The sequence below is a fragment of the Erinaceus europaeus genome, chromosome 3, assembly GCF_950295315.1.
Source record: "Erinaceus europaeus chromosome 3, mEriEur2.1, whole genome shotgun sequence".
Taxonomy (NCBI): domain Eukaryota; kingdom Metazoa; phylum Chordata; class Mammalia; order Eulipotyphla; family Erinaceidae; genus Erinaceus; species Erinaceus europaeus.
The window spans coordinates 97,277,604-97,421,782 of NC_080164.1; the positions used below are offsets into that span (position 1 = coordinate 97,277,604).

The 144,179-nt window shown below is 40.5% G+C and overlaps 2 protein-coding genes across 2 annotated transcripts; both read right to left on the bottom strand.

The window, feature by feature from the left end:
• Nucleotides 1–30,719: 30,719 nt before the first annotated feature.
• On the bottom strand, nt 30,720–108,229 carry MSH2 (mutS homolog 2). The gene is made up of 16 exons (XM_007534266.3): nt 107,951–108,229; nt 98,262–98,416; nt 96,115–96,393; nt 93,713–93,859; nt 91,804–91,953; nt 88,750–88,883; nt 80,955–81,154; nt 70,895–71,004; nt 51,911–52,034; nt 48,687–48,837; nt 45,804–45,901; nt 42,269–42,514; nt 39,702–39,906; nt 37,644–37,891; nt 34,962–35,134; nt 30,720–31,143 (listed from the first exon to the last, which is right to left on the bottom strand). Exons 1-16 carry the CDS (start codon nt 108,159–108,161, stop codon nt 30,973–30,975), a joined length of 2,802 nt encoding a protein of 933 aa, XP_007534328.1. The 5' UTR covers nt 108,162–108,229; the 3' UTR covers nt 30,720–30,972.
• Nucleotides 108,230–115,582: 7,353 nt separating this feature from the next.
• EPCAM (epithelial cell adhesion molecule) lies at nt 115,583–131,548 on the bottom strand. Its single transcript, XM_007534267.3, has 9 exons — nt 131,297–131,548; nt 128,895–129,002; nt 128,397–128,637; nt 126,606–126,671; nt 123,621–123,684; nt 120,679–120,780; nt 119,554–119,754; nt 118,000–118,044; nt 115,583–116,015 (listed from the first exon to the last, which is right to left on the bottom strand). The coding sequence occupies exons 1-9, from the start codon at nt 131,370–131,372 to the stop codon at nt 115,974–115,976; spliced, it is 945 nt and encodes a 314-aa protein (XP_007534329.1). The 5' UTR covers nt 131,373–131,548; the 3' UTR covers nt 115,583–115,973.
• Between the last annotated feature and the right edge of the window lie 12,631 nt (nt 131,549–144,179).

Sequence of the window (144,179 nt, forward strand, 5' to 3'; positions counted from 1 at the left end):
CTAAGTATGACATGTCTTGGTGTCTTTAGGCCTGGGTTAATTCTGTTTGGGACCCTCTGGGCTTCTTGAATCTTTATGTCTTTGGTGTTGTCTAGACTAGAGAAATTTTCAGCTATTATGGCCTGGAGAACGCTTTCTTCCTCCCCTTCTCTTTCTTCCTCTGGTAAGCCAATAATGCGTATATTGTTTCTTTTGAAGTCATCCCATAGGACTCTGTTGTTGTTTTCAGCATCTCTTAATCTCTTTTTGAGATCTCTTATTTCTTTTTTAGTTGTCTCTAATTCATCCTCAATCTTGCTAATTCTGTCTTCAGCCTCATTGATTCTATTCTCTCTGCCCTCTACTGCTTTCTGGAGTTCATCTATTTTGTTGCCCTGCTCTGATACTGTTTTAGCTTGTTCAGCTAGTTGCCTTCTTAGCTCAGCAATTTCAGCTTTCAGCTCTCTAATAACCATGAGATTATTAGAATTTTCTTCCATATTCTCATTTGTTGTTCCTGCACTTCTGATTACAATTTTTTCAAATTCTTTACTCACTCCTGTTATTATTTCCTTAGCTAATGTTTGGATGTTGAACTCGTTTTTTTGTGCTTCGCCCTCTGGAGGACTTTTAGCTGGACTCTTGTCCTGGTTCGAGTCTCCATTATTTTTTCTTGTTGTTTTAACCATTTTATATAAGTTAACAGTTTTTTCAATCCCTGAGTTGGAGTTCAGTGGTGTAAAAGCCTTTTTTTTTTTCCCCTGTAGGCTATGGTAGCCTGAGGGCTTTTAAACTATCAATAGGCTTCTTGGCTTAATCACTGACTCCTGACCAAGAGATAAAGCAGGGTGTGGCAGAGATAATCCAGTGGTTATGCAAAGAGACTTTCACAGCCCTTCAGCTATGCCACCGAGGTATAGGTCTTCTCCTGAGTTTCCCGGTTAGATCTCTGTGCCCTGGTGTCCCTCCCTGTTGCTGCTCCAGATTCTGAGGGTAGTAGCAATGGAGACTCAGAGTTGTACTTGGTGAGTCTCTGGGGAGTCCTTTCCTCCCTTCAGCTGTCCCCTTGTTGGTGGAGCAGACTGGAGGTGGTGTCTCCACTGACAAACTGTCGAACTGTTAGCAGTCACTTAATCTCTCCTTAGGCCACTCTCTCCTCTCTGTCACCAGCCACGCGTGTTTGTACTCACGGGTGATTTATTGGGTTTCTGTGGTCATTCTAGTCCTGTCTTGTTTCGGTCCGGGTGGTCTCCTTTGGTATTCCTAGTTGATCCAGGAGAGGAGAGGAGAGGAGAGAAAGCGATCTGCTGCTCGTAGCTCCGCCTCCGGAAGTCGAATCGCCTCCTTGTATTTTAAATACTTACAAGGTCAAAAGGTCAAGGCCTATCTGGCCTAAAGCTATTGATTTCAATGTTTGCAAAGCTTTATTTTCAGATACATTTTTAGAGATCCATAAACCTTATCCATACCCTTATCAGAGTATGATCAGTTTGAAAATCTAAGATAAATATTAGCAAGAGCTAGTATTTGTGCTTAGGGCTATAGTCTAGGCAGTTGGGGAACTTGAGATATTAAATCTATACACCCCTCCCACAAGTCATATTGCTATTGATAGGACTAAATAGTGATAAGACTAGAGTTTCACATCTTCCCTGCCATCAAAAGTCTGTGCCCTCCCCCCTCCCCCTTAGGTAACCACAATAGCTATCCCATTTTAAATACAGGTTGTGTTGTGTCTAGTTGTTTATTTTCTGTATGTGTGTTCAGTTCTCTAAATTCCACATATGAGTGAGACCATCCTATAGTTTTCCTTTATCTCCTTGCTTATTTCACTAAGCATAATGTTCCCAAGTTTCATCCATTTTATCCCAAAGGATGTAAAATCATCTTTTTTATTGCTGAGTAATATTCCATTGTGTATATGTCCCATAACTTTTTTAATCAATCATCTGTGGAGGGACATTTTGGTTGCTTCCAAATTTTTTGCTATTGTAGATAATGCAGCTATGAACATGGGGGTGCATATATCCCTTCGAATTAGTGATATGATCTCTTTTGGATAAATGCTTAGGAGTGGGATTGCTGGGTCATAAGGTATTTCCATCTGTATTTGCTTAAGGATTCTCTATACTGTTCTCCATAATGATTGTACCATTTTGCATTCCCACCAACAGTGTATTATAGTTCCTTTCTCTCCACATCCTTTCCAACATTTATCTTCTGTTTTGCTGATGAAGGCCATTCTTACAGGTGTGAGGTGGTATCTCAGTGTGGTTTCAATTTGTATTTCTCTGGTGATGAGTGAATTAGAGCATTTCTACATATGTCTGTGGGCAATGTGTATCTCTTCTTTGGAAAACTGTCTATGCACGTCCTCTGACCACTTTTTTATTGGGTTGTTCTTTTTCTTTTTGTTGAGCTGAATGAATTCTTTATAGATGTCTGATATCAAGTGCTTGTCTGAAGTATGATGTGCAAATATGTTCTCCCATTTGCTGGATTTCCTGTTTATCTTTATGGAGTTTTCTTCAGATGTATGGAAGCTTTTTAATTTGATATAGTCCCACTTGTTCAATCTTGGTTTTGTTTCCTTTGCCCATGGGGTGAAGTCTCCAAATATGTCTCACACTGCTCATTCTCTGGTTTATGGATCCTGAGTCTGAGCTCAACAGCCTCACATTCAGGTCTTTTTGTACAACTTTGTGTGAGTTGGCTCTCAAAGTCTTCCAATTATTAAATGAGAGGGAAATTAGATAAATTATATTACTGTTCCCATTTTACAGGTGTGGAAAACTATTTTTTCTTTATTTTTTTTCCTCCAGGGTTATTGCTGGGATGCCTGCACTGTGAATCCACGGCTCCTGGAAGCTATTTTCCCCTTTTTTGCCTCCTTTGTTGTTTTATGTTGTGGTGGTTATTAATATTGCTGTTATTGATATCGTTGTTGGATAGGACAGAGAGAAATGGAGAGAGGAGGGGAAGACAGAGAGGGGGAGAGAAAGATAGATACCTACATACCTGCTTCACCACCTGTGAAGCGACTCCCATGCAGGTGGGGAGACTCCCAAGACAGGAAGGGGGAGAGAAAGTTAGACACCTGCAGACCTGCTTCACCACCTGTGAGGTGACCCCCTTGCAGGTGGGGAGCCGGGGGTTCAAACCGCGATCCTTACGCCGGCCCTTGTGCTTTGCACCGTGTGCACTTAACCCATTGCGCTACCACCCAACCCACAGAAAATGAAGTCTTAAGTGTCCAGAGGGAGAGCAGAAATTATTACATGAATAGATTTCACTTTACAGGAGTACCCAGTATGATCACAGGCTGGGAACTGTACAAACAGAGAAGAGTATAAGTGCTTCCTCTGGGCAGGAAAGAGAACAATGGTTATGCAAAAAATATTTTCATGTCTGAGGTCCCAAAGTCCCAGGTTCAATCCTCCACACTACTATAAACCAAGCTGAGAAGTGTTCTGGTAAAGAAAGGAAGGAAGGAAAGAAGGAAGGAAGGAAAGAAGGAAAGAAGGAAAGAAGGAAGGAAGGAAGGAAGGAAGGAAGGAAGGAAAAATGTTTGTTCCTGGGAAGTAGCAAATCAGGAAAGAAGTGCAGACAAATTGCTGACAAAATTTGACCTTAATCAAATCCATGTATACAAAGCCATAGCTCTGATTTGCATGATGCTGTTAAACAACTCAAAGTTGCCTTAAATAATGAATGTCCTTGGAGAATTTGAAATTTGAATAATTCACAAAAGCATGAGTGTCTCTTTGAGGCCCACCAGGAGACTGTGGTCATGGGTCCTTAATCTAACTTAGTCAGTGCATGAGTCATCTAGGGACCCTTTGGTCACAGTACTCCAAGCTGCTTACACCAAAAAGGAATTAGTTGGTTTGGTGACTCAGCTACCCAGAGGAGCTGGCATCAGAAATGTCAAGGGCTCCCACGCCAACAGGATCAGCTAACGTTTACACATGTCTTGCATCGACATTTGATAGCTCTCCTCTCTCCGTATGACTCGATTACCATACTCCTCCATGTAGCTGTGATGGTAATGGATCTTTGTGATGACTGAGTGAGATAGAAGTAGGTGAAGGCGGGCATGGGGGATATTCAAAGACAGTTCAGGCAAGCAGTCCCCCTGATTTCAAAGGAAGGAGAGCTGTTAGTTCCTAAAACCTGCATATCAACTCTGGTGACACAACTTGGCTCTGATAGGCTGACTCGTGAGTGGATAGTAGGCCCTTCAGAAGTGCCTAAAGTGTCTTCAACAAGAGAGAATGGAAGGAGAGGTGAAAACGAAACATCAGCTATCACCTTACTGTCAACACGGATGAGGTCTGCAGCGGCTTAGTGGAGTCCTCCAATCGTGCCACACATACCCTGACACCCAGGAGATGGGAACCCATAGGTCCTTATCATCTCTATTCCCAGCAACCCACTTCATACCACTTGCTGGCCTGTGGATCTTACTTTCTTCACATCTAAATCAAGGGATCGACTTTGACAAAGTTGTCTGGGGGCCCTTTCAACTCTGATCATTCAAAAACTCACATCCAAGGGCAGGCTATGTGAAAAGAAGCCTTCTCAGGGCTTCTTTTTTTCCCAATTATGCAAGAGCTGGTGCTAAAGTGACTAGTGTCGAAGGCTAATGGCAGAGGAGGGGAAGGGTGGCAGCCAGGACAGGAGGCTGGCCAGGCAGAGCTAACAAACAGGAAGGAGCTAGGCCTAGGCTTAATTAGAAGGTCAGATTGCTTGTGGGTGAGGATTAGCTGGCATCAAACTGTTTGAAATATAGAATATGCTCCAGAAACTCATTCTATGGGCTTCCTTGACTACAGGGCAGACTATGAGACCAGGACAGCAGAGATCCATGAGCCCCAGGAAAAAGAAACAGAGAAGGCAAAAAGCTAGTTGTAAAGTGAAAAAAAAAAAAAAAACAGACCTTTTTCACTTGGCTGCTGGGTTCCCTGAGTTACTGAGATGTACAAGAGAAGTGTCCTAAAGTCAATGAGTGGTCGGCTACCTGGGGCTCACAGGGAAGGCTGCCCTCTCTGTTGTCACCCAGGCCTCTGATGACCACAGAATCTCGGTGGGACAAGCTCCAGAAGAGACTGTGATGCAACCATAAACTTACTAAGTAGATGGGATTGCTCACTAGCTCCCAAGAGGAGGGCAGCCTCCTTAAGTGTCGCCAAGGTCAGTGGAGGACAAATAAGAATCTAGGTCAGTCTAACAGATCCCTCTCTCTCCATTGTCATTGGCCATCTCCATCAGGAACAACAAAGTGGACCCCTACAGGATCTTGACCTCAATGTGAGGATTGACCTCAATGTAGGGATTGCCCCATTCTCAGAAGGGAGGTTGGGCCAATATACTCTGCCATTTGAGGAAGATAGGTCCAGAAATAGGTGCAGCCTAGAATGTTCCTAGCTATGACCACAGAATGCAAGCTTGGACCTACAGGGATACAGAGACTACACAGGTGCCTGTGCTGAATATGGGCCCCAGATCAAATCGATGGGGTTTACAGTTAACAATATTTATATACTTTTCCCATATTTTGGGAGCTGCTATTTCCCCTGATGCAGCTCTCTAATCCTATTTCCAACTCTGACACCATCTCCCCAGACAACACCTTGGGTCTACCTGCATGTTAGCTGTCAGGCTCAGGCATAAATTAAAAGAGCCATGGGCCTCTTGGAATATACCTAAAATAGACCTACTAGCTTTTTCCAAAATGGAAACCCCAAGTCTCATCTGCTATATTCTTGCCTTTATGTTCCTGATGATTAAAAAATTTGTTCTTTTTATCTTAATGCTTTTTCAGCCACCAAGATCCAGATGCTACCATGCATGACACCAACCTGACTTCCCTGGACAGATGACTTGTGTCCTGGAACCCCACCTCTCCAGGGCCCTATGCCACAAGGGAAACAGAGACAGGCTGGGAGTATGGATCAACCTGCCAATGCCCATGGCCAGCAGAGAAGCAATTACAGAAGCCAGATCTCCCATGTTCTGCACCCCATAATGATCCTGGGTACATATTCCCAGAAGGATAAAGAATAGGAAAGTTTTCAAGGGAGGGAATGGGATACATTCCCTGGTGGTAGGAACTGTGTGTAATTGTACCCCTCTTATCCTATGGTCTTGTATATATTTTTATTTTATAAATAAATTTTAAAAAGTATTATAAATTTTAAAGGCATCTTCAGTGAAACAAATCCAATTACAAAGAAGATTAAAACAAAAATAAACCAATGGGACTACATCAAATTTAAAAGCTTCTGCACAGCAAAAGAAACCACCACACAAACAAAGAGACCTTCCACAGAATTCGAGAAGATCTTTACATGCCATACATCAGACAAGAGGCTAATATAAATGCCGGGATAGCCTGAGGGTACTTCTTCCTGAGCCGGTGCTCTCTGGGTTGGAGAGAACTCAACTGGAGCTGATCTAGGCTGCTGTGTGGGAGAGGGATCAGGAATGCGTGCTGCACCAACTTCCGCAGGAGATACACTCTGGAACTCTCGGAGCCGGAAAGCAATTTCCAAGTGTCTTTAATCAGAAGAGCAGCTGTTTTTATACTCTCCAAGTAGGGTGGAAACAGGATGTGATATAGAGAGGGTGGAGAGAAAAGTGACTGGTGAGAATCAGAGTGTGACAAGGAGGGGGCGGAACAGGCGAGAATCCTATAACTGAACCACCAGTGCCCTGGAGTGCTTTATGTAAAAGTGATTTATGTAAATAGACCAAACCTTTGGATCAGTAAATCCCTATATAGGCATATGGATAAGAAGAAGCCAGGGGGAGATGGCAACTACCCAACATCTCCCCCTTTCTTTTTAACTTTTTGCCATAGTATCAGGAGTGTGGGGCACTTTGTGAGGCAGGGAGACTGATAAGAGGCACACCTTTTTTGGGGTTCTACTGTCCCTCCTTGCTCAACCTCTCCGTGGAGAGAGAGACTAACAGGATTGACACACCCCTCAGGCTCAAGCCCTTCCAAGCTCAACCATATCCTCACAATTCCCCAACATCTTCCTCTTACTTAATGGCCATATATAACTGGGTCAATGTCTGTAAAAGGCTTCATTTCTGTCAGGGGAATAGCAGTGTAGGGGTGAACGGAAACCTGTTGGGAAGAAAGCAGAATGATAGTGTGTAAGTGTCTTTAAAAAGAACTAGCACAAGACGGAGGGATAAGTAAGAGTAGCAAGAGACAGAGTGAGCCTGATGGGTGGAGGAGTGGGGGCCTGATAAGCCGAGGGGCTAGAGGGGTGATCTGGCATTGCAAAATCCCGAGTCAGCCTGCTACAGTCATTCTTCAAGAAGTCCAGGAGTATAAAAGGAGTGTCCAGCAAGTTCTATAGAAGCATCAGTCCAATGTCAACGGCCAGGAAATAAATGCCACACGTCTATCTTGATGGAGGAGGACGGCCACCGGAACTTTTCTTCTCTGTAGAGAGTGACCTGGAACCGCCAAAACATGATGGGCAAAACAGAAGCAGGAAGAGCAGACACCGATGGTTGAGAGAAAGGCAGTAGGAAAGTCTTGTCCTTCGGAGTCTGTGAATCAGGTTCTCCAGATCGTGTCAGGTCACATCATGGGTTTCTGGGGATGGCTGTAATTGTGGGTGATGTCAGAGGTCAGGGGTCCAAGATGGATTTCTGGGGATTCTATATGAGCAGATGCTTCTTTATGCGAAGGCTTGTCATAGCTGTAGTCAATTACTTATGAAAAAACTTTGTAACAAATTAGAAGTTTACTACAATTGATAACTCAATGATTATAACTGGTTTAGGTATCTTTATAATTTTGTGTAAACGTCATCTTACGTGACCTCATGTAGCAGTCTTTATATAGCAAAGTTTTCATACCGAGTTTAAGTTACATATATTGATTCTTGACTATTTTTACATTGGGTTTTTAAGCAAACTCAGGTTACTAGAGTTAACACATTTTAGTGACAATTTTTTTTTTTTTGGTACATTTACAGTATCAGATTGATGCCAAATTTGTTGTGGATTAATTTCCACAAGATAGCTTACAGGACATTTTTGGGGGCCCTCCAAAAATGTCCTGTATAGAGAATTTGTATTTTAACTTAGGAGATGATGAATTGTCACATTGAATATTTAGAGTTTTACCTTAAACACTCAGTTACTTAAATGAATTGATTTTACCTCTTCTCGTAAAAATGTAACTTCGAAGTTACGATTTAACTGTCAAGTTAATGTTTACCAAACTTGAAACACGCATATTAAATATATAGTTTATAACACACAGGAGGAGAAAAACTTGTAAATAAGATATATCATTTCAAATGTGAATTTAGAACTACTGTCATAGTTGAACCATCTTTACTCACACAGTTTAAGACTAAACATTTCATATTGATATCAAGACTTAAAAAAGAAATCAAAAGGGGGAATGAACAATTTTTGGACTGTTTCTGGACGTCTCCAGAAACCATGGCTGCGTCCAGCCGTTTGATATAAAGTCAGTTAACTTTCAGAGTACTCTGAGCACAATGGGTCATACAAAAATTTTGGTCACTCAACTCACTCAATTTTTTTTTTTTCACTCACTCACTCACTCACAAAACACAACTGGCCAGTCATAGCATAAGACATTCATTCGGGGGGGGGGGGGAGAGTTCTGTGAATCAGATTTTTTTTTTTTTGATTCTGCCATGCTGTTATGGATCCTGGGGTGCATCCTGTAGCCAGTCCTCTTGCAGCCAGTCTTCTTGCAGTGTTTCTTGTTCTTCAGGGATATCAGCACCATCATGTGGGTATTGCCGGACATGGCGGGCAGGAACCCAAACAGGCTTGGAGTAATTTTGTGGAAAAATACATGCGAAACCCCTCCCCATAGTCAACAGGGGGTCAGGTCCTTTCCAAATTTTATCAAGTGGGTCTTTCCATTTGACTTTAATAGCTGGGAGGGTGGGTGGTGTTTGCCAATGAAGAATTATAGGAGGTTGGTCGGAGTTTTTGTAAATATTAAAGAGATTTAATGTAGTTAAGGCTTTTGCCAGCTGGATATTAGGGGGGTACATTTCCCCTTTTTCTTTATTTAATTGAGCCTTAAGAGTTTGATGGGCCCTCTCAACAATGCCTTGTCCCTGTGGATTATACGGAATGCCTGTAGTATGAGTAATGTTCCAGAGGGAACAAAAATCTTTAAATTGTTTGCTGGTAAAAGCAGGTCCATTATCCGTTTTAAGTTGAAGAGGTAAGCCCATTACAGCAAAACAGGAGAGCATATGGCTTATAAGCTTTTTTGAGTTTTCTCCAGTCTGAGCTGTAGCCCACATAAACTTAGAGAAGGTATCAATTGAGACGAACACATATTTTTGTTTGCCAAAGTTAGGTATGTGGGTAACATCAATTTGCCAAAGAGCGTTGGCTTTTAAACCTCGAGGATTAACCCCCAGAGTCTGAATAGCAGGTGTTTTGATTAGACCTGCACAGGAGGAACATGTAGCAAGAATACGTTTTAACTGTGGCAGAGGAATATCAGGAAATCGAGCTCGAAGACCTTTAAGATTAACATGGGTTAGGGAATGAAAGTCAGCAGGATTAGAGACAGAGGCTAGGAGAATTCCTGTGGAGGCAAGGCGGTCAGCTGCAGCATTCCCTTCGGACAGGGGACCAGGAAGAGGGCTGTGGGAACGTAGGTGCTGAACATACAGTGGATGGGTTTGAGAACAGAGCATAGAGGCAATTTGAATTAAAAGAGGAGAAAGTGGGTTGTCATCAATTCTTACATAAGATCGAGCAAGCCATGGAAGTAAGTTAACAGTATACACACTGTCAGAAAAAAGGTTGAAGGATTCTGGTACAGCTTTTAATGCAAGGAAAACAGCATAAAGTTCTTTGTACTGAGGGGAATTATCAGGAAGTTCAGTAAAGAGAGGTTTGGGGTATTGCTGGTCTGGATAATATATAAGGGCAGCAGCTCCCTTTTTTCCACCATCAGTGAACACTGTAGGAGCAGAGGGGATGGGATCTCGAGAGAAAAGTTTAGGTACTAGTAGAGGCAACAGAGGTAAAGAAGCTATCAAATTATTAGAGGGAAAATGATTATCTAATTGTCCTGGAAAACCCATTAAACTTATGGCAAAACGAGAATGGTGGCGTATGAGCCATTCTGTATCAGTGAGAGAAAAGGGAAGAATGATTGAATCTGGTTCCCTTCCTAAGACCTGAACCGATCTGTTTCTTCCTTGGCGAACCATAAATGCTAAGGCATCAATCTCGGTAAGGAGTCTTGGAGCTCCGCCTACTGGCGTATGAAGCCATTCGAGAACGCCATGTTTCTGCCACAATGCCCCCACTACCGTGGGGGTGGAGTTAAAGATTAGAAGATTTACTGGAGAGGAGGGGGAGAATCGAACGAGGTGCATGTCCTGGAGAGCCTGGTTAACTTTTTCCAGAGCCAAGGATGCTTCGGGGGTTAACATACGCTTTGAGGAGGGCTGTTTGTTTCCTTTTAACAGATCGAACAGTGGTTGCAGGCAGCTCGTAGGCAGATAAAGATTCTGCCTAAGCCAATTCAAATTTCCAAGAAAACTTTGTAAAGAAGCAAGAGTGAGATTAGAAGGAAAAGTAACACAAGGTTTTAAAGGACGAATCTGCGTTAGGGAAATCTCTGAGCCTAAGAAAGATATTGGAGGGATTAGCTGTATCTTCTCAGGAGCTACATTAAGTCCACTTCTCTTTAAGGCAGGGATTAGAAAATCACGTAGGGCGGAGAGATCTGTATCTAATTCTCCCCATATTAACACGTCATCCATATAATGAAAAACCTTAAGGCCCTTATGAATATATGGAAAAAGGGCAGATTTAACAACCTCTTGACAAATAGTAGGACTATTAGCCATGCCCTGGGGCAGTACCACCCATTCAAATCTATCGGCAGGGCTGGCATTATTAATAGAAGGAACAGAGAAAGCAAAACGTTTACAATCTTGTGGGTGTAAGGGAATAGAGAAAAAACAATCCTGTATATCAATAGCTATGATTGGAATTCCTGTGGGAATTGCGGACGCAAGAGGCAAACCCCTTTGGGGGGAGCCCCAAACCTGCATGGTTTTATTAACTGCACGAAGATCTTGGAGGAGGCGCCATTTTCCTGAGCGCTTTTTAATTACAAAGACTGGAGTATTCCATGGGCTCCGAGAATGACGAATGTGTCCCAACGATAACTGCTCTTGGACGAGTTTTTTTAAAATTTCTAGCTTCTCCCTAGGCAAAGGCCACTGTTCCACCCAGACAGGCTCATTAGAAAGCCAATCTAAGCGGGGAGTTCTGTTACGAACAGTGGCAGTTAGTATTGGGGGTGCTGGTTGGGTCTAGCAGTCTCACAGGAGTGAGTGTGGTGTCCTGCAGAGGTGTCTGAGGATATCACTACATCTAAAGATTCCAGCAAGTCTCTTCCCAAAAAATTGGTGCTTATATCAGCTATTAAAGGCTGAAAGCGTCCGGTAGTCCCTTCTGGATCTTCCCACACAAGGGAATCTCGTGTGCGGAATGCCTGAGTCAATCCTCCAACACCATGTAAGCGTGGTCCTGGGAGGAGTTCCCAACTCTGGGGAACCTCTGCTTGTCTTAATATTGTCTTATCTGCTCCCGTGTCAATCAAACACTTAAAAGGAATATTACCAATCTTTACTGTCATAGTTGGGTGACCCCTTTCTAAAACAGGGGTGGTCCATAAAATCTCAGGCTCTGAATTCGAGCTGTTCTCTTGCTCCAGCCGGTTATTTCTATGCTGGAAGTTCCCACATACCACGGGTTCCTCCTTCTGCTCACCCTCTGTTATTGTTACTTGGCGTGGTGGGTATAGCGACGGATTGGGTCCCAAGCTGGGCTTCTGTTTGTGGAAGAAGGGCACAGCACCAAGCAGGCGACCTGCTTCCTTCCCTCTTGGGGGCGGGGCTAAGGGAAGCCCCATACCTAGTTTAAATCCCTGTTTACATTTGGCAGAGGCGTGCCGTTCCTATGGAACCTTGACCAACAATCTCTCCTCCAGTGAAATCCTTTCTGGCATCTGGGACAAGGCATTCGTGGTCTCTGATTCCCTGTCTGGAGGCGGGGTTGCCCTGATTGGAGGCGGGGTTGCCCTGACTGGAGGTGGGGTCGCCCTGACTGGAGGCGGGGTCGCGGTCTATTTTCTGGACATTGGTTACGCCAATGCCCTTGGCGACCGCACTGAAAGCAAGCTCCTTTTTGCTTATGTAAGGTAGCTGCATAGGCCTGTAACATAGGTCCTTGAAAAGAGCTTGATCTGAGATCCTGTGTAGCTAGAATCCAAGTATCTGGGTGTTCATTTTTAAGAGTGATACAGGCCTGTCGAAAATGCGGAAGCATTCCATCCCAGACTATGGACCGCAGTAGGAGAAAACGAGCGTCAGGATTATAAATCTTCCTTTCCAAACTCGACTGGACCCTGGCAATGAATTTAGCGAGGGATTCATCAGGTTCTTGTTGCAGGGAGAGAATGGGGGCTGAGGCTGCTCCCATGGGTGGTGTTAATCGCTCCCATGCTTTTAATGCACACAGGCGTACTTGATCAAAATACCCCGCTGGAAACTTGGCTTCCGCCTGTTGAATCCCTGTTTCTAATTGGCCTGTTCCAAACAATGCATCAAAATTACCCTCTGGCTGATTTTGAATATTTTTCCGCGATTGTTGTAAACATTCATCGCGAAAGAATGCCTCCCATTGCAGGAAGAGGGGGCCTGGGAGCGTAGCACGAGTCACATCTCTCCAATCTTGAGGGGTATTAAGGTTCTGAAGCAGGCCTTGTAAAATGGACCTGGTCCATGGGGCATGAACACCATCATCTTTGATAGCCTGGCGTAGTTCCTTCAGGTCTGTGGCGGAATATGGATACCAGGCCTGAGGTTTTTGTCTATTGGGGGCAACATTGACCGGAAATGTGTGGACTTCCTCTGATAAGTGTGTAGCGGTAGGAGGAGTCACTGAAGTGGAAGCTTCTGGACAAGTGGCCGAAGAAGTGGTTTTGGAGGCTACAGGAGAATTCGGACATGTGTCTATCAAAACAGGGTGGGGTGAAGAAGCAGCCGTGGAGGCAGCAGGAGGTTCCGGACACGTTTCTGCCAAAATGGGGGTGGCCGAAGAAGTGGCTGTGGAGTCCAAAGGAGAATTCGGACACGTGTCTGCCAAAATAGGGGCCTCAGGGCAAGATGCCAAAATAGGGGCCTCAGGGCAAGATGCAGAGGAATTAGGGTGGGTCAAGATCACGACAGGCCTTTGCTTCTTCTTGTTTTTAAGGTGCTGGTTAAGTTCTATGATTACTTCCTTTATCTCTTGGACCTCAGCCTCTAGTTTCTTAAGCCTTTTGAGAGGTTGCCCTATATATCCCTTAAAAGCTGCTATGATGATCAACAGGATATAAGGTGAAGCCCCGAGAAAAATGTCCCAGATATATAAAAATTGTATACTGGAAAAAGAATGCAGGATTTGGAAAAGATTTTCCATGGTGGAAAGATCTCCGGAAAACAATAAAAAAGAAAAAAAAATCACAGTGCCTTAACACAATATTGCAGATACCCAAAAGGTGTGTACTTATCTAAGATGTCTTCTTGTAAATCTGCTGCTTACGGGTCCCTGTTCCGGGCGCCAGATGCCGGGATAGCCTGAGGGTACTTCTTCCCGAGCCGGTGCTCTCTGGGTTGGAGAGAACTCAACTGGAGCTGATCTAGGCTGCTGTGTGGGAGAGGGATCAGGAACGCGTGCTGCACCAACTTCCGCAGGAGATACACTCTGGAACTCTCGGAGCCGGAAAGCAATTTCCAAGTGTCTTTAATCAGAAGAGCAGCTGTTTTTATACTCTCCAAGTAGGGTGGAAACAGGATGTGATATAGAGAGGGTGGAGAGAAAAGTGACTGGTGAGAATCAGAGTGTGACAAGGAGGGGGCGGAACAGGCGAGAATCCTATAACTGAACCACCAGTGCCCTGGAGTGCTTTATGTAAAAGTGATTTATGTAAATAGACCAAACCTTTGGATCAGTAAATCCCTATATAGGCATATGGATAAGAAGAAGCCAGGGGGAGATGGCAACTACCCAACATATAAAGACCACACCAAACTCAGCAACAAGAAAACAAATGACCCCATCCAAAAATGGGGAAAGGATATGAATAGAATATTCACCCAAGAAGAGATCCAAAAGGCTGACAAACATATGAAAAAATGTTCACAAGTCACTGAAAAAAGCAAATTAAGATAACAATGAGATACTTCACTCCTGTGAAAATGGCATACATCAAAAAGATAGCAGCAACAAATGCTGGAGAGGTTATGGGGACAAAGGAACCCTTCTGCACTGCTGGTGGGAATATCAATTGATTCAATCCCTATGGATAGCAGTCTGGAAAACTTGAGGCTAGAAGTGGACCTACCCTATGATCCTGTAATTCCTCTCCTGGGGATATATCTTAAGGAACCAAACTTAGCCATCCAAAAAGAGCTGTGTACACTTATGTTCATAGCAGCACAATTTGTAATAGCTAAAATCTGGAAGCAACCCAGGTGTCCAACAATATGAGTGGTTGAGTAAGTTGTGGTCTATATACTCCATGGAATACTACTCAGCAATTAAAAATGGTGATTTCACCCTTTTCACTCCATCTTGGATGGAACTTGAAGAAATCATTTTAAGTGAGATAAGTCAGAAATAAAAAGAAGAATATGGGATGATCTCACTCATAAGAAGCTGAAAAACAAGATCAGAAGGGAAAACACAAAGCAGAACTATGAAAAAACAAGATCAGAAGGGAAAATACAGAGCAGAACTTGGACTGGAGTTGGTATATTGTACCAAAGGAAAAGACTCTGGGGTGGGTTGGGGGAAGGTTTCAGGTCCTGGAACATGATGGCAGAGGAACTAGTGGGGGTTGAATTGTTATGTGGAAAACTGGGAAATATTATGCATGTACAAACTATTGTGTTTACTGTCAACTGTAAAACAGTCATCACCCAAAAAATTTAAAAGAATTTTTAAAAAGAAATTAAAAAAAATCAAATAATCAAAGTGAACATCATTAGTAATGGAGAAAATAGGAATCATATACCACTTGGCAATAAGATGTAAAAAAAATAATAATAAAAGAATCTAGGTCAGATAAAGAACCAATGGACACACAAGCATTTATTACAACTGATCTAAGTCTTGTCATTAGAGAGTCACAAATATCCACTGAAAAAAGTCAAAAGAAAACAGATGTGGCCTCAAAAATCTCCATGAGATGACCCTGAGATCTCTGTCAGCAAGACTTTGGATAGGGATTAATTTGACTCCTAGCTGAAACTGAGCTGGTCATTCTTCTTAGAGGATGCTCTCCAGTTAGACACCATTCCCCCCACAGGGGGTAGACCCACATATCTCTTGTCTGTAAATTCAGGATTGGAAATGGATGATTTCTGGGTTTTCTCCTAGCTCCACGGAGGTATCCTTGAAGCACAGTTTCTCCTCTAAAGGGAGAACAGCACTCACAGCATTGCCCTTTAGAAATATAACACAGCACTTAGAAAAAAGAAACTGTTCTTTCCTCCAGATCATTTATTTTCTGGCTTGTCAGTTCTCACACCAAGGGACAAAGTGGCAGGAGCGGGGGAGAGACAGGATCATCTTAGCAAATCCCGCAGTCTTTCCAAAGTCAGTAAGCAAGGTACAAGCACAGTAATTACCACTTAGATCTGATGCTGAAAGAAAAAAAAATCAGTTTGGGTTCATTATTTCCAGCTGAACTAATGAATCCTAAGACAAGGGGAGAAGAGAAACTATTTCTGAATACATAAAATTTATTATCCATTTCTATTTTATTTAGTGGCCCCTTGTGATGAGGCTGTATCTGTAAATCAGTGTTTGAGTGAGAAGCTCTGGGGTCAGGAGCTGGCGCCTGGAATTCAGGGAATTCCCTTCGGACCAGACCTGCCATCAGCCAGCTCTGAGCTCACGCTGCCCTTGACACAGGCCCAGTCAGTATGGGCGTCATTTTTCTGGAGGTCAACCATGCCCATGTTCCCAGAGGTCCACTGCCCAGATGGTCAAGTATATACACAGGGCACATCCATGTGCCCTCAAAGATGCCTAGTCCAGGATCCCTAGGAGCTCACACTTTTCCCCCCTGAAAACACATTTGCTGCTCTTCTGAAAAAACAGACTAAGTGGAGCTTAGAAACGTCATCAGCCCAAAGCACTCAGTAATTAAACACCAAATTAATGATGCCTTTCCATTATCAAAACACGTTTTTCAATGTGGACAGTTCTGGCCCAAAGAATGCAGATGGGAGCCACATGTGCAACCTCCACATTTCCGGGCAGCCAGCAAGAGCATCCTGGCACCCTGCTGCTTCTCCCTGCTGCCTGAGACTGATGCACTGGTGAGAATTCCAGTCATCTGTGTCAGGAGGAGACCTTGGGAAGAGAGGCTTTTCAGTAGAGAAATAAAGGAACTCAGGGATCCTGAGTCCCTGCTGCTCTTAGAACCACTTTACTTACACTTCTAACCTCCAGATTTTTAAAAATTTCTTTTTATTGCTTTGAGTTTTATTATAGCACCCCAAAATGAAGCAATTTACATTTCCCAGAAATAATGAAGTAGTTAATACAGCATGGATATCCATTTAATGGAATACTAGGAAACCTCTAAAAAAATAATAAATTTGGGGGTCGGGTGGTAGCGCAGCTCAGTGGGTTAAGTGCACATAGCGCAAAGCGCAAGGACTGGTGTCCGGATCCGAGTTGGAGCCCCCAGCTGCAGGGAAGTCACTTCACAGACAGTGAGGCAGGTCTGCAGGTGTCTGTCTTTCTCTCCCCCTCTCTGTCTTCCCCATCTCTCTCCATTTCTCTCTGTCCAACAAAGACGACATCAATAACAACAACAATAACTACAACAACAGTAAAACAACAAGGGCAACAAAAGGGGGGAAAGAAAATTAAAAAAATAATAAAATTTTTTTTTAATTTTAAAACAAAATTGACCTCTAGATACTAACAGAGAAAAAAAAATCTCCAAAGCAGACTAGTTTGTGAGAAAATACATTTTTGAAATGTGTTTAGGTTGAGCCCATAGTGTAGCAACAGAAAAGTAGATCTGTGAATATATGTCCATTTTTATTATTTTATTTTTTTAATTAATTTAACCACTCCCATCACCAAAAGTCCACCCCACCCCTATAGATAACCACTATAGTTCTCTCAGTCTTAAAAATAGGTCGATATTTTAGTGGTTTTTTTCACATGTGTATACTCAATTGCCTATATTCCACATATGAGTGAAACCATTCTGTAGCTATCCTTCACCTCCTTGCTTGCTTCACTGAGCATCTTCTCCAATTCCAGGGAGTGCCTTCAAATCAGTGTTGTTGTATCTTTTGGGTAAATGCCTTGTAGTGGAATTGCTGAGTTATATGGCATTTCCATTTGTATTTGTTTAAGGATGCTCCATACTGCTTTCCAGAGTGCTTGCACCAGTTTACATCCCCACCAGCAGTGTAGTAGAGTTCCTCTCTCCATGTCCTCTCCAACACTTATCTTCTCGTTTTATTGATGGGGCCCATTCCCATAAGTGTAAATTGGAATCTCAATGTGGTTTTAATCCACCTTTCTCTGATAATGAGTTAGAACATTTCTGCATATGCTTGTGGGCCATGTGAGTCTCTTCTTTGGAGAACCATTTATTCGTTATCTTCTGCCCACTTTTTAACTGGATTGTCCTTTTTTTTTTTCTTTGAGCTGTAGGAGTCCTTTATAGATGTTTGGTATCAACAACCAGTTGCCTGAAGTGTAGTGTGCAAATATCTTTTCCCATTTGCTGGGTTTTCTGTTTATCCTTGTGGGATTTTCTTTTGCTGTGTAGAAGCTTTTTTATTTGATGCAGTCCCATTTATTCATTCTTGTTGTTGTTTCCCTTCTCTTTACTCTCAAACACCACACACTCTTCCATTCTAATAAATAAAACTGACAAAGACCTGCACCAAAGAATTAATTAAAACCACAGTCTTGACAGTGATGAGTGAGTTAAACAGAATGCAATGGGACTGGTTTCATGAAGAGGTCACACCTGAAATTTGCTGACTTCCTGTGAATGAGCTGAGACACAATATTCATCAATTATAAGGGCACGCAGAACAATCATCCCTTGACAGCCAAACATTATTAATAAATATTCCTAAGTCTCAATATATTTGGATGCCAAGATCACAACAGGTAATAAAAAATAAATAAAGCAATAATGTGTTCCGCTGCTCAATAGAGTAATGAGCTAGATTATTATAGTGCTTATTCGGGGGGGAGGGGCACAGGGTCATTTTTTTCTTTTTTTTTTTTTTTAAGACTTTCATGCCTGAGGTTTTGAGGTCCCAGGTTCAATCCCTAGTACCACCATGAGTCAGAGTTGCTGGATGCCCCTTCCTTCCTTACTTCCTCTCTCCTCCCCCTCCCCCCTCCTCCTCCTTTTTTATCCAAAGCACTTGCCCAGCTCTGGCTAAATGTTCCTTCCTTCCTTCCTTCCTTCCTTCCTTCCTTCCTTCCTTCCTTCCTTCCTTCCTCCCTCCCTCCCTCCCTTCCTTCCTTCTCTTCCTCCTTTCCTCCTCCTCCTCCTCCTTTTTTTCAGATCACTGCTCAGCTCTGGCTTCCAATAGGATGGGGAACTGAATCTGGGACTTTGAAGCTTCAGGGATGAAAGTCTCTTTGCATTAATCATCAGGCTATCTTCCCCACCCACACAGGGTCATTTTTGGGGGCTTCATGGCTTTAGGCTAAATTTTTCATATACAAAGAGTAAGACAGAGGCAGCAAGAGAAGGAAAGAAACCATATCATAGAAGCTTCTTTCAATAATGTAAGAGGGTCAGTCTGAAACTGGGGCACAAGAACACATGGCAAAGCAGCACGCTAGCCAAGTGAGCTATTTTGCCAGCCCTATTAAAGTACTTCTTACAGGGAACTGAGGGAAAGACCACTCTAGGGTAGCTATTTGGATGCTGGCACAGACTAAATATTTCTTTCTTTTAGTACATGTGGAAAAATTATGGGCAAGGGTAGATAGCATAATGGTTATGCAAACAGACTCTCATGCCTGAGGCTCCAGAGTCCCAGGTTCAGTCCGCTGCACCACCATAAATCAGAGCTGAGCAGTGCTCTGGTAAAAAAAAATAAAATAATATAATAAAGTGCAGGTCCTGGAAAAGGATGACAGAGGACCTAGTGGGGATTTTATTGTTATGTGGAAAACTGAGAAATGTTATCCATGTACAAACTACTGTATTTACTGGCAACAGCAAAATATTAATCCCCTAATAAGGGAAAAAATGTTTAAAAATAATTTTAAAAATTAAACACTATTTCATATAACTATAAAATATTATAAACCATTCCAGAGGGATGATGATGCTTAGGTAAAGTCAGATGTGTAGACATATTTCCTTGACCTGTGTAATGTTTTTTAAATGTCTGAATGCTTCTAGGTTGGGGCACTCAACACCCCACTACTTTATTTTACTTTTTTATTAGAGACAGAAATTAAGAGGGAAAGGAAAGATAGGGAGAAAGGTACCTGCAACCCTGCTTCACTTCAGAAGCTTTCTCCCTGAAGGCGGGGAGCTTGAACCTGCGTCCATGTACTTGTAACATGTGCACTCAAATAGGTATGCTAACACTCACACCTCCCCACTCCAACCCACTACTTTCTGTGCCTGGTGTCACATTTGAAAACTCAAAAATCCAACTCATTTATTTTTTTTAAATTTCTTTATTGGTGAATTAATGATTTACATTGCACAGTAAATACAATAGTTTGTACATGCATAACATTTCCCAGCTTTCCATATAGCAATACAACACCCACTAGGTCCTCTGTCTTCCTTTTTGGATGTGTATTCTCCCTCACCCCCCCAAACCCACCCCAGAGTCTTTTACTTTGGTGCAATACACCAATTCCAGCTCAGGTTCAACTTGTGTTTGCTCTTCTGATCTTGTTTTTCAACTTCTGTCTGAGAGTGAGATCATCCCATACTCATCCTTCTGTTTCTCACCTATTTCACTTAACATAATTTCTTCAAGCTCCAACCAAGATCAGCTGAAAACGGTGAAGTCGCCCTTTTTTACAGCTGAGTAGTATTCCATTATATATACATACCACAACTTGCTCAGCCACTCATCTGTTGTTGGACACCTGGGTTGCTTCCAGGTCTTGGCTATTACAAATTGTGCTAAGAACATATGTGTACACAGATCTTTTTGGATAGGTGTGTTGGGTTCCTTAGGATATATCCCCAGGAGAGGAATTGCAGGATCATAGGGTAGGTCCATTTCTAGCTTTCTGAGAGTTCTCCAGACTGCTCTGCATAGAGGTTGGACAAATTGACATTCCCACCAGCAGTGCAGGAGGGTTCCTTTGACCCAACCTCTCCAGCATTTTTTGCTGCTACCTTTTCTGATGTATGACATTCTCACAGGAGTGAAGTGGTATCTCATTGTTGTCTTTATTTGATTTTCTCTGACAATCAAAGACTTGGAGCATTTTTCATGTGTTTCTAAACCTTTTGGATCTCTTCTGTGGTGAATATTCTGTCCATGTCCTCTCCCCATTTTTGGGTGGGGTTGTTTTCTTGTGGTTGAGTTTGGCAAGCTCTTTATATATTTTAGTTATTAGCCTCTTGTCTGATATATGAAATGCAAAGATCTCCCATTTTGGGAGGGGTCTCTTGGTTTGGGTAGTGGTTTCTTTTGCTATGTAGAAGGTTTTTAATTTGATGTAGCCCCATAGGTTTATGCTTCCCTTAGTCTTCTTTGTAATTGGATTCGTTTCTTTGAAGATGTCTTTAAAATTTATGTGGAAAAGAGTTCTGCCCATAGTTTCCTCTAAGTATCTGATAGTTTGTGGCCTAACATCCAAGTCCTTGATCCACTTGGAATTTACTTTTGTATTTGGTGAAATATAGTGATTCAGATTCATTCTTCTGCATGTTTCAACCCAATTTTCCAACACCATTTGTTGAAGACACTCTGCTTTCCCCACTGAATAGTCTGGGCCCCTTTGTCAAAGATTAGATGTCCATAGGTGTGGGGGCTCACTTCTGGGCTCTCAATTCTATTCCACTGGTCAGTGCGTCTATTCATGTTCCAGTACCAAGCAGTTTGATGACAATGGCCCAAAAATACAAACCAGGGAGGCATCAGGGCCTCAAGTGCATGCCTCTTGCTGTGTCCATAGCAGCCAGGAGAGGTCTTCCCCAGGAAAGCCAACTTCCACAGAATTAGAAATATTTAGTACCAGTAGTACATCTCCCTCTGTATTTTCCTTAACCCCTGTTACATTTGCTTATTTTGACACTATTTAGAAAGATTCAAGGAAGCCGGGCAGTAGCACAGCAGGTTAAGTGCAGATGGCACAAAGCACAAGGACCAGCACAAGGATCCTGGTTCAAGCCCCCGGATCCCCACCTGCAGGAGAGTCGCTTCACAGGCAGTGAAGCAGGTCTGCAGGTGTCTCTCTTTCTCTTCCCCTGTCTTCCCCTCCTCTCTCCATTTCTCTCTGTCCTATCCAACAATGACATCATAACAACAACAATAATAACTACAACAATAAGACAACAAGGGCAACAAAAGGGAATAAATATTTTTTAAAAAAGAGAGATTCAATTTATCATGTGGGTACACCAGAGATTCTTAACTATTCTAGGTCTATAAATGTAAAGGGGGAAAAAAAGCACAGATTTTACATACTAGTTTCTGGAGTTCAAATACCAGCTGTTACTTGCTGTGTGACCTAGGCAAGTTAGTGAACATCCGAGCTATGAAATGCAAATAAGTCACTACATCTCACTACTCTTTTTTATTTTTTCCTGTCTCCAGGTTTATTGCTGAGGCTCGGTGCCTACACTACGAATCCACTGCTCCTGGAGGCCATTTTCTCGATTTTGTTGCCCGTTATTGTTATTGTTGCCATTTGCTGTTGTTGTTGTTGTGTAGGACAGAGAGAAATCAAGAGTAGAAGACAGAGATGGAGAAAGATAGACACCTGCAGACCTGCTTCCCCGCTTGTGAAGCGATTCCCCTGAAGGTGGGGAGCCTGCAGCTTGAACTGGGATACTTAAATCGGTCCTTGGGCTTCACACCATGTGCACTTAACCCACTGTGCCCAGCCTCCATCTAACTACTCTTTAAGATCCTTGGCAATGCATGTGCCAGAATAATGCTCTGGTTCTCTCTCTCACACACACAAGTAAGTAAATAAATGAAAAGAAGCCTTTTGAGGAGCGCAACAGAGCCCGTACCTTTTCACAAAACACTTAATGGAAAAAAAATAAAATAAATTAAAAAAAAAAACACTTAATGGTAAAAATTGCCCATCCACATTGTATGGAGTCAGACAATCTTAAGCAATAAAGCATCATTACTGAAATAATAAGTCTTGGTCACTGTGTTTTAAAAAAAGATGGATAAGTTATCTTGCTGAATAAACCACACATATTAAAATTACATGTGATTTGTTGAACTGAAAATAGCTGCAGTTAGACTTAACTAACTCAATTTGATTTTCCAAGATTATTCACAAAGTTTTACTGTTAATTATAATCCATAAGTACCAACAAAATACAAGGATATAAAAACAACAGTAGTAGCGTGGCTGATTATAAAGGTTACTTGTGGGTGGGGTAGATAGCATAATGGTTATGCAAACAAAATGTCATGTCCGAGGCTCTGAAGTCCCAGGTTCAATTCCCCACACCACCAAAAGCCAGAGCTGACCAGTGCTCTGGTTAAAAATATAATAAGGGAGTCCGGCGGTAGTGCAGCGGGTTAAGCACATGTGGCGCAAAGCGCAAGCACCAGTGTAAGGATCCCGGTTGGAGCCCCCGGCTCCCCACCTGCAGGGGAGTCGCTTCACAGGCGGCGAAGCAGATCTGCGGGTGTCTTATCTTTCTCTCCCCCTGTCTTCCCTTCCTCTCTCCATTTCTCTCTGTCCTATCCAACAACAACATCAATAATAACTACAACAATAAAACAACAAGGACAACAAAAGGGAATAAATAAAGGGTAATCACTATGGTTATATTGATGTTTACTGGTCAATTGATTGGCATGGCTCCCCCTTACCACTTACTTTGTCTCTATTCTAAATAAAATATACTTAAAAAAAATAAATAAAATTCCAAATAACAAAGAACTCACAGAAAATAAAATGAATAAAATTTTGAAAAAATAGGGGCTGGGTGGCAGCACACCCTGCAGAGCACACACATTACCATGTGCAAGAACCCCAGTTCAAGACCCTGCTCCCCACCTACAGGAGGGAAGCTTCAAGAATAGTAAAGCAGGGCTACAGATGTCTCTCCCTATATCTCCCACACTTCCTTCTCGATTTATGTCTCACAAAGAAGAAAATGGGGAACAAATGGTCATAGGAAATGGGGGGGTTGTGGTGCACCTGGTTGGACACACATTACAATGCACAAGGACCCAGGTTTGAGCACTCAGTCCCCACCTTTAGAGGGAAAGCTTCATGAATGGTGAAGCAGTGCTACAGGTGTCTGTTTCCTTCTCTATCTCCCCCTTTCCTCTCCCTTTCTGGTTGTCACTATGCAATAAATAAAGATAATTTTAAAAACTTTTAAAAATAATAATAATAAAGAAATGGTGGGTTCATTGTGCAGGCACCAAGTCCCAGCAATAACCCCAATAGCAACAAAACAATAAAGATTTTGAAAAATTAAAGATATTTTTAAAGCTGAATCTCTAGGGGTGCCAGGCACTTACCACCCCCAGCACAGCCAGGTAAAACAGGGACTAGATGTGGGGGGAGGGCAGGCTGAGCTGCCAGGAAAGGGGATTTGAGGGAGAGGATGTGCAAGCAGAGGTGCTAACAGATGGAAACCAACAAAACTGTAAGTGGTTTGTTTTTTTTGTTTGTTTTTTTTTTTTAGAAAAACTGTCCACTGACAGAATTTTTCTTCCTTCTGAATTTAATCATCCAAGGGAGTTTGTAATTCTTCTCTCTTTAACTGCAAGCAGAATGGCCTTAGATTCTACAAATAAGATCAGGGCAAGGAACACCTCCAACATCCCATCCCATCATTCATGCCATTGCTGAATTTCTTATAGAGCTGCATAAAAGTCATGTGTGGGCACTTCTGTTTGAGCGAACCACATGCCAGAAAAAATATATACTAACATAGATTGAATTTGGATCTTGTTCTGAATGCTGTCTGAAAGCATGAAACTGTGCTTCCAAGTAGGTGGGAAAACCACAAGGCAAAAGCTTTACATTTCCATTCTCAAACAGAAGAGAACTACCACCAATGAGATGCATCTGCTGAGGGTACCCGAGCACTGCCCTGGAATACTCAGTGACATCTGTTAGCTATCCAGATAGATGAATCCTGAAGAACAGTGACAGAAAGCAGCAGATTCAATCTATTTTTTTAAAGGTGGTATGCAGAGAACAATGGCAGAGAACAAAAGCTGAGTCCCATTTTCAGTTTTAGTCTAAAATGTACGTGTTCTGGACATTCTCATCATATCTCTACCCCACCCTGTCTCTCTAACCCAGAGTTTAAGATGGCAGTAACAGGAGATTTTCTCTGTATATGAAAATTCTCTTTACTTGTTTGTTCTTTCTCATAAGCTAATTAACATTGTTTAATTTGTTTCCGACCAGACTGGTTTTTCTTCTCCCATTTTGAAGATGATTTTAATCAACAGAATGTAACTCACAAGCTTAAAGAGCCTCTCAATACTGAATCAGCAGCTCATACCATATGTTATGGGTAAAAACATACTTCCCAAAAAAAGCTAAATGGAGAGAGACCAAGGATAGAAGACGCATTCAGTACCCATGAAGTCTAACAGGATGTGCTTAGTAAGTGGAACACAGATTTTAAAAGAGAAAAATGTACACTTTAAATATATCTACCCTAAAACATCTTCTGTTTTGTCACAATTTTTACCCTTGAACAGTAATGGTAAGAAGAAAAATCAAATCACAAAACAATGGCATCTTGGATGGATCTTTAAACTTTAAAAATGCAAAAAAAAAAATCATATTTTTCTCAGAAAAGTGATTATGTGGCCAACAGAGTTTCTGTTAATAGTGCAGTCAAGTTCTAAATCTTAGATATTATTTGTACATTCACCTCTACTCTGACATCAAGCTCATGTTTGGGAGGAGAAAAACTAAACCACATTTAAAATTTTCAAATACGACTGTCTTTAGCAAGTGGAAAATTAGTTTATTTTTCACTTTACATCTACCATCCCAAAAGGAAGGAGACTCTAACTGAAGGCCTGCTTTCTTTATTAGCATATTCATGTAATAAGCACAACTTAAATCTGAAAAATCTGAAACTGGTCTATTATGTCTTTCTCACGTTCAAAAAAGAAACATCTCAGAACTAACCTTTACTCTTGGAGAAATGAAAACAGCTTGATGTTTTCTTCCAGACAACCCTTCACACTCCCCCCACGTCTTACAGCCCTCACAACAAAAAACCAGGGACTGATTTCTACTTAATACATACATGCCTTTGTGTAGCAGTTTAACAAATACTCTCTTACAGTTAGCCAGGGAATAAATTACTTCACTAGAATTTTAAAGTTTGCTTTTTGAATTGCCTTCTACTTATAAGCGGACTAAATAATTCTGTAGACCAATAAAAATTTCTACATTGCAATATTTCCTCTGTAAGTCTGCCTTCTCCCAAAGCTTTTGGTATGCATTAAAGAAAAACTGATGTAATTCCCTCTAAACTATCAACCAAGAAAAAAACATGATAGATTAAAATGAGCATTTTAAAGGACTCATTTGTGTTACATTTTCATTTCATACTGTTCTCATACTGATTCTTTATGTTCATAAATTACACGCACCAGAATAAGTACCATTCAGGTCAGAAAATAGCACTGTGACATTCCAGAAGCACCTCCCTGGTGACAGCCCCACATTCTCAGACAGAGATAACCACAGTCCTGACTTAAATATTTGCTGTTTTCTTTATAGTTTTTTGTTTGTTTGTTTGTTTGTAATCTGACCACTGCTCAATTCTAGCTTATGGTGGTGCTAGAGAGTGAACCTAGGACTTCAGAGCCTCAGCCACAAAATATTTTATGTAACCATTATCCTATCTCCCCAACATTTCTTTAGTCTTACTTTTTAAAAATAATTTTTAAAATATTTTTATTTATTATTGGAGAAATAATACAGAGAGAAATTGAGAGGGGCGGGGGAGACAGGAGAGAGGGAAAGAGACAGAGAGACACCTGCAGCCTTGCTTCAGCACTTGTGAAGCTTTCCCCTTGCAGGTGGAAACCAGGGGCTTGAACTTGGGTCCTTGTGCACTATAATGTGTACTTAACCATGTGTGCCACTGCCTAGCTTCTAGTCTTACTTCTCATGAATGAAACCCTAAACAGTATCACTTTACCAATTTAACTTCACAATAATGGGGAAAAAATTGCACATCTTTTCTCTTTGCTTACCATTTTAATGCGTCTATCTGTTTTGTACACTTATAATTCATGTAGGGGGAAGAGGTTCAGTTTCTCCCTACTCCTCTGGATTCTTCTTCGGATGACAGAGCAATCAAATTAACATCAGTTTAGTAGAAGAAAAGAGCAAATGTAATTACATGAAATCTATATGAATGTCAACTTTAAATAAGGCAAATGAGAATTTTGTCCTAAGCTAAGGAACAGGATAGGGGTTTAAGGCTTCAAGGAGTAGAGGCTCACATGATGAAAAGATAAGATGTTCTCAAATTACTTGAAGAAAGTTATTTCTGGAGAACCCTAAATCTGGGTTCCCTTTCTATTCTTCTAAGTAATTAAGAGGTATTAAGGTTTTCCTGAGTGAGAGCCAGGAAAATGACATGCCACAGTAACACTCCTTCAAGTCTTTCTGGTGGGGGGAAATAGCATAATGGTTATGCAAAGTCTATCATGTCTGAGGCTCCAAAGTCCCACGTTCAATCCCCTGAACCACTATAAGGCAGAGCTGAGCAGTCTCTGGTTAAAAAAAGAAGTCTTTCTGGAATTCATGTTAAGTGAAATAAGTCAGAAACAGAAGGATGAATATGGGATGATCTCACTCTCAGGCAGAAGTTGAAAAACAAGATCAGAAGAGAAAACACAAGTAGAACCTGAACTGGAATTGGTGTATTGCACCAAAGTAAAGACTCTGGGGTGGGTGGGTGTGGAGAATACAGATCCAAGGATGACAGAGGACCTAGTGGGGTTGTATTGTTATATGGAAAACTAGGAAATGTTATGCATGTACAAACTATTGTATTTACTGTAAAATGTAAAACATTAATTCCCCAATAAAGAAATTTTTTAAAAAAGATTCTTTCCTTATTACTGGATTGTCTTTTTGTACTCTTATTCAGGCTCCAAAGGTCTTCCACTTTTAGTGATTAATAGTTCCTTATAAATCCTTTGATGATGTTATGTGGCACTAGTATGCTTTCCTACAGTCTTTTTACTTTGCATTATTTTTTTATTGAAAAGAAGTTATTAATTTCAATATTGTTAAGCATGAAAATTTAGTGGATGGTTTCTGTGACTTAAGAAATCTTTCACGGGGGATCGGGCTGTAGTGCAGCAGGTTAAGCACACATGGTGTAAGGATCCTGGTTCAAGCCCACAGATCCCCACAAGCAGAGGGGTCGCTTCACAAGTGGTGAAGCAGGTCTGCAGGTGTTTATCTTTCCTCCTCTCTGTCTTCCCCATCTCTCCTCATTTCTCCCTGTCCTATCTGGCAACAACATCAATAATAATAACCACAACAATGATAAAAACAAAGGCAACAAAAAAGGAAACTAAATAAATAAAATATTGAAAAAAAATCACAAAACTGAAGTTATAAATTTTTTTCTATTCCTTTTTTTTAAAGATCTTTTTCCTTTTTATTTATTTATTATTAGATAGAGAGAACTCGAGATGAGAGGGGAGATAGGGAGAGAGACAGACATCTGCAGCCCTGTTTCACCACTCGTGAAGCTTTTCCCCCTGCAGGTGGGGACCAGGGGCTTGAACCTGGGTCCTTGCACTCTGTAATGTGTGAATTTAACCAGGTATACCACCGCCTGGACCCCTTTTTTTCTATTCTTACCTAATGAAGAACTGTAACACTATTATCTTCTAAAGAACTGTTAAAAGTGTTGTGGTCTTGCATAATTAGGTTAAAAGTTCACCAGTTATTTATATATATATTTTTAATTTTTTATATTTTTTTCCCTTTTTTTGCCCTTGTTTTTTTTTTTTTAATTGTTGTTATTGATGTCGTTGTTAGGACAGAGAGAAATGGAGAGAGGAGGGGAAGACACAGAGGGGGACAAAAAGATAGACACTTGCAGACCTGCTTCACCGCCTGTGAAGCAGCTTCCCTGGGGTGGGGAGCTGGGGGCTCAAACCGGGATCCTTGAGCCGTTACTTGCGCTTCCTGTCACGTGCACTTAACCCGCTGCACTACCACCCAACTTCCCCAGAGTTATATTTTTATATAAGATATGGAGTAGAGGTTCCATCTCATTTCATTCTTACAATGCTCCCATTATCAGTTATTGGAAGACTACAATGCCTCTGGCTCCTTCACACTGAGCAGGGCCAGCCATCAACTCTTAACCTTTCCAAATCTTTCTTGCAAATACAGAGAAATAGACTACAGCAGTATTCCCAACCTGAAAGGTTTTGTTAAAAATCTAAATTTCTAGGGCCATTGTCATAAAAACTGCTTGGTACTGGAACATGAATAGATACACTGACCAGTGGAATAGAATTGAGAGCCCAGAAATGAGGTCCCACACCTATGGTCATCTAATCTTTGACAAAGGTGCCCAGACTATTAAATGGGGAAAGCAGAGTCTCTTCAACAAATGGTGTTGGAAACAATGGGTTGAAACATGCAGAAGAATGAAACTGAACCACTATATTTCACCAAATACAAAAGTAAATTCCAAGTGGATCAAGGACTTGGATGTTAGACCACAAACTATCAGATACTTAGAGGAAAATATTGGCAGAACTCTTTTTCGCATAAATTTTAAAGACATCTTCAATGAAACGAATCCAATTACAAAGACTAAGGCAAGTATAAACCTATGGGACTACATCAAATTAAAAAGCTTCTTCACAGCAAAAGAAACCACTACCCAAACCAAGAGACCCCTCACAGAATGGGAGAAGATCTTTACATGCCATACATCAGATAAGAGTTTAACAACCAACATATATAAAGAGCTTGCCAGACTCAACAAGACAACAAATAACCCCATCCAAAAATGGGGGGAGGACTTGGACAGAATATTCACCACAGAAAATATCCAAAAGGCTGAGAAACACATGAAAAAATGCTCCAAGTCTCTGATTGTCAGAGAAATGCAAATCAAGACAACAATGAGATACCACTTCACTCCTGTGAGAATGTCATACATCAGAAAAGGTAACAGCAGCAAATGCTGGAGAGGGTGTGGGGTCAAAGGAACCCTCCTACACTGCTGGTGGGAATGTCAATTGGTCCAACCTCTGTGGAGAACAGTCTGGAGAACTCTCAGAAGGCTAGAAATGGACCTACCCTATGACCCTGCAATTCCTCTCCTGGGGATATATCCTAAGGAACCCAACACATCCATCCAAAAAGATTTGTGTACACATATGTTCTTAGCAGCACAATTTGTAATAGCCAAAACCTGGAAGCAACCCAGGTGTCCAACAACAGATGAGTGGCTGAGTAAGTTGTGGTATATATACACAATGGAATACTACTCAGCTGTAAAAAATGGTGACTTCACCGTTTTCAGCCGATCTTAGATGGACCAAAATCATGTTGAGTGAAGTCAGAAACAGAAGGATGAATATGGGATGATCTCACTCTCAGGCAGAAATTGAAAAACAAGATCAGAAATGAAAATGCAAGTAGAACCTGAAATGTAATTGGCATATCGCACCAAAGTAAAAGACTCTGGGGTGGGAGTGCGTGGGTGGGGAGAATACAGGTCCATGAAGGATGATAAATGACATAGTGGGGGTTGTATTGTTAAATGGGAAACTGGGAAATGTTATCCATGTACAAACTATTGTATTTACTGTTGAATGTAAAACATTAATTCCCCAATAAAGAAATACATTTAAAAAAAAATCTGGGAGTCGGGCTGTAGTACAGCGGGCTAAGCGCAGGTGGCGCAAAGCACAAAGACCGGCATAAGGATCCCGGTTCGAACCCCGGCTCCCCACCTGCAGGGGAGTTGCTTCACAGGCGGTGAAGCAGGTCTGCAGGTGTCTATCTTTCTCTCCTCCTCTCTGTCTTCCCCTCCCTCTCTCCATTTCTCTCTGTCCTATCCAACAACAACAACAATAATAACTACAACAATAAAACAACAAGGGCAACAAAAGGGAAAAAATAAAAAAAAAATAAAAAAAAAAAAATCTAAATTTCTAAATCTCACCAGATATGAAACAAGAGAACGGCAGATGAGGTAGAAGATCACATTAGGGCTTTCTAAGTTCCTTGGCTAATACAAATTCAGGCAAGCTGGCTCCTATCAGCAGATGGACAATGATGGGGAAATGATTTCCACAGCTGCTTCTAGCTTTAAGATCATTTACTTTACAAAGGCTCCGAGGCTACTTGCTTCTTCCTTACCATTTGGGAATAAATAAAAACAGTGGCCCTATTACAAAGAAATACAGCAGCACATCAAATTTCACAAACTACATGATTTTATTTATAGAATTTCAACATTTTGCATACTATTGCCTGTGCCCCCACTTAAGTATTTCTGAGTTACAGCGAACCTGTTTCTAGATAAAGACCTTTGAAAATATATTCAGGTAAAGCAAAGCATTACTAAATACTTTATTAAAGTGACATCCCATGGGCCAACAGTATGAAAAGAGTTGATATAAAATAATACAAAAGCATTACAGACAATAGCTTGATATATCTTCATTCTTCTCATGTAGTAACCTTTATTCGTGAAATGATTTCATTTACAAAACTATTGTTTTTTGCTATCACCTCAGCTTTCAGTTGTTTCAACTTTACTGTGATGTTTTCTTCCGACATTTCAGAGAAAGGCACTTGCTTCACCTTGGAGAGAAACTCCTGGATAATTTTCTCACCTTGCTGAAAAAAAGCAAATAATTCATTTGTCTTTAAAATGTCTTTTCTACGGAGTCAGGCGGTAGTGCAGCGGGTTAAGCGCACGTGGCGCAAAGCGCAAGAACCGGCATAAGGATCCTGGTTCAAGCCCCCAGCTCCCCACCTGCAGAGGAGTCGTTTCACAGGTGGTGAAGCAGGTCTGTAGGTATCTAACTTTCTCTCCCCCTCTCTGTCTTCCCCTCTTCTCTCCATTTCTCACTGTCCTATCTAACAACAACGATATCAATAACAACAACTATAACACCAATGAAAAACAAGGACAACAAAAGGGAAAATAAATAAATATTTAAAAAGTCTTTTCTAAAAGTCACATTAGACAATAAAAATGGTCTCATTAAACTTCAATCTAAGCATGCCACCCACTTCCTAAAGAACATTATAGATGAGCAGTGTCTATCCAGCATACATAGCAAAGTTCCTAGGCAGTATTTCTTTTCATTTTAAATCATTATATGAATATTTATAAATGGAAGTTTTTGCTATTAATGTCACGAGGACAGAATGTCTTAGTAGCTCCCAAATTCCTCAGATTACGCAACTGATAAACTGAATCTTCTGGGGAGGAAAGAACAAAAGTCTAAGAGAAAAGAACAAATATGCTAAGGAATAAACTCAGTGAAAAATTAATGTTCACACACACATTTTTCATTCTCTCTCTCCCATTCTCTCTCTAACATGGTTATTACTTGCCATGTGATGCTTGAGAAATTACTTAACCCATATTTCTCATCCAAAAGAAGTATTTTCAGGCTATCAGGAATATTGTATGTTTTAGAGCTGTGTGTGATGGGCTTAGAAATAATGCCTAGCTGAGAGAAGCAAGCATTACTATACAGAAATGTTTACTACTGTACAGGAAGTAGAACAAAAGTCTGCTTTTCACACAAGAGGATTATTTGATAAGCACCTGAAAAGTGAAAAGTGTATGTATATATATATATATATATATATATATATACACATACATATATACATATATGTATATATACATATACATACATATATACATATATACATACATATATACATATATATACATATATACATATATACATATATATACATACATACACACATATATACATACATATATATATGTATATATATGTATATATATGTATATATATGTGTATATATATATATATAGTGACTTGCTATTAAAAAGCAGATGTACTTTTATTCAAGTTAAAACCTACAGTAACACTGTAGGTTATTTCTCTTCCTTAGCTTTAAAATCTTTCACAAATACACTGTAATTAAAATGCTCAGAAGAACATGACTTTCGTTCTAATTAGAAACCAGTGATTATGTAGAATAACCTAATCAGTATTAGGTGGTGTCATACCTGGAAAAGCCCCAGTCCCCACCTGTAGGAGGTAAGTAGTGCAGGTGTCTTTCTCTCTCCCTTTCCCTTTTTCCACTCAGTGGGTCTCCATCCATAAAATTAAAAAAAAAAAAAATTTAATGGTGGGGGGGCGCCAACAAGCTGTGAATTCATTTTTTAAAAACTACAAATACACTGCTCCAGGAGGCTACTTTTGTTGCCCTTGTTGTTTATCGTTGTTATTGTTGTTGTTATTGCTGTCATTGTTGTTGGATAGGGCAGAAATGAAGAAAGGAGGGGAAGACTGAGGGAGAAAGACAGACACCTGCAGACCTGCTTCACCGCTTGTGAGGCAGCCCCCCTGCAGGTGGGGAGTGGGGGTTTGAATGAGGATCCTTGAACAGGTCCTTGGGCTTCACGCCATGTGCGCTTAATCCGCTGTGCTATCGCCCAGCCCCTAAAAATCTAAAAAAGAGCCGGATCACTGAGGGGTGTAGGCCTGATACCAAGATGATGTCATACTTGAAACAAAAACTTTTTATATTTACATCTTTGAAAAAGTCCTAATACCTTTCTCCTGCTTATATAGGTACAATTAATAAAATCATACCTTTTAAGTTCAAAAACTATACATAGCATATATTATTTTAATAACATATTCCTCAAGTAAGAACAAAAAAAAAAAAATCACTAACCAAAAGATAGCCTAGTAGCTATGCAAATGACTTTCATGACTGAAACTCTGAGGTCTCAGGTTCAATCTCCAGTACCACCAGAAGCCAGAGTTGAGTAGTGCTCTGATTAATATAATAATAATAATATATAAAAGATTTTGAAGTTTAAATGTAACAAGAAGTTGTTACAATATATACTAGGTTCAGCTGTACAGTGAATTAAGGCTTTTTTTTTTTTCAAGTAGTTTTTTTTTTTTCTCTCTCCAGCAGGGTTAATAGCTGGGGCTTGCTTGGTGCCTGCACTACAAATCCACTGCTCCTGGAGGCCATTTCTCCTATTTTGTTGCCCATGTTGTTGGGCTTGCTATAGTTGTTATTGTTGGATAGGACAGAGAGAAATTGAGAAAGGAGGAGAAGACAGAGAGGAAGAGAGAAAGATAGACACCTGCAGATCTGCTTCACCGCTTGCAAAGCCACCCCTCTGCAGGTGGGGAGCGGGGGCTTGAACAGGGACCCTTACGCTGGCCCTTGCATTTCATGCCATGTGTGCTTAACCCACCGCGCTACCATGCAGCTCCTGAATTAAGGCTTTTTAACCAACACTCCTTTACACACACACACACACACACACACACACACACACACACACACACACACACACACACACCAAATTAACTCTCTTGCACAGTGCATGGCAATATCCTATGTAAGATCCAGGGTTAACCCAGGTCCCCACTGCAGTGATGCATGCTTCAGTACTGTCATTTCTCTCTCCCTCTCTCTCGCTCCCTCCTTCTATATGAAAAAGTCAGCTTGGTGCAAAGAAGCCACAGAAGTTAAATTAAAATAATAATAATTAAAATTAAAATAATAATAAATAATAAAATAAAATAATAATAATAATAAAGACCTATGCTTCCACCCTTCTCTGTGAACATAAACATTTCACCTATCACTGAAAGACCAACTTCTCCACTCTTTCCAAAAACAGGTTTCACATAGTAGCTGTTACATGTCACCCTATTCTCTATGGCATATTCATCATTCTTATATCCTTATCTGAAATCTAAACAAGTGGAAGGCATGAGCTAAGGGTCATTTTACTTTTTGGCATCATCTGAACTAAGCACTGAGTAAATATGCAATTTAATGGAGCTTAACATATTAGCTAATGAAGTATTCAAGTAATATGCTTGGACATCTTAGTTCCTAATAACTATTTATTTTAATGAAACAATGTTACATATTTTAAACTAGGCATTGATCAATTATTTCTATTTTATATCTGGCCCTTGATGCCATCTTCTTTGTTATGCATGTATGTCGTAAAGAAACCAAAACAATGCAGAGGGATTCTTTAGCATTCAAAGAAATGCCAAACAAAGGCCAAAAATAAATGATTGTACATGATGATACAAAAGGAGTGAGAGTGTTTTGCAGACACCTATTATGACAAGATGAGAAGTGATCCAGGAGGTGATGCAGTGGGTAAACCACTGGACCCTTAAGCATGAGGTTCCGAGTTCAGTCCCTGGCATCACATACCAGAGTAATGTCTGGTTCTTTCTCTCTCTCCTGATGTCTTTCTTCTTAATAAATAAATTCTTAGAAAGACAGAAAGAAGGAAAGAAGTGGTACCCATGTGCCAACAATGCACTGTAAAACATTTTTAAAAAATTGATAAGTAAACACTACAACCACAAATGGAAAAAGATAGTATCTTGAAGATCTGACACCTACAGCAATACAGAAGTTAACCACTATACTTAAACAAACTGACCCACCTCTCTTTCCAGGTAGCATCTCTTTGCCGCTGGTTCCATACCATCATATTGGGATTCTCCAATATTCTGAAATTCTTCTAGTTCTAGAGCTTTTTGCTTAGCACACTCGATCACATGCCTAGGGAAATTGGCAAGCTCTGCAACATGAATCCCAAAACTCTGATCACAGACACCTATAAGAAATTTGGGAGTAATATAAATAAAAATATTAAGTAAAAATAGTAAAGTAAGAGGGAAGTCTTGATGTGCAAAGGCCTAGACAATACCTGAATATAAAAGATAATTAATTTACTCAGTATCTGAAGTTTCTCATAACTAAGATAACGTCAGAAAAAAAGAAATAAAGATGTCTGTAGCTAGGAACATTATTTTCTTCTATAATCATTTCCTAGAAATAATGACTCCAGAAAATTTCTAAACAGATATATTTAGTTAATATTAATATTTTTTTCTACTTGTTGGTTTTGACCAGAGCATATTCAGTTCTGGCTACTGATGGTGCTGGGGATCAAACTTGGGGCCTCAGTTCTGGTGACTGATGGTGCTTGGGATGAAACTTGAGGCGTCTACCACTGTATGCTATCTCCTCACCCCTGTAATACTTGCTCAAAAAGTTAGACTGGGAGGTGGTGTAGTGGATAAATCATTTAATTCTAGTGTATGAGGTCCCAAATACAAACCTTTAGCATTATATTTCCCAAAATTATGCTCTGATTCTCTCCCTCTTTAACAGAAGTATTTTTTAAAACTCCAATTACAATTTTACATAATCTCATTCTGATTCTCAACTAATATAAACAACAATACAAATTTTGACTGAATACTACTAAATGAATTTATAGACTAGATGACTTATTTCATTAATGGTTAAAGAAGATAAACTTGCTAAACACTTTTAATAAATATGTAAATATGAATTTTAAAAATATATATTTAAAAATTTTTTAAATGGGGTCCTTATTATATGCTCCATATATCCTAAAGTTGAATATTTTTAAATATTTATTTATTCCCTTTTGTTGCCCTTGTTGTTTTATTGTTGTAGTTATTATTGTTGTTGTTGTTATTGGTGTCATCATTGTTGGATAGGACAGAGAGAAATAGAGAGCTCGAACCGGGATCCTTACGCCAGTCCTTGCACTTTGTGCCACGTGCACTTAACCCACTATGTTACCACCTGACTCCCCAGTTGAATATTATATACAAATGAAAAAAATAAAAATAAAATAAAGTATATCCATAGTAAAAGATGTACTTATTCTTTTATTATCTTTATTTATTTGTTGGATAGTAAGCCAGAAACTGAGAGGAAAGGGGGTGTTAGAGAGGGAGAGAGAAGGGGCTAGGTGGTGGCACACCTGGTTAAACACACACATTACAGTGTACAAGGATCCAGGTTCAAGTCCCTGATCCCCTCCTGCATGAGACCTTGTCACTTCACAAGCAGTGAAGCAGGTCTGCAGGTGTCTATCTTTCTCTCCCCCTCTATTTCTGTCCTATCCAACAACCATGACATCAATAATAGCAACAATAACAGCTACAGCAACAAAAAAAAAAGGGCAACAGAAGGGAATAAATAAGTATTAAAAATAAAATAAAAATGAAAAAAGTCCCAATATCACATGACAAAGTGATGCTCTGGTTCTCTCTCAAGAAATAAATACTAAAGGGGGAAAAAAATAAACCCTCAGTGGTCCAGGAGGTAGCACAGTGGATAAAGCATTGGATTCTCAAGCAGGAGGTCCTGAGTTCTATCCCCAGCAGTACATGTACCAAAGTGATATCTGGCCCTTTCTCTCTCTCTTCCTATCTTTCTCATTAATAAATAAATAAAATTAAAAAATACTTATTAAAAAAAAACCTCAACTCTGTGCTAAATGAAAAACTAAAGTATCTATATGCTATATAGATATACTAATATGTAAACAAATAATTCAAAACTATTTCATTAAAGCATAAGTAATGATGGATAAAAAGCCAAAAATACCACATTTATGTACAACTAATTGATACAGAAACATATGTTCATGCTCATAAGTCACTGCTATGTTACTAGTAATAAAAATCACCAAAAAACCAATGTGTTCTGTGAAGATCTTTATAGAATGCTAATATAATCAAACCTATAATGTGCCAAACTCACAGACTAGCTTTTCTGAAAGGAAGAAATGCTAACAAATAACGAATTCTATAGGTGATAATTATTAGTAATTTCAGGATGTTGGGAAAATCCAGCTGTAAATTAACCTGTTTATATTAATAATCCTTAGAAATAAAATCAGATAGCTACAGTAAATTCTTTTTTAAATCAGTAATACCTAGAGTCTTGGAATATGAAAGCTTTTTGTTAATATTTAGTAGCAAAGTTGAATACCAAAACAAACAAAAACAACAAAAAAACCCCACTATGATAGGAGATAATACAAACATAGTGATGTTCATTAATACAGACCAGTTTTTTTAATGGTTTTACATGTCAAAGAAATACAGATAAGGTTAGGGTTAGGATTACCATGTCCTGCCTTCAGACTATAAATTAGAGGTAATTATGTGATTTTTTTTTTTTAAAAAAAATCATTTATATTAGTTTAGAACAACTAGGCAATACTGATAATTTCAGGAGCACTAAGTCTCCCACTGTTACACTCCGAATGCACAGAGCACTAGTGAAGCCACACTCACCCTTCTTCACTTGATAGAGCATAATTAAGGTCTCTTCAGTAGTAAGTGCTGTGACATGCAGATTATTGACAGTTGGTATCTGATTAGCCAAGGCAGTAAGTTCATGGAAATGGGTTGCAAATAGGCAAAAAGCACCAATCTTTGTTGCAATGTATTCTGAGATGGCCCATGCTAACCCAAACCCATCATAGGTAGAGGTTCCTCTTCCCAACTCATCTATGATTATTAGAGAATCTTTGGTTGCAGACCTGAAACACATAATCACATGAAAATAATCTCATGACATAATATATGCTAATTAAAAAAATACACTGGGAAAGATGTGCCACAAGCGTAAGAGATTTACTTATATTACATTAAAAATTTGACAAATAAGCCTCAACAGAAAAGTGGGCATGGACACAAAACAATTGTTCAAAGAGAAAATAAATGTTGAGTAAATAACTTTAAAGTTATCAATCTCATTAATAGTGGTTAATTTTTTTCCAAATTAAGGCAGGTATCATTCATTTTTTTGCCAATCAAATCAGCTAAGAATTAAAGAAACATACTGCCTTATAATAATATATATATGTATATATTAAATAAAAATATGATGAAAAGGACATCCATATGTATGGCTGATGGTTCTATAGATCTGTGTGCCTGTCATAGTCCTACCAGTGCAAAATAGTAGCATTCTTTTCTCATCTTTACCCAAAGACATATAAAGGGGAAGAAACTGTTGTTTGGTCATCACCAGGGCTTCACAGTTCCAGGCCAACTTATTCAGATACAGAGATAGAGATGAGAGGGAAAGGCACCATCAAGCCCCCTTCGAGCCTGGTGAAGGACTGAATTGCACATGTGGCAAAGAATTCTCTGCATTCTCTTAGGTAAGGCCCGAAGTTTATTTCTAATTAGAAAACTTGATAATTATCCTGTTAGTCATCTCCCCCCCCCCCCCACAAAACAACAACCAACACATAATTTCACTAAGGGTCCACTATCTACAAAGTGCATTAGAAGACAGTGGTGGGAACCGTACACCTCTTACTCTACAATCTTGATCATTATTAAATCACTAATAATAAAAAAAAGTATATCTAGCACCCCAAACTTAAAAAGATGAAGAGAAAGAAACCAAATAAAAATATATAAAATAGTAGTGATCTTATTGAGCTACTGGTAAAGTCTCACATTAAGATTATCTAACTGATGTTACTGCCTTTCAATAATGACTCAATAAATAAAAAAATAAAGTCAAAAAAATACCAAGAAATAAAAGCCTTTCAAATAAGCTTCTAAAACTGAAATAAAGGCAAGAGATTTCAGTAGCCTGTAAAATTAAAGGGAAAAAAATGAACAAGTTTTAAGTGTGTCAGAGTAAGTATTCAAGAAAGAAAGACCCAAGTGTTAGGCCTCTACAGACTGGAAAGAGCCACCCTGAGGTTGTGGCTAGAGTTATTAAACTGAAGACCTCATGATTTTAACTCCAAGAGTTTAATACCCAACATCACATTTTTTTTAAGTTTTTTTAATTTTATTTATTTTCCCTTTTGTTGCCCTTGTTGTCTTTCAACATCACATTTTAGACTGATGTTCTGCTTCTCTCTCTACCTCTTCCTTACTCTCTCCCTTACTAATAAACAAATCTAAATAATAAATGGGAAAGACCATTTCAGATAGTGCAAATACACTAAGCAAAAAGAAAAAAAAAGTCAGGGAGGAGATTTCTAAAGAAACAAGTTTACTAGAAATCTTTTTTCCCAACTCCAACAATTTTTTTCCCCAATATAATACTTTTATTGAGAATGTTGGGGGTAGATAGCATAATGGTTATGCAAACAGACTGTCATGCCTGAGGCTCCAAAGTCCCAGGTTCAATCCCCCTACACCACCATAAGCCAGAGCTGATCAGTGCTCTGGTTAAAAAAATAAAATTTTTAAAAAAGAGAGAATGTTAGTTTATAGGATTTCTGTTGTCATGAGGATATTATTTCCATAAGAATGGTATCAGTACATTTTGTAAGGCAGGACAAGAAGCCACACTTCACTAGTAACTGGAAATACACTGACCTTAGAATAGAAGCAGTTTCTAGCATTTCAGCCATGAATGTGGACACACCTTTCAATTGGCTATCACCAGCTCCTACCCGGGCCAAGATGCAGTCCACAATAGACACTTCTGCTGACTCACATGGAACAAAACACCCAATTTGGGCCATGAGAACCACCACCCCAGTTTGGCGAATATATGTTGATTTACCACCCATATTGGGACCTGAAATAAAGCATGTCAAAAGGCAAAGTTATTGATTTATTTCTGCTATTAAAAAAATAACTGCTAATACTGTATTGTATATTGGTAACTAAAAATATCCCAGTGTGGCACACATGAGAGAAATAAAATCAATTCCTAAGCAACTCCCTCAAATAATGTGATTTTTTTTTTCCCCTCAGGTAAATCTATAATGGACCTACCTTCAAAAGAACCCATGAAAGTATACCTTACTAAGGGACAGGGAGACAACATAGAGGTAGCAAATCATACTTTCACACCTGAGGCCCTGGTTTCAATTCCCAGCACACCATATATCAGAGATAAGCAGTGCTCATCTCAAGAAAAAAAAATTAACCTTTATATAACTTTTGGTTTAACAAATATAACCTTTGGATATCATGTGTATGTGTGTGTGTGTGTGTGTATGTCATAGACATTTCTCACCTGTCTGCAGGATGAATTTATAACATCCAGAAAAGTAAAAGTTCTTGTTGCTACCCCATCACCTGGGATCCTTTTCAGGGAATCCTTGGATTCCTCTAGATACAATGGGCCTAGACCTCTAATAGATCCCTCTCCACCATCATTGGTAACTTCCATCAGGAACATCACCATAAGTCCTCTTGTGGGCCTCTCCAGGACCTTGCCCTCACAGTAGAGCAGCAATAGTAGGGACTGCCCCAATTTCCAAAGGGAGCCAGCCTACTCTGCCACTTGAGGAAGACTGGTTCTGAAATGAGTGCTGACTAGAATGTTCCCAGCTGTCACCATGGTCAGACTGACAGGGACTCTGTAGTTACACAGCCTCCCGTGGGTCAGACTGATGTGGCAAACAATTAATCGTGATTTATATATTTTCTTGAAGTGTGGGAGCTACCTTCTACCCTAATCCAGCTTTCTAGCCCTATTCTCAGCTCTGCCTACATCTTTCCAGAGAATGGTACTAATACCTGACTTATATGACCAATTCCTTTAAGCTTCACTAAAACCCTAAGACATATCTGTAACTTTCAGGAAAGGTAAAATTCATTTGTTTGCATTAGATTCTATGAACAATTCAAAAACTCACTCAAGGAGACAACACAATCACAGACTATTTCAGAAATACATCTTCCTGGAAGTTCCAGAGATAGCACAACAGCTACAGCATAAGTTCAAAAGTCTGAGGTCTTGAGTCCAGTCCATGGCACAGAGTTTGCCAGAGTGATGCTCTGGTTCTCTCTCCTCCTCCTCTTTTTTTTTTTTTTTAATATTTTATTTTATTTATTTATTCCCTTTTGTTGCCCTTGTTGTTTTATTGTTGTAGTTATTATTGTTGTCGTCATTGTTGGATAGGACAGAGAGAAACGGAGAGAGGAGGAGAAGACAGAGAGGGGGAGAGAAAGATAGACACCTGCAGACCTGCTTCACCACCTGTGAAGCGACTCCCCTGCAGGTGGGGAGCCGGGGTTCGAACCGGGATCCTTATGCCGGTCCTTGTGCTTTGCGCCACCTGCGCTTAACCCGCTGCGCTACAACCCGACTCCCCTCTCCTCCTCTCTTTTATGTTAATGTTTTCTAAAAATACATTTGCCCAAAAATTCATACCCACTCAACTTTCATCATCTAGGATCTGGCTAAGATCTCTTAAAACAGACTGTATTAGTTTATAAACAGTTCTAGTTATTATCCCCCCAATGTTTATGTGAAAGTAGTACCATGTCTTTAAAAGAATTGCTTCCTTAAACTGAGGTCATTTCAGCAGGCATTACTGCTTGACTGTCAGTGACCTCTCAACTGAAAATTCCAACTCAAAGTTTTGAGGAAAAAAGAATAACTTTTTAAATGCACTGAACATTGATACAGAATTTTCATATAAATACAATCATCTCTCATAACCATTTCCTCCTCCATAACCAAATGTGAATGAATAAATGATACAGTATGAACAGCATATTCTTTTTTCTTAAATATTTATTCCCTTTTGTTGCCCTTGTTGTTTTATTGTTGTAGTTATTATTGTTCTTGTTGTTGATGTCGTTGTTGTTGGATAAGACAGAGAGAAATGGTGAGAGGAGGGGAAGACAGAGAGGGGGAGAGAAAGACAGAACCTGCAGACCTGCTTCACCAACTGTGAAGCGACTCCCCTGCAGGTGGGGAACCAGGGGCTTAAACCAGGATTCTCACACCGATCCTTGCACTTCACACCATGTGCACTTAACTCGCTGTGCTATGGCCCAACTCCCGATAGCATATTCTTTTCTAACATCAAATACTAGAATCTTCCTTATCAGTCTTACTGTATTTTCACTCCAACATAAGAAAGGGAAACATTACCCCTCCACACAAGCCTATAAAATAGAATTTTTTTTCTTTTTTTTACCAGTAATGATGTGGAACATCTGTTTATCCTTTTCAAAATGAACATCATTAGGAATAAATGCGACGTCATCTTGAACTTCAACACAAGCGTGCCGGGATGCTTTCAAGGTAATTCTTCCTTGTCCTTTCTCCAAAATGACAGGCCGTACATATGGAACAGGTGCTCCATTTGATACATGAGCAAAACTGACTACAGCATCTAACTGAGCTAATACATCATTGAGTGTTTGCATTGGTTCCACATAGCCTGAATATAAACAGAAAATGTTTTTATGCAAGAATACTTGTATTACTAAAAGAAAAAGACATAAACAGATTTAGAATTGAACTTCCCTTATTTGTATACTATAATCACATGTCCTTATTTACTTCAATAATATAAAAGAACTTTGCCACAATTAAACTTAAAAGAAATATTTGGAATTCAACAGGAGATGAAACTGTATTCCTACATTTGCCCTCATAATTATCAGAAGGGTTGGGGAGACAGCGTAAGAGTCATGCCTGAAGTACCAAATGTCCCAGGTTCAACCCCCAGTACCACCAGAGCAAGCAGTGCTCAGGCTAGAAAAATAAATAAAATGATCTAATGGGGAAAAAAAATACAATTATCATTAGAAACATGCACATGAACTTGAAGGGATATGTGCATCCCTATGTTCACAGCTGCATTGTTTACAATAGCCAAAACAAAGAAGCAACCTAAATGCCTAACAAAGATGTTATGTGTGTGTGTGTGCGTGTGCGTGTGTGTGTATTCCTCTGCTGTCAAAAAAACTAGGACATTATATTATATTATTTGGAACAAAACAGATGGAGCTAGAGGTGATTAAGTTAAGCTAAGTAAATAGGTGAAGGCAGTTATTGGATGGTTTCACTCATGTATACAATATAGATGACTAGAACAAATAAACTTGCAAAACAAACAAACAAACAAACAAAAAACATGCAAGAACCAGCTAGTAAGATATAATGTGACTACCAGGTGGTGTGGTGTCCCTCATTCTCCCTGGTTCCCTATCTGAATGAAGGAAGTTGGTGTGACCATGGTGAAATCATGCATACACAAGACCCCAGCTTCAGCCCTCCCCATTCCCAAAATCCTGACACTTTTTTCACCACTTTTAAATGTATCACTGTTTTATCTAAAATATATATGTTACCATACCACCTTATTATATAAGATTCTATGAGAATTACTTCAACATCAGTGAAGTATTTACTATAATTACTTTCTAATATATCTATAGTCAAGCACTTACAATAAAAAGAAAACTAAAAAACTCTTCAAGAGTCTAAATCTGGGGGGCCAGGTGGTGGCGCATCAGGTTAAGCACATATCCCAAAGCGCAAGGATCCCAGTTCAAGACCCCAGCTTCCCACCTGCAGGGGGGGGTCGCTTCACAAATGGTGAAGCAGGTCTATAGGTGTCTGTCTTTCTCTTTCCCTATCTCCATCCACCCACCTCAATTTCTCTCTGTCCTATCTAATAAAATGGGGGAAAAAATGGCCACCAGGAGCAGTGGGTTTGTAGTACAAGCACCTAGCCCCAGTGATTACCATGGAGGAACAGAGAAAGAAGAAAAACATTACATATCTATGTGTATGTGTATATATAAGGAAATATTGACAATTTCCTTAACAATGGCATCCTGGGCTTCTCCATACTCTGTCTTATTTTTGGTATACTCTTCGTTGAGAGAAGATAATTTACTGCAAATCAAGATAATGGAATTAGTAAAGAGATATGTATAAGTAATGGACATATATATATATGGAGGGGGGAAGAGTCTAAACCTGATATTTCACATCATTCAGATCTTAACAGGTTTCTATTTAAATGGCAGGCTAGAAAGCCACAAGAGATCCACTACACTTTAATAAAGATAGTTTATAATGTGTATATTAGACCAAATAAGTTTATACTATACATATTAAACGAAAAGGAGGCTTCATTTCAAAATGAGTTCAATACAAAAGCTTTAATTAAACGCTAAAATCTAGTATCTTTAACCTACTAAGTACATTTAAAAGAAAATACTAAGGGATACTCACAGTTTGAATACATAGTATTTATAGAGTTCTTAAAAATACAATCCAGGATCAGGATTATCCTGCTAGTTTTCTGAAAATACCATGCAAATAAGTAGTCTTTATAAAACTCCTTACTAATATATAAAGTATATAAGTAAAATCCTTTGGTTTTTGTATGTGTGTATATATATTTGCCTCCAGGGTTTTTACTGGGGCTTGGTGTCTGCACTACAAATCCACTGCTCCTTGAGGCCATTTTTTTTCTTTTGTCGCCCTTGTTGTTGTCATTATTATTATTATTATTGCTGTCATTGCTGCTGGATAAGACAGAGAAATCGAGAGAGGTGGGGAAGACAGAAGGGGGAGAGAAAGACACCTGCAGACCTGCTTCAACACTTGTGAAGCGACCCCCCTGCAGGTGGGGAGCCAGGGGCTGGAACCTGGATCCTTATGCTGGTCCTTGTACTTCACGCCATGTGTGCTCAACCAGCTGCACTACCACCCAGCCCCCTAAAATTCTTTTGTTGTTGTTGTTTTTTTTTAAATATTTATTTTATTTATTTATTCCCTTTTGTTGCCCTTATTGTTTTATTGTTGTAGTTATTATTGTTGTTGCTGTTGTTGGATAGGACAGAGAGAAATGGAGAGAGGAGGGGAAGACAGAGAGGAGGAGAGAAAGACAGACACCTACAGACCTGCTTCACCGCCTGTGAAGCGACTCCCCTGCAGGTAGGAAGCCGGGGTTCGAACAGGGATCCTTATGCCGGTCCTTGTGTTTTGCGCCACCTGCGCTTAACTCGCTGCACTACAGCCAGACTCCCCCCCCTAAAATTCTTAATAATAAAACAATTCACAGAATTATATATGCAATGTAAAATTCCCATCCCTTCACCTGCACTAATTTACCATCCTATGAATAAGAGTAATTTCCAGTCACTGTCCCTACCACAAACAGCATGTGCTCTGGGGGGGGCCACCCAGGGCCCCCCCCTTGTATATGAATTGGAGCCCAGTCCACACCATGCAATCCCGCCCCACCCCTCACCCCATGGACATGTATAAACCTGTTGCCCCTGAAAAAAAATTAAAAAAAAAAAAACAGCATGTGTTTTATAGGTAGTTTCAAATAAGCCATCATGAAATATCACAGGAAAAAAAAAAGACTTGATGCCTGGGAGATAGCTCAGTAGGTTCACACATACAGCTCAACATGCCTGAGAGCCGAGGTCTGCTCCCTAGTGCTATAAGGTAGCACAAAGAAAATTCCATGGTGATAGACCTGGTGTCCCTCTCTCCTCTCTGCCTTTCCTCCCTCCCCTCTTCATTTCTCTCTAGAAGATACAGAATAATAGGAGAGGAAAAGCTCAGTAGTATCAAATACATGCAAGAGGCCTTGAGTTCTGCATTAAAAGCAATGACAAAAACTCTTCAAACATCTCCCAGTATTACCAAAAATGAGGTCACACTCAGAATACTGAATGTACTTGTACTATTAAATTTACCTGAAGAAATATTGACAATTTCCTTAACAATGGCATCCTGGGCTTCTCCATACTCTGTCTTATTTTTGGTATACTCTTCGTTGAGAGAAGACAATTTACTGCAAATCAAGATAATGGAATTAGTAAAGAGATATGTATAAGTAATGGACAGTGCATAAAATATAGCCAGAGTGCCTATCGCACAAAGCATCAGAACAGTAATTAAAATGAAAATATCAGTAGTATAAGGGGGAAGTATAAAAGAAATTTAGTATATTAATATTTATGTTGGCACAGTTCTTGCTATACCTATTATTGCCTTGAATAAAATTCTGATCTGTAACCTCTTCTTGATCTTTACCTTGACTTGAGGACCAAAGTCACTCAACCTTAAAATATACATATACAGCAGTATTTTGTTCTCGTTGTAGTGTAGCTAACTTTTGATACTCAAAGTTCAAGTTATTCCCACTATAAAAAAATTTTTGGGAGTCGGGCTGTAGAGCAGCGGGTTAAGCGCAGGTGGCGCAAAGCACAAGGACTGGCATAAGGATCCCGGTTCGAACCCCAGCTCCCCACCTGCAGGGGAGTCGCTTCACAGGCGGTGAAGCAGGTCTGCAGGTGTCTATCTTTCTCTCCTCCTCTCTGTCTTCCCCTCCTCTCTCCATTTCTCTCTGTCCTATCCAACAACGACAACAACAATAATAACTATAACAATAAAACAAGGGCAACAAAAGGGAATAAATAAATAAAATATTTTTTAAAATTTTAAAAATATATATTTTTTAAATAAAATTTTTAGTTAAAATTAAAAATACTGATGAAAATAAAAGAAAAATACTCACCAGTACCAGGAAGAAAGAAATTAAAAAGTCAAAAGGACAAGATGAGGGGACATAAAGAGGAAGAAATATTTATGAAAGTAAAGCCAGCAGCTAGCCAAGATGATAACTATGAATTTTTTGTATGTGTAATACACATATAAAAATCAAGAACAACACATGGCAAGTAGCAGCACAAAAGACTACTATGAAATTGGTGCATGGCCAAAAGGTCAATGAAAGCACTGGTTCTTTGAAAGGGTAAACAAAAACAACAACAGGGGGAGGAGGTGAGGGCGGGAAGAAAGCACAATGGTTATCCTAGTAAGACACTCATGCCTGAGGCTCCAAGGTCCCAGGTTCAAACCCCTGTACCATCATAAGCTGAGCAATGCTGGAAGGAAGGAAAGAAGGAAGGAAGGAAGGCAGGCAGGCAGGCAGGCAGGCAAGCAGGGAGAGGGGGAGGGAGAAAGAAAGGAGAGGGGGGAGGGAGGGAGAGAACGAGGGAGGGGGAAAAAGAAGGGAGCAATCAAGCAAGGAGGGGGGGGCTGTGAAGAGAAGACCCTAATAAATCTGACTGTAAATGAAAGGTGAGATATTACAACAGACACAGTAGAAATTCAAAGTAACAATCCATGGTACTTCTATACACCTATATACCACCACGATGGAAAACCTGAAGGAGATGGAAAAGTTCCTAGAAACATAATTAGGTGGTGTGCCTGGTTAAGCTCACATTACAGTGTACAAGAACCCATGTTCAAGCCCCTGGTCCCCACCTGCAGGGGGAAAGCTTCATTAGTGGTGAAGCAGCTGTCTCTCTGTCTCTCTTTTCCTCTATCTCCCCCTACCCTCTTGATTTCTGGCTGTCTCTTTCCAATAAATAAATTATGATCATAAAAGGATTTTAGATGTTTTTCAGCCTGGCTGATAGCACAGTGGATAAAGCGTTGGACTCTGAAGTATGAAGACCTGATCTGAAGCCCTAACATCACATGTGCTAGAGTGGTGCTCTGGTCCTTTCCTACTCTCTCAATAAATCTTTTTAAAATCAGGCTATTCTAGATGACAATACAATGGGTTTATTTGTTTATGAGAAAAGGAAAAAGAGATATTTTTCCTTTTTCAAAGTTGTTTTTATTTTTTAATTTTATTTATTTTGGATGGACAGAGAGAAATTGAGAGGGAAAAGACAAGAAAGAGGGACCAGGTGGTGGGATACCTAGGTGAGTACATATACCACCATGCACAAAAACCCAGTCCCCACCTGCAGAGCGAAAGCTTTCATGAGTGAACCAAGTGCTACAGGTGTCTCTGTCTCTCTCCCTTTCCATCTCCCCACCCCCTAAATTTCTCTCTGTCCTATCAAATGGAGGTGGGGGAGGTAAGAAGGGACTGGACAGTGGTGTACCAGGTAATGTATAAGGATACAAGGTCAAGCCCCTGTCCCCACCTGCAAGGAGAAAGTTTCACAGTGAAGCAGAGCTGCAGGTGTTTCTCTTTCTAATTTTATTTACTTATTATTTTCCCTTTTGTTGCTCTTTTTTATTGTTGTTGTAGTTATTGATGTCGTCGTTAGATAGAAGAGAGAGAAATGGAGAGAGGAGGGGAAGACAGAGAGGGGGAAAGACAGACACCTGCAGACCTGCTTCACCGCCTGTGAAGTGACTCCCCTGCAGCTGGGGAGCCGGGGCTTGAATCGAGATCTTCACGCTGGTCCTTGTGCTTCGCGCCATGTGCGCTTAAACTGCTGCACTACTGCCCGATTCCCTGTTTCTCTTTCTATACATATATCCCCCTTCCTTCTCATATTTACCTCTACTAAAAAAATTTTTTTTTTAATTTTAATGAAAGAAATGGTCAGAATGGATTCATCATAGCAATAACCCTGTGGCAATAAAACTTAATTAAAAGACAAGAAAAACATTATAAATGACACAGAGATGTGCTCTCTTAAAAACAAAAAATGTTTCAATCTTTATACTTCCTGTCAATAAAAAATAAGATAAAACTCACAGTTTTAGCAGATAATTACTTCCACTGAAATTGCGAAGGCTTCACAAATCAATGTAAGTCTACGAACCTGTTAGTAAATTTAACACCATTCTTCTGGATATCTACTGTATTGAAGTTTTTATTGTTTCGAAGAACTTTCTCCTCCTTACAGGTTACACGAAAGTAATATCCAAACTGTGCACTGGAATCCAGTTTAATCTGTTTTCCAGGATCCAAGCCTTCATGGTTAGGAGAGAAGGGGGGGGGGGGAGAGCCTATTACAGATAGCTGTTATCCAGTGTATTACTTTTAAAATAAGAAAACCTAAACAGTGAAAAACATTTTTATTATCTGGTAGCAAAATGGAAATTACTAATGTCACATACCTGGGAAAGATGTGGATCCAATTTACTTCACTGAAAACCTAAGTGAATTAAAAGGTATCTACAAAACCTTTAAGGTTCCTTATTGATCTTATTAGCTTCTGAAATAGAAGTGCTTTGTGGGCAAGCCATCCGAGGCTGCAAAGCACTGGTGTTAGACAACAAACAGTTTTAGACATTGATGGCACTGAGGATACACAGGGATCAAGACTCAGTTTAAAATGAAGTACATATCCTCAAAGAGCAGAGGTATGTCTGACTACATGGTATGCTAAAGACAAAAGAACTGAATTCAACCTACTAATTTACAAATGATTATGCAGAAGACCAGAGGTAATAGATTATAAAAGCTACACAAAAGCATTATATGAAACTAAAACTTATGTTTCCCAATTTCTTTCATTTTTTTCTTATTTCCCAATTTCTAGCTTAATGCTTCTTATACTACCTTAACTTTATACTATAATTACAGCTTTCATTTAGTTTTAATATGCATTCAAAACCTTCTTGAGAATACTTGTTACAGTGCACAAGGACACAGGTTCAGCCCCCTGGTCCCCACTTGTAGGGGGGAAGCTTCATGAGTGGTGAAGCAAGGCTGCAGGTGTCTCTCTCCCTCTCTAGCCCCCCCCCTCAATTTCTGTCTTTATAAAGAAATAAAGACAATTAAAAAAATTTTTAAATGTTAAAAAAAAAAACCCACCTGCAGGGGAGTCGCTTCACAAGCAGTGAAGCAGGTCTGCAGGTGTCTATCTTTCTCTCCCCCTCTGTCTTTTCCTCCTCTCTCCATTTCTCTCTGTCCTACCCAGCAACAATAATATCAACAACAATAACTATAACAAAACAAGGACAACAAAAGGGAATTTTTTTTTTTTTAAGTTAAAAAAAAGAAAATGTTCCATCAACCAAATTAATACTATGTGCAAAAAATTTATTTGTGGGCACTTCAGTTTTCCAGTATATCAAAAATCAGTAAGAAGTGGCCTGGGAGGTGGCATAGTAGATAATATATTACATATATGATCAGTAAGAAAACAAAATGAGCTTAACACTGGTTAAGTCTTTGAGCTTAAATATTCTAGCTATAAAACAAAAAGGGTCCATATTTCAATGTCATTTAAAGTATATATTTCTTTCAGGCACAGGTAGACAGCACAATGGTTATGCAAAGAAAATCTCATACCTGAGGTTCCAAAGTCCCAGGTTCAATCCCTTGTACCACCATAAGCCAGAGCTGAACAGTGCTCTGGTTTAAAAAAAAAAAAATTACAGTACATATTTCTTTCAATTTTGTATTATTTTATTTTGACAAGAATAAGAGCCCTATGGTCTGGGAGGTGGCGCCGTGGATAAAGTGTTAGACTCTCAAGCTATGAGGTCCAGAGTTCAATCCCTGGCAGCACATGTCCTAGAGCGATGTCTGGTTATTTCCTCCTAGCCCTCTCATTAATAAATGAATAAAATATTAAAAAAAAAAAAAAAAAAAGAACAAGTGCTCTACTAAGTTCTGGCTGTGGTGGTGCCAAAGACTGAGCCTGCGACTTACGTTCCTCAGTCATGCAAGTCTGGTACATCACCACTGGTGCTATCTCTCCCCAACCCTAAAGTAAATATTTTTTTAAATATTTATTTATTTCCTTTTGTTGCCCTTTTTGATTTATTATTGTAGTTATTATTGATGTCGTTGTTATTGGATAGGACAGAGAAAAGTGGAGAGAGATGGGGAAGACAGAGAGGGGTAGAGAAAGATAAGACACTTGCAGACATGCTTCACCGCCTGTGAAACGACTCCCCTGCAGGTGGGGAGCCGGGGGCTCAAACCGGGATCCTTACTCTTGGCCTTGCTTTGCGCCACATGCGCTTAACCCAAAGCGCTACCGCCCGACTCTCTAGGTAAAGATTCTTAACCTAGGATCTCATTCATCAACAGAATATGTGTGGTAATTACTGAGCACACACACACAAACACAGCCAAACAGTATGTATTTTACATGTATATGTAGCTGTGGACATACTTCTAGAAAGATCTGTAATTTCACTAAATTATCTAAATGTTTAAGTAGTACTGCTCCAAATAGGTCCTTTAGTCTTTTCTTCTCATCATTTGTCTTATTATCTCATAAGTTTTACTGACTCATACATGCAAAGAACACAATAGTTTCTGCAATCACATCAGAGGATTAGGTGTTTACTCCCATGATCATGTGGCTGTCTGACCACTGCTGGGCAGGGAAAAGATCAGGCTTCAAAATTCAAAGATTAATTTCTTCTTCTTCTTTTTTCTTCCTTCTTCTTCCTTCTTCCTCCTCCTCCTCCTCCTCATCTTCTTCTTTTGCCTCCAGAGTTATTGCTGGGGCTCAGTGCCTGCACCATGAATTAGCTCCTAGAGGCTAATTTTCCCCTTTTGTTGCCCTTGTTGTTTTAACCTTGTTGTGGTTATTATTATTGCTGTTGTTGATGTCATTGTTGGATAGGACAGAGAGAAATGGAGAGAGGAGGGGAAGACAGAGAGGAGGAGAGAAAGACACCTGCAGACCTGCTTCACCACCTGTGAAGCAACTCCCCTGCAGGTGGGGAGCCGGGGGCTCGAACCGGGATCCTTATGCCGGTCTTGCACTTTGCACCACATGTGCTTAACCTGCTGTGCTTAACCTGACCCCCCACACACACACACCCAAAGATTAGTTTCTGTACCATTCTAAAGTCAAAAAATTTAAGTACAAGGCTAGGTATCCCAAACTGATGTCTCATTTGTTTTTTTGTTTGTTTGTTTTCCTTTTTTCTTTTAAGAACTGTTTTGTAAAGATTTTATTAATTTATTAACACAAGAGAGAACCTGACACATGAGCTGCTGAGAATCAAACTCGGGATCTTATGGTTCTAAGTTCAGCACCGTGCCACTTCATGGGCACAGGAATCCAATTCTTACCTAGTTCTCTAGCGGCACTTATTAATGTTGACTGCATCTTCTTTTCCAAATCATCCATGATTTCTCTTAATTCACTCAGATTAGGGTCAAATGAAGGTTTTACAAGGAATTCATGGTTTTCCACCTAATGACAGAACAAAGAGAAGCTAAAATTTATAAATGATGTTAGGCTGGACACTATCAAGTGTTTTTCTCTTAATTTAAACCTCACTGTTTTTTTTGGTGGTCTAGAGTGACTCAGTGGGTAGAGTGCATTCCTTGCACAGCCAGATCTGGAGTTTGATCCTTGGCACTGTATATAACAAAGATGTGTTCTGGTCTCTGCTCTCTCACAAATAAAATAAAATAAAATAAATAAAATAAAATAAAATAGAGTAAAAGAAAACAAATTTTGCTGGGAGTTGGGTGGTAGCGCAACGGGTTAGGCGCAGGTGGCGCAAAGCACCAAGGACCTGAGTAAGGAACCCAGTTCGAGCCCCTGGCTCCCCACCTGTAGGGGAAGTTGCTTCATGGGCAGTGAAGCAAGTATGCAGGTGTCTGTCTTTCTCTCTGCCTCTCTGTCTTCCCCTCCTCTCTCCATTTCTCTCTGTCCTATCCAACAACGATGGCATCAATAAGAACAACAATAATAACAACAACAATAAAACAAGGGCAACAAAAGGGAATAAATAAATAAATTTTAAAAAAAGAAAACAAATTTTGCAAAGAACTTTATCAATATACTAATTGTGTTTCAAAAGAATACAGCCAGCACCAGGTGGTGGCACACTTGATTGAGCACAACGTCACAATACACAAGGACCTGGGTTCAAGCACCTGGTCCCTACCTGCAGAGGGGAAACTTTGTGACTGATGAATTGGTGCTGTAGGTGTTGCTGTCTCTCTCCTCTATTACCCCCTTACTTCTCAGTTTCTGGCTGTCTCTATGAAATAAATTTTTTTAAAAAGCAAATAAATAAAAAAGAATATAGCATTGTTTTAACTAGGACACTGCTCAGCTCTGGTCTGGCTTATGGTGGGGCTGGGGATTAAACATGGTACCTCTGAGGTTCAAGTATGGAAGTCTTTTGCAGAACCACTGTTACCTCCACTGCCCCGAATTATTTTTTTGTCTGCTAGAGTTATCGCTGGGGCTCCATGTCAGCACAACTCTACCAATCCAGGTGCCTTTTTCTTTTTAGATACAGGATGAAAGACAGGTAAGAGGTAGAGAGACACCACAGCACTGCTCCACTGCCTGTGAAGTTTTTCCTGTATAGATGCTTCCACTAAAGAGACTCAGGATCTGAACCCAGAACCTTGTGTATGGTAGTGTTCACTCTACCAGGTGAGCTAGTCTCCTGGTCCCTAGTGTACTAATATGTTGAATTAAAATTAATCTACTATCCTTACATTACTTAGTCATACCTATAAGGGCTTCCTATTTTTTAAAAGCATTAGTTATATAATAATAAAAATACTTGAGTAATTGATTTAAAAAATATAATGGTTAATCTTCTTTTCCTCCAGAGTTATCGCTGGGGCTCGATGCTTGCACTAGGATCCACTGCTCCTGGAGGCCATTTTTCCCACTTTATTGCCCTTGTTATTATTGCTATTGTTGCCACTGCTATTGTTGGATAGACTGAGAGAAATCAAGAGAGATGGGGAAGACAAAGAGGGGGAGAGAAAGATAGACACCTGCAGACCTGCTTCACCACCCATGAAGCGACCCCCCTGCATGTGGGGAGCCAGGGTCTCAAACTGGGATCTTTGAGCCAGTCCTTGCACTTTGCACCATGTGCACTTAACCAGCTGTGCTACCATCCGACCCCTCAATGGTTAATTTTTTAATATAATACAGAAATAGTAAGTATTATTAATAAGTATAAAACAATACCACTCACAAGAGAAAATTGCTCAAGTTGCATAATAATGAATATTTAAGCAATATTATGGATATATATATATTTTTTTTTTTTAAGAGGGAAAAAAATCCTGCACCAAGGGCCAGATGGCAGTGCACCAGGTTAAGCACACATAGTGTAAAGTACAGACCAGCACAAGAATTCTGGTTTGAGCCCCTGGTTCCCCACCTGCAGGGGGGGGGGGGGGTTTGCTTCATTGTTTGTGAAGCAATATGCAGTTGTCTTACTTTTCCAAACCCTTTCTTCCTCTCCTCTCTCAATTTCTCTCTGTCCTGTCCAACAACAATAACAACAACAATGAGAAAAAGACAGCCTCCAGAAGTAGTGTATTCGTAGTGCAGGCACAGAGCGATAGTCCTGGAAAGTCCTACACCAAATATCTATGAGGCTACAATGTGTACTTACTTAGTATATTCATTCATTTCTGGAAAGAATCTGAGTTGTAGAAAGAAAGAACGAAAGAGAGAGAGAGAGAAAGAAAGAGAGGGAGGGAAGGAAGGAGAGAAAAGGAAGAAAGGGAGAGAGGGAAAGAGGAAAGGAGGGGAGAGAAGGAGGGAAAACAAGCAAACAATAAGAGACAAAACCCAGAGGTATTTGTTATGCTATGACATAGCAATTCTACTCAGGAATTCAATCTAAGGAAATAATACAACATTGCAAGAAAACATTGGGATGAATAAAAATCTTTGCAGATTTATCTGTTTCAGCAAAACAGAAACACAATAAAACATCTCAGTATGGTGTCAGACTTGTGTATCATACCATTTTTTAAATAAATAATGATGATTACCCAGAAACAATGACCACAGTTTATACTCCCAGAGAGGCAATGATGCTTACAGTGGAAGATTAGCACTGCTACAGAACATGCCTCTTCTAATTAACTTAAAGAGAAATGAGCAGTTAGCCCAAGTTCCTGCTATTGCCCCACATTCTGGGAACCTAGTGATGAATAAACAGAACGGCAATTCTAGTGATGCCTAATCTGGAAAGAAAGAAAGAAAGAAAGAAAGAAAGAAAGAAAGAAAGAAAGAAAGAAAGAAAGAAAGGAAGGAAGAAAGAAAGGAAGAAAGAAAGGAAGAAAAGAGAGAGAAAGAAAGAAAGAAAGAAAGAAAGAAAGAAAGAAAGAAAGAAATATCCTCACATTTTCCTTCTTTGGATGGGGGGATGCCAACTGTTTTGAAAACAATACTGGGGAAAGCAAATGAAATAAGTAGGAAATGAGTAAATAGACAAATTTACTCAAACACCAACTTGTATATTCCTTAGCAATACCTCACTCCTCCCCAACAATTATTTTTCCTCCCTCTCCCCTTTCTTTTTTTGGATAAAGACAGAGAGAAACTGAAAAGGAAGGGGGGAGATAGAGAGGGAGAAAGATACGTATCTCACTGAGCATGAGGCACGCCTCTCACCCCTCTCAAGCAGGTGGGGACTGGGGGTTTGAACTCGGGTCCTTGAACACGGTAATGTGTGTGCTCTATCAGGTGTGCCACAGACCCCCAAACATCCTGATAATATAATATACTACTATTCAAATATTTTGACCTAAAACTCGGATATTCTCCCCCCCAAGATGTAGTGAGATACAGACATACACTGCTGTATAAGATTAAGGTGTACACATTATGATCTGACATATATATTTAGAAACTGCCACAAAAAGCTAGCAGCTATCACCTTAAATGCATACAGGAAAACAAGGTCCAGAGCCAGGGAGATAACCCAACATTACATAACAAGGACTTACATGCCTGACCCCCCCCCAACCCTATTTTCCCAAGTTCACCACCAGCACTGTCACATGCCAAAGAAGAGCAGCGGTGTCTCTTCTGCCTGGTCTCTCTTATTTCTTCTTTCTCATGTCCTATCTCTCACAAAGTAATTATACAGATAGACAGAGAGGAGGGAAGGAAAGAGAAAGAAACTTCTTTTCCCTCATGAGGCAGCAAAACAGCTCACTAGGATACTGTGCTGCTCTCTGCCATGTACATGAGCCATGTTTGAGCCCAGACCCACGCACTGAAGGAAGTTTCAGTGCTGTAGTCAGAGTCTCTCTCCCTCTGTTATTTTTAAAAAGAATTTTCCCTTATGATGAAAACTCCTATTTACTCCCTTAACAACTTTCATACATGTCGTCGTATATGCTTAGCCCTTAGCACCTATTTTTTTTAAAAGATTTTATCTATTAATATGAGATAGGGAGAGAAAGAACAAACAAGAACCAGAATACCATTCTGACACATTTAATACCGGGAATTAAATTCAGGATCACATGCTTCTAAGTTTAGCGCCCTACTCATTGCACTGCATCTGGGCCATTTACCTATTTATTTAATGCATTGCTAGGGAATGAACTGAGGGTCTCATGCAAATGTAATATTATTAAGTGACATCCCAGGCCCAAGTTTATTCTATATAATTAGAGATCTGCATAGCCCCAAAAGGGGTTCTATGAATGGTGGTGATATGAAATCTATTTCTCTCAAAAGAAATGAAGTCTCAGGCTCAATTCCCAGCACTGCATGCGCCACAGTAATGCTTTGGTTCTCCTTACTGTGTTGATAGATAAATAAATAAATCATACTAAAAAGGATGAAAACACTGGCCCAGGAAAGCTGTTTCAGAGGTGGTATCAGCATGACTGCTATACAGAAAGACTTTCACGCTCAAGACTCCAAAGTCCTTAGGTTCAATCCACTGAACCACTACAATTTCTCCCTTTCATTAAAACAAAAACCAAAAATAAATAAATAAATAAACACATTTTTAAAAAGAGGGCTAGAGACACGGGATAGTCTTTTATTCTTGCATGCCTGAGGAATCAAAGGTCCCAGATTCAATCTCCAGTACAACTGAAGTTGAGGGGTGCTCTAGTAATAAAGGAATAAGGGGAGCCAGGAGATAGCACAGCAGGTTAAGTCCACGGTCAAGTCCCGGCTCCCCACCTGCAGGAGGGTCACTTCACAAGGTGGTGAAGCAGGTCTGCGGGTGTCTACCTTTCTCTCACCCTCTCTGTCTTCCCCATCTTTCTCCATTTCTCTGTCCTATCTAGCAACAACGACAGCAATAACAACAACGACGATAAACGACAAGGGCAACAAAAGGGGGAAAAAAAGCCTCCAGGAGCAGTGGATTCATAGTACAGGCACTGAGCCCCAGTAATAAGCCAGGAGACAAAAAAATAATAATAATAATTAAATTAACAGAGGACCTAGTGGGGGTTGTACTGTTACATGGAAAACTGGGAAATGTTATGCATGTACAAGCTATTGTATTTACTGTTGAATGTAAAACATTAATTTCCCAATAAATAAATTTAAAATAATAATAATAATGATTTAATTTAATTTAAAAAATGAGTAAGTAAATAAATAAGGAGTGGTATTATACATGCATGAGGTCCAGGCTTATTCCATGTGCTACACTATGTATGGATGGATGAATGAATGAATGAGTGAACAAGTAGTGAAAATGTCCTTGGGCCAAAATGAAGCTCAGTTTTGAGTACACGCTTCGCTACACAGGGTTGTGGGTTGAATCCTGTTAGCACTGCTCCTCCCCAATATCTTTCTGTATACATTATAGAGAATAGTGATCAAAGCACCTTAAGCATTATACACAAAGTGGGATGGGAGAGAAGATGAACACAACTCATGCAATGAATATGCATCTCCAGAGCTACTAAACACACAGGTGAAAAACATGAGTGAAATTTTGGTTTCCCCTAAGTGCTTCTGAGTCATAAAACTTAAACACCCAATTCATGACAAATGACACTGAAGGGCTGAATTCACCTTATAAACTAAGAAAAGTTTAAAGGTAATTATAACAGAATTAAGATTATACTAAGTCAAGTCCTTAGAGAATCTCAAATAAAAATTTTTTGGTAATTTTTTTTAAATCTCGAGGGTTATCGCTGGGGCTCAGTGACTGCACTGTGAATCCACTGCTCCTGAAGGCTATTTTTTCCCTTTTGTTACCCTTGTTGTCTATCATTGTTGCTATTATTATTGTCATTGTTGTTGGATAGGACAGAGAGGAATTGAGAGAGGAAGGGAAGACAGAGAGGGCAAGAGAAAGATAAGACACCTGCAGACCTGCTTCACTTCTTGTGAAGCGACCCTCCAGCAGGTGGGGAGCCAGGGGCTCAAATCGGGATCTTTACGCCAGTCCATGTGCACTTAACCTGCTGTAATAGCACCTGGCCCCCTCAAATAAATTTTAACTAGATATCTGATGCATCTGAAAGACAGTACCGTACTCGCTTCAGCAGCACATATACTAAAATTGAAAGACAGTAGCAACAGAAGCAAGCAGTTTCTAAGACTTGCAAGAACTCTGGTGGTTATCTTTGGTAGATGAGAGGGTAGGGATAGAGAACTTTGATAAAGGTGTAGTGTGGAACTATACATCGTCATCTCATAATCTTGTAACCTACAATTAATCACAAATTCGAAGAAAAAGGGGCCACATGGTGGTGTGCACTTGGTTGAGCACACATGTTGAAATAAAATGTTCCCCAGATCCATGGAAGACAACCAAGTGGTTGCACTTCAACAACCTAGGGGACTAGAAATGTAACCAATCGGGTTGAATCTTTTTGTTAACCAAATTGTAAGTACTTGTATCTCGGCAGCCTGGATTGAGTGTGGAATGTGGTCAATTCACCCATCCTTTGTCTTAACTTATAATGCAACCAATCCACTTGCATTATTACCCTTGTACCTGATTGGTGCACCCTGTAACCACCTTGTAACCAACCAAAATGTATCTTTTCCAAAACCACCCCATAACTTGTTAATCAAGGGTATATAGTCAGCTTTCTAAATTAGAAAGCTGGTGTAATAAAGTATCTCCCTACCCTCCACTCCTCTGGTGTAATAAAGTATCTCCCTACCCTCCACGTGGTCTTGGTCTCAGATTTGTCCTTTGGATCTGCTACACTCTTGAGCTGTGGCACTGGTCAGCGAGTATTTTTTCCATAACAATGTTACAATGCTTGAACCCTAACCCTGGTTCAAGCCCTCAGTCCCCAGCTATAGGGGAAAGCTTTGCCAGTGGTAAAGCAGTGCTATAGGTGTCTCTCTTTCTCTCTCCCGCTACATCACCCTCTTCTATCTTGATTTCTGGCTGTCTCTAACCAATAAATAGATAATAAAAAAAATAATAATGAAGAAAGGAGATTAAAAAAAAAAAGATAGTACCACAGCAATATAGGTTATTTTCCTTCATTCCTGTTCCCTAATAAGAGTTCTCTAGGTATCTCTAACTAATGGTAGCCCTGCTCTGCCAATACTGGCCAATCATCATAATCCCTGGTCACAATAACTGGTCTCATCAAAGCAAACTCCAGGCTCTTAACTTGGAATGCAGAAGGGACTGCCACCGGTAGGGAGCTATCCTAGGACCAAAAGATAACTGATCAAGCTTTCCTTAGAATTAAAATGACTTACCTTTGAATTAAAATTACAAAAGACTGGGTGGGGGTAGATAGCACAAGGCAATGCGAAGAGACTCTCAAGCCTGAGGCTCCAAAGTCCCAGGTTCAATCCCCCACACCACCATAAGCAAGAGCTGAGCAACGTGCTGGCAAAAAAAAAAAAAAAAAAATTACAGAAGACTAAAGAATCAAGATAGTAGGAATTTGGAGGGGCAAATAGTAAGTTGTTTGGATCTAGCAACTCTTACCTGACCTCTAGGCTTAACTTTATGAGTCATAATATACTGAGGCTTAGATTAGCTACAAAATGAAAAGACCTAACTACTATGTCATGTAGTCTGTTCAGGAGTGGGGGGTGGGGGCCAACATCAACTCCTATGGCACAGTACTTAATGTTGAAAGGACCCAGAATTTGACAGCATGTCAAAAAACAAACATAAAAAAACACTTTGGAATGAATATGCAATTGGGAATAGACTTAATTTCTTTCTTTCTTTTTTTAATTTATTATGTAATTTCCCTTTTGTTGCCCATGTTGTTTATCGTCCTTGTTGTTGCTGATTGCTGTCGTCGTTGTTGGGTAGGACAGAGAAATGGAGAGAGGAAGGGAAGACAGAGGGGAGGAGAAAGATAAAGACACCTGCAGACCTGCTTCACTGCCTGTAAAGGGACCCCCTGCAGGTGGGAAGCCAAGGTCTAAAAACCCGGATCCTTACACAGGGTCTTTACACTTTGGGTCACCTGTGCTTAACCCACTGCGCCACATCCCAGCTCCCCAGACTTAATTTCTTAACTTCATTATCTGCCTAATAGTTCCCCCCAAAGAACTCAGTTGTCATAGATCCAATTCTAGGGAATTTCAAAACTACTTGTAGAGTACCTAAAAAAATTATGTCAAAATGCCAAACAAAAGACTGACTTCAGAGGCTGGGCAGTAGCGCTGTGGGTTAAGCACTCACAGCGCGAAGAGCAAGGACCAGTGTAAGGATCCCAGTTCAAGCCCCCAGCTCCCCACCTGCAGGGAGGTTGCTTCACAAGCGGTAAAGCAGGTTTTCGGGTGTCTATCTTTCTCTCCCCGTCTTCTCCTACCTCAATTTCTCTCTGTCCTACCCAACAACAACAGCAATGGCAACAATAATAAAAACAACAACAACGATAAAACAACAAGGGCAACAAAAGGGAAAAAATAGCCTCCAGGAGAAGTGGAGCCCCAGCAAGAACCCTAGATGCAAAAAAAAAAAAAAGACTGACTTCATAGGAGGGGCTCTAAAGTCTCAGTGGAAAAAGATTTTTGAATACAGGACATGTACATACACAAAGAAGTTCCCAGAAATGGGGACTTGACTAAAGTAGAGAAGACTTAATCCTCTTACTGCTAATCAAAAGAAAAAGATAAGCCTTTATATCCCAGTACTTTCTTTTTTAACTTACTTTTCTAAAAAATTTTTTATTATCTTTATTTCTTTTTTTTAGATCTTTTAAAATATTTATTTCCTTTTTGTTGCCCTTGTTGTTTTGTTGTTGTAGTTATCATTGTTGTTGATGTTAGCATTGTTGGATAGGACAGAGAGAAATGGAGAGAGGAGGGGAAGACAAGGAGAGAAAAAGACAGACACCTGCAGACCTGCTTCACCGCCTATGAAGCAACTCCCCTGCAGGTGGGAAGCCAGGGGCTCGAACCGGGATCCTCATGCCAGTACTTGCAATAACTTACTTTTTTTTTTTTAACCTAATTCTCTCTTCTTCCCAAATCCAGTGTTGGAACTAAGAGTTACTTTAAAGATCATGTTTATAAGGAGACAAAAGAGCTTAATTACTGCTTTGCCTTTATATGACCCAGCTACCAACCCAGTTCCCACATAAAAGGAAATTTTGGTATTGTGGTCCACTAGTCTATCTGTCCATCTATCTATCTCCCTACCTTAAAAAATAAAATAAATAGGGGGCCAGGCTCAGGTTAAATGTACATAGCATGGGAGTCGGGCTGTAGCACAGCAGGTTAAGGGCAGGTGGTGCAAAGCACAAGGACCGGCATAAGGATCCCAGTTCAAACCCCGGCTCCCCACCTGCAGGGGAGTCGCTACACAGGCGGTGAAGGAGGTCTGCAGGTGTCTATCTTTCTCTCCTCCTCTCTGTCTTCCCCTTCTCTCTCCATTTCTCTCTGTCCTATCCAACAAAGACAACAACAATAATAACTACAACAATAAAACAACAAGGGCAACAAAAGGGAATAAATAAATAAAATAAATATTTTTTTAAAAAAATGTACATAGTACGTCTCGTCTCCTCTCCTCTCCCGGATCAACTAGGAATACCAAAGGAGACCACCCGGGACCAAAACAAGACAGGACTAGAATGACCACAGGAACCCAGTAAATCACCTGTGAGTACAAACACGTGTGGCTGGTGACAGAGAGGAGAGAGGAGCCTAAGGAGAGATTAAGTGACGGCTAACAGTTCAGCAATTTATCAGCTGAGACACCACCTCCAGTCTGCTCCACCAACAAGCGGACAGCTGAAGGGAGGAAAGGACTCCCCAGAGACTCACCAACTACAACTGAGTCTCCATTGCTACTACCCTCAGAATCTGGAGCAGCAACAGAGAAGGACACCAGGAGACAGAGATCTAACCGGGAAACTCAGGAGAAGACCTATACCTTGGTGGCATAGCTGAGGTGCTGTGAAAGTCTCTTTGCATAACCACTGGATTATCTCTGCCACACCCTGCTTTATCTCTTAGTCAGGAGTCAGTGATTAAGCTAAGAAGCCTATTGATACTTGAAAAGCCCTCAGGCTCCCATAGCCTACAGGGAAGGAAAAAAAAAAAAGAGGCTTTTAAACCACTGAGCTCCAACTCAGGGATTGAAACAACTGTTAACTTCCACCACTGTGAACCCTTTAATTAACTTACTTAGACACAAGTCAATCCAGGCAATAGTGATGAATAATTTGAAAAGTACTGATAAATAAAACTCATAACATAATATATAAAATGGTTAAAACAACAAGAAAAAATATTGGAGAATCGAACCAGGACAAGAGTCCAGCTAAAAATCCTCCAGAGGATGAAGCACAAAATAATGAGTTCAACATCCAAACATTAGCTAAGGAAATAATAACAGGAGTGAGTAAAGAATTTGAAAAAATTGTAATCAGAAATGCAGGAACAACAAATGAGACTATGGAAAAAAATACTAATTATCTCATGGTTATTAGAGAGCTGAAAGCTTTAATCACTGAGCTATCAATGCAACTAGCGGAACAAGCTAAAACAGTATCAGAACAGGGCAACAAAATAGATGAACTCCAGAAAACAGTAGAGGGCAGAGAGAATAGAATCTATGAGGCTGAAGACAGAATTAGCAAGATTGAGGATGAATTAGAGACAACTAAAAAAGAAGAGATCTCAAAAAGAGATAAGAGATGCTGAAAACAACAATAGAGTCCTATGGGATGACTTCAAAAGAAACAATATACGCATTATTGGCATACCAGAGGAAGAAAGAGAAGGGGAGGAAGAAAGCATTCTCCAGGCCATAATAGCTGAAAACTTCTCTAGTCTAGACAACATCAAAGACATAAAGATTCAAGAAGCCCAGAGGGTCCCAAAAAGAATTAACCCAGACCTAAAGACACCAAGACATACCATACTTAGAATGGAAAGGAATAAGGATAAAGAAAGGATCCTGAAGGCTGAAAGAGAAAAACAAAGAGTCACCTACAAAGGAAAACCCATAAGATTAGCAGCAGACTTCTCCATACAAACACTACAGAAGAGAATGGCAAGATATCTATCAAGTGCTCAATGAGAAAGGCTTTCAGCCAGGAATACTATATCCTGCTAGACTGTCATTCAGACTAGATGGAGGCATCAAAACCTTCTCAGACAAGCAATAGTTGAAGGAATCAACCATCACCAAGCCTGCCCTGAAAGAAGTTCTCAAAGGTCTCCTATAAATAACCAGACCCCCACAAATAGGACATATATATATATGTATATATCAAAACACTCTAAAACTCTACAAGAATGGCATTAAAATATCTTCAATCTTTGATATCAATAAATGCCAATGGCCTGAATTCACCTATTAAAAGACACAGAGTAGGAAGATGGATCAGAAAACACAACCCAACAATATGCTGTCTACAGGAAACCCACCTAACTCAACAAGACAAACACAGACTTAAAGTAAAAGGATGGAAAACTATCATACAAGCCAATGGCCCACAAAAAAGGGCAGGAGCAGCTATTCTCATATCTGACATGATAGACTTTAAAATAGGTAAGATTCAAAAAGATAGGAATGGACATTACTTAATGCTCAGAGGATCAGTCAATCAAGAGGACTTATCAATTATTAACATCTATGCACCCAATGAGAAGCCATCTAAATACATCAAACTTCTACTGAAAGAGCTACAGCAATATATTAACAGTAACACAATCATAGTAGGGGACTTCAACACCCACTCTCTCAACTTGACAGATCATCCAGGAAGAAAATCAGTAAAGACATAAGGGAGCTAAATGAAGAGATAGATAAACTAGAACTATTGGACATTTTCAGAGTCATTCATCCCAAGAAACTGGAATACACATTTTACTCAAATCCACATGGGTCATTCTCAAGGATAGACCATATGTTAGGCCACAAAGACAGCATCAGCCAATTCAAGAGCACTGAAATCATCCCAAGCATCTTCTCAGACCACAGTGGAATTAAACTAACACTTAACAATCAACAAAAGATTAGTAACAGTCCCAAAATGTGGAAGCTCAACAGTACACTTCTTAACAACTTCTGGGTCAAAGAGGAAATCAAGGAAGAAATCAAAATGTTTCGAGAGTTCAATGAAAATGAAGACACAAGCTATCAAAATATTTGGGACACAGCTAAAGCAGTCCTAAGAGGGAAGTTCATAGCTATACAAGCAGACATTAGGAAACAAGAAAAGGCACAAATAAACAGCCTGATTGCACATCTTAAAGACCTAGAAGAAAAACAACAAAGGAACCCTAAAGCAACAAGAAGGACAGAAATCACTGAAGTTAGGGCAGAAATAAATAACATTGAGAATAGGAAAACCATACAAAAGATCAACAAAAGTAAATGTTGGTTCTTCGAAAGAGTAAACAAAATCGACAAACCTTTAGCCAGACTCACAAAACAAAAAAGGGAGAAGACCCAAAGAAATCGGATAGTAAATAAAAGAGGAGATATCACAACAGACACTGCAGAAATTCAACATATCATGCGAGGCTTCTATGAACAACTATATGCCACCAAGCTAGAGAACCTGGAAGAAATAGACGATTTCCTAGATTCCTACCAACTTCCAAAACTAAGTAAAGAGGAAGTGGATAACATGAACAGGCCCATCACAGCTAATGAAATTGAAACAGTTATCAAAAATCTCCCCAAAAATAAAAGTCCTGGACCAGATGGTTTTACAAATGAATTCTACAAAACATTCAAAGAAGAACTAATACCTCTACTTTTAAAAGTCTTCCAGAAGATTGAAGACACTAGAATACTCCCTGCCAGCTTCTATGAAGCCAACATCACCCTGATACCAAAAGCAGACAGGGACACAACCAAAAAAGAAAACTACAGACCAATATCTCTGATGAATATAGATGCGAAAATATTGAACAAAATTCTAGCCAACCGGATACAGCAGTATATCAAAAAGACTGTTCATCATGACCAAGTGGGGTTTATCCCAGGCATGCAAGGTTGGTTTAATATATGTAAATCAATCAATGTGATCCACCATATCAACAAAAGCAAGACCAAAAACCACATGGTCATATCAATAGATGCAGAGAAAGCCTTTGACAAAATACAACATCCTTTATGATCAAAACACTACAAAAAATGGGAATAGATGGAAAATTCCTGAAGATAGTGGAGTCTATATATAGCAAACCTACAGCCAACATCATACTCAATGGTGAAAAACTGGAAGCACTCAGATCAGGTACTAGTCAGGGCTGCCCACTATCACCATTACTATTCAACATAGTGTTGGAAGTTCTTGACATAGCAATCAGGCAGGAACAAGGAATTAAAGGGATACAGATTGGAAGAGAAGAAGTCAAACTCTCCTTATTTGCAGATAACATGATAGTATACATGGAAAAACCTAAGGAACCCAGCAAGAAGCTTTTGGAAATCATCAGGCAGTACAGTAAGGTGTCAGGCTACAAAATTAACATTCAAAAGTCAGTGGCATTCCTCTATGCAAACACTAAGAAGAAACTGAAATCCATAAATCAATTCCTTTTACTATAGCAACAAAAACAATAAAATATCTAGGAGTAAACCTAAGCAAAGAAGTGAAAGACTTGTATACTGAAAATTATGAGTCACTACTCAAAGAAATTGAAAAAGACACAAAGAAGTAGAAAGGTATTCCATGTTCATGGGTTGCAAGAATTAACATCATCAAAATGAATATACTACCCAGAGCCATCTACAAATTTAATGCTATACCCATCAAGATCCCAACCACATTTTTTAGGAGAATAGAAAAAATGCTACAAATGTTTATCTGAAACCAGAAAAGACCTAGAATTGCCAAAACAATCTTGAGAAAAAAGAACAGAACTGGAGGCATCACACTCCCAGATCTCAAACTGTATTATAGGGCCACTGTCATCAAAACTGCTTGGTACTGGAACATGAACAGACACACTGACCAGGGGAATAGAATTGAGAGCCCAGAAATGAGGCCCCACACCTATGAACATCTAATCTTTGACAAAGGGTCCCAGACTATTACATGGGGAAAGCAGAGTCTCTTCAACAAATGGTGTTGGAAACAATGGGTTGAAACATGCAGAAGAATGAAACTGAACCACTGTATTTCACCAAATACAAAAGTAAATTCCAAGTGGATCAAGGACTTGGATGTTAGACCACAAACTATCAGATACTTAGAGGAAAATATTGGCAAAACTCTTTACCACATAAATTTTAAAGACATTTTCAATGAAACGAATCCAATTACAAAGATGACTAAGGCAAGTATAAACCTACGGGACTACAGCAAATTAAAAAGCTTCTTCACAGCAAAAGAAACCACTACCCAAACCAAGAGACCCCTCACAGAATGGGAGAAGATCTTTACATGCCATATATCAGATAAGAGTTTAATAAGCAACATATATAAAGAGCTTGCCAAACTCAACAACAAGACAACAACCCCATCTAAACATGGGGGGAGGACTTGGACAGAATATTCACCATGGAAGAGATCCAAAAGGCCGAGAAACACATGAAAAAATGCTCCAAGTCTCTGATTGTCAGAGAAATGCAAATCAAGACAACAATGAGATATCACTTCACTCCTGTGAGAATGTCATACATCAGAAAAGGTAACAGCAGCAAATGCTGGAGAGGGTGTGGGGTCAAAGGAACCCTCCTACACTGCTGGTGGGAATGTCAATTGGTCCAATCTCTGTGGAGAACAGTCTGGAGAACTCTCAGAAGGCTAGAAATAGACCTACCCTATGACCCTGCAATTCCTCTCCTGGGGATATATCCTAAGGAACCCAACACATCCATCCACAAAGATCTGTGTACACATATGTTTTTAGCAGCACAATTTGTAATAGCCAAAACCTGGAAGCAACCCAGGTGTCCAACAACAGATGAGTGGCTGAGCAAGTTGTGGTATATATACACAATGGAATACTACTCAGCTATAAAATACTACTATACACAATGGAATACTACTCAGCTCTTCACCGTTTTCAGCCGATCTTGGATGGACCTTGAAAAAAATCATGTTGAGTGAAATAAATAAGAAACAGAAGGATGAATATGGGATGATCTCACTCTCAGGCAGAAGTTGAAAAACAAGATCAGAAACGAAAACACAAGTAGAACCTGAATTGTAATTGGCATATCGCACCAAAATAAAAGACTCTGGGGTGCGTGGGTGGGGGGAATACAGGTTCATGAAGGATGATAAATGACATAGTGGGGGTTGTATTGTTAAATGGGAAACTGGGGAATGTTCTGCATGTACAAACTACTGTATTTACTGTTGAATGTAAAATTGTTGTATGCTTTACATTGGGTTCTAGTTCTCCCCCGCGGAGAGAATTAGATCAGTCCAGTTAGTTTCACGGGCCCGCTTGGCCCCGCCCCTAGGAACCCCGCCTGAGTTGGAGAGTTCCACAGTTGGTCCACAGCTGGAAAGGGACCCCGCCAGAGTTCGAGAGTTCCAGAGTTGAAGAGTTGCAGAGTTCGAGGGTTCCTGAGTGCAGAGTAAGAGAGAGTGCTTGCGCTGCGCAAAGAGACAGCAGAGTTCTGTTTGGTGATTAGTTTGTCTTAGTTTATGAATCATTGTTCCTGAATAAAGAAATACAGCTTCCCTGCCCAGCCGTTGTCTCCGCGTCTGTTACCCACCCATGAAGCTAGCCCGCCCGCTAGAGGCCTCCGAAATTTAACAACAAATTCCCTAATAAAGAAATAAATTTTTTAAAAAAATGCACATAGTACAAAGCACAAGGATCCCAGTCCAAGTCGTGGCTCCCCTCTTGCAGGGAGGTCACTCCACAAGCAGTGAAACAGGTCTGCAGGTAGCTATCTTTCTCTCTCCCTATTTCCCCCTTCATTCTCAATTTCTTTCTGTCCTGTCCAATACAAACAGAAAAAAATGTCTGCCAGAAGCAGGGATTCATAGTTCTCGCACTGAGGCCCAGCAACAACCCTCGAGGGGAAAAAAAAATCTAAATAAATAAATAAAATAAATAGCTAGGTGGGGGATCCGGGCAGTGGTGCAGTGGTTTAAGCGTGCACACAGCGGGAAGTGCAAGGACCAGCATAAGGATCCAGGCTCCCAGCTCCGCACCTGCAGGGGGTTCACTTCACAGGAGGTAAAGCAGGTCTGCAGGTGTCTGTCTTTCTCTCCCCTCTATTTTCTTCTCCTCTCTTGATTTCTCTCTGTCCTATCTAACAACATCAATAACAACAACAATAATAACAACAATAAACAAGGGCAATGAAAGGGAAAAAAATAAAGTTTAGGAAAAAAAAAGCTGGGTTGGGGGCTGGGTGATGGCACACCTGGTTGAGTGCACTTGTTAAAGTGCACAAGGACCTAGGTTTGAGCCCCTGGTCCCCACCTACAGAGGGAAAGTTTTGCAAGTGGTGAAGCAGTAATGCAGGTGTCCCTTTGTCTCTCCCTCTCTATCACCCCCTTCCCTCTATATTTCTGGTTGTCTCTATACAATAAATAAAATAAAAATAATTTTTAAAAAAAAGCTGGGTAGGTGGTGATGCAATATGAGTGTACATATTACAGTGCTAAAGGACCCAGGACCAAACCCAGTCCCCACCTGCAGAGGGGAAACTTGAAGAGCAGTGAAGCTGTGCTGCAGGTGTTTATCTCTGCCTAACTCCCTCTCCCTTCTCAATAGAAACTGTCTTGTATCTATCCTCCTACCTCAAATAAACACAATGAAAAAGAGACAGATTATGTCTAAGGCCACAAAATAAGTCAATCAGGATTTGCCTACAAGGAGGCATACAGGTTAATACATTTCTCTTTGCTTTTTCTCTCTAGTTTCCATTGAGAATCAGATGACATTTTCATTTAAGAAATTCCTTTGCTGTGTTTAATGGTTTTTTGTTTGTTTTTCTTAAACCAGAGCACTGCACAGCTCTGGCTTATGGTGGTGCAGGGGATTCAACCTGGGGCCTCAGTCTCATGCATCACAGTTATTTTGCATACCATTATGCTATCCTCCCCCCCCATTTTGCCTTTGATCTTAATTAATTACTATGTGTCTTGGTAAGCTTAGTTTAGGGCTTTCTTAGAGCTCTAAGAGCCTCCTAAAAATCTGCAGGGTCTGGGAGTGCAGCGGGTTAAGTGCAAGGACCAGCATGAGGAACCCGGTTCGAGCCCCCGGCTTCCCACCTGCGGGGGGTGGGGGGCACTTCATAAGCAGTGATACATGTCTGCAGGTGTCTTTCCGCTCCTCTGTCTTCCCCTCCTCTCTCCATTTCTCTCTGTCATATACAACAACAACAACATCAATAACAATAATAACTACAACAATAAAAACAAGGGCAACAAAAAGGAATAAATAAGTATTTAAAACACACACACACATACTACTAGAGCTATCAAGAAAGTCATAACATATTTTTGTATAGAAAAAGAAAAAATAGGGACCTGGTGGTGGCACACCTGGTTGAACGCACAAGGACCAGGGTTCGAGCCTCCGGTCTCCACCTGCAGAGGGAAAGCTTTGCAAGTGGTGAAGCAGAGCTGCAGGTGTCTCTCTTTCTCTCTCCCTCTGTATCTCCCCATACCCTCTCAATTTCTGGCTGTCTCCATTCAATAAATAAAGATAATTTAAAAAAAAAATAAAAGAAAAAGAAAGAATACGTCACTCAGTATCTTCTCCTTCAGTCAGGGGGAATTCTAGTTAACAGCCTGGCCCATATGATGCCAAGGATTGAAGCAAGGATCTTACACTTGTGAGTTCAGCACTTCATCCTCTGTGTTAGCTCCTAGGTCACTATTTATGTATTTATTTTGACTTTCATTCTTTTTACTTCAGGTAGGTAAGAAGGGAAACCACAGATGAACCTTCGCAGAGATGTGATGCTCCCATATGATGGTGGAGTCTCCACATGGGAGTCACTCTATAAGTGATCAATCTCCAAACCGCAATTGAAATCTTTTTTCTTATCCCCTGTAAGTGGTGCTTCCCTCTTATCCTTCTAACATGATTTAATTTCTCAGTTCCCTACCAATAAAACTAGATAAAGGGGACTAGCTGTCAACTGGACCTAACCAATAGTCTTAAGACGTTCCAGTCTATTAAAAAAGCAATACAATTATTTCACCCACTACTTGTTCCTACCAACCAATACTCAGGTCCCTTTCTCTTATTTCTCTTCTAAGTTCTTCTTTCGTTTATTTTTTAATTTCAATTTATTTTATGTTTATTTTTACCAGAACACTGTACAACCCTGTACAGTGTGGAGGTGTGGAGGACTGAACCTGAGACTTAAGAACTTCAGGTATGAAAGTATTTTGCACAGTCATTATGCCATCTCCTCCACCACAAAATCTTCATTTCTCTCCACCCAGCTAACACTATAAAATTACTCCTGCCTTAATTTTTAGGTTTTAGTATGCATATTCATAACCAATAGTGTAGCTCTCAGTCTTTGAACTCCAGTGTTTCTGTATGAACTCCATCTCATCTCAATAGCTCCCTTCCACAAGCCTGACTCTGGATGTGAGGGTGATCTGGCTGTGACATGTCACCCATTGATCGGCAGGGTTGATTTGGCTGATCTGGCTGGCTAGGCAGGTGTCCCCTTCCTCCCTCACTGTTTCATGTGCATCCCTCTCGAAGCTGTACGCTCAGTCAAAGAGGACAGCCTACCCCAAACAGAGATGGACCCCTGCTAGAACCTCCTGAAAAGCTCTCAAGGTCCACAACCACAACAAGGGCAACAACAAGGGCAACAAAAAGGAAAAAATAGCCTCCAGGAGCCGTGGATTCATAGTTCAGGCACCAAGCCCCAGCAATAACCCTGGATACAAAAATAGTAACAATAATAACAATTTGTTCATTAAATCAGGAGAACTATTCCATACCTGAGCCATATCTAAAGTTGTTTCTATCATTTCCTGAAACTTGGAGAAATCAGAACGAAGATCCGTAAGAGGAGTCACGAAAACTGCCAACAACAATGTCTGGTGTTTTCCTAAAGGAAAAAAAGAAATTATCTGAGGCTTTATTTGCATTCAACTTTTTTTAAATCACTCTATTGGGGTGCTGATGTTAATGGTTTACAGTATAGTTGTCAACACATAGGTAAAATCTCTCATTTCATCAAGATAGGTGTCTGCAAAACACTCTTGCCTCCAACCTAGGTCCTTCTGTAACCCCATGCACCAGAACCCCAGCACCCCTCCATCCCCTCCTTCCCCACAGTCCTTTGCTCTGGTGCAACACACCATACCTAGCCCATGTTTTACTTTGTTTCCCCTTCTGTCCTTGTTTCTTAAATTCCACCTATGAGTGAGATCACCTAGCACTTGTCCTCTTTTTGGCTCATCTAGCTTAACATGATTCAATTTCCAACCAAGATGAGGCAAAGAAGATGACTATCTCTTTTAACAGCTGCTTAGTATTTCCCTGTGTATATATAGCACTGCTTTTGGTCAGGCCGTGGTACACCTGGTTAAGCGCTCACATCACGGTGTGTGAGGACCCTGGTTCTTCTATGGACAAGATAGGAGTAAAAGTGGTCCAGGAGGTGGCACAGTGGATAAGACGTTGGACTCTCAAGCATGAGGTCCTGTGCTTAATCCCTGGTAGCATATGTACCAGAATGATGTCTGTTTCTTTCTCTTTCTCCTCCTATCTTTCTCATTAATAAATAAAATCTTTAAAAAAAAAGATGGGAGTAATAACTATAACTATCCAGAAGGTGAATAAAAGAGATAACTATGCACAAGACAGTGCTTGACACAAGAGAAGCTCAGCAGTGGTTTGTGTGCAATATTATTGGAATATTTTTTTTTAATTTCTTTATTCGGAGATAAATGTTTTACAGTCAACAGTGAATACAATAGTTTATACATGCATAAAACATTTCTCAGTTTTCTACATAACAATACAACCCCCACTAGGTCCTCTGTCATCCTTTTCCAGTACCTATTATCATGCCCCTCAACCCACCCTAGAGATTTTTACTTTGGTGCAATACAACGAAACAGGTTTCTAATCCCTAATATATTTCCTAGGAACACCAGTATCAGGCACGGGTAAATAGCATAATAGTTATGCAAAGAGAATCTCATGCAAAAGACTCTGAGGTCCCAGGTTCAATTCACCACACCACTATCAGTATCACTTTGATTGAGAAAAAAATGAAAAGTTACTATGAAGTCAGCAAAATTTTTGTAAGATTATTAAATACAACAGCATCAACAAATATTTAGAAAATACTACATTATGTGTGAAACACCAGACAGTCTATAAACAACAGTTTGCCCACATAAAGTATGTTGTGCTGCAGCATGTTTTTTCTTTTTTAATCCAAATTTAGTTCAAACGCTATTGGTAAATAGCAGAATTATGGCAACAAAAAGCGAAGGTGGCTAGGGAGTCCTGAGATCCCCAAACAGACATGATGGGCCTAGACCTCAAATAAATCCTTCTCTCCATTGTTACCAGTCATCTCTTCAGGAATAAAAAAAATAGAGCCCTTTGTGGGCCTCCCATAGGACCTTGCCCTCTACTTGGATCAACAATGGTAGAGAATGTTCCAACCTCTGAAGGGAGGATGGACAACATACTCTATGCTACACCCGAGGAAGATGGGTCAATATTGGGGCAGCTTGGAATGTTCCTATGCATGACCACAGAATGTATTGCACCAAAGACTCTGGGGTAGCAGGGGAGGGTTCAGGTCTTGAAACATGATGGCAGAGGAGGACCTAGTGGAGGACCTAGTGTATTATTATGTGGAAATGTTATTCATGTAGAAACTATTGTATTTTACTGTTGACTGGAAACCATTAATCCCCCAATAAAGAAATACAAAAAAAAGTAGCACTGCTCAGCTCTGTTGATGTGGGGGATTGAACCTGAGACTTGGAGTCTCAGGTATGAAACTATCTGCATAACCATTATGCTATCTTCCCCACTCTTAATACTTTCTTAAGGAAAGATAAGTAGAGGAAACACACACACATATATATATTATTGGGTAGAGAAAGAAATTGAGAGCAATGGGGGAGATTGAAAGGGAAAGAGACAGAGACACCTGCAGCTCTACTTCACTACTCATGAAGCTATCCTCCTGCAGGTGGGGACTAGATGCTTGAACCTGGTCCTTGCACAATATAGTGTGTGCACTTAACCAGGTGTGTCACCAGCTGACCCAGAAAACCACTTATGAGATACCTTTTTTGTTATCTTTTTTTTTTTTTCATGAGATACCTCTTAAACCAGTTTAGGCTTACAATCTGAAGTTAGTGAAACCCCCTTAAGCTGTTTTGAGCCAAGTTAAAAAAAAAAAAACACTGATACTTATGTCTGAATTTGGCTAAAGCAAAGAGAACAGACTAGGATTTATGACAGGGGGAAACAAAAGTAGACAATTCAGTTAAGATGCAATTACAGCCTGGATGAGGATACTGGCAGTGGAGACAGAAAGGTGTCCAAGGCAAAGAGTATTTAGGATGTGATGCCAGTACCACTTGGTGACTGAATGAATGCAATGTGCTAGAGGAAAGAAGTCAAGACTTTAGGCATCCTTGCTTGCAATACCTGGTCTTACCCACCACTGATAGCCCCCAACTTCCAATCTATAGGAAATCTTTCCTACACCTGTGTCTGCCAAAATTGAGAATGCTCAACAAAGGTGCTATAACTGCAAGTCAAGTGCTGTTTTCTTCTCTCAAATAATTTGCACTTGACTTAAAGTAATTGAGAACTAATTAGAAATTGCTGGCACTATAATTAAGAAAAAGCCACCAACACTTTCTAATCAAGTTAAATGAGCAATGAACAAGTAACACTTAAATTTAAATAAACTATAGAGGACTGGGAGATAGCATAGTAATTGTGTTAAAAAAAAAAAAAAAAAAGAAGAAAAAGAAAAAGAAAGAAAGAAACTAATGGTCTACAACTGGTCATAAATCTGATGACCTTGTGGTCCAGGAGGTGGCACAGTGGCCATGGCACTAGAGTCTCAAGCATGAGGTCCTGAGTTTGATCCCCGGCAGCACATGTAGCAGAGTGACGGCTGGTTCTTTCTCTCCTCCTATCTTTCTCATGAAAAAATAAATTCTTTAAAAATAATAATAATAAATCTAATGACCAGTAGTAGCCTGGCATCAAAATTTTTTATTCTATGAACTATTTTGGTGTAAGGTAATACAAATAACACTTCATTTAACAAAGGTTTGAGCAGTCTATACCGGGACCAAGCAGTGGAACACCTGGTTAAGTACACACATTGCAGTGCGCGAGGGCCCAGGTTCAAATCCCTGTTCCCCAACTGCAGGAGGAAAGCTTCACAAGTGGTGAAGCAGGGTTGCAGGTGTCTCTCTGATTCTCTCCCTATCTCCTCCTCCCCTTTCAATTTCTCTCTGTCTCTATCCAGTAATAAAATATTTTTTAAAAAAGTCTATAACCACACTCCCTTGATAAATTTCACACAACTCTTTATATTAATTCTAATTTAGAAGTTTTACTAAGTATAATTAGACTTTATCTCACATTTTAATATATTATCAAGTAGACTGTAAAATCCACATAGGTAAGGTAGGTCTCACTAATAATACTTTCTGATCTTGATACAAATATCTAGTAATTCAAACAAAGAAGCCCCACAGTGAAAAAAATGCAAGAAAGATGAACCATGGTAAAATATCAAAACCCTCCGAATGCTCACCTTTAATGCAGGGTTGTTTCTGTTCCTCCTGATTTCACTATACACTCTATAGCACTAGTCTCTCCTCATCACTCTTATCCTATGGTCTGCCCACTCCTCACCTCAGATTCTCGTCATGTCATCCCTTTAGTTAAGTACAGTTTCTCGTCACAATACTTCCTTTGCAACTAAAATTTTCTACTGCCACCTTTCATTTTCCTGTACAGCTATGGTCACTCTTATTATTTTTTTTTATATTTATTTATTTATTTTCCATTTTGTTGCCCTTGTTTTATTGCTGTAGTTATTATTATTGTTATTGATGTCATTGTTGGATAGGACAGAGAGTAATGGAGAAAGGAGGGGAAGACAGAGGGGGGGAGAGAAAAATAGACACCTGCAGACCTGCTTCATTGCTTGTGAAGCGCCTTCCCTGCTGGTGGAGAGCTGGGGGCTCGAACAGGGATCCTTATGCTGGTCCTTGCGCTTTGCGCCACGTGCGCTTAACCCACTGCGCCACTGCCCAACTCCCTTTCTTTCTTTTTTTTTTTTTTAATTTTTTTCATATTTACTTTCCATTTTGTTGTCCTTGTTGTTTAACATTGTTGTGGTTATTGATGTCGTTGTTGTTGGATAGGCACTCTTACTATTTTGTTACTCCTTCCTCTCCCTCTTTAAGTTTACAGTAATGTTCTCATCCTATCTTTTGGGAGAGTAGAGTTCAAAAAGTCTTCTGAGTGGACCAGGAGGAGGCACAGTGAATAAAGCACTAGACTCTCAAACAAGAGGTCTGCAGTTCAATCCCTGGCAACACATGTACCAGAGTGATGTCTGCTTCTTTCTCTCTCTCCTCCTCCCATTTCTCATGAATAAATAAATTAAATCTTAAAAAAAAAAAAAGTAGGGGTCGGGCGGTGGCGCAGTGGGTTAAGTGCACGTGGCACAAAGCGCAGGGACCGGTATAAGGATCCCGGTTCGAGCCCCCGGATCCCCACCTGCAGGGGAGTCGCTTCACGGGCGGTGAAGCAGGTCTGCAGGTGTCTGTCTTTCTCTCCTCCTCTCTGTCTTCCCCTCCTCTCTCCATTTCTCTCTGTCCTATCCAACAACAAAAGCAACGTCAACAATGGCAATAATAACCGCAACGAGGCTGCAACAACTAGGGCAACAAAAAGGGGGAAAAATGGCCTCCAGGAGCGGTGGATTCATGGTGCAGGAACCAAGCCCAGCAATAACCCTGGAGGGGAAAAAAAAAAAAAAGTCTGAGGCAGGGGAGACAACGTGATTGTTATGCAGATGATGTTCTTGGACTGAGGCTCTGAAGTCCCAGGCTCAGTCCTCTTCACAATCCATAGACCAGAGCAGTGCAGTGCTCTGCTTAAATAATAATAAATCAATAATAAAATTTTAGTTTAAAATATTCATGATTTAACTGTCTTTCCTCTCATCTTTACTATTTAAAAGAACATTAAACAGATAGAGATGGGTATTATAGATACTACAATAAAATCCATATACTTAGAGAAGATATTCTAAGAAATATCAGATTTGCTTTACATGCAAAATACATACATGCACTTATTAATTTAGGCTTTAAGTATATTTTAACTCTTTATATTATTTTTAATTTTTTTTTATTATCTTTCTTTATTGGATACAGACAGTCAGAAATCAAGAGGGAAGGGTGACAGAGAGAGGGAGAAAGGGAGACATCTGCAGGCCTGCTTCACCACTTGCAAAGCTTTCCCCCTATAGGTGGGGGCCAGGGGATCGAATCTGGGTCCTTGCACACTGTAACATGTGCACTCAACCAGGTGTGCCACCACCCAGCCCCTTTATATTATTTTTGCATTCTGCTTTTTTTAAGATTTGCTCAGCTCTGGTATGGTATGGTTTTACCCAGGACTGAACCTGGAATCTCTGAGCCTCAAGCAGGTAAGTCTGGTGTTCTGTCACATCCATTACTCATCCAAGCCCAACCGTAACTCTTTAATATTAAAAGATACAAAGAAGAAGAGACTTCCGGAGGCGGGGCTACAGAGCAGCAGCAATTGTGTTTCTCTCTCTCCTCTCCCAGGTCAACTAGGAATACCAAAGGAGACCACCTGGGAACACAACAAGACAGGACTAGAACTTCAGGAACTCAACAAATCACCAGTGAGTGCAAAAACGTGTGGCTCCTGAACAGAGAGGAGCCTAGGGAGAGATTAAGTGGCTGATAACAGTCCGGCAGTTTACCAGTTGAGACACTACCTCCAGTCTGTTTCACCAACAAAAAGATGGCTGAAGGAGAGGACTCCCCTAAGACTCACCAAATACAACTGTGAGTCTCCATTGCTACTGCCCTCAGAATCTGGGGCCTAAGGGGGAGGCCCTGTGCTGACCCCAGGGGACAGAGAACTAACCAGGAAACTCAGGAGAAGATCTATACCTCAGTGGCCTAGCAGTGGGGGTGTGAAAGTCTCTTTGCAAAACTACTAGATTATCTCTGCCCCACCCTGCTTTATCTCTTGTTCAGGAATCAGTGATTAAGATAAGAAGCCTACTTATAGTTAGTTTAAAAGCCCTCAGGCTCCCATAGCCAACAGGGAAGAAAAAGAACAAAAGAGGCTTTTAAGCCACTGTGCTCCATTTCAGAGATTAAAATACTATATAGAATCAACTGTCAATTTCTACAGCTGTGAACCCTTTAAGTACCTTACTTACACACAAGTCAATCCAGGAAAGAGTGACCAGTAATTTGAAAAGGACTGAGAGAGGGACCCCATTACAAACTATATAAAATGGTTAAACCAACAAAAAGAAATATTGGAGAGTGGTCTGGGAGGTGGCATAGTACATAAAGCATTGGATTCTCAAGCATGAGGTCTTAAGTTCAATCCCCAGCAGCATATGTACCAGAGTGATGTCTGGTTCTTTCTCTCTCTCTCCTCCTATCTTTCTCACTGATAAATAAAATGTTAAAAAAAAAAAAAAGAAAAGAAATATTGGGGAAATGAAACAGGACAAGAGTCCAGCTAAAAGTCCCCCAAAGGTTGAAGCACAAAATAATGAGGTGAACATCCAAACACTAGTTAAGGAAATAAACACAGGAGTGAGTAAAGAGTTGAAATAATTGTCATCAGAAATGCAGAAACAACAAATGAGACTCTGGAAAAAACATTAATTATCTCAAGGTTATTAGAGTGCTAAAAGCTGAAATAACTGAGCTAAGAGCAAAACTAGCTGAACAAGCTAAAACAGTATCAGAACAGGGTCACAAAATAGATAAACTCCAGAAAACAATAGAGGGGAGAATGAATAGAATAAATGAAGCTGAAGACAGAATTAGCAAGATCGAGCACGAATTAGAGACAACTAAAAATGAAGTAAGAGATCTCAAGAGATTAAGAGATACTTAAAATGACAACAGAGACCTATGGAATGATTTCAAAAGAAATAATATATGCATTTTTGGCTTACCAGAGGAAGAAAGAGAGGGAGGGAAAGAAAGCATTCTTCAGGACATAATAGCTGAGAACTTCTCTAGTCTAGACAAGATAAAAGACATAAAGGTTCAAGAAGCCCAGAGGGTCCCAAACAGAATTAACCCCGACTTAAAGACACCAAGACACATCATATTTAGAATGAAAAGGAATAAGGATAAAGAAAGGATCCTGAAGGCTGCAAGAGAAAAACAAAGAGTCACCTACAGAAAAAAACCAATAAGATTAGCAGCAGACTTCTCCACACAAACACTACAGACCAGAAGAGAATGGCAGGATATCTACTGAGTGCTCAATGAGAAAGGCTTTCAACCAACAATGAGATACCACTTCACTCCAGTGAGAATGGCATACATCAGAAAAGGTGGCAGCAGCAAATGCTGGAGAGGTCGTGTTGTCAAAGAAACCCTCCTGCACTGCTGGTGGGAATGTCAATTGGTCCAACCTCTGCGAAGAACAATCTGGAGAACTCTCAGAAGGCTAGAAATGGACCTACCCTATGATCCTGCAATTCCTCTCTTCGGGATACATCCTAAGGAACCCAACACACCCATCCAAAAAGATCTGAGTACACATATGTTCTTAGCAGCACAATTTATAATAGCCAAAACCTGGAAGCAACCCAGGTGTCCAACAACAGATGAGTGGCTGAGCAAGTTGTGGTATATATACACAATGGAATACTACTCAGCTATTAAAAATGGTGACTTCACCGTTTTCAGCCGATCTTGGTTGGAGCTTGAAGAAATCATGTTAAGTGAAATAAGTCAGAAACAGAAGAATGAATATGGGATGATCTCACTCTCAGGCAGAAGTTGAAAAACAAGATCAAAAGAGAAAACACAAGTAGAACCTGAACTGGAATTGGTGTATTGCACCAAAGTAAAAGACTCTGGAGGGTAGGGGAGAATACAGGTCCAAAAAGGATGACAGGGGACCTGAGGAGGGGGGTTGTATTGTTATATAGAAAACTGGGAAATGCATGTACAAACTATTGTATTTACTGTTGAATGTAAAGTATTAATTCCTCAATAAAGAAAAAAAGTAGTCATAGATGTAGATATAAATTAGAAAAGAAGTGAATGGTGGGGGCAGGGGGTGGGTGGTGGCACACTGGGTTAAGCACGCATAGTATAAAGTGCAAGGGTCCTGGGTCCATCCCCCAGACCACCTGCTGGGTGGTCGCTTCACTAGCGGTGAAGCAGGTCTGCAGATGTCTCTCTGTTTCTCCCTTTCTATCTCCCCTCTCTTCTTAATTTCTCTCTATCCTAAATATAAAAAATAAATAAAAGCTAAAAGAAAAAGGGAATGAAGGCAGGACCATACAAGTGAATTAAAAATCGCATACAAAAAAAGTTTCCTCTTTGCACATGCAAAAAATTAAATTAAAAACTATGCTTGTCAGAGAAGTTGATCTGTCCACCAATACTATACTAGTATACGAACTGGCTTACTTTATTCCTATACCTTCACTTTGACTATTTCAAAATGACAAGATCCTTAGTCTACACACACACACACACACACACACACACACACACACACACACACACACACACACACACCTCTAAAGAGGTTCAACTCCATCCAGCAGGCCTGGACTTAGCTTATGTTATTTTCTTTCTTTTTTCTTTTTAATATTTATTTATTCCCTTTTTTGCCCTTGTTTTATTGTTGTAATTACTATTGTTGTTATTGATGTCGTCATTGTTGGGTAGGACAGAGAGAAATGGAGAGAGGAAGGGAAGACAGAGAGGGGGAGAGAAAGACAGACACCTGCAGACCTGCTTCACCGCCTGTGAAGCGACTCCCCTGCAGGTGGGGAGCTGGGGGCTCAAAACGGGATCCTTCTGCCGGTCCTTGTGTTATGTTATTTTCTTAAAGTCCTACATAGCAATGACCCCTGACAAGGCATGAAACATACAAACTGAATTGTTTTGCAATTGTTGGTTCCACAGTATTCAGGGTAGGTATTTTAACTGTCAGCACCTGGTCTCTAGGAGGGTTCCCAAAGAGCTCCTGATGAAAAAGCTAGTTATAAAACAAATCATGCCCAGGAAACATTTTTTTAAAAGGGGAGGGGGGGCCTAGTTATGATTCCATTTTAAATGGCAGTGGATTAAAAAAAAAAAATTGGACTTTCAAGCATGGGGTCTGAATTCATTTCCTGGCAGCACATGTACCAGAGTGATATCTGGTTCTCTCCCTCCTATCTTTCTCAGGAATAAATAATAAGTAAAATCTTAAAAAAAAATAATCCATTTTAAGTTCCTGGTTCCAGGTTTCTCTGTATAAACTAGTGTATCCTGATTGAAGAACGTGTACCTCATTATAGACCTTTCAAAAAGAAGGAATAGGAAATCTCCAGTTTACCTCCTCACTGTGACAGCCTTGGCTATGATGCATATTCTCTTTTTTTTTTTTTTGCATACCCTTACTCCCTTACTTTAATGCTGTCGGTAAATTCTATTCTTTCCCTGGAATAAACTTGGGGATTTTAAGTACCCTAATTCTGGGTTCTGTTAATCTTTTAACAACTAAACTGTCCAACTACCACTTTTGCTATAGTAGGACTATGAGTAAACCCAGTAACCCTTTATCATCATATCTATAAAAGAAAAAATTCTAAGTTGTCTCACAATTACAGATTTTTGCAATTTAACTATTTAATACAATTTGCTACTAGAAATGTTTTAGAGTAACCAAAACCAATTTTAGAAGTACAGAACATTTTTAAGTACACTGAGAGTGTAGCAAAACAACAAAAAAAAAGATCACTGTTACCTTCGTATTTTTCCAGAGCCTTAATTACATTAGGGAGTTGATTTATACCCTGATAGAGTCGGTAACAATCTTGTAAGTTGGCTGCTTGCCTTTGAAATTTCTTAGCAAGTCGGTTAAGATCTGGAAATCGACGAAGCAAATCCTCTTGTAAACTCTGCCTAAGTTCTGCATCTTCTACAAAAGCTTCCACTAGATTTAATCTGAAATAAATGTCACTGGAATTAGTCTTAAGTATTTTAGTACAGAATAAAATTTGATCTACTAGTTCAACTCAGTAAGCTCAAAAATTCAATGTAGGCAGCATGAATCCATTCTAAAATGTTAGCTTTTAAGAAGTTCAAAAAAAATTGTGGCCTCTGTTTACCTAACAACCAAACTAATGAAACTAATGTTTATCTAAATAGTATAAGATACTGAAATAAATGCTTTGCTAGAACTTGTACCAAATTAACATTTCTTTTTTTTTTTTTGTCCTTGTTGTTGGACAGGACAGAGAGAAATTGAGAGAGGAAGGGAAGACAGAGAGGGGGAGAGAAAGATAGACATTTGCAGACCAGCTTCACTACTTGCAAAGCTACATCCCCGCAGGTGGGGAGCCAGGGTCCTTATGCAAGACCTTGTGCTTCACGCCATATGCACTTAACCCACTGTGCTACCATCTGGCCCACCAAATTAACATTTCTTAAATGTAGTAATTTAATTATTAGAGCATTATTATTACATTATTATTACACTATTGTGTGGAGCTCATAAACAGTTTTGTCTGAGTTTGTCTCCCAAGGTAAAAACATAAAATCTCAATTTCTAATTTCAGAAATAATAAAGCAGCTACCTAAGAGGTAGTGCAGTGAATAAAGCCTTGAACCTTCAAGCATGAGGTCCCAATTCAACCTCCAGCATCCCATGTGTCAAAAGGAATACTCTGCTTCTCTCCCGCATTGTTTCTCTCAATAATAGTAATAATCTTTTCTTTATATGAGGAAAAATAGAGAGAAACTAAAAGTGTCACAGTAGACTTCAGTTTCTGAATTCCACAGGCCCTTGCAAGAGGCTCTTTTTTCCTAAGGATGTTAGTTACTTAAACAAAGAGCTATGGGCAGGTGGCGCCAGATGTGTGCCTGAGTACCAGTACTGGCTTATGTCAATGATGCTTTGATTCTCACTCTTGTTACTACTGGTAAATAAGTAAGTCTTAAAAGTAGTTCAACAAACAAAGGACCTTGAGGGAAGGAGAGGGCCAACCAAGAAAGCCATTTAGCCTTCCCTTTTTATCAAAGTAAATACTACTCCCCTCTCAATGTCTAAAAAGGAAGAAGTCCTTATTCCCTAAAACCTTATTTTATGACATTTATCTGAGCCTTCTCAACTCCCTGAATGCCCAGAGGATTGAGGGCACTTTCTCCAGCCTACCAACACCAAAAATTTCCTTTGAGCTCTTGCAGGTATGATTTAAGATTAGCATACTAAGAAATCCATATTTTTGCTAAGACTCACACAGAACATCATACTGTCAGGTGAGGATGGCAGACTGGGGAGATGAGAGACCGTGACAATTTATACCTGTATCCTGCTGCCAAGTCTACCAGTGACACCTCGAAGAAATCAGACTTCCCTGGACCCCCACTCATAAGCTCTCTCACACACATTCCCCTTTACATTATTACAACGTTGTCCCTCAGTCTGATAAATTGCTAGTTTCACAAGTCTATTGAGCATGTCATTTCAGAAATAATTACAGTGTCATTTTTGTTCTGGCTAACATACAAATTTTTAAAAGACTGTTCTGTTTCCAAGACAATGCCACATTTAAATCTCAATTTTAGAAGCACCAAAGTTTCTGTTGGCATAACACAATATACTGTCAATCCTATTCAATAAAAAAACTCAGCATAAATTGAAACATTAATTTGCAAATTGAATTAGCAATTTTTCAGGATCATTTAATCTCTTTATCATGGAAGTTGGAGTATTTATTTTTAAATAAAATGTGTCCTTTCTTTAAAACTAGCATTTTTCTTTTTTCATCTCTCATTATAAGATATGACTAGAATTTCATAACAGCATACAGCTGAGAATAAGCCTAGCAACTAAGGTACACTTGGAAGTTTTCTAATCTCTTCTTTGTTCCTCACAAGATTTAATACACTGTCATTACTGTTATAAAGTTCCAGAGATTATTATGGCGATCTCTTTACTCTGTGGAAACTGTAAGTGATCTTGAGAACAAAACTACTCCTTTGACATACCAAGTAGTAGCTACTCTGCTAGAACTAAGAATCTTTTTAAAAAGATGGACAGCAAGATAAGAGTTCACCTAGAAGGCTCACACTTTGCCCTACAAACAGCCTAGGTTCAAAGGCCGCCCTCAACACACTGGGAAAGCTGCAGTGCAATGGGATCTTTCCCTCAATCTCTCTCTACATGTCAGTAAGACTCAATTCAGAGCAGCAAATTATCAGTGACAACAGAACAAATGAATAAATGAATAAATAAACATGACAAGATAGAGAAGAACAGATTTTCAAGAAATATTCAACCTAGTGGAAAAGAACAAATTCCACCATGCAGTTAAGAGATGTTTAACAAGAAACACAAAATGCAATATAATATGACATGGGTAAGACAGCAAGAAAATCCCATGTGAGCTAGGAATCTTCAGTTTGCATGTATTTGCCTATATTCTGAATTGTTACACTTCATATAAACAGAATTCTAGGAATAATACTTGGGAAAGGAGAGAACAGAAGCAACAGCATAGGGTGTCCAGGCGGTAGCACAGTGGGTTAAGTGCACACAGTACAAAGCACAAGGACCAGGTCTGGGATCTTGATTCAAGTCCCTGGCTCCCCACCTGTGGGGGGGTGGGGGCCACTTCACAAGCGGTGAAGCAGGTCTACAGGTATCTATCTTCCTCTCCCCTTGTCTTCGTAGTGCAGGCAGTAAGCCCCAGCAATATACCTAGTGGCAAAAAAAAAAAAAAAAAAAAAAAATGCAACAGCACAAATATGAAGGGTAGAAGTTTAAAGAGAAGAAAGAAAATGGAAGCACAAATGGTATAGCAAAAACCCTTAAGAGATAAAATGGGAAGAGTAGTTTTCAAAAGGGGGGCAAGTATTATTCTGCAGACAAAAAAAGAAAACAAATACATTTTGAGATATAAAGGATTGGGCAGGGGTGGTGTGGGAAATGACACAGTAGATAAAGCATTGGTGTCTCAGCAAGAGGTCCAGAGTTCGATGCTCAGCAGCACATGTATCAGAGTGATGTGGGTTCTTTCTCTCTCTCCCTCTCTCTCCCTTTCTTTCTCTTTAATAAATAAAATATTTTTTAACTTTTTTATACAAAATCTTTTTTAATAAAAAAGAATTGGGCAGGAAGATAGCAAAATGGTTATGAAAAAAAGACTCCTGTGCCTGAGGGAGACTTTGAAGACCCAGGTTCAAACCCCATCCTACCATAAACCAGAGCCGAGCAGTGCTCTGGTTAAAAAAAAAAAAGACAGAGATAGGATTAAGGAGATCTAGTATTTAGTGGAAGGAATGAGACAGTTAAAGGCTTTCAGAGAGGGAGTCGGGCGGTAGCACAGCGGGTTAAGCACATGTGGTGTGAAGCCAAGGACCGGCATAAGGATCCCCACCTGCAGGTGGAGTAACTTCACAGGTGGTGAGCAGGTCTGCAGGTGTCTCTCTTTCTCACCCATCTTCCCCTCCACTCTCCATTTCTCTCTGTCCTATCCAACAACAACAATTACTACAACTATAAAAACAACAAGAGCAACAAGAAGGAAATAAATATTTTTTAAAAAAGGCTTTCAAAGAAAGTAAACATTTTTGAATTGGTGGCTGGAATTACTTGTATTACAAAAATAGCACCAAGTAGGTAATAAATGAAAGGTAGCATGAAAATAGATTCAGTGAGCATTGTGTGAACTCCAGCAAATTTCACTTTATTTGCTTAAGGTCTGTTTTAATTTTATCTCACCAGAGACAGAGATGTGAAACGTGCTAAAACTGCTATGTATGCAAAAAGGCATGACATATGACACAAATACAGAATGTATATGCAAAATAAGTGCAGCAAACACAAAGATCTAGTCAGGCATGTCCCATGTCTCCTCTAATAAAAAAAGGAAAGCTCTGCTTTCTTTTGTTTTTTTTCTTTTTTTTGTTTAAATATTTATTCCCTTGTGTTGCCCTTGTTGTAGTTACTATTGATGTCATTGTTGTCGGATAGGACAGAGAAATGTAGAGAGGAGGGGAAGACAGAGAGGGGGAGAGAAAGACAGACACCTGCAGACCTGCTTCACTGCCTGTGAAGCGACTCCCCTACAGGTGGGGAGCAGGGGTGTCGAACAGGGATCCTTACGCCGGTCCTTGCGCTTTGCTCCACCTGCGCTTAACCCACTGCGCTACCACCTGACTCCCTTTTAATTTTTTAATATTTATTTTATTTTTGATGTATTATTGGATAGAGACAGAGAGAAACTATGGGGGGGAGAGGAAGATAAAGACAGAGAGACACCTGCAGCCCTGCTTTACCACTTGCAAAGCTTTCCCCCTGCAGGTGGGGACCAGTGGCTTGAACCTGGGTCCTTGTGTACTGTAATGTGTGTGCTTAACCAGGTGCACCACCACTTGGCCCCAAAGCTCTGCTTTTTTCTTTTTTGCCTCCAGGGTTATTCCAAGGGCTCCGTGCCCGCATTACAAATCCACTGCTCCTGGAGGCCACCTTTTCCCTTTTGTTGCCCTTGTTGTTTATGTTGTTGTTGTTATTACTGTTATTGTTGGGTAAGACAGAGAGAAATGGAGAGAGGAAGGGGGGAGAGAAAGAGATACCTGCAGACCTGCTTCACCACTTACGAACGGGGGGGGGGGGAGAGAAAGAGAGATACCTGCAGACCTGCTTTACCACTTACGAAGGGACCCCCTTCCAGGTGGGGAGCCAGTGGTTCAAACTGAGATCCTTATGCCGGTCCTTGCACTTCACACCATGTGAGCTTAAGCTGCTGCACTACTTATCCGCCCCCAGTTCTGCTTTCTTTAACAGAATTCATCCCATACCCATATAAACTAAAATGAACTCACAGTTGCAACCCAGCAAAGTAAATAGATTTCCACTATCATCTCTTCTGGAAAATCATACCAAAACATAAGAGTTATGCAGAAATATTACTTGATGTGCACCTAGCAAAAAAAATCAATCCTACACACTTAGAGGTGACAGATTTGTTCTGAAAATCCCAGGAACGTGTCAACTAGGAAGCATGAGGCCTTTTTTCTTGTTAATTGAGGGGGTATTAATGGTTTACAGTAAATAATTGATACATGTGTAAAATTTCTCAGTTTTCTGCAAAACACTCCCACCCCCAGCCTAGGTGCTCCTCCAACATCATGCTCCAGGACTTGAAAGCCCCCGTCCTCCACCAAAGGTTTTTTAAAATTATGAGTATTAGATATGACAGAGAGAAACTGAGAGGGGAGGGAGTCAGGCAGTAGCACAGCGGGTTAAGTGCAAGTGGAGCAAAGCGGAAGGACTGGTGTAAGAATCCTGCATGGTTTGAGCCCCAGGCTGCCCACCTGCAGGGGAGTCACTTCATAGGCAGTGAAGCAGGTCTGCAGGTGTCTTTCTCTCCCCCTCTGTCTTCCCCTCCTCTCTCAATTTCTCTCTGTCCTAGCAACGACGACATGAACAACAATAACTACAACAATAACAAAAAAAATAATAAAATGAGAGGGGAGAGGGAGAGATAGAAAGATACCTGCAGTACTGCTTTACCACTAATGAGGTCCCCCAGTAAGTAGGGAGGGGAGCTCGAACCCAGGTCCTCATACATAGTAATGTATGTGCTCACTCTGGTTCTTTCTCTTCTCCCACTCATATGAATTGGTAAATAATTTTTTAAAGCCATCCTCATAAATATTCTTTCTGATTTGAAAGTCTTATAATACCACTTGATTTGAGAAATACTTCAATATCCTATGAAAGTAACCTTTACTTAGGATCTAAAAGAAATTGCACCCTGGTTGCCTTCTAAATAAATAAACCACTACAAAAATATACAGGAAGGACTTCATGAAATATTAGATTGTCATAATTCTTTTTTAATCACTATTTTATTTTATTATTGGATAGAGACAGAGAAATTGAGAGGGGAAGTGTAGATAGACAGAAAAACAAGGGCAACAAAGGGAATAAATATTAAGAAAAAAGCTTTAAAAATTTTTTTTAAAAAAGAGAGAGAGAAAGAGAAACAGAGAGGCACCTGCAGCTCTGCTTCACCACCTGTGAAGCTTTCACCTTTGCAAGTAGGGACCTAGTCCTTGAGCACTGTAGTGGGTGCACTTAATCAAGTGTGCCACCAACTGGTCCCAAAAGCAATTTTATTTATTATTGGATAGAAACAGAGAGAAATTGAGAGGGGAGGGGAGATAAAGAGAGAAAGAAACAGAGACACCTGCAGACCTGCTTCATGAAGTTTTCTCCTGCAGATGGGGACCAGGGACTTGAAACTGGGTCCTTGTGCACTGTAATGTGTGCACTTAACCAGGTGCACCACCACCTGGCCCCTAAAATCCTTTCTAATGTAAAATAATGGAGAGTAATTGTTTCCAATGTGTAAGACATTATTTAAAGTATTATACATAGTGCACCATTTAACCCTAAGAAGTAGGTATATTATTACTGTGGGCAAAGAACACATAGCTTAAGTAACTTGTCCCAAAAATACAACAAATAAGTTAAAGAACCATAATGTGAACCAAGCTATTGTGGCTCTCACAAGTTCATTCTTGGAAACACACCACTATGCCAACTACCAAATAAAATTTTATCTTCATATAGTGAAAAACACAGTCAGAAAGCAGGTTACAAAGCTGGGTGGCAGGTTACGGGGCTGGATGGTAGTGACTTGGTTGAGCACACATGTTACAATGTGCAAGGACCTGAGTTCAAGCCCCTGGTCCCACCTGTAGGGAGAGAGATTCACAAGTGGTGAAGCAGTGTTGGCAGGTGTCTCTCTGCCTCTGTCTCTATCTCCCCCTTCCTCTCAATTTCTGGCTGTTTCTATCAATAAGTAAATAAATATAAAAAAAAAAGTTACTAGCTGCACAATCAAGTAATTCTTTTTTTTTTTTTTTTAAGATTTTATTTATTTCTGAGAAAGATAGGAGGAGAGAAAGAACCAGACATCACTCTGGCACATGTGCTGCCAGGGATCAAACTCGGGACCTCATACTTTAGTGTCCAAAACTTTATCACTGCGCCACCTCCCAGACCACACAATCAAGTTATTCTTTTGAATCAATATAATTCATTACAATATAGCTTCTGTGCAGTTGGATGCTGACATGCAGGTGCAAAATCGCAGACTAAGAGGTACAATAATTTGGAGCAAAGTGGTCCGGGAGGTGGTGCAGTGGATAAAACATTGGACTCTCAAGAATGAGGTCCCGAGTTCAGTCGCCCGCAGCACATGTACCAGAATGACGTCTGGTACATTCTCTCCTATCTTTCTCATTAATGAAATATTTAATTAAGAATAAGGCACACCTGGTAAAGTGCTTTCAGTGTGCAAGGACCCAGGTTCAAGCCCCTGGTCCCACCATGCAGGGGGAAAGCTTTCCAAGTGGTGTAGCAGGTCTGTAGGTGTCCCCCTCTGTCTCTTCCCCTTTTTGTCTCCTCCCTCCCTTCTCAATTTCTATCTCTAATAAATAAATTAATTAAATATTTAAATAAATAAGAATATGAAGCTACTATAAATAGTTCAAAGTTCACAAAGTAAACACTAGTAACATACCTCTCTTCTATTCTGTTCTTATCCATGAGAGGCTGCTTAATCCACTGGTTAACCAATCTTTGTCCTTGAGGGGTTTTGCACTTATTCAGCAGTGCTGCCAGAGACTGAGAGCCCGAGGTATCTTCAACAGAACCCTATTTAACAACAACAAAAATAAACAGTTTAGAACAGTCATTAGTAAAAACCTATCATGTCATGAAAATTAATTTCAGGAACAATATATTATATTCTTAAATGAAAAACTGTCACAGATTCAGAAGTTTCTGGTCCAATCCCCAACACCACCAGAAAGGAGTTTGAGCAGTGCTCTGCTTAAAAAAAAAAAAAAAAAAAAAAGTCTGGGAGTTGGGCAGTAGCACAGCAGGTTAAGTGCACATGGTGCAAAGTATACAAGGACTGGCATAAGGATCCCGGTTTGAGCTCCTGGCTTCCCACCTGCAAGGGAGTTGCTTCACAAGCGGTGAAGCAGGTCTGCAGGGGACTTTCTCTCCCCCTCCTCTCTCCATTTCTCTCTGTCCTATCCAACAATGACAACATCAACAACAATAACTACAACAATTTAAAAAAAGGGGGGGCAACAAAAGGGAATAAATAAATAATTTTTTTTTAAAGTTTAATAGGGAGTCAGGTGGTCACATAGTGCAAAGCACAAGAACCGGCTTAAGGATCCCAGTTTGAGCCCCCAGCTCCCCACCTGCAGGGGGTCGCTTCATAAGCAATGAAGCAGGTCTGTAGGTGTCTGTCTTTCTCTCCCCTCTCAATTTCTCTCTGTCCTATCCAACAACAGCAATGACAACAATAATAATAGCAACAACAAGGGCAACAAAATGGGAAAAATGGCCTCCAGGACAGTGGATCTGTGGTGCAGGCACCGAGCCCCAGCAAGAACCCTGAAAGAAAAAAAAAAAAAAGGTTTGACAAAGAAAATATAGTATAATGTGGTCCAGAAAATGGCTCAGTGAATATGGCATTGGTCTCTCAAGCACACAAGGTCATGAGTTCAATCTGTGGCAGCACATGTACCTGAGTGATGTCTGGTTCCTTCTCTCCTGTCTTTCTCATTAATAAGTAAGTAAAGTGGGAGTTGGGTGGCAGCATAGGTGGCGCAAAGCACAAGGACAGGCAAGGATCCCGGTTCCAGCCCCTGGCTCCCCACCTGCAGGTGAGTCGCTTCACAGGCTTCCCCCCCAACCCTATCCCACCCCCGTCATCCCCTCCTCTCTCCAATTCTCTCTGTCCTATCCAACAACAACAACATCATAACAAAAATAATAACTACAACAATAAAACAAGGGCAACAAAAGAATAGATAAATATTTAAATAAATAAAGTATTTAAATAAAAAATAAAGAAATAAAATAGCGTGGGGGTAGGTGTTGGCACACCTGATTGAGGACACACATTACAGTGCACAAGGATCTGGGTTCAAGCTCCCAGTCTTCAACTGCAAGGGGAAGCTTTATGAGTGGTGAAGCAGTGTTGCAGGTCTCGTGAACACTCACTCACTCTCTTTCCTCTCAATTTCTCCCTGTCTGTATCCAAAAAACAAAGTTACAGTAATTCAAGAACTATGTATCTATTATAAGCATAGTATTTCAAAGAATTCTTCACTATATATCCAAGGAAACATTCTGTTTCCAGGGGGCTAAGTGGTGGTACGATTGGTGAAGTACACAATGCATGGAACCCAGGATCAAGTCCCCCAGCCCCACCTGCAGGGCAAAAGCTTTATGAGGGCTGCAGTGCTGCAAGTGTCTCTCCTGAATTTTTTTATCATAATTAAAATAGTGAAATTTAAAAAATATTCAGTTTCTGTGTGGGACAGAGACATCAGAGCACTATTCCACCACTCGTTTTTTTCTTACTGTCACGCAGTGGCAGGTATAAAACCCAGAGTTTCTCATATGCAAAGTATGAACACTACCACTGAGCCATCAACCTCCCCAGTCTTTTCCATTTTTCTTTTCTTTTCTTTTTTTTTTTTTTTTTTTTTTTGCCTCCAGGGTTATCACTGGGGCTCGGTGCCTGCACCATGAATCCATTGCTCCTGGAAGTCATTTTTTCCCATTTCGGTTGCCCTTGTTGTTGTCGTTACTGTTAATGTTGCCATTGATGTTGTTGTTGAATAGGACAGAGAGAAACTGAGAGAGGAGGGGAGACAGAGGGGGGAGAGAAAGACACCTGCAGACCTGCTTCACTGCTTGTGAGGTGACCCCCCCTGCAGGTGGGGAGCTGGGGGCCAGGGACCTTTAAGCCTGGCCTTGCGCTTTGCGCCTTGTGCGGTCAACCCACTGCATACTGCCCAACCCCCCTTTTTGCTTTTTTTATGTTTGTTTTGCATTTTAGGACCAGAGGTGAAATCCAGCTTAGAGATGCAAGGCATAAATCCTACAGCTCTACCACTGAGTTACAACTCAGCACTTATGGTATTTAAAAAAATTATTTATCTAGTCACATGTTCATTGAATAAATGCTTATTTATTGCATAGAGACAGGCAGAAAATTGAGAGAGGAGGGAAAGAGTGAGGGAGACAAAGACACCTGCAACATTGATTCACTGCTCTTTTTTTAAAAAAAAATTTTTTGAATATTTATTTATTCCCTTTTTGTTGCCCTTGTTGTTTTACTGTTATAGTTATTGCTGTCGTCATTGTTGGATAGAACAGAGAAAAATGGAGAGAGGAGGGGAAGACAGAGGGGGAGAGAAAGAGAGACACCTGCAGACCTGCTTCACCACTTGTGAAGGACTTCCCTGCAGGTGGGGAGCCGGGGACTCAACCAGGATGCTTACACTGGTCCTTGACACTTTGTGCCACATGCACTTAACCCGCTACACTAGCACCCAACTCCCTGCTTTACTGCTCTTGAAGCTTTCCCCTCTGCAGGTGGGGACTGGGGACTTGAACCTGGCTTCTTGTGCACAGTAACACTTGCACTCAATCAGATATACCACCCCACCGCCACCCCCGCCACTACCTTCAGTATTTTTAACATATATATATACTTTTCCTTCCTTTCTTTCTTTCTCTCTTCCTTCCTTTCTTTCTTTTTTACCTGGAAAAGGTTAAGGGCTCGGACAGCTGCAATATCCAATTTCATATACTGGCTGAAGTCAAAAGTAGTCAGTTCAAACTGTCCAAAGTTTGAATCATCAGATAAGAGTTCTAAAAACTTGATTACTGCAGACAAGGATGAAACAGCAACCTAAGAATAAGAAATTAAAAGAACTAGGTAATTGTTTTAGAAGACAAATGAAGAAATAAAATTTTACACACTTTAACATTTTCCTTGGTGTCTGTAGTCCAAACCAAGACAATTAGGGTTTAAATAATTCTATTAAGATTAGATGGGTGGGGTAGAGGATAAATAGCATAATGGTTATGCAAACAGACTCTCTCTCATGCCTGAGGCTCCAGAGTCCCAGGTTTAATCCCCCACACCACTTAAGCCAGAGCTGATCAGTGCTTGGGTAAAAAAAAAAAAAAAAGATTAGATGGGTTGGGGCCAGCAATAACACACCAGGTTAAGCACACACTGTATGAAGTACAAGGACACTGGTTTGAGCCCCTGGCTCACCACCTGCAGGGGGAGGTGGGGGGAGTTGCTTCCAAGTGGTGAAGCAGGTCTGCAGGTGTCTGTCTTTCTCTCCCCCTCTCTGTCTTCCCCTCCTCTCTCCATTTCTCTCAGTCCTATCCAACAAATGAAAAAAAAAAAAAACCTTTTTTCCTCCAGCGATAACCCTGGAGGCAAAAAGAAGTTTAGGTAGATGCAGGCAATAGCATATTGTTATGCAAAAGATTCTCAAGCTTGAGGCTCTGAAGTCCCAGGTTCAATTCACAGTATCACAATAAGCCAGAGCTGAGCAGTGCTCTGGAATCTCAGTCTTCTATCTTTCTCATTAAAATAAGTATTAAAAGAGAAAGAAAACTCAGCAGGGGCATACAGCATAATGGCTATGCAAAAAGACTTTGATGCCTGATGCACAGGTTCAATTCCCACCCCCCACTCAAAACCAGAATTGAAAAAAAAAACCCACCTCTCATGCCTGAGGCACCAAAGTCCCAGTTTCATTCTCCACTGCCACCTCCCACCCCCCCCCATAAGCCTGAGCTGAGTAATGCTCTAAAGAGAAAAGGAGGGGGGTGTGAAACACTTCTCAAGTGCACACCCACCTCAAAGATTTGAGTATGATAAATTTTAAGCACAGAAATCCCTTAAAAAGGGGGGGCTGGCTGGTGGTGCACCTGGCTGAGCGCACATATTACAGTGCACAAAAATACGGGTTCAAGCCCCAAGTTCCTAACTCCAGAGGTACTCTTTGCAAGTGGTGAAGCAGAGCTGCAGGTGTCTCTCTGTTTCTCTTCCTCTCTACCTCCTCTGCCCCTTTCAATTTCTGTGTTTCTACCCAACAATTAAGGGAGACAGGCAGTAGCGCAGCGGGTTCAAGCCCCCAGTCCTAACCTGCAAGGGGAAAGCTTTCCAAGTGGTGAAGCAGGGTTGCAGGTGTCTCTCTCTATTTCTGGCTGTCTCTATCCAATAAGTAAAAATAATTTTAAAAATTTAAAAATAATAATTAGTGGGAGTCGGGCTGTAGCACAGCGGGTTGAGCGCAGGTGGCGCAAAGCACAAGGACCGGCATAAGGATCCCGGTTTGAACCCCGGCTCCCCACCTGCAGGGGAGTCGCTTCACAGGCGGTGAAGCAGGTCTGCAGGTGTCTGTCTTTCTCTCCTCCTCTCTGTCTTCCCCTCCTCTCTCCATTTCTCTCTGTCCTATCCAACAACGACAACAACAATAATAACTACAACAATAAAACAACAAGGGCAACAAAAGGGAATAAATAAATATAATAAATATTTAAAAATAATAATAATAATAATAATAATAATTAGTTAAGTGACAGAAATAACCATCTATATTCACACTGACAACTTAATAATCATTCCACATTAGTAATCCACATACCTGATTCTCCATTTCTGGCAAGACAGCACTATTCATCTGTTCACCCTTTTTGCTTTTCAACAACCGGTTAAGGTCCTGGTAAATATCTTTTGTAGAAAAGTCAGTTCTTTTTCTTTCTGTAATCAGGATTCCACCTCTTTGAATAACCTGTTTCACAAGAAATATTTTACATTACTATGAGAAAATAAACAGAAAGGGAAACTATAACAATGACAAATACAAAATAATAACAATTAACCCACATTAAATTATGTAATATGCAAAAATTAGTAATATGTATGCATTAAAACATATTCATAAAATCTTAAGTTTTCATGGAAATATAAATTACATTCAAGTAAAGCTTTCAAGAATAGTACCCATTAGTAAAAATTCTTTTTTTCATTATATATATTTTTAAATTTATTATTGGATAGACACAGAAAGAAGCTGAAAGAAGAGAAGAGATAGAGAAAGACACAGAAACCTGCAGCTGCTTCACTCGTGAAACTTCCCCCATGCAGGTGGGGACCAGGGGTTTGAACCTGGGTCTTTGAGCACTGTAATGTGTGTGCTTAACCATGTGCACCACCAGCTGCCCACTCAGTAAAAATTCTTTTTTTTTCATATAATAGTATTATTTTTGCTTATTTGAAGTAATGGCATATTGGGGTTTTTTGTCTGTTTATTTCTTTATTGGGGAATTAATAGTTTACAGTCAACAGTAAAATACAATGATTTGTACATATATAACATTTCTCAGTTTTTTACATAATAATTCAAGCCCCCCCCACCTCCCCGGTCTTCCTCTGCCATCATGTTCCTGGACCTGAACCCTCCACCTTCACCACCCACCCAAGAGTCTTTTACTTTGGTGCAGTACACCAAGTAAAAAAAAATTTGGGGGGGGGGGGGTCAGACGGTAGCACAGTGGGTTAAGCGCACATGGTGCAAAGTCTAAAGACCGGCTCAAGGATCCAGGTTTGAGCCCCCAGTTCCCCACATGCAGGGGGGTCACTTCACAAGTGGTGAAGCAAGTCTGCAGGTGTCTATCTTTCTCTCCCAGTCTTCCTCTACTTTCTCCATGTTCTATCCAACAACAACAGCAATGGCAACAGTAACAACAATGGCAACAAGGGCAACAAAAATGGAAAAAAATGGCCTCCAGGAGCAGTGGATTCATGGTGCAGGTACCAAACCCCAGCAATAACCCTGGAGGCACAAGGGAAAAAAAAAACCTTAACACAATTATTAAAACTTGTACCCACCTGTAGGGGAGTCACCTCACAAGCAGTGAAGCAGGTCTGCAGGTGTCTTTCTCTCCACCTCCCTATCTTTCCCTCCTCTCTCCATTTCTCTCTGTCCTATCCAACAACGACATCAATAATAACTATAACAATAAAAACAAGGGCAACAAAAGGGAGTATTTTTTTTTAAAAAAAGTTGCTTAGATACTATCTGTACCAAAAAATTCCCACTATAGATTTGTTATCTCTCAAGCAATTCTCATGGTATTTGGTATCCACACACCCAAAAGGAATCTGTGGGGGCATACCACACCCCTCAAGAAACAGCAAAATTGGGAGGCTGGGCAGCAGCCCACATATCACCATGCATAAGGGCCTGGGTTGAAGCCGCCAGTCCCCACCTACAGAGGGGAAGCTTCATGAGCAATGGATTAGTGCTGCAGATATCTTCCTTTCAATCCTTCCCTCTCCCCGTCCCTATTTGCCTGTCAAAAACGTAAGAAAGAAAAAAAGGGAAGGAAAGAGAAAAAAAAGTTGGCCTGGCCCCTAACACACTGAAGAAAGCTTTGGTGCTTCATTACTGTGGTTCCTTTCCCCATGCCCATCTCCCACCCCTATCTTTACCTGAAAAAGTCAGCCCAAAGAGGTGGAGTACAGGCAGGCAGGGAGAAAGAGGGGAGAAAGGAAGAAAGGGCCAGCCAAAATTTAAAAAGACAAGTAAATAAGAAAATAAATAAATGCATATCAGAAATATATATATATCACAACAGTGACTAAACAGAGCACAGGATTTGCATGCACAGGACCCAGGCTTGATGTGCTACATCACATATGCCAGAGCAGAATGATAGTCCGTTGATAAAATAAGAGGCTAAATAAAGTTCTACTCAATCAAAAAGAAAAGTTTCATCTTTTTATTTGATAAATTCAGTTTTGTTTTGTTTTTTTAAGGCCCTGTATCACACCCTAACTGTGAAAGCAGGATTTTTTATTAACAGTTAACACTCTCAGGTTGGCCCTGTTACTCTTTTACAAAGGAGAGAGGGAAGGGAAGAAGAAATAATTTGAGGCTGAACAAGAAACAGCTTGCTCTGGAGTCCTGTTAAAGGCACAAAGTTTCTGCAAAGATAAACATCAAGATGTTTTTCATAATAAAACAGAAGTTGATTCCTTTACCTGCCTCAACTTCGCCATGTCTCCAGCAGTCTCTCCTCCTGGTAAAACACATTCTTTTGGTCCAATTTGAATCAGTAGAGCCTCCAGATTGGAAAACTGATCATTATCAGGAAACTCACACAGTCCAAGCTTTCTCTGTATGGAGTCGACATACCCAATTCCAATTTGTCTTTGACCATCCACTGTAGACATTTTAACACCCACAACACCAATAGAAGTTGACATATCATTGTTACCAAAGAGAATGTCTTCAAACTGAGCAAGATTTCCTGGAGAAGCCTAAACAAAAATAAAAAATATTAAATTCTTCGACATACTTTAAACAGTTACTAGTGGGCAGGGAGATAGCATAATGGTTATGCAAAAAGACTTTCTTTTTTCTTTTTTTTTGCCTCTAGGGTTATTGCTGGGGATTGGTGCCTGCACCAATCCACTGCTCCTGGAGGCCATTTTTCTCATTGTGTTGCCCTTCTTACCCTTGTTGTAACTGTTGTTAATGTTATTGTTGCCATTTCTGTTGTTGTTGGATAGGACAGAGAGAAATGAAGAGAGATGGGGAAGACAAGAGAGGGGAAGAGGAAGACACTTGTGAAGTGACTCTCCTGGGGGGGGAGGGGGCGGGATCCTTATTCCGATCCTTGCACTTTGTCCCATGTGCCCTTAACCTGCTGTGCTACTGCCTGGCCCCTGCAAAAAGACTTTCATGCTTGAGGCTCCAGGGTCTGAACCCAATTCCACCAGGAACCTGTTTTTAATACTATTACTAAAAGGGAAGTAAACCTGGAAAACACCAGAGGAAGCCAGGCACTATTTCTTTTATCTGAGAGAGAAAAGAGAAAAAGAAAAAAGAAAAAAAAAAGGAAAAGACACTGAGAAGTAGTAACAGGTGTAGGTGTGCCGGATGGTGGTGGCACAGCAGTTTAAGCGCATGTGGTACAAAGAAGCGCAAGGACTGGAGTAAGGATCCCAGTTCGAGCCCCCAGCTCCCCACCTGTAGAGGGGTACTTCCTGCCCCTCCTCTCTTAATTTCTCTCTGTCCTATCTAACAACAACAACAAAAATATGGGAAAGGTGGTCTCCAGGAGCAGTGAATTCATGATGCAGGCACCGAGCCTCAGCAATGGCCCTGGAGGCAAAAAAAAATTAAATTAAAAAAAAAAGGGGGGGGAAGAATCAACCTCAGGGGTCAGGGAACTAGCATAGCTGTTTACACAGCAAACTTTCATATCTGAAGCACCAGGGGTCCCAGGTTCAAACCGACATCACCATAAGCCAAAACTGATCACCATAAGGGTGTGTGTGTGGGGGGGGGGGACAAATCTCACCCACCCAAGACTTTAATCATCAATTTAACTCAGCATTTACTGAGAACCTATTCTGTGTAGGTGCTAGAAATGAAATCATGACCTTATAGACCAAAAAGGAAGATAGTTATTTAAAAAATAACGTTATTTTCTTGAAGTAATTTGAAACATGCCATCAGTGAACCTTTTTTATTCTTCTTTTTTATTATCTTATTTTATTTGATAGAGAACTAGAAATCAAGAGGAGGATATAGAGAGAGGGAGAGACAAAGACACCTACAGTGCTGTTTCCCCACGGGAGCTTTCTTCCTGCAGGTGGGGACTGGGGGCTTAAATCTGTGTCCTTAAGCATTGTAATAAATGTGCTCAGTCAAGTGCGCCATTACCCAGTCCTGCTGGTAGGGTCCGGGGGTTCAAACTCAGGTCCTTGTATAGGGTAATATGTGCACTCAACCAGGAGTGCCACCACCCAGCTCCTTAATTTTATTTATTTATTATTGGGTAGAGACAGAGAAAAACTGAAAAGTAAGAGGGAAAGAGACAGAGACACCTACAGACCTGCTTCATTGCTCCTGAAGCTTCCCCCCTGCCAGTGAGGATCATGCTTGGTAAAATGTGCACTTAGCCAGGTTTGACACAGGCCAGTCACTTCATATTCATTTTCTGATAAGTACTTACTGAATTTCAGGATTGCTACTGAACAGTGGTTTCAAAATTCACAAGCTAAAGAATATTGATGTTTCCCTTAAGCATTCACTATCACAGGTTGATTATTAAACTACAACATAAATTCAGTTTTATCTTTTTCTACTAAAAAAAAAAAAACTTATTTAAGATAATTACCTTAAATGCCAAATACCAGTCATTCTCTTTAGAGGCTTTGTTTCCAGCTTTATTCTTATAAACTTCAACTCTATACTGACGAACTAGAAGAAGATTTTTCACAAAAGACTCAAAATTCATTTTACTAAGCACAACACTCTCCAGAGTCTTTCCTCCTAGGGAAACACATTAACAAAACAAAAAAATTATAGATAAAAAAAAGTTATAGATTTGAATTAGTAAGTGTTCACTACTTAACACTGATTCCCCACATTCTATTGTTCTTTGAGTAATTTCTCCAATAAGATGTTGTTCAACAAGCACCAAAATCTTATGTCTGAAGATCTCAAGTATGTGAAGTCTAAAATTATGAATAAACACACCCTCCTGCTTCTATGGAGTCTTCCCATCAAAATAAAAATTCATGAAGAGATATGAAAACTAAAGAAAAATTAAATACATCTACAGTTGACCTAACTTGTCCTTATTTTCCAAAAGTCAATAAATTTTATGGAATCACTGCATAACATTTGTGTAGAATTGACTTTTTTTCCCAAAAGGTCTATAAAAATAATTAGTTGGGAGTCAGGTGACCGGTCTAAGGATCCCAGTTCCAGGCCACGGCTCCCCACCTGCAGGAGAGTCGCTTCACAGGCGGTGAAGCAGGTCTGCAGGTGTCTATCTTACTCCTTCTGTCTTCCCCTCCTCTCTCCATCTTTGTCCTATCTAACAACAACGACATCAATAACAATAAGGGCAACAAAGGGGAAAATAAATATTATTAAAAATTTAGGGGCCAGGTGGTGGCAACACCTGATTAAGTGTTCACATTACAGTGTGCAAGGACCCAGGTTCAAGCCCCAGCCCCCAGCTGCAGGGGGAAGCTTCACTAGTGGTGAAGCAGGGCTGTGGGTATCTCTGTCTCTCTTCTTCTCTATCTCCCCCCTTTTAATTCCTCTCTGTCTCTCTCCCTTTCTGTCTTCCCCTCGTCTCTCAACTCATGTCTCTATCCAAAATTAAGTAAATGTAATTTAAAATAAATAAATAAATAAATACAAAAAAATAATTAGTTAAGATTCACAGCAAAATACCCTAGGGAACAAATTCACATAATTCAAGTTTAAAAAGATTCAACATGGGAGTCGGGCATGGCGCAGCAGGTTAAGCGCAGGTGGCACAAAGCGAAAGAACTGGCACAAAGGATCCAGGTTCGAGCCCCCAACTCCCCACCTACAGTGGAGTTGCTTCACAAGCAGTGAAGCAGGTCTGCAGGTGTCTGTCTTTCTCTCCCCTCTCTGTCTTCCCCTCCTCTCTCCATTTCTCTCTGTCCTATCCAACAATGACATCAATAATAATAATAACTACAACAATAAAACAAGGGCAACAAAAGGGAATAAATATTTAAAATAAATAAAAAGATTCAACACAAAAGACTTCGCCTTGCACAAGGATCCAAGTTTAAGCCTCTGGTCCTGACCTGCTGGGGGGAAACGTCAGGAGTGGTGAAACAGGGCTACAAGTATCTGTCTCCCTCTCCAGCTGCCTTCCCCTCTCAATTTCTCTGTCTCTATCCAATAATAAATAATATATATTAAAAAAAACTTCCCTTTTGCCACTGCAACCTACACATACAGTTTACTATCCTAGTGTTAATGGTTCTTAGAATACGTCCAACTATAGCCTATGTACACTGATATATACTAAGTACTACCTTTGTCCTTTCATAAAACGTATACAGTTCTTTATGTTTTTTATTTATTTTTTATTATTTGTATTTGTTTTTTACTTAGTTCTTTGTTTTTTATTTTTTTATATTTATTTTCCTTTTTGTTGCCCTTGTTTTTTATTGTTGTAGTTATTGATGTCGTCGTTGTTAGATAAGACAGAGAGAAATGGAGAGGGGAGGGGAAGACAGAGAGGGAGAAAGACACCTGCAGACCTGCTTCACCACCTGTGAAGCGACTCCCCTGCAGGTAGGGAGCCAGGGGCTCGAACAGGGATCCTTATGTCAGTCCTTGCACTTCGCACCATGTGCTCTTTTAACCCTCTGCCCGACTCCCCTTTATCTTTTTTTTAAACTATAATACATATGGGGAGTCAGGCGGTAGCACAGTGGGTTAAGAGCAGGTGGTGCTAAGTGCAAGGACTGGCATAAGGATCCCGGTTCCAGCCCCCAGCTCCCCACCTGCAGGGGAGTCACTTCACAAGCGGTGAAGCAGGTCTGCAGGTGTCTCTCTCCCCCTGTCTTCCCCTCCTCTCTCCATTTCTCTGTCCTATCCAATAACAACAACAATAATAACTACAACAATAAAACAAAGGTAACAAAAGGGAATGCATAAATATTAAAAAAAAACTTTAATACATATGAAAGTATTCCAGTTTTTCAATTCACAGCTGCAAACATTCCAGTAACTGTAAGAATACTCTATAATTTCCCTTACTGACAGATACATAGTTTGTTTCTAGCTTTTGCTATTTTAACAATGCTGCATGAGTAACCCTGCATGTGCTTCATCCTCCAAATATGTGTTGTTTGTGTTTGTTTCTTTTTACCACAGCACTGATCAGCTCTGGCTTATGGTGATGTGGGAGCTTGAACCTGAGACTTTGGAGCCTCAGGCATGAGTCTATTTGCATAACCATTATGCTATACCCCCACCCCCAAATAGACATTAAAAGATAAAATCCTGGGGGGCAGGAGGTAGCACACTGGGTTAAGCACACATAAAGCTGAAGTGCATGGATCCCAGGCTTCCCCACCTGCGGGGGGGGGGGGGGGGGGGGGGGGGGGCCGGCTGTTGGTCACTTCCCAAGTGGTGAAGCAGGTCTCAAGGTGTCTGTTTCTCTCCCTCTATGTCTTCCCCTTCTCTCTCAATTTTTCTGTCCTATCCAACAATAGCAGCAACAACAATAACAACAACAACAAAAAAGGATGGCCACCAGGAGCAGTGGATTCGTAATACAGTCAGCAATAACCCTGGAGACAAAAAAAAGATAAAATTCTGAAACTAGGTGGCCAGGAGGTGACACACCAGGTTAAGAACACATTAGCAGGGAGTTGGATGGTAGCACAGCGGGTTAAGCAGGTTAAGGGCAGGTGGCACAAAGCGCAAGGACCCGTGGAAGGATCCCCGGTTCAAGCCCCTGCTACCCACCTACAAGAAGTTGCTTTGCAAATGGTGAAGCAGGACTGCAGGTGTCTATCTTTCTCTCCCCCTCTACTTTCCCCTCTTCTCTCCATTTCTCTCTGTCCTATCCAACAACAACTATGACAACAATAACAACTACAACAAGGGCAACAAAATGGGAAGAATAGCCTCCAGGAGCAGTAGATTCATAGTGCAGGCACTGAGCCCCAGCAATAACCCTGGAGGCAAAAAAAAAAAAATTAGCATTCACAAAGATCTAAGTTCAAGTCCTAGATCCCCACTTGCAGGGAGAAGCAGTACTACAAGTGGCACCCTTTCTCCCTGTCTTTATATATATATATATTTATTTATTTTCCCTTTTGTTTTTCACTGTTGTTGTAGTTATTGTAGTCATTGTTAGATATGACAGAGAGAAATGGAGAGAGGGGAAGACAGAGGGGGAGAGAAAGACAGACACCTTCAGATCTGCATCACCGCCTGTGAAGGGATTCCCCTATAGGTGGGGAGCCCAGGGCTCGAACCAGGATCCTTAAGCCGGAACCAGGATGCTTATGCCAGCCCTCGCGCTTTGAGCCACGTGCGCTTAACCCGCTGCACTACTGCCCAACTCCCTCTCCCTGTCTATCTCCCCTTCCCTCTCAAGTTCTCTAGAAAAAATTATGAAACTGGATTTTATCGAAGACTACGTGTGATCTTAATGCTGTGATGGGGGGGTACATAATATAATGCAAACAGACTTTCATTGTGCCTGAAGATCCAAAGTCCCTGGTTCAGTCCCCCAAAAACCAAAGCTAATAAAAAGTATAAATATAATAAAAATAATAAAGTGCTCTGCTAATAAACAGGGGGCCGGCCGGTAGCACACTGGGTTAAGCGCACATAGTACTAAATGCAAGGACTTGCGCAAAGATACCAGGTTTGAGTGCCCAGCTCCCCACCCACAGGAGGTCACTTCACAAGCTGTGAAGCAGGTATGCAGGTATCTCTCTCTCTCATCCCCCCATAACTTCTCTCTGTCCTAGCCAATAAAATATGTAAATTTAAAAAATAAGCTGAGATTATTCCCAGTTTTTTTTTTTAATAATTTGCTTGTGATCTGGGAGATGGCAAGTGGATAAAGCGTTGGACTTTCAAGCATGAGGTCCTGAGTTCTATCCCCAGCAGCACATTTACCATAGTAATCTCTGGTTCTTTCTCTCGCTCCTATTTTTCTCACTAATAAATAAATATCTTTTAAAAAAGAAAAAACGAAAGAAATTGTTTATCCATGAGAAAGATAGGCAGAGAGAAAGAACCAGGCACCACTCTGGCACATGTGCTGCTGGAAATTGAACTCGGGATGTCATGGCTGAGAATCCAATGCTTTATCCACTGCGTCAGCTCCCACACCACCTCAGTTATTTCTTATATCAATTCATTAGATATAAATACTAGGTAAGAATTCTGTCAGGCATCTGAAAATTGACCTAAATCTTACCTCTCTGAGGCTATCCCCTACATTATCAATCCTAATGACCTAATTCAGGAATGGCAGTTTCAATTAACAATACTATCCATAATGTATAATCATGGGTCTAGTATGTTTAAAAAATTATACATCTGTAAATTAATGTATGAATGAATTTTGCAAAGAAAAACATAAAAGGGAGCCAGGTGGTGGCATAGCACATGGTGGAAAGCGCCCTGACCAGCATCAGAATCCCTGTTTGGGTAACAACAACACCGATAAACAACAATGGCAACAAAAGGGAAAAAAATGTCCTCCAGGAGCAGTGGACTCAGAGCACCGAGCCCCAGCGATAACCCTGGAGGCAAAAAAAAAAAAAAAAAAATCCCTGTTTGAGTCCCAGCTTCCCACCTGCAGGAAGTTCGCTTCACAGGCGATAAAGCAGGTCTGCAGGTATCTTTCTCTCTCCCTCTGTCTTCCCTTCCTATCTCCATTTCTCTCTGTCCCATCCAACAACAATGACAGCAATAACAACTATAATAATAACAATGACGTTAAACAAGGACAACAAAAGGGAAAAAAATGTACAAAAAAGAAAAACATAAAAATACGTCATGGCTTTTCTGACAAACCACTTTATCCACTCAACACAATTTTTTTTTTTGGGGGGTACAATTTCATACAGTTCCACCAGAGTTCTATGCCCCATTCCCTCCACTGGAAGCTTCCCTGTTGTTTATCCCTCTAGGAGTATGGACCAAAGATCTTTATGGTGTACAAAAGGTGGGAGTTCTGGCTTCTGTAATTGCTTCTGTGTTGGACATGAATGTTGGGAGGTTGATCCATACCCCCAACCTGTTTATTTTCTTCTCTCTCTTTCTTTCTTTCTTTCTCTTTCTTTCTTTCTTTCTTTCTTTCTTTCTTTCTTTCTTTCTTTCGTCTCCAGGGTTATTGCTGGGGCTCCATGCCTGCACTGTGAATCCACTGCTCCTAGAGGCTATTTTTTCCTTTTGTTGCCCTTGTTGTTTACCGTTGTTGTTATTTTTTTTAAATAATTTATTTCTTTATTGGGGAATTAATGTTTTACATTCAACAGTAAATACAATAGTTTGTACATGCATAACATTCCCCAGATTCCCATTTAACAATACAACCCCCACTATGTCATTCATCATCTTTCATGGACCTGTATTCTCCCCACCCACCCACCCACCCCAGAGTCTTTTACTTTGGTGTAATACTCCAATTCCATTTCAGGTTCGACTTGTCAACACAATTTTTTTTAACTGGAGGGGGTTTGATGGTTTACAGTACAATTGTTGGCATGGGGCAGAGGTACATAGCATAATGGTTATGCAAAGAGACTCTAATGCCTCAGGCTCCTCAGTTCCAGGTTCAATTCCCTGCCCCAACATAAACCAGAGCTAAGCAGTGTTCTGGTTAAAAAAAAAAAAAATCTGTGCACCACCATAGTCCAGAGCTATAAGTAATGCTCTGGTTCCAAAAAAAAAAAAAAAAAAAAAATGCATGTGGGTAAAATTTCTCATTTTCCAATGACAGGTATCTACAAAACTCTCATCCCCAGCCCATGTCCTTTTCTATCACCATATACCAGGACTCCAAAGCCCTACCCCATCCCACACCAGGTCCCTCCCTTCCCAGAATCCTTTGCATTAGTGCAATACACAAAGTCCAGTCCAAGTTCTACTTTGTGTTTCCTCATTCTGTTCCTGTTTCTCATATTCATCCTTCTCTTTCTAGTTTATCTCACTTAACATGATTCCTTCAAGCTCCATCCAAGATGAGGTGAGTCCACCATTCTAAAGAGCTGAGTAGTATTCCACTGTGTATATACCACAACCTTCTTAACTACTCATCTATTGTTGGACACCTAGGTTGCTTCCAAGTTTGAGCTAGTATGAACAAATTGCACTGTACACAGATCTTTTGGAATGAGTGTGTTTCCTTAAGATATATATATCCCTAGGAGAGGAATTGCTGGGTCATAAGGGAGGTCCATGTCTAGCCTTCTGAGAGTTCTCCAGGCTGCTCCCCACAGGGTTGCACCATTTATATTCCCACCAGCAATGCAGGAGGGTTCCTTTACACCCATCATTTGTTATTACTGTCATTTCTGATATATGATGTTCTCACAGGAGTGATGACTCACTGTTGAGAACAAAAGCAGAAAATACCCAGAATAAAGCAATCTTGAGAAAAAAGAAGAAAAGAAGTGTCAAGGACAGAGGAGATAGCATAATGGTTACACTAATTCTCATGCCTGAGGCTCTAGATCACAGGCAGGTTCAATCCCTACCACCAACACCACACCGCCATAAAGGAGAACTAAGCAGTGCTCTGGTAAAATAATAATTATAATAAATAAATAAATAAATAAATAAATAAGATAAATCACATTCCAGGTATCAGACTATTATTAAAGGACCACTGTTACCAAAACTGTCTGATATTGAAACAAAAATAGACACACCAACCAGTGGAATAGATCTGCCAGAAATAAACCCTCACACCTATAGACATCTAATTTTTGAAAAGGGGGGCCAAAACATTAGAGAAAGGAAAGTCTCTTCAACAAACGGTGTTGAGGAAACTGTGTTGAAATATGCAGGAGCAAAACAACCACATTTCACCATACATAAAAACAAACTCCAAGTGGATCAAGTTTGGATGTTAGAACAGAAACCACCCAATATCTAGAGAAAAACATTGGAAGAACCCTTTTCAATCTAAGTTTTAGAGGCATCTTCAATGACCCAAGTGCAATCACAAGGAAAACAACAACAGCAACAACAACAAAAAAAAAAACAATGGGACTACAACAAATTGAAAAGCTTCTACACAGCAAAAGGAACCTCAATCCAGAGAGACTCCTTACAGAATGGGAGATCTTTACCTGCCATACATCAGACAAAAAGCTAATAACCAAAACACTGGGTTGTTGGTAAACTTACTTCTCTCTTTTTTTTTTTTTAAAGATTTTATTTGTGAATAAGATAGAGAAAGAACCAGACATCGGGAAGGGGTAGGTAGCGCAACAGTTATGCAAAAAGACTCTCATGCCTGAGGCTCCAAAATCCCAAATTCAATCCCCTGTCCCACCATAAGCCAAAGCTGAGCAGTGCTCTGGTTATTTAAAAAAAAAAAAAAAAAAATCAGACATCACTCCGGTACATGTGCTTCCAGGGGTTGAACTCAGAACCTTATGCTTGAGAATCCAGTGCTTTATGCACTTCACCACCTCCTGGACCACTGTATTTCTATGCATTGTATATAAATAGCTCACCAAACTCAGCAATTAAAAGAAAACAAAAAAACACCCCATCCAAAAGAGGGAAGAGGAACATAAAATGTTCACACTTCCTGCTCTTCACCTTAGGTCATTGGTTCTCAACTGAGGGTGATGTTAGTGATGTTAGAAAAAATCTGGATTGTCTCAGCTGGAGAGGAAGGAGTACTAAGGGAATGTAATGAGGAGAACGAAGAATGTTGTTCAACAGACATTTTGAGACCTTCACACTAATAATTTAATCCAAAATGTCAATAGTGCCAATTCTGATAACTTACCTTAGACATAAAATAGTCTCACTGAGCTGTGACTTGCCAATACCAGTTTCTTTATAAAATAGACTTAAAAAAAAAAAAAAAAAACCACACCATCAAGGAGAATCAAAACTCAATTTTCATGTTATATAAGGAACATCAATTATTCACAGTAACAGGAATACCCACACACACCCACACAGCAAAATGGTTGTGCAAAGAGCCTTTCACACCTGAGGCATCAAAGGTCCCAGGTTAAATCCTCTACACAAACCAGAGCTGTGCAGTGCTGTGATTACTGCTCACACAGTAATTCAGGGGCTGGAGAAACAGCATAATAGTTATGCAAATGGCTTTCAAACCTGAGGCTCTTCCATTACCCCAGCATCACCCTAAACCAAAGCTGAGCAGTGACCTTGTTAAAAAAAAAAAAAAAAAAAAAAAATATATATATATATATATATATATATATATATATTCTGATAATTCGAGATCTTTTGTAAGATTTAACCTAAATGTAACAATAGATGACACCAAGTAAAAGGCTGGGTAGTGGCACCCGTCTCGGTGAGCGAGCACCCCAGCTCTGGTCCCCATCTGCAGGGGAAGTTTCATGAGCCGTGAAGCAGTGCTGCAGGTGTCTCCCCATCCAAAATAAACTTTTAAAAAAGATTATGCTGGGGCCGGTGGTGGCGCACCTGGTTGGCAGCACATGTTACAATATGCAAGGACCTGGGTTCAAGTCCCCAGGTCCCACCTGCACGGATAATGCTTCACAAGCGATGAAGCAGGGCTGCAGGTATCTGTCTCTCTTCCTCTCTACCCACCCTCTTCCCTCTTGATTTCTGACAGTGTCTATACAAAAAAAATAAAAATTTTTAAAGGGGCGGGGTAAATAGCATAATGGTTATGCAAAGAGACTCATGTCTGAGGCTCCAAAGTCCCAGGTTCAATCCCCTACACCACCATAAACCAGAGCTGAGCAGTGCTCTGGTGAAAAAGAAAATAAATTAATTAATTAATTAAAATAAAAAGGTTATGCTATTTACAAGTATCAATTACAAGTAAGTATAAAGACTAACAGAAGAAAAAAAAAAGTTTCCTCCTCTATCTGAACTAAAAAAGCTGTCACTAAAGCAATGGAATCTTGCATGTGTGAGGTCTTTTCCCCAAAAACACATACACGCGCGCTCACACACACACACAGATGTGTGTGTGTGTGTGTGTGTGTGTGTGTGTTAGAGCCTGGGCTCAGCCACGCCAGGAGGCGCTGACACTGGGTGAGTGGCGGTAGGAACGTCGGGACAGCCAGAAAACCCAAATCACAACTTGGACCAACAGTGGAAACCGAGCAGGGTGATGCAGGGGATAAGGAAAGGGTCCGGGAAGTGTCGCCCCCGCAGGTGCTGGGCGCGCGGGAAGCGGAGGTGAGGGAGGGCGAGGGGCGGGGCCCGCACGGCCCAGGACTCCAGAACCCCGCAAGGCGGCGCCACTGCCGGGGTTTAGACTCGGTGGAGGCCGTGGCCCCTGCCCACCGCGCCCCGCGGACTCACCTGCCCGCCCCAGGTGCTTGACCACCCCCTGCGTCTTGAACACCTCCCGGGCGGCCAGCAGGGCGTCCTCGCCGTGCACCGAATAGAAGTCACCGCGGTCGAACAGGCGCACCGTGGTGCTCGGCTTCTCCGGCATGCCCTGGAAGAAAAGCACGAAGCCGGCCTCCGCCGCGCCCTCCAGCTGCAACGTGTCCTTGGGCTGCACCGCCATTTCTCCAGCTCTCTAAACAACCCGCCGACAGGACCACTGCCACCCCGCACCCACCACGCGGTTTCCCGCCCCCCTTCCCTTAGCCCAACCCCCACCCCGCCGCAGCAGGCCCGGGCAGAGGCGCCCAATCAACATCCAACAACGCGTTCCGGTGGGTGGGACTACGCCAAAACAGCCAATCATAAGCGGACGCGGCCGAGCTTCGCGCGCATGCTAGGGACTCCATCCATTGCGCATGCTTGAGCCTAGGGACCGTGGTCAATCCTTGAATGAAATCAGTCCTCTACACGTTACAGTGTTCAAGAGTCTGGGTTCAAGCACCTGGTCCCCAACTTCAGGAAGGAAGCTTCTCGAACTGTGACGCAGGGTTGCTGGTGTCTTCTGTCTCTTTCCTATCTCCTCCTCCCCTCTCAATTTGTCTCTACCCAATAATAAATATATTTTTAGGTGAAGGAGATACCATAATGGCTATGCAAACAGACTCATGCCTGAGACTCTGAAGTCCCAGGGTCAATCTCCTGCACCACCATAAGCCAGAGCTGAGCAGTGCTCTGGTTTATAAAAATAAATAAATAGATAAATAAAAAATAAATCACTGGTGCTCTGGCTTTTCCAGGCTGCCGGGCTGTGACAACCAGGCAAATGAATTCGTGGGGTGCACGATCAGGTAAACCCTGCCTGGATGAATTGAACTTTCTGCAGAAAACAGAGAAATGTTACACATGTACCTATTAATACATCCTACTGTCGACTGTAAACCATAAATCTCAATAGAGAAAAAAAAAAAAAACCTGCTGATAGGTTTGAATATATTCTGTTACGGAAAGTATGGTAGTGAAATCAGAAAGGAACTTGAAAACTCAGGAGTCCAGCGGTAGCACAGCAGGTTAAGCACACGTGGCACGTGCGAAGCTCAAGGACCAGCATAAGAACCCGGGTTCAAACCCCAAGGTCCCCACCTGCAGAGGAGTCGCTTCACAGGCGGTAAAGCAGGTCTACAAGTGTCTGTCTTTCTCTCCCCCTCACTGTCTTCCCCTTCTCTCTCCGTTTCTCTCTGTCCTATATAACAACGACATCAATAACAACAACAACAATAAAAAAACAAGGGCAACAAAAGGGAAAATAAATATTTTTAAAAATTAATTTTAAAAAACTTGAAAATTCACATTGCTAACCCAGTGTTTTGTTTCTTGAGGGAGGGGTTGTTTGTTTTGTTTTAACTTGAACCTTCTTTCCTCACTGCCTCCCTTTTCTTAAATAAACTGCCTGTATTAGGTTTAAAGGTTTATAGAGGTGGGTGCACCTGGCTGAGCACACTCATTATACTGTACAAGGCCACCGGGTTCAAGTCCCTGCTCCCTACCTACAGGAGGGTCACTTCACAAGTAGTGAAGCATGTCTGCAGGTGTTTCTCTGTCATGTACAATAAAATGGAAAAATCGCCTCGTTGCCCTTGTTGTTAGATAGGACAGAGAGAAATAGAGAGGAGGGTAAGACAGAGAAGGGGAGAGAAACATGGACACCTGCAGACCTGCTTCACCATTAATGAGGTGACCCCCTTGCAGGTGGGGAGCCCAGAGTTCCAACCGGGATCCTTATGCCAGTGCTTGCGCTGAGCCACTGAGCTACCACCCGGCCCCAAATTGCCTCAATCTTAATACTAGTATAAATTCTCTACTCTAAATAGTTCAAATTTGTATACCAATTAAATTCTGACACTCGGTTTAAATTGCTTAAACAGCTCAGAAATTTATAAGCTCAGGCCTAATAGATCAAAATCATTTAGTCCTGTCAGTGTCTAAGATATTGTTATTAATATTTTAAAGTTGACATAAAAGCTTGCTAAGATCAAATATGTTTTAGTTAATTTTTTTTTTAAGATTTTATTTATTCATTAATGAGAAACATAGGAGGAGAGAGAAAGAGCCAGACATCACTCTGGTACATGTGCTTCCGGGGATTGAACTCGGGAACTCATGCTTGAGAGTCCAAATCTTTATCACTGCACCATCTCCTGGACCACTGTTATAGTTAATTCTAACTATTGGGTTATCGACAGTAAATAAGCTCTTAATTTCATTGTAGGGGAATTAATGTTTTACATTCAACAGTAAATACAATAGTGTGTACATGCATAACATTTCCCAGTTTTCCATATAACAATACAACCCCCCCTAGGTCCTTTGTCATCCTTTTTGGACCTGTATTCTCCCCACCCACCCACCCCAGAGTCTTTTACTTTGGTGCAATATGCCAATTCCAGTTCAGGTTCTACTTGTGTTTTCTCTTCTGATTTTGCTTTTCAACTTCTGCCTGAGAGTGAGATCATCCCACTTTCATCTTTCTGTTTCTCATTTATTTCACTTAACATGAATTTTTCAAGGTCCATCCAAGATCAGCTGAAAATGGTGAAGTTACTATTTTTTTATAGTTGAGTAGTATTCCATTGTGTATATATACCACAACTTGCTCAGCCACTTATCTGTTGTTGGACACCTCAGTTGCTTCCAGGTCTTGGCTATTACAAATTGTGCTGCTAAGAATATATGTGTACACAGATCTTTTTGGATGGGTGTATTAGGTTCCTTAGGAAATATCCCTTGGAGAGGAATTGCAGGATCATAGGGTAGGTCCATTTCTAGCTTTCTGAGTCCTCCAGACTGTTCTCCACAGAGGTTGGACCAATATACATTCCCACCAGCAGTGAAGGAGTGTTCCTTTGACAGCATGACCTCTCCAATATTTGCTGCTGCTACTTTTTCTGATGTATGACATTCTTACAGGAGTGAAGTGGTATCTCATTGTTGTCTTTATTTGCATTTCTCTGACAGTCAAAGACTTGGAGCATTTTTTCATGTGTTTCTCAACCTTTTGGATCTCTTCTATGGTGAATAGTCTGTCCAGGTCCTCTCCCCGTTTTTGGATGGGGTTATTTGTTTTCTTGTGGTTGAGTTTAGCAAGCTCTTTATATATTCTGGTTATTAGCCTCTTGTCTGATGTATGGCATGTAAAGATCTTCTCCGGGGTCTCTTGGTTTGGGTAGTGGTTTCTTTTGCTGTGAAGAAGCTTTTTAATTTGATGTAGTCCCATAGGTTTATACTTGCCTTAGTCTTCTTTGTAATTGGATTCATTTCTTCTAAGCATCTGATAGTTTCTGGTCTAACATCCAAGTCCTTGATCCACTTGGAATTTACTTTTGTATTTGGTGAAATACAGTGGTTCACTTTAATTCTTCTGCATGTTTCAACCCATTGTTTCCAACACCATTTGTTGAAGAGACTGTTTTCCCCGATGAATAGTCTGGGCACCTTTGTCAAAGATTAGATGTCCATAGGTGTGGGGGCTTACTCCTGGGCTCTCAATTCTATTCCACTGGTCAGTGTGTCTATTCATGTTCCAGTACCAAGCAGTTTTGATGACTATGGCCCTATAATACAATTTGAGATCTGGAGTGTGATGCCTCCAGTTCTGTTCTTTCTTTTCAAGATTGTTTTGGCAATTCTAGGTCTTTTCTGGTTCCAGGTACACATTTGTAGCATTTGTTCTATTCTCCTAAAAAATGTGGTTGGGATCTTAATGGGGATAACATTAAATTTGTATATGGCTCTGGGTAGTATATTCATTTTGATGATGTGAATTCTTCCAACCCATGAACATGAAATATCTTTCCACTTCTTTGTGTCTTTTTCAATTTCCTTGAGTAGTGACTCATAATTTTCAGTATACAAGTCTTTCATTTCTTTGGTTAGGTTTATTCCTAGATATTTTGTTTTTATTGCTATAGTAAAAGGAATCTTAACTAATTTGTTGTAGTAATAGTAACTATTGCCATTTACGATACTTACAAAATTGTAAGGGACCTTTTTTTTTTTTTTTTAAAGCTCTGGTTTATGGTGGTATGAGGAATTAAACCTGAGACCTTGGAGTTTCAAGCATAAAAATCTCTTTGGGGTGTAGTAGACAGCATAATGGTTATGCAAAGAGACTGTCTTGCCTGAGGCTCCAAAGTACCAGGTTCAACCCCCTGCACCACCATAAAGCAGAGCTGAGCAATCCTCTGGTAATAAAAATAAAATAGCCTTAATTATCCTCTACTCCACAATACGGGATTAAACACCATAGCCATAAATACCATGATTTATGACAAATAGGTATCACTTATATTTTCTCATTCGAATATTTAAATATGTATACCAAGGGTGGGGGTAGATAGTGTAATGGTTATGCAAACAGACTCTCCTTCCTGAGGCTCCAAAGTCCCAGGTCAGTCCCCCACACCACCATAAACCAGAGCTGAGCAATGCTCTGGTTAAAAAAAGGGGGAGAGCACTGGCCAGTGGTGCACCAGGTTAGGCGCATCGTATGAAACATAAGGACCAGAGCAAGGATCCCAGTTCAACCCCCAACTCCCCACCTGCAAGGGAAGTCACTTCACAAGTGGTGAAGCAGGTTTGCAGTTGTCTCTCCCTATCTCCCCGTCCCTTCTCAATTTCTGTCCTATGGGGAAAAAAAAAATCAGAAAAAATGACCACCAGGAGGCAGTGGATTTATATTTCAGGCACTGAACCCCAGAGATAACCCTGGAGACAAATAAAGGGGGGCGAGAGGGAAGGAATGAAGGCCCCCTGATTTATAAATATTTATTCACTTTTGTTGCCCTTGTTTTTTTTTTTTTAAGTCTCTAGGAATTATGAAGTCATGCAAGTACTGAAACCCCCCCCCCAGTAATAACCTTGGCAGCACCAAAAAAAAAAAGCTACCTCAAAAGGGACAATATCCTACAAAATATGAATGTTATATATAGTATAATTATATGTTTTGGGTTTTTTTTTTTTTTTTAACCAAAGCACTGTTCAGCTGTGACTTGTGGTGGTGTTGGGGGTTGAACCTGGGGGCTCAGAGCCTCAGGCATGAAATTAATTTTGTATATCAATCATATTGTTTCCTCAACTCTTATTATTATTTTTTTGTTTTGTTTGTTTTGTTTTTTAAATAATTTATTTCTTTATTGGGGAATTAATGTTTTGCATTCAACAGTAAATACAATAGTTTGTATATGCATAACATTCCCCAGATTCCCATTTAACAATACAACCCCCACTATGTCATTCATCATCTTTCATGGACCTGTATTCTCCCCACCCACCCACCCACCCCAGAGTCTTTTACTTTGGTGTAATACTCCAATTCCATTTCAGGTTCGACTTGTGTTTTCTTTTCTAATCTTGTTTTTCAACTTCGGCCTGAGAGTAAGATCATCCCATATTCATCCTTCAGTTTCTGACTTATTTCACTCAACATGATTTTTTCAAGATCCATCCAAGATCAGCTGAAAACGGTGAAAACGTCATTGCTGGATAGGACAGAGAGAAATGGAGAGAGGAAGGGAAGACAGAGATGGGGAGATAGATACCTGCAGACCTGCTTCACTGCTTGTGAAGTGACTCCCCTGCAGGTGGGGAGCCCGGGGCTCAAACCGGGATCCTTATGCTCGTCCTTGAGCTTTACACCACCTGCACTTAACCTGTTGGGCTACCACCCAACTCCCGACTTCCTGACTTTTTATTATTATTTTTTTTATTTACTTACTAAATAGACACAGTTAGAAATTGAGAGGGAAGGGGGTGATAAGAGAGGGGGAGAGACACCTGCAGCACTACTTCACCACTTGTGAAGTTTGCCCCTTGCAGGTGGGAACCAGGGGCTTGAACCTGGGTCCTTGAGCATTGTAACATGTACACTCTACCAGGTACTCCACCACCTGGCCCCTCCTCCTGATTCTTAATGCCTGTTACTTGATGTTGGAGACTCCTGAATTGTAACACCTATTACTTATACATGTTATCACTGATTTTTTTTTCTTTATTGGGGAATTGATGTTTTACATTCAACAGTAAATACAATAGTTTGTACATGCATAACATTCCCCAGTTTCCCATAACAATACAACCCCACTAGGTCCTCTGTCATCCTCTTGGACCTGTATTCTCCCCACCCACCCACCCCAGAGTCTTTTACTTTGGTGCGATACGCCAATTCCATTTCAGGTTCTACTTGTGCTTTTTTTTCTGATCTTGTTTTTCAACTTCTGCCTGAGTGATTTTTTATTTTTAAAATAGGACAGAGAGAAGTTGAGAGGGGAGGGGAAGATAGAGAGCAGAGTAAGATAGACACCTGTAGACCTGCTTCTCCACTTGTGAAGTGATGCCCCTGCTGGTGGGGAGCCAGGGACTTGAACACTGCTGATTTTCTGCTGTTTGATTATCTCAGTTACTGAGAGCTATGCACAGAACAAAGTCTCTTTATTTTCGCCTAGTTAACATGATCATGACCATGAATATTCATGGTAGGACAGTCAGTCAATCATGCTAACAAGTCCACCCATTCCCTAGGGGATGGTATCGGATATGGTATATACACATAGGATAGACAGTCTTGGATTGGAGGCTGTCATCCCAGAAATCTTCCAACTACAGGAGGGATTAATAGTCACAAGTAATAGGTCCTAAATTCAATGCTCAGCACAACACTGCCAGAGCTGAGCACTGTTCTGGTCTCTCATTTATAAAAATAAAGTTTTATGGTCTAGGAGGTGGTGCACTGGACTCTCAAGCATGAGTTCCCAAATTTAATCCATGGTAGCACACATACCAAAGTGGTATCTGGTTCTTTCTCTCTCTCTGCCTATCATTCTTCACAAAGTATTTTTAAAAAAGAAAAATAAATTTTTATACAAAGATAAAATCAGGATACTATTACCTTTAGCATAATTATTTATTAAATATGCTGCTGAAAACAAGTTTGCTTAATGTCCCAGGAGGTGGCAAAGTGGCTTAAGCGTTGTACTTAAAAAGCATGAAGACTCGAGTTGGGTGGTAGCATAGCAGGTTAAGCGCAGGTGGTGCAAAGCACAAGGACGAGTGTAAGGATCCTGGTTTGAGCCCCTAGCTCCCCACCTGCAGGAAGAGTCACTTCATAAGCACTAAAGCAGGTCTGCAGGTGTCTTTCTCTCCCCCTCTGTCTCCCCCATATCTCTCCATTTCTCTCTGTCCTATCCAACAATGACAACATCAGTAACTACAACAATAAAACAAGGGCAACAAAACAAAATAAATATTTTTTAAAAAAAAAGCATGAAGTCTTTAACTTTTTTAAATGTTTTATTTATTTATTAGATAGGAGGAAATAAGAGACAAGAGAACCAGAGCATCACTCTGGCATATGTGCTGCCGGGGATTGAACTCAAAGCATCAGGCTTATAAGTCTGATGCTTTATCCACTGCATCACCTCCCAGACCACTAAAATCTTGAATTTGAAACCCGGCATACACATGCTTGAATAATGTTCTGATTCTTCCTCATGTAATAAATAAACTTTGTGTATATTATAAATTTAGGCAACATGATCCAAAGTTAGGAAATTCAGTTTTTAAATGTTTTATTTCATAGTTCATAAAAAAGGTTTATATGTACAAGACAAAGTAATAGAACGGCAGATTTTGATCACAGATGGAAAAGACAGTAGGCATTCAGACTCTACTGTGAATACAAATTTAATGCACTTGTCAGTATAATGTGTAATTTAAACTATGCAGTGCAAGATCATCTGTTTTACATCATAACTGACTTTAGGTCAAACTTTAGGGTTGATGAACTCAATTTCAAGCTGTGTATGTTTGAGTACAGGTTTTACTACCACACATAGATGATGTTAACTAACAAAACAGTAGTCAAGTCTTCTTTGTCCCATGCTCATATATTTGTAATCTTAGTTGCTTGCTAAATTTACTTCTTGAAGTTGGGCTCTTCAAATTATGCATTTCGTTCCCTATGCATCTCATTCATTTCTTTTATCTAAGCAAGGAAAAAAAAGAGAGAAAGCAAGTTTACTTTCTAAATTTTTGTTCATTCTGAGAATAGTTTACAAAGAGCACACACTACACATGATAACATTTTAAAACTAGAAAGAACCAATTCCAATGGAATACTACTCAGCTATAAAAAATGGTGACTTCACCGGTTTCAGCCGATCTTGGATGGACCTTGAAAAATTCATGTTAAGTAAAATAAGTCAGAAACAGAAGGATTGGGTGGGTGGGGAGAATACAGATCCAAGAAGGATGACAGAGGACCTAGTGGGGGTTGTACTGTTATATGGAAAACTGAGAAATGTTATGCATGTACAAACTATTGTATTTACTGTTGAATGTAAAACATTAATTCTTCAATAAAGAAAATTTTAAAATAGGAAAAAAAAGAACCAATTCATTTTCTTTTCTTCTAATTTTTATTAGATAGGATAGAAATTAAGAGAGGAATGGGAGACAGAAATATACCTGCAGACTTGCTTCACCACTCATGAAGTGGAGCCTCCCCCCCAAAGATGAGGAGTAAGGGCTTGAACTCAGGTTTTTATTCTTGGTAAATTGTGCAAATTTAACTGGGTGCGCCACTGCCGACCAGCCCCCCCCCCATTAATTCTGTTTTATTTTGCAGGTGAGATAATTAAGTCCAGAAATAAATGGCTTATCCTAGGCCCCACAATTAATTATAAGCACAACTGAGACAAGATGATAAAAACTACTGCTGATAGACATTTTGCTATGTGACTAATAATTAAAAAAAAAATTTTAAGTTTTTTAAAAAATTTATTTATTCGGGAGTCCGGTGGTAGCACAGCGGGTTAAGCGCATGTGGCGCAAAGTGCAAGGACCGGTGTAAGGATCCCGGTTCCAGCCCCCGGTTCCCCACCTGCAGGGGAGTCACTTCACAGGTGGTGAAGTAGGTCTGCAGGTATCTGTCTTTCTCTTCCCTCTCTGTCTTCCCCTCCTCTCTCCATCTCTGTCCTATCTAACAACAATAACTACAACAACAATAAAAACAACAAGGGCAACAAAAAGGAAATAAATATTTTTTTAAATTATTTATTTATTCCCTTTTGCTGCCCTTGTTGCTTTATTGTTGTAATTATTATTGTATTATTGTTGCCTGTCTTTGTTGTTGGATAGGAGAGAGAGAAATGGAAAGAGGAGGGGAAGTCAGAGAGGAGGAGAGAAAGATAGACACCTGCAGACCTGCTTCACTGTTTGTGAAGTGACTCCCCTGCAGGTTGGGGAGCCGGGGGCTTGAACCAGGATTGTTCCACCAGTTCTTGCACTTTGCAAAACGTGCGCTTAAGCCGCTGCGCTACCGCCAGACTCCTTCTATGTGACTACTTTAATCTTTACAATAAGTTTATGCTGTCATTCCATTTTACAGATAAGGACACCTGGAAGGCTTAAAACTAATCAAATAACTTCCCAGATAGAAAGTGATCAAACTGATATGAAAAAAATCAGACCTCCTACCCTCTATTCTATGATGTAACTTTTTTTTTTTTTTTTTTTTTTTTTTTACCAGAGCACAACTTAGCTCTGGCTTATGGTGATGCAGGGGATTGAAACTGGGACTCTGGAGTCTCAGGCATGAGAGTCTCTTTCTTTGCATAACCATTATAGTATCTCTCACCCCCCTTTTTTTTAACAGAACACTGATCTGTTTTGCTTTATGATGGTGCAGGGATTGAACCTAGGACTTCAGAGCCTCAAGCATGAGTCTTTTTGCATAACCATTATGCTATCTACCCCTGCCCTATGATGACTCAATGTAAAGTGGTCTACCATAAACTCTTACAAGAGAATTTTGGCTAACACTCCTGTAAGAATGTCTCTAAGGCCTTAAAGACTATATTGTAAAGGGACTTTAGTGTACATAAGACCTTTCAGTATCTAGGAAGATACAGTGATTGTGATTATTAGAAATGATCAGACAAGAACATTTATTTGAATAATCAATTTACCTCAGCTTTCTCATACTTCGTTGATCTGTTTCTTCTGGAAATGACCTGAATGCAAGAAAAATGGTTAGTATTTTAAGACTGATATCCAAATGTTCATCTGAGTTAATGTGTATGTTTTTAATAGCCATGATTCCTATCTTAACATATTAAACCTTAACATCTATCCATAGACATTGTTATCATCATCATCACCTAGGATTCCAGATGACTTTTTTTTTTTTTTGCCTCCAGGGTTATCGCTGGGGCTTGATGCCTGCATCTAAACCACTCCTCCTGTGGCCATTGTTTTTTCGACATTTTTTCTTTTGATAGGACAGAGAGAAATTGAGACGAGAGGGGGAGATGGGGGGGGGGGTTGGGCGGCATGCACACTGCACAAAGAGTGAGGACAAGCGTAAAGATCCGGGTTCGAGCCCCCAGCTCCCCACCTTCAGGGGGGTGGCTTCACGGGCAGTGAAGCAGGTCTTCAGGTGTCTTTCTCTCCCCCTCTCTATCTCCCTTCCACTCTCAATTTCTCTCTGTTCTATCCAACAACAACAGCTGCAATGACTACAATAATAATAACAACAACAAGGGTAACAACAAAGGCAACAAAATGGGAAAAATGGCCTACAGGAGCAGTGGATTCCTAGTGCAGGCACCAAGCCCCAACAATAACCCTGGAGGCAAAGGGGGGGGGAAGAAAGGGAGGGGAAGGGGGAGAGGGAGAGGGTAAGGACACCTGCAGACCTGCTTCACTTGTGAAGTAACACCCCCCACCCCCAGATGTGGAACCGGGAGCTCAAACTGGGATCCTTAAGCTTTGTGCTGCACCTGCCACCTCCCGTTCCTCCCTTAGATGACTTTTTCAAGTAGAGAGAAAGATAAAGAGACAGGGACCACAGCACAGAAAGCTCCCTCCAGTGTGGCAGAAGGCTAGGCTCAAATCTGGGTCACACGTGGCAAAGCAGCACACTACCACGGAAGCAGCTATTTTGCCCCCCCCTTATCAAACACTTATTTATCTATTAACAAGAAAGAGGGAGGAAAAGAACCATATCATCACTGTAGCACATGTAAACACCAAGGGTCAAAATCTTCTTCCTTTCATTAATAAACAAATCTTGAAATAAATAAATAAATAAATAAAAAGGATCATAAATGTAACTGATTCAGTCACTATGGAGAATGACAAAAATAAAGACGTTTTCATTTGGTACAAAGGTAGTTTGTTTTTTGGGTTTTTGCTGTAAGCCAGATCACGAAGGGCCAGATAGAGTTGCTCAGCTCCTAGTTACAATGCTCAAGAACCCAGATTCAGGCCCCCGGGAATGCTTCACAAATGGTGAGGCAGGGCTGCAAGTGTCTCCTTCTCTCCACAAGTCCCCTTTTCCTCCCAATTTCTGTCTCTATCCAATAAAGAAATAATAAAATTTTAAAACGATGGAAGTAAACATTAAATATGAACCAAAGCACTGCTTATCTCTAGTTTACAGTGATGGCAAAAATCACTTTTTTTTTTTTTTAAAGAAAATACACCCTTCCATAAATAAAATTACTTATTTTTAGACTCACCAGCACAACTATTCCAGCAATAATTGCTATTGTCACAACCACAATGACAGCAATAATACCAGCCTGTAGACCCTGCATGGAAAATTCAGGCGGTTTTTCATCAACATAGAAAATCAGGGTTCGACCAGGATCCAGATTTAGTTGCTCCCCATTCACTGTCAGGTCCATTTTTTTGGAAAAGAACAAGGATTCATCTTTAACCTATGTTGAAAAGGGGGGTAAAAAGCAATTTGTAATACTTAAGAAGTTGATAGGCCTATCACTTAGATGCAACAATATAAACACTTAGGCAACCTTCCCTGATCTATTCTCCCCCCTTCTATCTCGCCTCCCATCAGTCAGATTACTTTGAAGCAAATCCTAGATTTCATTGTATATCTCATGATAAATACTAATTTATTTTTATTTTTAATTATTATTTTATTCATTTATTTATTTATTGAGAGAGATGCAGAGACAGAAAGACACAGAGAGAAACACCAGAGCACTGTTCAGCTCTGGCTTACGGTGGTGTAGGGGATTGAACCTGGGACTTCGGAGCATCAGGCATGAGAGTCTCTTTGCATAACCATTACACTATCTACCCCCGCCCAACACTAATTTTTCTAAATCAATCTTTTAAAAAAAAAAAATTTTTTTAGTGACAAAGACACAGATAACAACCAGAGCACTGTTCAACTCTGATTTATGGTGGTGCTAGGGATTGAACCTGGGACTTTAGAGCCTCAGGCATTAAAGTTTTTTTTTGCATAACCATTATGTTGTCTCCCCAGCCTTGAACACTAACTTTTAATGAACTATTTTAATTACATCAATTACACAGCCTACCTTACATAGGATCTTACTCATGAAAATTATAATAGGGAATGGTTATAAATACTGCATATACCACAGTGATGGTCTGGTTCTCTCTCCTCCACTCTCTTTTAAATATATATATTTAAGTATAAATAAAAAAAATAAAATCAGAAAGGTAGATGTGAGCAACAAAGAGAACAGAATTATTTGTAGCACAAGAGGCTTTCAAAAATAGACCTATGTTTGATCTGTAGGTGGAGAAATACATCAAGAAACTCATTGAAACATGTTAGGTGACATTCTATTTCAAAATAAAGATCTACTTACATCTTTTTCAAAATAATAGGCCACATCAGCTATGTCCACATCACTTTGGGTTTTTTGAGAGGAGTTTTGTACCAGATCAATAGTGATAATATCATTCTCATACTGGGGTTAAAAAGAAAAAAAGTATTACTTATATATCCAATATACTGTGAAAACATTAATACCCCACAATATACAATGTTTGATTTTCTTTTGTCTTTTTTTTTTTTACCAGGGCACTGCTCAGCTCTACTTATGGTGGTGCAGGTGATTGAACCTGGGACTTTGGAGCCTCAGGCATGAGAGTCTGTTTGCATAACCATTATGCTATCTACCCCTCCCCAATGTTTGATTTTCTATAATCAGTATGTGTTCCCATTCCACTAGTGGATAGTTGACTTCATTACTAATAATTAAAATGACCTCTGTGGGGGCTGGGTGATGGTGTACCCAGAGGAGTCCACACATTACCGTGTGGAGAACCCAGTTTCAAGTCCCAAGTTATTTCCACCTTCAGAGAGGAGGAGCACTATTGCAGGTGTCTCTTGTCTGTCTTTCCCTGTAGTAAGAGGGAAAAAAACAAAACAAAACAAAAAACCCCACCAGCAGCAAAAGGAATCATTATGTGGGACCCAAGTTGCAGTAATACCGTTGGTGGCAAAATTAAATAGTATTTGAGGGACCTCTAAATATATCCAAGGGAAATAAGACAGCAATATGGCCAAAGATAATTAAAATGCATTTTTATTTTATTTTAGGCCAGTGTACTGTTCAGCTCTGGTTTATGGTGGTGCAGGTGATTGAACCTGGGACCTGGGAGTCTCAGGCATGAGAGCTGGGTTGCATAACCATTATGCTATCTCCCCCACCTGGAAAATTTTCTTCTGAAAAGATTTTAAATAATCTTAGCAACTGGAGAAGTAGTTAAGCTGTAAAGCCCAGATCACGTATATCCCTTCAGTTCTATCTCCAGTACTGCATGCACTGGAACAACAATCTAGTTTTCCTATAAATTGAATAAATCCTTAAAAAATTTTTTTTATTACCTTTATGTATTTATTGGATAGAGACAGCCAGAAATCGAGAGGGAAGGGGAGGGGATAGAGAGGAAGAAAGGCAGAGAGACATCTGCAGCACTGCTTTACCACTCACAAAGCTTTCCTCCTGCAGGTGGGGACCGGGGACTCGAACCTGGGTCCTTGTGCACTATATAATATGTGTGCTCAACCAGGTGCGCCACCACCCGGCCCCAAATTAAAATTCTTAATAAAGAAGTAATGTAATCTACTTGGTTAGAACTACTTTAAATGGCTAAAGAAGGGAGTTGGACTGTAGTGCAGCGGGTTAAGTGCACGTGGCATGAAGGGCAAGGACCAGCATAAGGGTCCGGATCAAGCCCCCAGGCTTCCCACCTGCAGGGGAGTCGCTTCACAGGCGGTGAAGCAAATCTGCAGGTGTCTATCTTTCCCTCTGTCTTCCCCTCCTCTCTCTATTTCTCTCTGTCCTACCCAACAACGACGACATCAATAACAACAATAATTACAACAACAATAAAAACCAACAAGGGCAACAAAAGTAAGTAAATAAATATTAAACGGCTAAAGAAATATAATTGGCAATGTAAATAGCATGCATTTGCTATGTCTTGGTTTAAGGAAGAAAAATATTTCAACTTTTTGTTTTATATACTTATATATATGTGTGTGTGTGTGTGTGTGTGTGTATTTTATTATTAATCTTCTTTTATTTCTTACCAGAGCACTGCTAAGCTCTGGTTTATAGTTGTGATAAGGACTGAACCTGAGAACTCAGAACCTAAGGCTTAAGTCACTTGCATAGCCATTAGGCTATTTCTCCAGTCCCATATTTATGTGTGTATTTTAAGTTTTACTCTAGGGGCCAGGCATTGGTGCACCTGGTTAAGTACACATGTTAGCGTGCATAAGGATCTGGGTTCAAGCCCTTGGCCCCCACCTGCAGGGGAAAAGCTTCATGTGTGGTGAAGCACGGCTGCAGGTGTCTCTCTGTCCCTCCTTCCCTATTAGTTTTTCTCTGTCCTATCAAATAATAAATACAATGTTTTATTATTATTGTTGCTGTTGTTATTGATGTTGTCATTGTTGGATAGGACAGAAAGAAATGGAGAGAGGAGGGGAAGACAGAGAGGGGGAGAGAAAGACAGACACCTGCAGACCTGCCTCACCGCCTGTGAAGCGACTCCCCTGCAGGTGGGGAGCCAGGAGCTCGAACCGGGATCCTTATGCCAGTCCCTGCGCTTTGCGCCACGTGCACTTAACTGCTGCGCTACCACCCGACTCCCAATAAATACATTTAAAATTTTTTTAAATTTACTTATTTATTCCCTTTTTGTTTCCCTTATTGTAGTTTTATTGTTGTAATTATAGTTGTTGTTATTGATGTCGTTGTTGGATAGGACAGAGAGAAATGGAGAGAGGAAGGGAAGACAGAGAGGGGGAGAGAAAGACACCTGCAGAACTGCTTTACCGCTTGTAAAGTGACTCCTGTTGCACTACTGCCCAACTCTAAATTTAAACTTTTTAAATACAATTATTTAAAAAGTTTAAATTTAGAAAACATTTAAGACTATATTATCTTAAGAGTTCCACCACACTATTCAGTCATTTTCCAACCACCAGAGTTGAAATAGTTAAGGAAGAGCTTGATCCATAAATGAGAACATGGTTTGCATCTTAATGTAAATATGTAATGAAAGTAACAGAGGCTTTCCAGGGTAGAAACTAGCATGTGTTAGGCAGACAGTACATTTTCTTTAAGGCAAACTGAAGTATCTCCAAGGCCACAGTAGGAAAAAAAAAAGAAAACTTACACTGAGTGTCCAAGATTGAAAATGTTACCCAGATGTGAGCACTACCAAATCACAACTAAGTCATACTGTCCCATCAACAACATTGATTTAAAAAATTAAAAAATAAAAATCTTACCACAATATTTGTGATATATTTTGGATCCAGTTGATAACGAGATGTGATTACCTGCTTGAGCGCACTGTAAATAATTAAAATTTCATGTTTTAATTATGTGCACTGTACAACATTAAGAAGTACTTCTTCTAACTAAGCAAATGCTCAAAATCTAGAATTATCCCTAGTAAAGCTTGCTAAGGATTTTATGTTCTTTTGCAACTGTTATAATAACTGATTCAGGCTAGAGTCATTACTCATCAGTGCTAAAATTGTTCAGTTCCAATTTAACCAATGTCAGCAGCCTACAAGGTGGCAAAGTGGCTAATGTTGAACTTAAAAGCATGAGGTCCCAGGGGCCAGGTGGAGGGGCACTCAGTAGAACACACATATTACCTTGCACAAGGACCCAGGTTCAAGTCCTCAGTCCCCACCTACAGAGGGAAGCTTCAATAGTGGTGAAACAATGCAGCAAGTCTCTCTCTCTCTCCCCCTCCTTTCTTTTAGATCTCTATCTAAAACAAGTTAATTAAAATATAAACAAAATGTAAAATAAAATAGAAGCATGAGGCCCCAAGTTCAATTCCCAATATCACATGTGGCAGCATGATGTTCTGATTTATACACACTCACTGTTATGTATTACACAGCAAATACATAAAATCAGTGTCGGGCAGTCAGGAGGGTCACAGGTTCATAGCAGTTGGAGGGCTGGACTTGCAGGCATAGGATCCCAAGTTTGATGCCCAGCACTGCATATGCCAGAGTGATACTCTGATTGTGTTTTCATCACTGACAGCTCATCTAGTTAGGTGTGTACCTTGCTAAACACAAAGCCCTGGGTTCTAGCTCAGGTTATGCCATGAGATATAGTATACCTACTTATGTGTATTATATACCATCTTTCATATCTATTAGAGTCCAATCTATACCATAAGAGCTCCACAACACCTGTCAAACAATCGTTGTATTTCTCCTCCCTCTATCCCACCTTCTCTGTCTCTTTCTCTGGAAAAAAAAAATCAGTGAGATGAAGGGTCAGATAAAAACCATGTTCTATATTAAATGAGACTAAAATTAATAACACCTGGTTGAGCGCACATGTTACAATGTGCAAGGGCCCAGGTTCTAGTCCCTGTCCCCACCTGCAGGGGGAAAGCTTCATGAGTGGTGAAGCAGTGCTGCAGGTGTCTCTGTTTCTTTTCCTCTCTATTCCCCCCTCCTCGATTTCTGGCTGTCTCTATCCAACAAATAAATAAAGATAATAAAAAAAAGAAAGGAAGGAAGAAAGAAAGAAGAAAAGGAAGATGGAAGAGATGGGGAGAAAAACAAATAAATTTTTAAAAAACCCAACACAATATGGTGTAATGTGAAATTTCCAAATCTGATAATTGTATAATAGTTACAAAAAAGAAAGTCACAATGTAAAAAACACAATGGCAGGGGTAGATAGCATAATGGTTATTCAAACAGACTGTCATGCCTGAGGCTCCAAAGTCCCAGGTTCAATCCCCCTAACCACCGTAAACCAGAGCTCATCGGTGCTCGGTTATAAAAAACAAAAAACAAACAAACAAACAAAAAACAATGAAGTACAACTTGCTTTCAAATGGCTTTGGTATTTAAAAAAAGTATGCATACTTAGACATAGCAAGTACACATTTTGCACAAAAACATACAGCTAGAAAAGGAAAATATGGCAAAGTGTTTATCAGTGACTGAGTGAAGGGTAATTACAGGCATTTATACTATGGTTGCAATTTCAGTGTTCTTTAATTCTATTTTATTTATTTATTTAACCAGACTGCTCAGCTCTTGCTTAAGGAGGTGTAAGGAATTGAGCCTGGGACTTTAGGAACTTCAGATGAGAAAGTTTTTTTGAGGGAGCCGGGCGGTAGTGCAGTGAGTTAAGTGCACATTATGCAATGCGCAAAGACTTGTGTAAGGATCCCGATTAGAGCCCCCTGGCTCCCCACTTGCAGGGGGTCGGTTCACAAGCAGTGAAGCAGGTCTGCAGGTGTCTATCTTTCTCTCTCCCCCTGTCTTCCCCTCTTCTTTCCATTTCTCTCTGTCCTATCCAACAATGATGACATCAATAACAATATAATAACTACAACAATAAAACAACAATGGCAACAAAAAGGAATAAATGAAAAAAAATTATTTAAAAAAGTGCCTTCTTTTTCAGAGAGGAGGAAAGATATACACCTGAAAACCTGCTTCACAGCTTGTGAAGCCAGTATCCTTACATTGGTCCTTGAACTTTGCACCATGTGCAATTAATCCAATGAGCTACCCCCTGGCCCCCTCTTTTGGATTTATTTATTTATTTATTTATTTATTCCCTTTTGTTTGCCCTTGCTGTTTTATTGTTGTAGCTATTATTGATGTCATTGTTGTTGGATAGGACAGAGAAAAATGGAGAGAGGAGGGGAAGACAGAGAGGGGGAGAGACAGAGAGACACCTGCAGACCTGCTTCACCTCTTGTGAAAAGGGATCCTTTCTCCAGCCCCTGAGCTTCACACTATGTGCAGTTAACCTGGTGCACCATCACCCGCCCCCCTTTTTCTCTCTGACCTATCCAACAACAAAGACAGGCAACAATGATACAATAATAATTACAACACTAAAGCAACAAGGGCAGCAAAAGGGAATAAATAAATAATTTTTAAAAAATATTTATTTCCTTTTTGTTGCCCTTGTTGTTTTTATTGTTGTTGTAGTTGTTGATGTTAGATAGGACAGAGAGAAATGGAGAGAGGAGGGGAAGACAGAGAGGGGAGAGAAAGACAGACACCTGCAGACCTGCTTCACCACCTTGTGAAGCGACTCCCTTGAAGGTGGGGAGCTGGAAGCTCGAACCGAAATCCTTACGCCAGTCCTTGCACTTTGCGCCATGTGTGCTAAACTCACTGCATTACCACCCGACTCTTTTGGATTTCTAAAGCCATAAGCATAGATTTGAGCACCAACTATGTAAACATAATGCATTTAATAGAACTTACCTCTTCAAACTTTCAACTTCAAAAGGTGTTTCTCTGGCTTTGTGTTTTAGTTCAATGATGATCCAGCTGTATAAAGACAATATTGGTTGTTATAACAATTTAACCTTTTAAATTATTTTCCTCAGAAGCTAAAACTAAAATACCCAAGTGGAGTTAAGTTAGTGTTAACAAAAAAAGGATTTGTGTAGATGTGTCCTTGGTTTCTCTCTTGACCCCCCCCCATCATTCATAAGTATCTCCCTCATCCAACAACAACAGCAATAACAACAATAACAACAACATGGGCAACAAAAATGGGGGGAGAAATGGCCTCTAGGAGCAGTGGATTCATAGTGCAGGTACCAAGCCTATGACAACCCTGGAGACAAAAAGAGAGAGGAAAAGATAACACAATCACTGTGTCCTAGGAGTTGGCACAGTGGGTAAAGTACTAGACTCTTTTTTTTTTTTAATTTTTAATATTTATTTATTCCCTTTCTGTTGCCCTTGTTTTTTATTGTTGTAGTTATTGTTATTGATGTCGTTATTGTTGGATAGGACAGAGAGAAATGGAGAGAGGAGGGAAGACAGAGAGGGGGAGAGAAAGACATCTGCAGACCTGCTTCACCTCCTGTGAAGCAACTAACTCCCCTGCAGGTGGGGAGCCACGGGCTCCAACCGGGATCCTTGCCGGTCCTTGTGCTTTGCACCACCTGTGCTTAACCCGCTGCGCCACCACCCGACCCCCAAGTACTGGACTCTTAAGCATGAGATCCTGGGTTTGATCCCTGGCCTTCCATGTTCTGGTTTTTTCTCTCCCACTCTATAATGATTTTTTAAAAGGCAACGTAAGGGGAGCCAGGTGGTGGCGCAGTGGGTTAAGCGCACATGGTGCAAAGTGCAAGGACTGGCGTAAAGATCCCGGTTCAGCCGGCTCCCCACCTGCAGAGAAGTCACTTCACAAGGTGATGAAGCAGGTCTGCAGGTGTCTGTCTTTCTCTCCCCCTCTCTGACTTCCCCTCCTCTCTCAATTCCTCTCTCTGTCCTATCCAATAACAACCACATCAATAATAACAACAATAATAATTACAACAATAAAAAACAAGGGCAACAAAAAAGGAATAAATAAATATTAAAAAAAAGACAATGTAATCACCAAAACTTCCCTAGTGCTGTGGGGAGTGAGGGAGTTCAAACCTGGATTGCACACATGACAGAACAGAAGTCTCCCCAGATGAGTTACCTCACATACAAGCCCCTACACATTTCTTTTCTACTCTCTTTTTTAATATTTATTTATTTATTCCCTTTTGTTGCCCTTGTTGTTTTATTGTAGTGGTTATTATTGTTGTTGATGATGTCATTGTTGTTAGATAGCACAGAGAGAAATGGAGAGAAAAGCGGAAGAAATAAAAAATAAAAAGAGAGTTGGGAGTTGGGTGGTAGTGCAGTGGGTTAAGTGCAGGTGGCGCAAAGCACAAGGACTGGCGTAAGGATCCCGATTCACAAGCAGTGAAGCAAGTCTGCAGGTGTCTGACTTTCTCTCCCCTTTCTATTTTATTTACTTATTTATTTATCCATTTATTTATTCTTTTTCTTTACCAGAGCACTACTCAGCTCTGGCTTATGGTGCTGTGGAGACTGAACCTGGAACTTTGGAGTCTCAGGCTTGAGAGTCTGTTTGCATAACCATTATGCTGCCCCCTCCCCTTTCTACCTTTTCAATCCTATGCCACAAGATCATATCACATATTCAAAGAAATATAATTCAATTAATCTGGAAAACATGAAAAGAAACAAGCCCCAACTCACTAGGTTCTCACTCTTTCGGAACAGATGATTTCAGAGTCCTTATCGGTTCTTCTCACTCCAGCAGTGTTCACACACCAGCACGCGGTGGTGCCATTGCACTGCTTGGCTTTAAAGAGTCCCATCTCATCACAGTCAGGATCGTAGAGCCCGTCGTTATTCTGGATAGCCCCCTCCGGTCTCACTCTTCTCCCAGACTTTGACCCATTCATCTCTGCCTTCATCACCAGACATTTGGAAGCCACTGAAAGAGAAACTTAATGTCAAACTGAAAAAATTAATTGTAGTTTAATACTTAATAAAACAGATAACTCCAGGCTCCTAGGAGGAAAGATAATTGTGGACTTGCATGTTTCCATGATTACTTTCTAAAGACGAGAAGCTTCATATCCAAGGCCATTTTGACAAGTAACATAATTCAGATTTGATCCAATGAATCAAGCCACATGAATTAAAGAAGCATGTCATAACAAAATTTAAAGGGAATGAGATTCTACTCACATTTTGAGCAGGTGACAGTATGCTGTGTACCTATTGAAGTACACTGGCACTGACCATTGTCATTCTCAGAGCAATTTGTGGTCAGTTTGTAGTTCTCACAGACACAGTCTAAAGGAAGAAAACAAAACAAAGAAGCATTTAAACAAAGCCTTAATACAGGGACCAAGGAAGTGTCCAGTGGATAAAGCATTGGACTCCAAGAATAAGGTACTGAAGTCAATGCCCAACATGGAATGTGCCAGAGCAATGCTCTGGTTCTCTCCCTTCACCCACTAGTGAACAAAACTTTTTTTTTTTAACCATAATACTAATCAGCTCTGGCTTATGGTGGTGTGGGGGATTGAACCTGGGACTTCGGAGTCTCAGGCATGAGAGTCTGTTTGCATCACCATTATGCTATCTACCCTCTACACATAAATAAAAAATGAATACAGGAGAGCTTGCAAAAACTTTCATGCCTGAAGCTCAGAAGTCTCTGGTTCACTCTCCAGGACTACTATAAGCCAGAGGTAAGCTGTGCTCTGATTAAAAAAAAATAAGATAAACAAAATCTTATCTAATTGTGCCTTTATGATACTCCCAGTCTCAGCTCCTTTTCCTCTAGAAAAAATTCTGCCGGCTTTTGTTACTATTTTCCCCAAAATAAACAGTTCCAGTTCTAAGGTCTGTGAATAATTCATAGTCCCCCACCTCTTGCCTCATTTTCCTAATAAGAGATGGCTTGCTTGAGGATTTATAGCAAACATTTTTAACCCTTGAGCTATTTTATTTACATTTTCAACTGAATTTAGAGGCACCTCTGTATGTAGATTTCCTAGTTTAATTAAATCAGAGTACTCAAGATGAGGCTGAGTGTTGCAATTAAGTAGTTGTATCCACAGTTATCTTAAAAGTTCGTGCTAATTTTCAATTGACAAGTCTACCTGCTCTGTGCTTGTCTAAATATGCAGTCGTTAAAAATCGGAGCTACCATGACAAACCAAATAATTTTTATATTGGTTCCTACCCTTCCATTTCCTTTGTTTAAACTATAGTCAATATGAACTAGGTAATAATCTGCCTAGCAGAAATTCAATATTGGGGGTCACAAAGATAAAGAATAAGAAGGCTGGGAGATAGCTAATGGCTATGCAAAAAGACTTTCATGGCTGACACGCTAACAGTCCCAGGTTCAATCACCAGCACTACCACAAGCCAGAGCTGAGCAGTGCTCTGGAAGAAAAGAAAAAAAGAAAAAGAAAAAGAAAAAAAAAAAAGAGCATGACCGCCCTTAAGAAATCAAATCTAATATTTAAAAAATCTTCTGCAGCATTACACCTCCTCAAAGTACGTTTCATGCTAAAACTATGTGAAAATTAAACAAAAAAGGATTTAAGTACAGACTTAATAAATCCTATAGTAGCTACATCCCTTTAAAAACAATTTTAAGACGATTTAGCTACAGGCTGAAGTGAAATGAATTGTTGGTGGAAGTGGGGTGGGGGGAGTCTTTCTAGAAAACTTTGGCCAATGGATAGTTATTTCATTTCTAGCCACCATCTTACACGTAAGTCAACAGATAGCAACCACGTTTATTCCAGAGTAAAACAGAAAAGAAAGACAAAAAAAAATGATTCACACTCCATGTTCAACATTTGGATAATAATGAGACATTAAGATTGCTCCCTCATCAGTTAAGTCTTTTTTTTTTTTTTTTTTTCAAGCCATGGGAAATTTGCTGTGGATGGGGGAAGGGAACAAGATATAAAATCGCACGGTTTTTAGGTTCTGCGCAATGTCTCAAAGAAAAATTAACTAGAGATCAAGTTAATTATGGTACTTTCTTCCCTAAGGTAGTGGAAATCACGGTTTTTAGAAAAACCAAAATCTTTTTATGGTTATCGAGATTTCTAGATTTCCCACAACAATCTTGATACTACTTTTATGATCCTTAAAAAAAAAGGGGGGGGGAGCCTTCTATGCAGTGTGGTCAAGGCCCAGGAGGACCTTTCGCACGCAGGTGCACAACCGCCGGGTGGCTCCGCCACCTGTCCACGCCGGAGTCCAGAGCCGAGCAGCAGCGGGTGCGGGCAAGGCGAGGGCGCACAAGAGGCGGGCAGGGGGCTGCCAGCGGAGGGCAGCGGGGGGAAGGGTAGGCGTCCTCGAAGGGAGGCGCCGATCCAGCAGTCTCAAGGCCGACGGATCCCGGCTGCCCCCACCCCCACCCCCGCCCCCGCCCCCGGGAGCACAAAGCAGCCAGCGCCACTGGCGCTTCAGCCCTCTAGTGAGCGCCTTCCCGCCCGCGCTCAGGGCCGCCACCGCTAGTCCCACCCAGGGTGGGAAACCGCGGCCGCTCGCACAGACCACCCCCACCCCATACTCCTCGGGCGCAGAGAGCTGCCCTCCTCGACGCTGCTCCCCACCTTTCAGAGCCGCGGCCACCAAGGCCGTCGCCACCACTAGCAGGAGCCAGAGAGCGAGGCGCTGGGGGGGCGCCATGGTGCGCACCGAGGCGAGGGGCGAGGGGCGAGGGCTGGCGTGCGGGAGACGCGGGGCCTGGGCGCGGGCGGGCGGCGAGGGCTCGGCCAGGTGTCGGCCTGGGGACCGTGCGCTCTCGCTGGGGCACTGCGCGCTCTGGGCGGGCCAGCGGGGTGGAGCGGGGTTGCAAGACCTGGCGGCCCCGCCCCGGCCGCTTCCTCTGCCCCTGCCCCTGCCCCAGCCCCAGCTCCAGCCCTAGCCAGGGCGGCTCACCTCCGGCGGCAGGTGCTCGGGGATGAGTCACCGCCGGGGGGTTGGGGAGGAAGCGGGCTCCCCGCCCCCACATTGGGGGTGGCCATTGGGGTGCCACCCCCACCCCAGGTGTGCACAGGACGCCGCCAGGTACTTCGGCGGACGGGCGGCGGCTGAGAACCAACAATAGGTCATGGCGCTGGGTGGCCACCAAGGAGGTTTGAAAGTTTCCATGGCTGAGGGAGCAGGACCCGGAACCCTGAAGAAATGGAGGCTGCAGCACAGTGAGGGGTCAGGAGGAGGACCGCAGGGGCTACACCTGAGTACAAAGAGGAGCTCCAGCCAGCACAATGAAGGAGGCGGCCTTTGAGCCTGACCTCGAATTTCGTACTCTTGGAAACTAGAAAAAAAAAAAAAAATCTCCCAGGCCTTCCAGGAGATGATAAATTCGGTGTGTGTGTGTGTGTGTGTGTGTGTGTGTGTGTGTATGTATAACTATTCTCAACAAATCTTTCTCTCTTCATTCTAGTAAACATTCTTGGCTTTTTGGAGAATGTACAAGATGTTTCCATTGCGCCAAATCTTGGGAACTGACATGATTTCGGCTTTGATTGCTAGGGAATAATATTAAAGAGTACTTTGAAAATGTAGGAAAGGAGAAACTAAGGATAATTATTTAGCGCAAATAAGTTCAAACCACAGCCCATTATTTCAGTCTTAGAATAACTATAATGCCTCGAAGCCCTTAGCTATTTAAGTACTAATTACTTTTATTATTTTTTATTCTTTAAGTATTTACTTGAATGACAGGGAGAGTATAATTTGAATTTCACTTGGATATTAAGTAAGATATTTGATTATTGACATCTTAAGAAAATTTGGGGGGCTGGGTGGTTAAGTGCACATGTTACAGTGTTCAAGGAACAGAGTTCAAGAGTGTTTCCCACCTGCCAGGAGAAAGCTTCACAAATGGGGAAGCAGTAATGCAGGTGTCTCTCCCTTACTGTCTCCCCCATCCCTCTCGATTTCTCTTTCTCTGTCAAATAAACAACAATTTTTTTTTTTGAAGATCACATTTTAGAAAAGAAAACTCTGTCACGGTTTTATATCTGTAAATTTGAGTAGCCAGACCTAGTTTTAGAAATCTGTGATGTTGGAAGTCAGGCAGTAGTGCAGCAGGTTAAGGGCACATGGCGGGAGGCACAAGTAGCTTCAGAAGCAGTGAAGCAGGTCTGCTTTCTCTCCCCCTCTCTTTCTTCCCCTCCTCTCTGTCCTATCTAACATTTCTCTCTGTCCTATCTAACAACGACGACATCAACAACAACAACAACAATAAAAAACAAGGGCAAATAAAGGGAAAATAAATAAATAAAAAAAAAAGAAATATGTGATGTGTTTAACAGTTGGTTTAAGTGAAAAGAATCAGATCAGGAACAAGTCATCAGCCAGATTCTGGTTCACTGCTACATTTTGGACAAGTTCAAGAAGATGTGCTATCTCCAGCCCCCAAGTTACACACACACACACACACACACACACACACACACACACACATATTTGAGACAATCTAACTGGCTGTTGTGGCTTCATTTGCAAAGACTTCCATTGTCACATCTAAATCTGTTACCTAATCAAAAACCTCATCTTCTCATAACTTGACAGCTGTTGATTAAGTTGTTCATTGCAATAAATTGAACTAGCTAAACATGATTACTAAGTATATATGACAAAGTATCATACTAATTTATGATTCATGATATCTGAGTATATACATCCTCACTTTATTTGTGTAAATCTTTACTACCTCAACTTATCACTCACTACTCAAAACATTTTATACTTTGTCGATCTTTTATAGTTCCAGTCCCATATTTAACAACATGTCTTTTAAAAAATATTTATTGGGAGCCAGGCTGTAGCGCAGCGGGTTAAGCGCACATGGCGCAAAGCGCAAGGACCGGAGTAAGGATCCCGGTTCAAGCCCCGGGCTCCCCACCTGCAAGGGTCGCTTCACAGGCGGTGAAGCAGGTCTGCTGGTGTCTGTCTTTCTCTCTCCCTCTCTGTCTTCCCCTCCTCTCTCCATTTCTCTCTGTCCTGTCCAACAACGACGACATCAATAATAACTACAACAATAAAGCAACAAAGACAACAAAAGGGAATAAATAAATAAATATTTTAAAAAAAATTAAAAAATATTTATTTTCCCTTTTGTTGCCCTTTTTTATTGTTCTTGTAGTTATTACTGCTGTTGTTATTTATGTCATTGTTATTTAATAGGACAAAGAGAAATGGAGAGAGGAGAGGAAGACAGAGAGGGGGAGAGAAAGATAGAAGGTGGGGAGTTGGGGGCTCGAACCAGGATCCTTACTCGGGTCCTTGCGCTTCGAGCCACCTGCTGTGCTACCACCCAACTCCCAAGAACATTTCTTAATATTTTAAGATTTCATGCCTAAATATATTCCTAAAATTGTCAGATTTTACAGATGTTGATTTATGATTTTGACAATAGTCAGTTTGAAATATAATATTTTGACTAAGAACAAGTATGACAAGATTAAAAGCTGTATCTAGAAGCTGGGCGGTGGTGCACCCAATTAAGTACACATAGTACACAATGCATATGTACCCAGGTTTAAGCCCCTACTGCCCACCTGCAGAGGGGACACTTCCTTCACAAGCTGTGAAGCAGGTCTGCTGGTGTCTAGCTTTCATTTGTTTGTTTGTTTTTGTTTTTATTTATTTTTTACCAGAGCACTGTCTAGCTCTGGCTTGTGGTGGTGTGGGGGATTGAACCTGGGACTTTAGAGCCCCAGGTATGAGAGTCTGTTTGCATAACCATCATGCTAACACCTTCCACCCCAGGTGTCTATCTTTCTATCTCCTGCTTCTCTCTCAATTTCTCTCTGTCCTGTCAAATAAAATGGAAAAAAGGAAAAAATGGCCACCTGGAACAGTGGATTCATACTGCCAGCACTGAGTCCCAGTGAGAAGCCTGGAGGCAAAAAAAAAAAAAAAGCCGTATTTAAATTTTTTAAAAAATATTTTTATTGCGGCCAGGTGGTAGCACAGTGGGTTAAGCACACCTGGTGCTAAGTGCAAGGACCAGTGTAAAGATCTCAGTTCCAACCCCCCCTCCCCATTCCCACCTGGACGGGGGTCACTTCATAAGCGGCGAAGTAAGTCTGCAGGTGTCTGTCTTTCTCTTCCCCTCTCTGTCTTCCCCTCCTCTCTCCATTTCTCTTTGTCCTATCCAACAACAATGACATCAATAACAACAACAATAATAACCACAACAATTATAACACAACAAGGCAACAAAAGGAGAAAAAAATAGCCTCCAGGAGCAGTGGATTCATGGTGCAGGCCCCGAGCCCAGCAATAACCCTGGAGGCAAAAATAAATTTTAAAAGCCCCCCACTTACAACCATTGTGTTGTATAGTGCAGTATGCCAAAATACTAAGGGACTTGTATACATTAAAGAACTCTCAACAAAAAAATGAAAAAAAAATTATTATTGGACAAAGAGCTATTGAAAAGGGAGGGAGAGATATGTAGGGAGAGAGATAGACACCTGCAGCACTGCTTCACCACTCGTGAAGGTTTCCCGTACAGGTGGGAACCAAGGGCTTGAACCTGGGTCCTTGTGCACTTTAACATGTGCACTCAACCAGGTGTGCCACCACCTAGTGCCCCATATTTAAACTTTTCTGACAAAACTTCTACTGTCTATCCATTAGTTACCAGAATAAAATGCCATAATCAAAGCAAAAATGAATGAAAAAGGAGAGAAATTCAATGAGAAAAGATACAGTGTGAGGACCATCAAGATAACTCACCTGGATAGTATGCCTACTTTGTCATCTAGAGGACCAGCACAGGTTCCAGTCCAGTACCCATTGTATTGGGGTAAGCCTCCATGCTGTGCTATCTTTCCTTTTCTGCCTCTGTCTCTCTTGTTATCTGAAACTGTCAGCTCAGAGCAGTGAAGTCTGGTCACAACAGCAAAGAATTAGGGAGTCTGTGGCCAGCAAACTAGCTTACATGGATAGTGTGCTGTTTTGCCACATGTACCACACACCTTCAAGCCCAGCCTCCACCACACTGAAAGAAGCTTCAGTCTCTCATTCATTTTTTTTTTTTTAATGCCTCCAAGGTTATTGCTGGGACTCAGTGCCCGCACTATGAATTCACTGCTCCTGGAGGCTATTTCCCCCCCCTTTTTTTGTTGCCCTTGTTGTTTATTGTTGTCATTATTATTGTTGTTGTCACTGTTGTTGGATAGGGCAGAGAGAAATGGAGAGTGGAGAGGAAGACAGAAAGGGGGACAGAAAGATAGACACCTGCAGACCTGCTTCACTGCTTGTGAAGTGACCTTCCTGCAGGTGGGGTTCTGGGGAGTGGGGGCATTGGAACCGGGATCTTTACGCCTGTTCTTGCGCTTTGTGCCATGTGCACTTAACCTACTGCACTACTGCCCAGCCCCTTCTTTTTTTTTTTTTTTAAATCTTATTTATTTTATTTTACTTTTTGGATAGAGACAGAGAATTTGAGAAGGCAGGGACAAATAGAGAGGGAAAGAGAAAGAGAGGTATCTGTAGTCCTGCTTCAACTCTCATGAAGCTTTCCCCCTGCAGGTGGGAATTAGGGGCTCGAACCCAGGCCCTTGCACATTGTAATATGTACGTTCAACCAGGTATGCCACCACCTGGCCCCCACTGTATTTCAATACACAACAACAAAAAAGTGAAACATTAGAGTAAAATAATGGCAAAAGCATGGCATTCCATTTGCATTGCATTACAAATATACACTCATTAGTCATAAGTGAACTTTCCCTCTTTTTCTTAACAATCTAGGTAAAGACTTATGGGCTATATTCTTTAAATTTTTGTTGTTGATTTTTCTCTTTTGCTTAGCTATACTGTTTTACTAATTTTCTCTATTTTATTATTTCCTTTTTTCTGTTTTATATTGGATTTAATTTACTTTTTCTAACCCTCTGATATAAAAACTTGAATCAGTAGTTAATATCTTTTATGACATAGGTGTGTGAATATTTTTTTAACCTTTACTTATTCATGTAGACAGAGAGAAATTGAGGGAGCCAGGCAGTGATGTACCTGGTTGAGCACACGTCACAATGTGCAAGGACCAAGGCTTGAGCCCCGAGTCCCCACTTGCAGTGGAGGAGTTTTCAAGTGGTAAAGCAGGGCTGCAGGTGTCTCTATTTTTCCCTATCTCCCCCTACCCTCTCAATTTCTGGCTGTCTCTATCCAGTCAGTAAAGATAAAAGAAACTTTAAAAAGAGAGAAAAAAATTGATAAGGAAGGGGGATGATGGGAAGAGAGAGAGAGAGAGAGAAAGAGAGAGACCGCTTTGACCTTGGATCCTTAGGCATGAGAGTCTCTTTCATAACCTTTATGGTATCTCCCCAGCTCAAGAATTATTTATTTATTAATAAGAGAAACAGAGGTGGGGAGAGGAAAGAAGGAAGGAAGGAAGGAAGGTAGGAAGGAAGGAAGGAAGGAAGAAAGGAAGGTCATTCTGGCACATAGAATGCCAGTGATTGATCTCAGGACCTCATATTTAAGAGCCCAGTGTTGAGGCCGGGTGGTAGCACAACTGGTTGAGTGCACATACTATAATGCACAAGGACCTAGGTTCAGTCCCTCAGCTCTCACATGCAAGGGAAAAGTTCACAAGTGATGAAGCAGGTCTGCAGGTGTCTCTCTGTCTCTGTCCCTCTATCTCCCCAGTCTCCTCTCAATTTCCCTCTACCCAACTAGATAAATAAATGTCTAAGAGTCCAGTGCTTTATCCACTACTCCATCTTCCAGCTCCTACAGTGTGTATTTTTTAAAGATTAATTTTTGTATATATTTTAAACATTAGTTAGTTTATTTACAGTGAGAGATATATAGAGGGAGAAAGAGAGAGAGAGAGAGAAGGGAGAAGTAGCAGAGGATCACTCTGGCATTTATAATACCAGGGACTGAACTCAAATCCTCATGCTTACAAGTGTTGTGGTCTAGCTACTGAGTCACCTCCCAGGCTGCTATCTACTCATTTACTTTGAAAGCTTTATTTATCCGTTAATGAGGGTGGGGAGAGAGAAAGAGAATCAGAACATCACTTTGGTACATATGATGCCAGGGATCAAACTGGGGAAACTGATACTTTATCCACTGTTCTTCCTCTTGGGACATTTACATACACACTTATCTATAGATAGAGAGATAAATAGGTAGGGTGTTTGTTTGTTTTTGTTTTTTGAAGAAACTGAAACAAGTGGTCCAGGAGGTGAAAGAGTGGATAGAGCATTGGATTCTCAACCATGAAGTCCCAAGTTCAAACCCTGGTAGCAGCACATGTACCAGAGTGATGTCTGCTCCTTTATTTTTCTCTCTCTCCCTCCTATCTTTCTCATGAATAAATTCTAAAAAAAAAAACCTGAAACATGTTGTTTTCAATGGGTTATGTTGTTTTCGCCGGGCTGGCTTCACGGGTGGGTAACAGACGACCAGGGACTCATTCATGGCTGGGTTGTACGCAGTATCTCTTTATTCATGCAGGACGCAGCACAATCTAAGACAAGCTAAGCTGAACTCAAGGTAAAGTACTGTAAAACTCACAATGCTGTCTTTATATATACTTGCCAAGTAGGGTGGAAACAGGATGTGACATAGAGAGGGTGGAGAGAAAAGTGACTGGTGAAAATCAGAGTGTGACGAGGGGGCAGAGCAGGCGAGAATCCTATCACTGAACCACCAATGCCCTCGAGTGCTTTATGTAAATGTAAAAGTGATTTATGTAAATAGACCAAAGCTTTGAATGGGATTAAATCTATCCCTACATAGGCATATATGGTTAAGCAGAAGCCAGGGGGAGCTGGCATACTATCCAACAGAAACAAACTGATTTTATTCTGATGCTGTTATCTTGATTAATTACTAAAAAGTGGCATTGCTTTGCTGCTTCTGCTGCAGTGAGATTAAAATTATTTGACTGCTGTAATGTTTTGGTTGAATGTTACAACACATTAACACAAGCTACATTATGTGCTAGTCAGTCATTTTTAAAAATTAATTAATTAATTCCCTTTTGTTGCCTTTGTTGTTTTATTGTTATAGTTATTATTGATGTCATTGTTATTAGATAGGACAGAGAGAAATGGAGAGAGGAGGGGAAGACAGAGAGGGAGAGAGAAAGATAGACACCTGCAGACCTGCTTCACCGCCTGTGAAGCGACTCCCCTGCAGGTGGGGAGCCAGGGGCTCGAACTGGGATCCTTCTGCCTGTCCTTGTCCTTTGCACCACCTGTGCTTAACCCACTGCGCTATCACCCGACTTCCCTACTCAGTGATTTAAAAAAATATTTGACTTATTTTATTTTTGAGAGAGATGCAGAGAGAGAGATTCAGAGAGAAACATCAGAGCACTGCTCAGCTCTGACTTATGGTGGTAAGGGGGATTGAACCTGGGACTTTGGAGCCTCAGGCTTGAGAGTTTCTTTTCATAACCATTATGGTATCTCCCCCACCTGTCAGTAATCTTTAAATAAATGGGTCCAAAACTTTCACTGTGTTTCTAAATATGATATTCAAAGGCTAGAGTCAAATCCATCTGTTTATTGAGCTAGTAAGTCTGTATTCAATATGTTGGATTTAAAAAATATTCTTGTCAGGGTCTGGGTGATAGCTCGGCAGGTTAAGCACTCATGGTGTGAAGTGCTAAGACTGGCATAAGGATCCTGGTTCAAGACCCTGGCTCCCCACGTGTGTGTGTGTGTGTGTGTGTGTGTGTGTGTGTGTGTGTCTTCACTGGAGGTGAAGCAGGTCTTCAGGTGTCTATCTTTCTCTCCCCCTCTCTGTCTTCCCCTCCTCTCTCCATTTCTCTCTGTCCTATCGAACAACAGTGACAACAACAATAATAACAAGAATGATAAACAACAAAGGCAACAAAAGGGAAAAAATAGCCTCTAGGAGCAGCAGGTTTGCAGTACAGGTGCTGAGGACAAGTGATAACCCTGGAGAAGGAAAAAAAATATTCTTGTCATTTTGAAACATAGAATAATGTATTAGAGGAGTTAAACAGCCAAAACAGGTAATTTCTGATTTATGCAATTCTGAAATATTTTTCATATATTAGTCCCATAAAGAAAAGTGTGGTTAGGGGCCAGGTGGTGGCACACCTGGTGTGCATGTGTTACAATGCACAAAAGCCCAGGTTCAAGTCTGTGGTCTCCACCTGCAGGGGGAAAGCTTCACAAGTAGTGAATCAGTGCTGCAGGTGTCTTTCTGTCTCTCTTCCTCTTTCTATCCATCCCTTCCCTCGCAATTTCTGGCTGTCTTTATCCTATAAATAAATAAAGATAATTAAAAACTTTTAAAAATAAATTAAGAAAAAAAAGAAAAGTGTGGTAGAACAAGCTGAGAGCAGTTGGTTCCAGACACTGTATTCAGGCTTAGATAGAAGGAAACAGACTGTAGCAAACAGAGATGGACCTTGATCTTTGTCTTATCAGAATGAGAAGGGTGTGGTCTTTATGATGAGTGAATTACCGTGAATAAAACAGCCCTGATGAAACCAGAATTTTTTTTTTCCAAATAGTGGTCATAGTTAGTGACATCTCTGGAATAACCAAACATATATACATAATTATGAGGAGGTTCCTTCTGTTAACTGCCAGAATCAAATAGTGATGTTGCTGTGCGGGGTCTGGGGGGGTTGGGGTGTGCTGGCGGTGGTGCACTAGGGTAAGCACACATATCACCACATGCTAGGACCCAAGTTCTAGCCACCCCCCACCTACGGGGAGGGGCTTCATTGTTGGGAAATTCATGAGCAGTGAAGCAGGTGTGCAGGTGTCTCTCTCTTTTTTTTAATTTCTTTATTGGGGAATTAATGTTTTACATTCAACAGTAAATACAATAGTTTGTACATTCATAACATTCCCCAGTTTCCCATAACAATACAACCCCCACTAGGTCCTCTGTCATCCTTCTTGGACCTGTATTCTCCCCACCCTCCCACCCCAGAGTCTTTTACTTTGGTTCGATACACCAATTCCATTTTAGGTTCTACTTGTGTTTCTTTTTTTCTTTTTTTTTCTGATCTTGTTTTTCAACTTCTGCCTGAGAGTGAGATCTTCTCATATTCATCCTTCTGTTTCTGACTTATTTCACTCAACATGATTTTTTCAGTCCATCCAAGATAGGCTGAAAACAGTGAAGTCACCATTTTTTACAGCTGAGTAGTATTTCATTGTGTATATAGACCACAACTTGCTCAGCCACTCATCTGTTGTTGGACACCTGGGTTGCTTCCAGGTCTTGGATATTACAAATTGTGCTGCCAAGAACATATGTGTACACAGATCTTTTTGGATGGGTGTGTTAGGTTCCTTAGGAAATATCCCCTGGAGAGGAATTGCAGGATCATAGGGTAGGTCCATTTCTAGCCTTCTGAGAGTTCTCCGAACTGTTCTCCACAGAGGTTGGACCAATTGACATTCCCACCAGCAGTGCAGGAGGGTTCCTTTGATCCCACACCCTCTCCAGCATTTGTTGCTGTTAGCTTTTCTGATGTATGACATTCTCACAGGAGTGAAGTGGTATCTCATTGTTGTCTTTATTTGCATTTCTCTGACAATCAGAGACTTGGCGCATTTTTTCATGTGTTTCTCAACCTTTTGGATCTCTTCTGTGGTGAATATTCTGTCCATGTCCTCCCCACATTTTTGGATGGGGTTATTTGTTGTCTTGTTGTTGAGTTTGGCTGCAGGTGTCTCTCTTTATCTCTCCCTCTGTACCCTCTTTCTATTTCTTTCTGTCCTATCCAATAAAATGGAAAAAATGGCTGCCAAGAGCAGTGTATTCATAGTCTAGGCACAGAGACCCAGCAATAACCCTGGAAGCAAAAAAATAAAATAAAATAAAATAACATAAAATGTTGCTATGGGTTTCCATGTTGCTGCTGGAAACTAGTATATTATGGTTGAGGAAGTGGTTCAGCAGTAACGTGACTTGCAAGTATGAGTTCATGGGTTCAATCCCTGGCACCATATATGCCAGAGGGTATTCTAGTCCTTTCACTTTCTCTCATTAATAAATGAATAAAATATCTCAAAATGAAAGAAAGCTAATGCACTTGTACATGATGATAAGAAATCACAAAAGACCCCCACACCACCATAAGCCAGACCTGAACAGTGCTCTGATAAAAAAAGAAGAGAAAAAGAAATCACAAAAGAAAAAACAAATCATGTAGATTGTTTTTTTTTTTCTTTCTGGAATTATCTGTATTACCCTAATAGTGGTTTCTGATATGATCTATGTGAGAAGAATGAACTAAAGGCTAAGAACATAATTTCAGATAATGGTGCATCTGGTAAAGTACACATGTTACAATGTACATGAATATGGGTTCAATCCCCTGGTCCCCAGCTGCAGGAAGGAAGCATCGCAAGTGATGGGGCAGTGCTGCAGGTGTCTCCTTTTCTCTGTTCTCTCTTCCTCTCTGGTTCTCTATTTGTCATCCTCTAGCAAAGTAAAGAAAATAAAAAAGGTAATCCAGAGTGGATAAAGCATTGGATTCTCAAATATGAGGTCCCAAGTTCAATCCCGGGTAGCACATGTACCAGAGTGATGTCTGGTTCTTTCTCTCTTTCCTCCTATCTTATTCATTAATAAATCAACAAATAAAATCTTTTAAAAAATGAAAGAGAGCCCCCACACCTATGGACATCTAATCTTTGACAAAGGGGCTCAGACTATTAAATGGGGAAAGCAGAGTCTCTTCAACAAATGGTGTTGGAAACAATGGGTTGAAACATGCAGAAGAATGAAACTGAACCACTGTATTTCACCAAACACAAAAGTAAATTCCAAGTGGATCAAGGACTTGGATGTTAGACCACAAACTATCAGATACTTAGAAGAAAATATTGGCAGAACTCTTTTCCACATAAATTTTAAAGATATCTTCAATGAAACTAATCCAATCACAAAGAAGACTAAGGCAAGTATAAACCTATGGGACTACATCAAAATTAAAAAGCTTCTTCACAGCAAAAGAAACCACTACCCAAAGCAAGAGACCCCTCACAGAATAGGAGAAGATCTTTACATGCCATACATCCGACAAGAGTTTAATAACCAACATATATAAAGAACTTGCCAAACTCAACAACAAGACAACAAATAACCCCATCCAAAAATGTGGGGAGGACATGGACAGAATATTCACCACAGAAAATATCCAAAAGGCTGAAAAACACATGAAAAAATGCTCCAAATCTCTGACTGTCAGAGAAATGCAAATAAAGACAAAATGAGATAACACTTCACTCCTGTGAGAATGTCATACATCAGAAAAGGTAACAGCAGCAAAAGCTGGAGAGGGTGTGGGGTCAAAGGAACCCTCCTACACTGCTGGTGGGAATGTCAATTGGTCCAACCTCTGTGGAGAACAGTCTGGAGAACTCTCAGAAGGCTAGAAATGGACCTACCCTATGATCCTGCAATTCCTCTTCTGGGGATATTTCCTAAGGAACCTAACACACCCATCCAAAAAGATCTGTGTACACATATGTTCTTGGCAGCACAATTTGTAATATCCAAGACCTGGAAGCAACCCAGGTGTCCAACAACAGATGAGTGGCTGAGCAAGCTGTGGTATACATACACAACAGAATACTACTCAGCTATTAAAAATGGTGACTTCACCATTTTCAGCCCATCTTGGATGGACCTTGAAAAAATCATGTTGAGTGAAATAAGTCAGAAACAGAAGGATGAATATGGGATGATCTCACTCTCAGGCAGAAGTTGAAAAACAAGATCAGAAAAGAAAACAGAAGTAGAACCTGAAATGGAATTGGCGTATCGCACCAAAGTAAAAGACTCTGGGGTGGGTGGGTGGGAGAATCCAGGTCCAAGAAGGATTCAGAGGACCTAGTGGGGGTTGTATTGTTATATGGGAAACTGGGGAATGTTATGCATATACAAACTATTGTACTTACTGTTGAATGTAAAAGATAAATTCCCCAATTTAAAAAAAAAGAGAAAAAAATGAAAGAAAGTAAAAAGAACTGAGAAGACAGCATAATGGGTATGGAAAAAAAGATTTTAATGCTTGGGGCTCAAATTTCTATCTACAACATTACTGTGAGCAAGAGCTGAACAGTGCTCTGGTCCAAAATAAGTAAATAAATAAGTAATAAAAATTCCTTTAAAAACATTTTTTAAAAAAACAAAACTAAAATTGCAATTGGCTTATATGCTTGAGGTCATACCTTTAATTCCCAGAACCACAGGTACCAGAGTTTTGCTGACTTTTCTCTCATGTTACATATGAAACTCTCTCATATATAATAAACAAAATAAGCCTTTAAAAGCTTTAACTTTACTGGTAGTGTCACTCAAGATGAGTGACTTATCAAGTGTCATAGTCCAGCTGAGCCATACACAACATGCATCACTATACTTAATACTGATTCAGAATGGACCCAGCTTGATAATGATCCTAGATGTCAGAACTGTCTCCCATCCTGATTCTGAGGACCTCAGAAGTCA

Coding starts and splice junctions, on each gene's coding strand:
- EPCAM (XM_007534267.3), bottom strand. CDS start 131,372: ATGGCGCCCCCCCAGCGCCTCGCTCTCTGGCTCCTGCTAGTGGTGGCG. Junction 128,638..128,894: donor TACTGTCACCTGCTCAAAAT/GTGAGTAGAATC, acceptor TTTCTCTTTCAG/TGGCTTCCAAATGTCTGGTG. Junction 118,045..119,553: donor TTGCTGGAATAGTTGTGCTG/GTGAGTCTAAAA, acceptor TCTTGCATTCAG/GTCATTTCCAGAAGAAACAG.
- MSH2 (XM_007534266.3), bottom strand. CDS start 108,161: ATGGCGGTGCAGCCCAAGGACACGTTGCAGCTGGAGGGCGCGGCGGAG. Junction 52,035..70,894: donor CAACTTTAGATATGGCTCAG/GTATGGAATAGT, acceptor TTCTGTCATTAG/GTGGAAAACCATGAATTCCT. Junction 39,907..42,268: donor GATGTTCCACATCATTACTG/GTAAAAAAAAGA, acceptor GCTTTATTTCAG/GTCCCAATATGGGTGGTAAA.